The sequence below is a fragment of the Lynx canadensis genome, chromosome A1, assembly GCF_007474595.2.
Source record: "Lynx canadensis isolate LIC74 chromosome A1, mLynCan4.pri.v2, whole genome shotgun sequence".
Lineage (NCBI taxonomy): Eukaryota > Metazoa > Chordata > Mammalia > Carnivora > Felidae > Lynx > Lynx canadensis.
This window is the reverse complement of record NC_044303.2, coordinates 124,477,384-124,621,562: the sequence shown is the minus strand read 5'-3', so window position 1 is coordinate 124,621,562 and position 144,179 is coordinate 124,477,384. Positions and strand designations below refer to the sequence as shown.

General features: G+C 40.3%; 1 protein-coding gene and 1 pseudogene across 2 annotated transcripts; one reads left to right on the top strand and one right to left on the bottom strand.

The window, feature by feature from the left end:
* Positions 1-26,982: 26,982 nt before the first annotated feature.
* ANKRD55 (ankyrin repeat domain 55) lies at positions 26,983-122,938 on the top strand. Of its 2 annotated transcripts, XM_032593157.1 has the most exons (11): positions 26,983-27,067; positions 54,951-55,073; positions 65,474-65,604; positions 69,978-70,087; positions 79,868-79,928; positions 91,445-91,573; positions 103,411-103,595; positions 107,732-107,899; positions 110,986-111,647; positions 119,874-119,966; positions 121,911-122,938. In XM_032593157.1, the coding sequence occupies exons 1-11, from the start codon at positions 27,010-27,012 to the stop codon at positions 122,030-122,032; spliced, it is 1,842 nt and encodes a 613-aa protein (XP_032449048.1). In that variant the 5' UTR covers positions 26,983-27,009; the 3' UTR covers positions 122,033-122,938. The 2 variants fall into 2 exon arrangements, with proteins under 2 accessions (XP_032449048.1, XP_032449047.1); XM_032593156.1 differs by lacking the exon at positions 26,983-27,067 and having other exon boundaries at positions 54,950-55,073.
* An 8,735-nt stretch (positions 122,939-131,673) lies between these two features.
* On the bottom strand, positions 131,674-135,100 carry LOC115518066 (annotated as a pseudogene).
* Positions 135,101-144,179: the final 9,079 nt, after the last annotated feature.

Genomic DNA, 144,179 nt, shown 5'->3' with positions numbered 1-144,179 from the left:
TATACTGGTTTCATAAATCTTCTACCATTTAATCATACCTGCAATGCTGTTCTTATCATTCCCATTTTATAGGTCCAGAGAAATCAAATCATTTGTTAAATTTGCAAGTGTCAGAAAAGCTAGAATTTGAACTCTTGTATTCTTAGTGGGAGCCTATTGTCCTTTCTACCACATCAGGCCACTGAGGGAAGTGAGCAGGCAATTGACTGAAATTGATTCTGCCTGCCTCGGGGCCTTTCGGAGATGGTCTGCCCTAGATATAATGGAAGTTGCAGTGAACATCAGACAGCATTTGCCTCTTACCCCCTGGCCTGGCGTCAGGCTGCCCCAGAGTGGATTGTTTGTGTTTGGGGGCATCTGCTTTGTTTTAGGCAGCTGTGGAAGAGGCACTTCCCCTGGAGTGATGTACACAACAGCCCCCTGCTGCCCCAAGAGATCCCCCTGGGGTGGGGATGGGGTGGGAGGGGTAGCCATGGCAGGAATTGTTTACTTCCTTCCTTTAGCAGGTTCTGACCATCTCAGGTGGTTATGTTAGCTCAGTGTTCTCTGCCAATTAGGTTTTTTGTATTTTTCTTCTTTTTACATCTTCAGGCACCTCTTTGAATGTTCCTTAAGACTTAGGAGCTAATGGGTCATTCACTCCTGAAGATTCCATTTGTATTCATGCCTAACAGTTAATGCACAAGGTGACCAAAGTTCAAAGAAGGAAGTTCCTCAGGGTCGCACAGCCAATGAATGACAGAACCAGGGCCAGAACCAAGAAAACTGACTATGATTTAGTGACTCATTCAACAGAAATTCCTTCACTGCTGATTATCCACTAGTATTAGGCACTGAGCTGGGTGCTGGGTACTCAGGGTTTTAGCACATGCTGTGCTACTGTCACTGGTGCTTCCCTGCTCCTCCCTTTGAGATGTTTTCAATTCCCAGCCCCAGTCTAACCCCAAGACTCCCAGGGCCACTCACCACGGCATTCCTAAAGACTTAGAAGAGGTGCCTTTGTGTGCAGACTTTTCCTCCAAGTCCCTGGAATGCGCGTTACAGGACTTGCTGATTTATAGCCATGTTGCCTTTCAAAGAATTCCCTGGCCTGCGTTAAGTCAACAGATATGAGAAAAGGCTTGTTAAAAGTTCTGTCACGGGAGCCAGTTGCTCCTTGTATTAGCAGGATGCTTTCTTTAACCCTGGGCCCCTCAGGCCTGCAACAGCACACCCTGGTCCTACAATAAACTGCTCACAATCTAAGTGGAAGACTTGGAATCTCCTTGAAATAAATGTACTCAATGCCATATCCAACCTTGCCACTGTTTCCAAAAGCCCCATGCCTCTCTTCTCTCATTTGCTGCTTTTTGATATTCGACTATCTTAAAGTTTGTCTGTTCACATTGACCTATTTTCTATTTTTACACTCTTGTCAATTTGCTTGTCAACTGAGACTCGTGGCCACATCCTGTCTGTGTGCATGCTGACCTTTTGGAAAAGGAATTCATTCATTCATTTGCTCGTTCATTCATGTGCCCACCCATCCAGTCAATAATTCTGACCCCCTTCTGGAAGCTGGGCACACACCAATAGACAAAGATCCTGCTCTAGTGGCTGCTGCTGGGGTGCACCACCCAGATCCCCCATTCAGGATCACTCTGCCCATTCCCAGCTTCGCAGGTGTTGCGGGCTCTGACCCATGACTGACTCCTCCTGGGATCTGCCCTTGGCCACAAGGAGCTGTGTTACCCAAGGTAATGCCTCTTCCCTGGTGCACCCTCTGTCCAATGACTGGCTGCTGTGGGGATACAGAGGCCCAGCCCCTTTTGTCACAATTCAGGACAGGCGAGGCACTACCCCATCTTCAGAGCTCCCCTTGGGATTAGCTGAGACCTGTGTTCAGCTGCACTACACACTCTGCCCAGTCCTGTTTCCTCAGTCCCTTATGGCTGCTGTTCCTGGGAGCATTACCCACCCCCATAAGCATCCTGTGCACAAATCTCCACCTCAGAGTTTTTCCCAGGGAACTTTTCCCACAACACCTGCCATTGTGAAGTTTATACACTGGATAAGGGAGATAGAAAATAAACATGATAGTAACACAGTATGTGAAAAGTGACATTGCTATGGGAGAAAATAGTGGGGTCAGGGGATCAGGAATATGGAATAGAGAGATAATTAATTTTCATCTTTTAATGTTTATTTATTTACCTGGAGAGAGAGAGAGAGAGAGAACACAAGCAGGGAAGGGGTCAAGAGGGAGAGAGAGAATCCAAAGCAGGCTCCACACTGAGCACAGAGCCCAATGTGGGGCTTGAACCCACAAACTATGAGATCACGACCTGAGCCAAAACCAACAGTCGGACACTTAACCAACTGAGCAACCCACATGCCTCTAATTTTCATTTTTAATATGGTGATCAGAATAGGCCTCTCTGAGAATGTGATATCTGAGCAAAGACTTAAAATTAGCAACCTGAATTATCAAAAGCTTCTGAATCCAAAATTGTTACTGTTATCAGACAGGATTTTCCAGAGAAACAGAACCAATAGAATGTGTGTGTGTGTGTGTGTGTGTGTGTGTGTGTGTGCTCATGCGCCTGCATGCACAAATACCCTTTGAGGAGATTTGTTTCAAGGAAATGGCTCAATTTGGATTTGTTTTCTGCTTCCTCATGATTAAATTAAAGTGAGATTATGCATTTGGGGCAGGAATATCACAGATGTGATGATGTATTTTCATGGCATCCCATAATATGACACATGATCTTGGTTTATCCTATTAGTGGTGAAGTAAACTTTGAGCTCTTGAGTAGCATGGTGTCTACAAAGGTTCTCTACTATAAGATTACTCTTTTTTTCCTTTGCAATTAATAAGGGTTTTGTGGGAAATATTTTAAGGCTATGTAAATGCTCCATTCTTCACCCAACTTTTACCCACTAGTTTTAGGATCTTTTTGATAATTTTTGCCTAAAATAATGATCACTATGGGTCTCAAACTGTGCTTTTCTAATTCCATAGTTTCTTGAACATCATTAGTTGGTATTGTACTACAGGGAAGATTATTCTTTTCCCCTTACATGTTCATTTACATATTAATATTAGGAAAAACTAATGGATGCCTATTTTAGTTAATGGGACTTAATCTGATGCTATGATTTCATTTATATCAAATCATCCCAAATTGGACCATTTGGCACCCCTTCTGTCTTCTGTGTCCCTTGGACATGTCTCCATTACTCTTTGATTATTTTCTGGAATTATGAGATGTTCTAAACATGTCATATTTTTCCTGTTCCAGCCCTGGCATCAAAGCTGTTCCCTTTTAGTGGAGGCTGGCGTTTAGAAACCAGGATCTGGGCTCTAGGTAGACTCTTCATTATTGGGGTTTTCCTACCCCCAAGCTCTCAGGGATAGAGCTAGGAAATACATGTATTTATGTATGTGGTATACATGTGTATGCATATGCATACATATGGAGATATAGAGGTGTTTGCATACATACATAGAATGTACATCACTATTTCTTTCTGCATCTAATTCTACATATTGAGAACTCTAAGTCTGCACTGAACTTCCAATTCTAACTCTATGCGATGTGACTCATTCCAGCTTTCTCCCTCTCTATATTTATTACTCCCTTCTCTAGTGAGAAACTTCGTTTTCATCACTTTATTACATTCACTTATTTTCTAAAATCCTCTTTATCCCCTACTTTTAATCTATCTCCCAAACCCAGTGAGCTGCCACCCCTGTTAGGCCAATTTCATTAAGTTGCCAGGACCCTATCAGGCCAATACTCTCATTTAGACATTTGATTACAATGATAAAAATACAGACTATGAACTAATAGCCTGGACATAAGTCTTTTGTAGAAAATGCTACAAAATTATGGCACAACAGACGTTTTGAATGTGTTTCTTCAGGCAATTTTGATGATTGGCGAAGGTGAAAGTTAGTCCATGCCTGTGAAAGAGTGTTTTCTCTAAGAAAAGCTGACTACTTTGTGGGTTTAAATCTATAAGTTGTACAATACCTGTATAACATGAGCCATTGTCCTATGGCTCCTCGTGTGCCACAAAAGAGAAAGGTGACCCTGTTGTCTTCCAGATTGAAACCATAAAATGTATGTTATAGACTTTCTAAGGAGGCTTACATTTTCCCCAAGGCCCAAAGTTAGAAAGGGAAAAAGCATACATGGGGTCATGGGTCTTAGTATTGCAATTCAACAGTTAAAAATTATTTAGAAATATGTTATTTAATTTCTTGCTAGTCCTCGAAAGGAATTCTTTATGGAATTGTTGACTGTAGTTTCAGGAATGGTTCATACTGGAAGATCTTCTAGGCTAATCAGATATCGTTCCTTTTTCTCTTTACTAGATGCTTTCTGGTCTGTGCGTGATAGATGATAGTGCTAAATGATTTACTCTTAAACCTCCCCTGGAATCATTGGTGTGCTTACATGTTTAACAAAGTCAGCTTTCTAGGAGAAAGAGCCCTGATTTGCAGCATTTGCTCATTTCTGTAAATACTCTCACCATGACCAATGTTAAGCTACCAACACACACCACTCAACTAGGTGGTAGAGGGATGTACACAATTGGCTCTCCTGAGGTTGCATAAGCACCTCCGTCATGGATGCCTGTGCAACCTACAAACCAGTTAGACCTACCCATCCACTTAAGCATTGTCTTCAAACTGCCACTGACTTACAAGGAAAAGTTATTAGAAGGGAAGTCCTGTGCTCTGAAGAGATAGGGTGAGGGATGTAGAATAGAGTCCTTGCTTCAGTGTGTTTACATGCTTGACTCTGAGAACAATGACCACCCTGCATCTACTAAGCAGCAGGAGGGTTATTGCTGCAAGAAAATGTAAAATAAGCAAATTGCTTTGAAGTCAGAATTAATCTTTATGGTAAAGCATCTGAGATCAGCTGCCTCCTATGTTTTCATGGTCCTGCTCTTCCTGAAGAGAAGTGTGGACTCACAGGGACTTCCTGCTGAGTTCCTATTAGCAGGATTTGTCCATCTTGAGGTTAAAGGTGCCAAGCAGTAGACGCAGCCTGGGGCTCTCTCTTTCTCAGACATAGAGTACCTCTGACCCCCACTGGCTGCTGGCATGTGTTGCATCTTGGGGATGGCCAAGGCTCTTCCAAACACTGCCCTGTCCCTAACTGCACATGACTCTTCAGGGGTGGCCTGACCGATTTATTTTCTGCCGTGTTGTCAGTATTTCCTACATGGTGACATCTATCTCTCATTGGTTTTCTTTAAATTGTTCAAACTCTTCATCTATTTCTCCTCTGGAGTGGTAGAAATGTCTACTATCATTATTCTGTATATGGATTTTATTTCATTTGATCAGAAAATGAGCCAAGAGAAGGTTTGAGGTTGTCACATTTGCGGTTGGTTTTGGTTTCTCTTGCTCTGGCCCTTTGGGTGACAAACACCAGGTGTTGCTTCTTTGTTTATGAGAAGCCCTTCAGCTGGGTTGGCACCTGGGCCCATGTTTTCCTATGGTGGTGCCTGTGGTAGAGCAAAAGCACTGGCCACAGCAACAAAACAGGCATAGGCCAGGCTGTAAATCTCTGTAGGGAGCCAGGGCAAGGGCTGTTAATGAAAGCTTGGGCCAGTGGGCCACAAAGCCCATTCTGTAATCAGAAAGCCCTGCCTATTGAACGTATTTGAGTGTCTGATTCCGTCCATTCGTTTTGGTATTTCTATGACATCTGTCACCATGATACCTTGGTAATCTGGTGCATGAGTTAAAATAAGCCCAGGGAAAAGCAGCATGTTACTGGGTAAGGAACATGCTTTCCAGTGGGTTTGCTCAAGCCAATTTAGCAATCTCTACTAATTACTGAGCCTGCACTGAAAACAAAACATTTGTACATTACAGGTATTCCCTGTAGGAGATATTTTTTAGCACTGTGTATTAAATTAATTTCAACTTTTGAACTGAGACCCAAATCCAGTTGTTAATCCTCTTTTTAGAAGGAGATTTGTATTGCTATTTCTAGCTTACTCTTCTCCCACCATTTTATTTTCATAACCCAAGTTGTGATGGCCCTGATGAACAGGAAAATTCTTGGCTCTCTCTGTATTACTTTCAATACAAAATTCAGGGTTCCTTGTCCTAAAGAATTGCTGTTTGCTCGTTTCTCATGGCCAGCAGAGGGCCCCAGGGTAAGGCTCACACCCAATGTGAGATTAGGCTTCTCTAAGTGGTGAAAGATCCCCTAACTCTCCAGAGAAGTGACATTTCACCCGAGGGTTTCCCAGCACACATACAAAAGGCTTGAGAAATAGAGCTAAATCTCCTGGGACCACAGGTAAAATAATCTTTATTTGGGACTGAGAAGAGCTTTGCAACTGCATCCACCCCTGGCAAGGAGAGAGAAAGCAGGTTAGCCCTTCTTTTGAGAATCATAAAAACGAAAGGAGAAAGCAGCAGAATCCTGGACCTGGGCCATTACTCATCATCATCATCATCATCAAACAACACAGAGTTGGGGTGTGGAGCAGAGATATTTGGGAGATCAGAGACTGGCTCAAGTTCATTATAGTTGATAAACTTTATAAATGTCCTATTCTTTATGGGTATTATTTGTCACCTGTCACATTTCTCTGTTCCGTTCTTCCTATCCTGTAGATAATCCCCAAACGTATAAAAAGTAATCTTGGGGCGCCTGGATGGCTTAGTTGGTTAAGCATCCCACTCTTGATTTTGGTTCAGGTCATGATCTCACGGTCATGGGATCAAGCCCACGTCAAGCTCCATGCTGCATATGGAGTCTGCCTAAGATTCTCTTGGGGCACCTGGACGGCTCAGTCAGTTAAGCATCTGACTTGGCTCAGGTCATGATCTTGTGGTTTGTGGTTCAAGCCCCGCATTGGGCTCTGTGCTGATAAGCCCGGAGCCTGCTTCAGATTCTGTGTCTTCCTCTCTCTCTGCCTCTCCCCTGCTCACCCTCTGTTTCTCTCTGTCTTTCAAAAATAAATGTTAAAAAAAAATTATGAAAAAAAAAGATTCTTCTCTCTCCCTTGCCTCTGCTCATTCCCTGCATGCATGTGCACACATTGACTGTCTTTCTCTTTCTCTCTCAAAAAAGTAATCTCTTTGACTTAATAAAATGTATGTTATAGTCATACATACTACTCTCTGAATTTTGAATGGCCAATGTCTAATGATAAGAAACTTTGTAAAGATTCCTGCATGTTTCAATGGAATCTTCAACCAGTGTCTATGTGGCTTTGCTAAAAATTAACTTGAGGGTAAGTTTTATTGCTTAATACTATGGAAAACCTGACCAATAAAAAGCTGTGGCATATTTATCATGTTCAGGGAGTTCACAAGGCAATGCAAGGGTTACAAATAAACACAAATATGGTCCTTGAATAGAGGAGGCTGACTGACCTACTATGAAGAGGTGACATGATCCAAAAATGCAATAAGGAATATCAAGTAATCTATTTAATGGTAATAGTGGTAATAATAATAAAATACTATGTGTTGAATACTTACACTTTCCAAACCTGCGCTAAATGCTTTGTATACATTTTCTCATTAAATCCCCAAAACATCTTTATGAGGATAGATTATTATTATTTCATTTTGAGAATAAAGAAACTGAGGCCACACAAAGTTTAAATAACTTGCCCGGATTGATTGCAGGCTGTGTGACAACCAAGACTATGTCCTCCAGTATCCAGTGATCTGTACTGTCTCATGAGAACATTCAGGGTTCTAAGGTAGGAGATCAGTGTGGGCTAGAGGAAACCTTCTTGGAAGAAGGGTCGAGGGATGAGTGTGGTTCAGGGGATAATGTGGAGAAGAAGAGGGAGTGAGAGCATTCACACAGGCAGAGAACTGAAGATGCTCAAGGCAGGGTGGGCTTCCAGGAATGAACTTGCTGCCTGCTGTGGATGCTTTGTGCATGTACATGAATGAGTGGAAAATGGTCGCTTGGGAAAAGCAGATGAAGGCAGGTCACGGAAGGACCTCCTTGAATAACACCTTTAGAAACTAGTGTTGGAAAGGGTAGAATTGGAATCAAGACAGACAATAAGTAAAGCACTTCAGTGATTCTCCATGTGAGGTGACAAAGGTAATACTGGAGCTGTGGGCAGGAAATGACAACTGGAGATAAGATGTCCCAGTGGGATCTGTCTAAATTCTGGCCCCGGGCATTTTATATTCTAACCCCTATCAGGGAGTGACAACCACTAGTATATTGTGCAACTTTGGCACATTCACCTAAAAGCCAAAAACTATCTCTGTCAGGTACTTTATTAAGTCCCTTTCATAAATCTGTCACTGTCATACCAAGTGGGCTAGGAATTATCATCATCACCACCAATATCATTGTCATTAACATCATCACCGTCTGTTACCAATGGGAAAACTGAGGCTCAGAGAGCACATGACTTACTAAGGACATCCCAGATAACTCAACCCAGATCACCCCACTCCAAGACATTCACAAACACTCTGCGAATGTTCACTGAGTAGGTCACTATACACCTGTGTATCTGATGTTGGGTGTCCAAAGACAAGGAACTCTACCCACCACTTTAGGGAGCTCACAGCATTTAAGTGATAAAACAATACAGTCGATAACGATAGGTGAAAAATCTGTTCTAAGCTTTTTCTAAGATTTTTTCTAAGAAAACATCTGTTGGAAGTGGGATGAATGTGCATATAAAATGAGAGCACTTTTTCAAGTAAAAAGGTTGATTCACATGCAGTTATTTCATCTCTTGCTTCATGCCCAAGAGTAGCTGACAAGAGCCAGCTGTCCTTCCTAGAGAGTGGAACTAAAAAGTGATGAGTCTGATTTTTACAGTTTGCCAAAAAAGTAATTCTCACTTCAGTTGCTTGTGTAGAAGTAGAGGAGCAAGTGTTGACTGATACCAACCTGCCACCTGCTGGAACCAAACAGAATTACCTGAAGCTCCAGGGGGGGGCTGGTGTGGGATCTAACAAGACTGTGTTCTCTTTGTACCTTAGAGTGTGAGTTGACAACCTGCAGTTAGTTGCTCCCAGCCACCCTTTTTTTAATGGGTAAACTTGGAGAAATGGGACCCTGAGGAGGCTTTCAGGAAAGGAAGTCATAAAGGATCTGCAAGCTGTGGAGTGAGACCTAAGCACGTATCTAACTTTGGCCACTCACTTGCTAGGCACTTTAAAGATATTAGTCAGTCCCTCTAAACCTGTTCATTGTCTGTAAAGTGAGATTACTGGCAATCAAATATATGTTGAATGAATGAAAAGAATGCAAGAATACATTTTTGGTGGTTGGCATACACATACACACACACACACACATACATATGGCACCTATTGTAGCATATGACATCAAGATCAAAATAGGGGTGCCTGGGTGGCTCAGTTAAGCCTCCAACTCTTGGTTTCAGCCCCCATCATGATCTCATGGTTCATGGGATTGAGCCCCACATTGGGCTCTGTGCTGACAGTGAGAAGCCTGCTTGGGATTTTCTCTCCCTCTATCTTTGCCCTTCCCCTGCTCTCTCTGTCTCTGTCTCTCTCTCTCTCTCTCTCTCTCTCTCTCTCTCTCAAAAATAAATAAATAAAAACAGGGACACTTGGGTGGCTCAGTCGTTAAGCATCCAACTTCAGCTCAGGTCGTGATCTCATAGCACATGGGTTTGGGCCCATGTCAGACTCTGTGCTAACAGCTATATATATATTTTTATTTTATTTATAAATGAATTTATAATAAGTTTATTTTATTTATTTCTTATTTATAAATAAATAAAAATGTTTTTTTTTTGATTTTTTTCAACGTTTATTTATTTTTGGGACAGAGAGAGAGACAGAGCATGAACGGGGGAGGGGCAGAGAGAGAGGGAGACACAGAATCGGAAACAGGCTCCAGGCTCCGAGCCATCAGCCCAGAGCCTGATGCGGGGCTCGAACTCACAGACCGCGAGATCGTGACCTGGCTGAAGTCGGACGCTTAACCGACTGCGCCACCCCAGCGCCCCCTAAATAAAAATGTTTTTTGATAAAGACAAAAATAAATGGTAGCTGTGAGGAGTTATCAATAGAACAGAAGCGTAACCAAACCCAAGTTAGTATGCCTGACATGCAGCTAAGCCAATCACTGAGGCATGTATGCAGCAAGGAAAGGGTTTATCTGAGAGGCAGCTGAATGAGGAGATGGAAGGGCAGGCCTCAAATCCACCTCCCCTAAGATTAGAACAAGTTTTATAGTCATAGGGTTTGGGATTATATACAAAGGGTGTGGAAATTTAAGACTATTCATGAGGAAAGATAGAGCATCTGCACTGAGCAAACATATGTAACATACATCCCATGTTCACTTTGGGTTGGAGACTTAACATTAAAATGGGGCAAAATTTGCCCTGACATCAGGAGGTGATCTGTTAGGAGAAGACTATGTACATGTTAAAAAAAAAGAAAAGTTGTTATAAACTGGATGGAGTCTGGGACTCCTTATCTTTGGGAAGGAATGCAGAGCCTAGCTTATTCATAGGCTAGAATCATATCAGTGACCTTCATGTGTGTCAGTCCAGGTCTCTTTGGAGACAGCTAGTGGATTTGTTAGTGGGCTCCAAAAAGAAACAATAACTGATTAAGGAGAAACAAGTCTCTGAAAAACCATCTTTAAATTTTCTGTTAGTCTCATCTTTAACCCTATGGCGCATGGTTTCAGAAGTTATATGGGAATACAAGCCTAACGGAAATTTTGGAGGAATAACCCATGGGTTTTGCATTTAATCCTTTATAACAATCTTATAAGCCAAATACTATTATTTCTTCATGTTGCAGATAAAGAAAATAAGGCTCAGCAAATTCAAGTGTAGTAGATACCAGTGGTTATCTACTAATAACCTTCTTCCTTGTGAGCAGAATTCACTTTTATTCAAATGCTCATCTCTCCCCAGGTGGCTCTGGCTTATATACAGATTGAGGAGTTGGTCACAGGAATTCCACTTTCCTTACTGGAGATTGGCTTAGGCAGGAACAAGAGACCTAGTTATGTTCAATAAATCATGAGATGAGGTTTCTTCCTTCAGGTATTGTGTCTGGATATGACTCAGGGAACCAAAAGGCTAAAGACAATACCAGTACATAAGATGGCAGAGTGGCAATATGGAAATAACCTAGATTCTTGGTGATGTTATCAAGCTATTGAATCTACCAATCCTAAAGAAGTTCTACCTCAGACTCTAAGATAGATTGAGATAATGAATTCTTCTTAAGCTTTGAGGCTTAGTTTCTATTACTTGGAATCAAAAGCTCTTAACAGATGGATTAAGTAACTTGGTAAAATTCATACATCCAGCAAATAGCAGATCTACCTCTTAATTTCCTCACCCCCAGTTGAGGTCCTCTGGACACACATAGGAGTTCAGGGGCAGCCTCAGGACTCTGGTGCCTCTGACTAGAAGGGGAGGTGACAGAGAAAGCTGGACTGGATCATCCCTGGGATGACTCTTGTAGCCATTCCTGTTCCTTATACCAGTGCTCTTCCAGATCTGAGAAACCCACCTCCTTAGGACTATCCTATCTAGTCTTTCTCCTCTGCTTCACCCTTCCTACATTGCTTTAAAACTTTCTTGCCTTGAGGCACTTGGGTGGCTCAGTAGGTTAAGCGTCTGACTTCGGCTTAGGTCATGATCTCACCATTCCCCAGTTTGAGCCCTGTGTCAGCCTCTGTGCTAACAGCTCAGAGCCTGGAGCCTGCTTCAGTTTCTGTGCTCCCCTCTCTCTGCCTCTCACCCATTCACACTCTGTCTCTCTATCTCTCTTAAAAATAAATAAACATTGGGGTGCCTGGGTGGCTCAGTCGGTTAAGCGTCCGACTTCAGCTCAGGTCACGATCTCGCGGTCCGTGAGTTTGAGCCCTGTGTCGGGCTCTGTGCTGACCGCTCAAAGCCTGGAGCCTGTTCCGGATTCTGTGTCTCCCTCTCTCTCTGCCCCTCCCCCGTTCATGCTCTGTCTCTCTCTGTCTCAAAAATAAATAAACGTTAAAAAAAATAATAGAAATAAATAATAAATAAATAAACATTAAAAAACTTTGTTGCCATAAATTCTTAAGAGTTGGCTACTCTAAATTACTTTCATCACAAAGTTCTAGGACAATTATGGTTACAAATGCTTTTACTTTTGACCAGTGTTAACACTGCGGATATGCCCAACTAAAAACATGACAAACTTATTTTTAAAAACAATTTCAGAGGAAAGTTACAGAACCATATGTGGTTTCATCTTTTTCCTTTGAAATGAGTATGAAGCAGTATGAGTTTTGATTCATTATCAGGGTTAATCTTTTAAATATAATTTCACCATGTTTTCAAAGGTTAGGTAGTCATTTATGCATTGTCTAAGCCTCATTTTCCAGCACGGTTCATCCTTCATGAATAATGATTGATCTTTTCTTATTTCTCCTTACATCCCACCCTGACCTCCAATCTTAGATGACTTGATGCTATCTGAGAAACGTAGTACAAGTTTTGTTTCGTTTTCCCACAAAAATAGTTCTGCCTGACCCAGACACCATGGAATATTGACATCATACTAACACTGTCTTTGAAAACAACCTAAACATTGCACAAAATACTTAAAGCAATTGTTTGAAGGCACAAAAACAGACCATACTTGAAGAAAAGCCCATGACATGAGTTCCACATTCTTCCCAGATATTTTTCTAAAGACATTTACAAGTTGCAGAACAAGGATATACAACAGTAGTCTTATTGGGCTAAAGAGGCAGAAGTCAGAGTTTGGAGTAGCTTGAAGCTTGCTACTTGGGGAGCAAAGTCCTAGAGGAGGAAGGCCAGCAGAGAAGGAGACTGAAATTCTGCATACACATTTCCCTAAAGCTGGGTAGCTGAAGTGCTGATCAGAGAATTCAATACTGTTGGGGAGGCAGAAGTCATAATTAAAGCCTTACTAAGATGGAGAAAGCTTGGTACAAATCCCAGGCTTCGAATTGAAACCTTAGCATCATGCCTTAAGAATAAGAGCCATACCATAGGAATAAGGACCAATCCATAAGAATAGGAAAAAAACAAACTAGACTAGCCCCCCAAAAAGCATAAAATCAAGTTTTCTCAAGATCTTGACTACAAACCTGCAGAAGAAAACTTAACCTTGGAAGAAGATAACATCATTTCAAGTCTTTATAATTTTTCATTGATGACATCTGGCATTTAACCAAAAATTTTGGTGTTGGTGAAAATATAATAAAAATTAAAAGGATCAAAGTACTGAAATCCAAGTGAAAAATATGGGTAATAGGAAAAGATTTATAGGTGATTCAGATACTGACATTAACCCACAGGTAGTTTAAAATAATCATGATAAATATATTCAAGAAAATGTAGGAAGTGGTAGCCAGCATAGAAGATAAGTTGGAGAATTTCAACAAAGAAATAAATCTATTTTTAAAAAGAAGCAAACGATTAGAGAGTAAAATTTTAAAAGCACCAAAAACTTCAATTTTGCAGAAGAGATCTAATGAAAGATACACAGTACTTCTACACTTAAAACCACAGATATGGGGACGTCTGGGTGGCTCAGTTGGTTGACCATCCAACTTCAGCTCAGGTCATGATCTCATTGTGTGTAGGTTTGAGCCCCGTGTCAGGCTCTGTGCTGACAGCTCAGAGCCTGGAGCCTGCTTCGGATTCTGTGTCTCCATGTCTCTCTGCCCCTCCCCTGCTGGTGCTCTGTCTCTCTCTTTCTCAAAGATAAATGTTAAAAAGAAATTAAAAATATATATACTGAGAAAAGTAAAAGAAGACCTAAATAAATGAAAGACTATACTATGAACATGGGATTCAAGGATGTAACATTAAAATATGAGTTCTCTCCATGTTCATCTCTAGACTCAGTGCAATCCCAATGAAAATCTTAGCATCATTTTTAATTGGTGGAAATTGACAAGCTATTTGTAATATGTACACAGAAATACAAAGGATCTAGAATAATCAAGGCAATCTTTAAGGAGAAAAATAAAACCAGATATCAAAGCTAGCGTAATTAAAAGTGTGGTATTAATATAAGAATAGACAGTAGATGATGGAATAGACTAGTAGAATAGAGTTTAACAGATCCACACCCAAATGATGAATCAATTCATTCATGACAATGACACCACAGCAATTCAGTGGAAGGATGGACAGTCTTTTCAATAAATAGTGCTGGCTCAAATGGGAAAAAAATACCTCAAACAATACACAAAAATTAATGCAAGATGGATCATATACCCAAAGGTGCAAAGTAAAACAACAAAACATGTAGAAGAAAACACAGGAAATATCTTCAGGACCTCAGGGGAGGTCACACGTTTTTAAACAGGACAAAGGCAATACTGATAATTTGGATTTAGATAAATTCAGATATTTAAATTCAGAAATTTAATTTTAATTTAATTCAGATAGTAAATTCAGAAATTCCATTTAATAAATGACACTATTACGACAATGGAAAAGCAAACCTTAGACTGGCATGCACAGACATACAGACACACACACACACACACACACACACACACACATCTAGAAAGGATTTATAACAAGAATATCTTTTTAAAAATTCTCTAAGTCTATAAGAAAACAATAGCGCAATTTTTAAAATTGGACAAGAATCCTGTGCAGACACTTCGCAAAAGAGGTTATCAAAATGGTCAAATAGCAAATGAAAAGTGCTTGGCATCATTACTCATGGGAAAAATGCAAATTAAAACCACATCTTGATAACATATGTTGCTCATAGTCCAGAAACATCACTGTTTCTCCTTGAAAAGACAATTGCAAAACCACAGTTCTGAATACCATAAAGTGAATTAAAATAGGTGTCAATAATTATAAACAGCCTAGTTTAATTCAGAGTGAGGTTTCTGCTAAAAGTAAGTTGCAGTGAAATGAATTTTAATTCCCCATTGTAATTACATAAGAAACTCTTGTCACCCTAGTACAAAAAGCACAAAAGCTGTAACAGAAACTTCACTCTTGGAATTAAATGTGACTGTTTGCAATTATTGAAATCTATCCAAATTCATTTCTTGATATTTAAAACTGTGGTTTTAAAATTGCTTTCTGAGGAAGAAACGTCAGAGAAATGTGGCTGCACTATCTTTTAAAATCCCTCTCTCAGTGGGGACCTGAGTGGCTCAGTTGGTTTAGCGTCCAACTTTGGCTCAGGTCATGATCTCATGGTTCATGGGTTCAAACCCTGCATTGGACTGAATGCTGACAGCTGGGGGCCTGGAGCCTGCTTCAGATTCTGTGTCACCACTCTCTGCCCCTCCCCCACTCATGCTATGTCTCTCTCTGTGTCTTAAAAATAAATAAATTAAAAAAAAATTTTTTTAAATCCCTCTCTAAGATGTGGGAGTTTAGTGTCAATAGATGTGATAGCAGTGCAGGAATGTATCTATTCAGAGAGCTGTGAGCAAACCAATTTATTATGGAGCAATGAGAAAAACCAGTACATGGAAATGCACAGCACGATGAAAATACATATACAGTTTACACTCTCTGGGAATGAAGCATGGGCTTGGGTGAGCTGGGAAGATATGAGAAGCAGTTTGAGCTGCACATCCACTTGGTTTCCCATCCCTCTGGCCCCTCAGTACCCACTGCTTTTCCTCTCCATGTCAACTGGTTCTCAAAATGGTGATGTTTATGAGTGTTAATATAAAAGCTTATATACCACTATATTACAACATTTAGAAACTTTTTTTACTATGTTGCTATGTAATTGGCTTCCTTTGCAATTCCATGCTTTTTATTTTATGCACTTATCCTGATAAGGAGTCCATAGGTTTTATCAGACTGCCAAAGAAGTCCCTGACACACACAAAAAGATTAAGGTCCCACCCTAGCCCATTATTAACTTATTATTTACCATGTGTTATTCCATAATGTGTTTCTAAACATGCCTTTGGATGTCCAGACACCTCATCTAGGCTAGAAGCCTTGCTGAATGGCTTGCATATGGTCAGTGCTCAGTGTTTTTGTTGTTTATTGATAATATGAGTCAGTGCTTAGGACTGAAGTTAGACTACCTCTGTTAGAAAACCTAGCTCAGGGACCTTGGGCAAGTGACTTAACCTCTTAATTTTCTTATCTGTAAGTAGAGCTATTAATACTGCCTATCTCACAGGGCTCCTGTGAGAATTTAAATGAAAAAAATATATACATAAAGAGCCTGGCAGAGCATCGGCCCCATAATAAACTCTTAATGCACATCATCTCTTAATTATGAGCATATTATTATCCATGAAAGTTTTGAGTGAAATACTGTTGCCAGATAGCAACTAGGGATCCTGGGAGTTAAAGGGAATTGAAAAGATGGGGCAAGAGATAAGAATTCAGGTTAGCTCCTTCAGAGTGAATTCAGACTTAGCCACCCAATGGGGCAATCAAGGCTAATAGAGCTGACTCACAGCTAGTAGTAGACATATCTCTGTGTTGAAAAGTGTGATAAATTATTCCTACCCTCACTTTGCCCATTTCTCAAAGTTGCAGGTCCTGGGCTAGGAGATCATCCCCAGAAGGCAATAGTAAAGATACTAAACCAATGTTAATTTCCGCTCACAGAGCAAGAGTCAGCATGGAACAGTGGAGAAAGTGCTGGCCTAGGTCAACACACATCTGTGGCCTTGGTTTTCTCCTTTGTAAAATCAGGGTGCTGGACTGGATGTCCTCCTGATGTCAGGATGTCTGAAGGAAGCTGCTTATTTGAGAGGGTGATTATGTTGTAACCAAAGAGTTGGTCTTAGAATAGCTCACCATTGGCACCTGACTCACAGACACTAGCCTTGAAGAGTAAGTGTAACTGACCAATGGTCAGGAAAGGTTCTCAACACAAAGGACTTGCTCTGGAAAGTGGTCTAGAGGGGTCATAATGTAAGACTCATGAGCCAGCAGAAGGGACAAGATGTATACTTACTTTATACCTATCTGTGCAGAGAAAACTGGACTAAAACACACTTCTCCTTTCTGATTACTGGGGGCACAGTAGGTCTGAGAATAGGCAGCTGATTTATGAAGCATGTTGTGATAGTGAATAAGGGCACCAAATATTAGTCCAGGCATTCAATGAGTATGTTATACATACTTCTTCATCAGTAGTCAATAGTGATCTCCTCTAATACATCATTCTAACTCAACTATTTGGTTTTTCTCTCAGAAAAATTTAAGAATTCTGATTTGGATCTCTATTTGTGCATGGTAAGCATAGAATTTAATACACAGGAGTATGTTCCATGCAAACAGAATTACATGAATAGTATTTCAACAGGCTGATTTCGTCTTGTGGAGTCTATCATTGCCAGAAGGGGATTCAGAGATCATCATCTTTTTCCATCAATTATTAATTGCCTGATAATGAAAATCACTTCTCTCATATTTCAGTCTATCAAGCAAATAGCTAAAGCCTCTCCCTGTATGTTCTTTGTATCTTAAATTATAACAAAGAGAATATTAAAATAAAATGACAACTATATTCCTCTGCCCATAGAATTTCAGTTTGTTTGTTTAGCTGGATGAAGGAAAGCTTAAGCTTGTTATTGGAGATACAGAGATTAATTTAGGTTTTTGTTTCTTTAAACCTTATCATGCCTAAAGTCTCACGCTGCAAATTAATATCTCTTTTCCTCCTCTATTTCACAATTTGGATTGCAATAGAATTTCTTTCCCTGAGTGAAAGAAAGGGAAATGTCAGAATATATGCTTTGGAAGCTTAAATCCTGCAAATAGATGAAATGTTCCATCAAGCAAAAGTTGCCTAAAGGCTGGTATTTTGCTGCATGTATAACTTCTTCAGTACATCTCTCATTAACACACAGGATAAATTGGTCCAAAGAAGGACTCAGGCATTGTTTTACCCAGAAACATGCACCCTAGGTCTATATGATACCAAAAAGATGGTTACTTTAGGGACTCAAAGCCTACCATACCAGTTTAGTGTAATTTAGAGCTAACAAGATACATGACAGTTTGGTTAAAATTTTAATTTTCCGCTTTGTAAGCTTAATATAAATCTGTTTGCTCCAACACCACTTCAGTGGAGAAGAAATAGAGATGTTTAAATTGTGTCTTACAAAAAGATTGGGAAATCAAACAAGGGATTGCTGGATGTCACTCAGCATTTCAAAACCCTCATCTGGCACAAGCTCATATGAAAACATCCTTTTGGATGATGTGTAAAGGAAACCCTCAAACCCTTGATGTCATTAAATTGTTGATGCTGTATTCATGCAATGGGAGTGTCGCCTCAACCGGCTGAGCAATAATCCAAACTTCCTTATTTTTCTTCCTACAAATGAAAGAAAATTATTTTCTCTGATGATTAGTGGTTTAGTTATCAACTCTCTGGGTCTGGTTGTAAGATGAAGGTAGGTAAGATAATTTTTTGTTCTAATATGTTTTGTGATTCTCTTAACATTGGGAATTTTTTTCAACACATATGACAGGAGGACTTGAGGGGTTAAGATTCTCTTGAGAGGAAAAAGAGATTAGAGGCAGAACTAGAAAGAGACACTATATATTATAGATGATACCAGAGAAAAACCAGACTGACTTCAAGCAGGAGAGGATTTCATCTCAGCCCCATTTAAAGGGTCAGGTCTGAGTCCTGTGACCAATTTCATCTTCCTGCCTTCATCTTCCTTCAGAGAGAAAAATCCTTTCAAAGCCCTTGGGTTATTCACTCTTGTGCCTAAGGGCCTGAGTTACAGGCTCAAACAAGTAACCTCCACTCAGACTCTGCCGTAGTCAGACTCAACCGGGATTACTGATACATTAGCATAAAAATAAGAAGGCAAGGGTCCTGAGTGATTTGCTGGGAAATAATTCACTGCAGTTAAACAAGTATTGGTGAAGCATCTACAATGATCTACAATGTGTAGAACAGAATGAGAACTTGAGCCCAGGTCTTGTGGTAACAAAGTTCACCATTTTTTTCCACCATACCACATTGCCTAGGCTCAACTGCCAAGGGTCTGCCTCTACCCCCCCAAATAATACTGGATGCTCAAGTGGTAGAAGCCCTGCGATGTGTGGAAAATACTATTTGAGCCTGTATGTTTTTCAAAGCAGGCATTACCAATCAGTTCCACCAGCCAAACGTGCAGTGAATCCTAACATTTCCATCAGAACAGGTGTCCATCAGAGTATCTGCACAATAGTGCCCATACTGAGCTGAACTGAAATTGTAATGGACCAGGGAAAGATTGGGTGGTCAGGAAAGAAAGAGAAAATGTGGACTTTTTTCTCCCCCAAAAGCATGCTGGGAAAGAAAAGCAAACCTGTCTGAAGAAACATCACAGTTTTGTCTTATATTATTTGGCTTGTTTTTTAAGGATTGAAAGATGTGAGCATGCATGTAGGCTAAGGAAAAGGATCTTGAAGGAATAGGATGAAGTTGCAAAAGAGATAAAATAATTGATGGCATTAATAGTAAACGTATATAAGAATTACTCTGTATAAGGCATTGCTTTTAAGAGCTTGACATATTTAAATCAATTTGATGCACTGAAAAACCTTATGGGAAGTCATTAATATGATTCTGACTTTACAGATGAGGAAAATAAGGCATAGCTTAAACAGCATCAAGTTGCAAGACTGGGGTTTGAACCTAGCTAGTCAGGCTTAGTCATTGCTCTTAATGGTTGTGCAAATCTGCCTCTCTGGGCAGATTTTGTGTAGAATGAGATGCACTAATGGTGGCCTAGCATTCTCAAGGAGAAAAGACACTTCTTTCTTTGCAGCAGAAGAGATTGGGGCTAGGGGGAGGAACAGAAAAATTTAGAAGAAAAGGAGAAGAGAGTTGAGGGCGTTCACATTCGATGACTATACTCATTCTTAGATCTAGTTGTCAGCATAAGTACACAGAGGGACATTACCTCCCTACCTGCTGTGTCAGGTGCCATTTCCAAATTAATCTACCAACTACAGTTATTTTGAGAAATGTGTGAAAGCTTATGACTGGGACACAGACCTATCTTATAGCACTTGTACATATTCTCTTTCTCCCTGTTCCAATGTTCCATTGATCATTGAAAAAAATTTGGAGAGGCATTATTATCTTGGAATCTGTCCTGAGATTATTCAGGTTGGACTCTGATTCTCCTGTGAAAAGGAATCAAGGGCTTTTGGAGTAATGGACTCCAAAAGATTTTGAAATTATGCTCAGTAGTCTCCGTAGAGATCAAAAAATAAGGGCATGATCATCATGTATATGGCAGAATATGTAATACCTCTGCAACCTCCAGTTTCAGAGACCCACTCTTGAGAAGAACCCTATTATAGAATTTATTGAAAAGGAAGCTGCTATACAATGTCTATGCTAACTGATGTGTTTCAAACCACAAGTGCTGGAATAATTCAGATAAGGTAGCTAAGGTAGTATTCACAAGGTCTTTAGTCACTAAGTACTTTATTTTTTTTTTTTTTTAACATTTATTTTTGAGACAGAGAGAGAGCATTAACAAGGGAGGGTCAGAGAAAGAGGGAGACACAGAATCTGAAACAGGCTCCAGACTCTGAGCTGTCCAGCACAGAGCCCGACGTGGGGCTCAAACCCACGACCGCGAGATCATGACCTGAGCCAAAGTCGGACGCTTAACCGACTGAGCCACCCAGGCGCCCTGTGCACTAAGTACTTAATAAAAACTGGTATGCTGGTAAAACATCTCTCAGAAAAACAAGAAAGAGCCCTTACCAGTAGCATTGCTGTTTCCATAGGTAAATATTCCCACCATTGCTAATTTCAAGCTACCAAGCACCTCACAAAATTCCTCAATATTTAACAGTCAGCTTCAGAGGGCCAGTAGGTGCTGGCTTCAGCACACCGCTGTTTTGTATCCTTTTCATCCTTACAGCTGCCTTTTAAGGTGAAGACCACCATTATCTCCAGTGTGCTAATTAGGAGAAAAAGAATTTGCCCAAATGCACAGAAGTAGAATGGGGGCAGAGCTTGAGGGAAGCTCAGGGTATATGACCCTAATAACATCCAACTATAGGCCTGTACTCCTTCTTTAACCTAAAAACAGCCACAGATATTCAAGGTGGTAATGTTGTCAATAACCATTCCCCACCTCTGGCTCACTTCTGTTACAAATACATTTTCTGTGACCCCTTGGGGACTTAGTTAATATTTCTAGATCTTTACTATTCCATAGAGAACCTTGGGTGTAAAAGCCCAGTAAGTGTATATTTTACTTAGTATTTGAAAAATATTCTGGCTCCTTGCTACATAAAGAATGGACCAACTGGGGCGCCTGGGTGGCGCAGTCGGTTAAGCGTCCGACTTCAGCCAGGTCACGATCTCGCGGTCCGGGAGTTCGAGCCCCGCGTCAGGCTCTGGGCTGATGGCTCAGAGCCTGGAGCCTGTTTCCGATTCTGTGTCTCCCTCTCTCTCTGCCCCTCCCCCGTTCATGCTCTTTCTCTCTCTGTCCCAAAAATAAATAAACGTTGAAAAAAAAAATTAAAAAAAAAAAAATGGACCAACTATCAGCATCATCTGAGAATGTGGTAGAAATCTAGAATCTTCTTACCCCAGAACTACTAAATCAGAATCTTCCCCATAGATGATCCCAAGGTGATATATATGTCCATTAAAATTTAAGAAGCATTGCTTTAGGGCGCCTGGGTGGCTCAGTCGGTTAGTGTCCGACTTCAGCTCAGGGCATGATCTCACGGTTTGTGAGTTCGAGCCCCACATCGGGCTCTGTGCTAACAGCTGAGAGCCTGGAGCCTGCTTCAGATTCTGTGTCCCCTCTCTGTCTCTGCCCCTCCCCTGCTCATGCTCTGTTTCTCTCTGTCTCTCAATATAATAAACGTTAAAAAAAAAAAATTTTTTTTAAAGAAGAAGCATTGCTTTAGCCTACAACAATCATATTGGGGCTTTCATGTGTCACGTTGTATGTTGTTTTTGCAGTTGGCAGTGACTGGCACTGATACAATATAGTCTATCATATCCCATCCTCTTTGTAGCTGATAGTGGTACACTCTGTGGTCACAAAACACAGCAGCTTTACAGAGTGAGACTTGGCCTCGTTAGCAACTATTCTGAGCAAAGAACCACAGACTTCTCTTCCATTAACCTGCTTCATAACCTCAAATTTTGTTTTTCTAATTCTACAAGAAACTTTGGAGAGCCAAGTCCAACTAGATTCCTCACAAGGATTTCCTCTCAGAAAAATTAATGCAAGAAAGTAAGTTCTAAACACTTGAGAGTCTGTCAGGAAGTGGTGGGGAGGAGTGAGCTTGCCGGAGCCAGACCTCTCTGACATGCTAACTTAATTCAAACCACAGGACTTCATTTGAACTTGGCCAATCATTCCTGAGTTGAAAATAGAAGGAAAGGATCTGTGGCCAAAGTTAGAACTTTTAAAAACAGTTTTGAGGTGTTCAGTAAATTTACCATCCACACAGACATTTAAAAAGCATCGTGGATTGAGTTTCTATTATGTTTTGTTTTCTGTGTTTTCCCAAACCATCAGGTTACTGAGGAAATGGCCACAACCCAGATGGATTTAAAGGTAAATCCCCACAGTTTCCAGTTGATATGGAAGTCTAGAAATGAAACAAATACAATTCAGAGAAAGAAAATTTCAAAAAATATCTATTTGGGATTTTAAAATAAAGGCAAAAATTATTCTAATCTGTGGACATCTATTGTAATATTAGTGCTCATGGTGAGAGGCAGGGTGAAAAACCCTTAGCATTTTTCATCTGGCCAAAGTAGGGTAGCAAACCTGCCTATTAGAGAGCCGAAGAGCAGCATTATTCATCAGCATAGGATAGAAGGAAGAACATTCTGTCTGCCCAGATATGGGGAGGGTTACTGTGTTCTTACAGAAGGTGGTCATTCAGAGATATTTCTTCAGGCTTCTAGTGATCCAAGGACTCCGAGGTTCCGGAAGGCCACAAAAGGTAGTCTCCTAAATCATCCCTAAACTGAAAGCGTCTTATGAATGGGGACCACATACCTAGTTTGGCCAGCACCATGCCCCCAGCACCAACACTATTGCCTGGAACATAATTAGTATTCATTAAATACGTATCATGTGATGGATGGATGGATGAATGAATAAAGCCATTGCTCCAGATTAAAGTCAGCATGTTAGAAATGCCTGATAAATACTCACCAAGTTGCTATCATGATATGCATGAAGGTAAAAGTTTACAGTAGCCTGGAAAACTAAGATAAAAGGAAAACATAGGGCAAAGTCAGAAATGGGGATGTCTGCACTAAGTAGGAATGGGACTGTGCAGACTGGGAAGGGGACAGGAGGAGCACCCACTGTTGGAAGTCTCCATTGTCTAATTCACCATTTTACCAAAGGTTGGATTTGTCCATTTGGGCATTTAACATTTAACATTTAACAAAAATCAGTATCTGTTACTGGCAGCTCTGAGTGTAGCACTCTTTTGGCACTGCGGGAGACAAAAGACCTATCCTTCAGCTCAAACCTTCTGGGAACTTAGAATTGAGTTGTGAATGTAAGTCTAACATGATCATATAACAAATTTTTTTTTAATTTTTTTTTTAATGTTCATTTATTTATTTTTTTTAATTTTTTTTTCAACGTTTATTTATTTATTTTTGGGACAGAGAGAGACAGAGCATGAACGGGGGAGCGGAAGAGAGAGAGGGAGACACAGAATCGGAAACAGGCTCCAGGCTCCGAGCCATCAGCCCAGAGCCTGACGCGGGGCTCGAACTCACGGACCGCGAGATCGTGACCTGGCTGAAGTCGGACGCTTAACCGACTGCGCCACCCAGGCGCCCCCATATAACAAATTTTTAAAAACACATTGCAAAATATCAGTAATTTATGATTAAGTTCCAGATAAGGTAATGAATGTTAAATGGTCAGACATCTTTGTGAAAGGAGATCTATTTCAAGCTCTAAGAGTCCCTGGTACACACTAATCACTAAATGTTTATGTAAGTGAATGAGTGTTAAAACGTACAAGTTATAAGATCAAAGCAACATGAAAACTGTTTTAAGAATAATGTGTATAGGGGTGTCTGGGTGGCTCAGTCGGTTAGGTGTCCAACTTTGGCTCAGGTCATGATCTTACAGTCTGTGGGTTCGAGCCCCACATTGGGCTCTGTGCTGACAGCTCTAAACCTGGAGCCTGCTTTGGATTCTGTGTCCCCCTCTCTTTCTGCCCTCCCCGCTCATTCTCTGTCTCAAAAATAAATAACATTAAAAAAATTGTTTTTAAGAATAATGTGTATATATATACAAAGTATATACCATATTTTATACGGAGAAAGTTCATATTGCTGCTTCATGAAATGAGTGGATACAATATAATGCACCCAAGAGTGTTAAGTTGTTTGAGTGTGGAGACCTTGCTCATGCCTGCATCATCAGAACCTACAGAGATGACCGGAGTGCGCTAATCCTTCCATAGGAATTGATGAATCAATGAGCAAATGAATGAAAAGGAAGTTAATCTAAATTCGAGGTAGGTCATTTAGGCAAGCTTGAGCCAGCTTTCCTTAGCTAGTATGAGTCACTTTCTTCACCAGTCCACTGAGCCTTCTCACTTTGGCTTTCATGGCTAATGCAAAAAAAAAAAAAAAAAAAAACAAAAAAACAAAAAAACAAAAAAAAAAAACAAAAAAAAAAAAAAAAAAAAAAACACCCCACAGCATTGGGAAATTTGAGAGACTTATCTATAGAGCACATTTTGCATAATGATTTATAAGAAGTAGTTCCTGCCTGTGTTTTAAATAAAAAGAACACAGGGCATCTTGGGGAGAGGGACTGACATAGGAAAGGTAAATGAGTAGCAATATTGTCACAGGGAATTGAGACCAGACAATGTGTTTAATGGAAAATGAATGATGAGGCAGTGAGAAAATATAAGAAGGAAGAGATAAGAAAGAACCTTTTCTATTGGGGCGCTTGGGTGACTCAGTCAGTTAAGCATCCAACTCTTGATTTTAGCTCAGGTCATGATCTCACAGTTCGTGGGATCGAGCCTTGTGTAACGGCCCCTTGCCTGCTTGGGATTCTCACTCCCTTTCTCTGCCTCTCCCCCATCCCCTTGCTGTCTCTCAAAAACAAACAAACAAACAAACAAACAAACAAAATTTTTAAAAACAAAGTAGTTTTTCTATGAAAGAACACATATCATAAATTATATGTCCTTATCAAAACAAGTTGTGGTCATATATGAAGAAAAATGGCTTCTATTTTCATTTCCACATTCACACAAAGTTAAAAAGAAAACAGTTATTACCATTTTCAACAGCCTTGATGACAGCATTTGCTATATGGCTGGTTAACTTGAGTGTAGAGCTTTGTTAGTTTGCTTTGAATTATATCAAATTTATAATGACAAATATAAAATAATAGACATTAATTATAATATGACTAAAAATACAAAGGTAGATGGAGTTAGAAACCTGCTACTTTACACTCTCAACAATAGCCAAATTATGGAAAGAGCCTAAATGTCCATCAACTGATGAATGGATAAAGAAATTGTGGTTTATATACATAATGGAATACTACGTGGCAATGAGAAAAAATGAAATATGGCCTTTTGTAGCAACGTGGATGGAACTGGAGAGTGTAATGCTAAGTGAAATAAGCCATACAGAGAAAGACAGATACCATATGGTTTCACTCTTATGTGGATCCTGAGAAACTTAACAGGAACCCATGGGGGAGGGGAAGGAAAAAAAAAAAAAAAGAGGTTAGAGTGGGAGAGAGCCAAAGCATAAGAGACTGTTAAAAACTGAGAACAAACTGAGGGTTGATGGGGGGTGGGAAGGAGGGGAGGGTGGGTGATGGGTATTGAGGAGGGCACCTTTTGGGATGAGCACTGTGTGTTGTATGGAAACCAATTTGTCAATAAATTTCATATATATATATATATAAAAATAAAAGAAACCTGCTACTTTAATTGCAATCCCCTGAGGTAACCAGTATTAATGGTTTGTTGTGTATCTTTCTACATCTTCCTTGATGTTCCCTAGAATATATATATATATATTTACATACACAGTGGGTAGTTATTGTATTTATAAAAATGTGAACAAATGAAATATATAAGCTTTTTCTTCATTTAACAATAGATTAGAGACCTCCTACCAGATGAATATATAGAGAGATTTTCTCACGTTTTTAAATGTAGAGTATGAATTTACTACCATTTGTTCAACTATTCCTCAATGGTGTACATTCTGGTATTTTCAGGGTTTTTTCAAACACATATAGTACTGCACTGAACGCCCTTGTGATTGCAGACTGTTTTAATTTCATTGTCATGGGTGTCTGAGACTTGAAATCTCACCTTTCAAACGCCACTTGCTTCCCCTCATCCTCCTGTCATTTGGAGCATGAAGCCGAAGAGAGACTGCAGATGAGCTATGAAAGCCGATAACCACTCCATACAGCACATGGCCAGCAGCTTCCTGCTACACTATTTACGTCCTATTCCATTGAGATGGCACTCTCCGCTCACATGACCCAAATGCAGCTCTCACTCCACCAAGAACACAGCTGAATCCAACTGCATTGGCAGCTCTGCACATGCTCCGTCTGGCCCTGTGAATCCTCACTCACCCATTGAGATTTCTTTTGGTTTAAAGCAACATTCCAGCTGCTGAAGCTCCGTTGACCGCCAGTGTTTTCCTGGCTCAGATCCAAGGCAGGTGGCCCCCTGCAAATTGTATTTTTTTTAGAGTTTGAGCTTTTTCGTTTTTTTTGTTGGGGGTTGGAAGGTGTGTAATAATTACCCACAAGCATAGCTGATGAATGAAGCCACAAGAAGTAACTCTTTTCCTGGCAGGTATCACAGGAATAACATTTGCCTATTGCCATCATTTGCCTCGACAACAACCTGCAGCTCTAATGCACATTTAATTCTCAAACAGGAGTTTTGGCAAGTGATGTTGTATTTGACTGATGTGTTGACTGTAACGTGTGAGATGGTGGGTTTTTTTTTTTCTCTCTCTAGAAACCTGGATGCTTTTTGCCATTCTGATGGTAAATGATGAGACAGGCAACCATGGATTTCAGCACTCCATCTGTGTTTGACCAGCAAAAAGGTAAAAATGCTGCTTTAATACCTCCTTTGGTTCTTCATATCTTTAGTTCAGTGGTAGAGATTCTGCAATTCTGAGGGGGAAAAGAGTAGTGTGTGTGTGTGTGTGTGTGTGTGTGTGTGTGTGTAATATGAAAGAGGATTTCACATAGAAAACAAATCTGTTTTACATGTTCACTTCTTGTTTGGTAAGCATTTGGAAACGAAAAATAAGCTTATGGTCTGTTTGTCTTGTTAAAGTATTCCTATGTACAAATTTTAAAAATTGGGTTTCAAACACAACCAGCTATTTCAGATACGATCATCTTTATTCTCATTAGTTTATTTTCAAGTCTTTAAAAACTATATTATAGTAACTAATATAAAAAGAACAAATCACATGTCTCTTTTCATTCTATTAACTCAATATCTCATTGCCACAGTTCCATAGATACTTCTTGATTTCCTTTTAGGAATAGATGTTACCTAGATTTATACTATAGTTGATAGAATATCTCATCCGTGGTTGTGGTGTGATTTAACACTATGTTATTTGTAATGACAGGATATATCTTTCCTACTCATAATTTGCCGAGTGGAGGTCATTTTCCACATGAAAAGATTGCTATGGAATCAGCCCCATCCTCATAAAAAGCATGTATTCAGCAGTACAGTTTATGTGTATACATTTTGCATATGAACTGTGTACATATACATAATACCTTTGTGTAATTATGCATCTTTTCTATATATGCACAGGAAATTTCCACTCTGTAAATGTTATAAATATTTTTTAGAATATTTAAAAAAAACTGACATCTAAACCATTTTTTGTAGCCTGTGAATATTCTTCAGGACCCTAAAGTTCTTTGGTCATTTGCTCCTAGTTTTGGCTCCAACATGAAAAAGATGATTTGTAAAAGCTCATTAAGAAAATCCATTGCTTCTTTCTTTTTCCCTTGTCCTGCTCTAGGCCGTAGTGTGTTTATTACCCTTCAAGCTGTATCTGTTTCATGGGTGAATTATTTTAGCTCAGTGCTTTCTCAAATATTAGATTTACTTTTAGATCTCTGAGTGACTATATGTACAGATGTATATATAAAGAGAGATAGTTCTCCACTTCTTAACTCATTTTGAATTGCATGTGTGTGTCCCTTCAGAATATGCTGGTTCACATGGTGTTCGATGATGAACACCATAGGGAAAATGATTGTTAAAGCTGTGCCTACCACCATCCCCTCCCCTTGGTACATTTTGTATCACTGAAGGCAATCAGCAAAAATGAAAGTCTGCCTAAATCCAAAGACCTCATACTAGCTAAAAAATGACTTTGTTGAGCTATGCAATCCAAAGAGGAACACAACGAGTTTATTTTTTTTGAGACTAATCTGAGGAAGCTGGAATTGACTGTGAAGAGGTGGCCCTTCATAATGAATTCATCTGTTCCAGTGTTGTGTTCCCTTACAGGCTTGAGCCCAAAACGTAGTTAACTAGTTAACATATTAATTTGTCATATTTATTTTCTTACAGCACCTTTCATGTGAGCAATTCACAGCATTTCGTCCACCCCACGCCTGACTCCCTCATGAAAGTTCACCTTCTCCCTGCCATCTCTATCTCTATTTCTCAATCCTTTCTAGAGGTGCTGAAATATGGTTGAAATAGCGTAGGTTGGAATGGCAGATCTACTTCTTAGCTGTGTGACCTTAGAAAGCTACCTAACCTCTCTGGGCCTTACTTTCCTCAGCAATGAAATGGAGGAAATAATGTTTGCCTCGCAAGGCTGTTGTGAGAATATAAAATAATACATAAAAAGCACCAATCACACTGCCTAATGTGCCATAAGTACTTTAAAATTGTGGCTGCCTTTGTTATTCCTGTTTTAATTGCTACCTTGGACTATGAGTTCCTCAAATGTGAAAGGCTCTTCCCTTCTCTTACCTCCAGCTTGAATTTAGCAGTCCTCAGAACAAACAAGATCTTAGTTAATACTAGTTGACTAGAAAACATTATTTTTTTTTTCAGTATTCCAGGGTACTATTTAGAGCAATCCCCTAAAATAAAAATTAATTAGATGATACCTGAGTAGTTCTATTATCACATTAACCCTTCCATCCTCTTAAAAGCATGAAAGGCCATAATGGTTTAGACCATTACATAGCTTTTAAATACCATTATGGTATATTGTTGGGCAAACCACAGCAGAGTGATTTTCTCCCCAAATGTGGACTTTATTCAAGGGCTTTCCATGAATTCTGAATATTTGGGGAATCAAAATTCTAGTAGCCCTGGATTTCTGTGGAAATGTTGAGAAAATAAATGATCTGGAAGGATCTCAGAAGTCATGTAATCTATTGGTTCTCACACTCAGCCACACATAAGAATCACATGGACAGGTTTGGAAAATGCTGATGCCTAGTTCTTCAGTATAATTAGTGTTGGGGGGAGGCCTGGAAGCTCCCCAGGAAGATCTCACGTACAACAAGGATTGAGAATCATTCATCCAACCCATTGGCCTAACATCTCAGATGGGAAGAGGGAAGCACAGAGAGGTGAAAAGGTGGGGCATGTTTGTACTAATAACACCCAGCTAGTGAGTCATAGAAGGGCCTGAGACCCAGGTATTCTCTATCCAGACATCAGAACATTGAGAAACTTCTTTTTGTGGGTGGTCTGTGGCCCCAATAGCTGCTATGGAATGGTTGCAGGGCTCAGACAGCTCTGGTTTATGGTTTCACAGGGAATGGTTAGCATTGTGCACTTGAAAAAAATATGACACAGAATGACCTTCAGGGGTCAAATGATGTGGATGTGTTAAGTCTGAATCCCTTCAGTGGCATTTTTCTAGATTTCTCTTTAGTAGAGGTAACAAGGCATCCTTATGCTAGGGGCTCAGGGACATATATATGGCCCTTACTCATGTTATGTCTCAGTTTTCTTCCCATTTGCATGAACCTGGATAAATCAATCTCCTAGTCTGTGAAATATGCAGGGTTGCTGGGAGGCTTAAACACCCAGTTATCTGGCTACGGGAACGAGAGTCGTTTCTGGTTTGCTTTCTGAAATTGTGACGCAGGAAGCCTAGGTCTTCAGAGCTCTCCACTCCTGCTTTGTGCTTTTTGCTTTCACCATAGCAACACTGTTTCTGGTCCCACGTGTTCCTCTTGGCTGTCTTCCCTGTCAGAGCCCACATGCAGGAAAGGACCTGTAGTAAAATCATTTACTACGGAACACAAAGCTTCCTACTGCAGTGGAGATGTTATATAACAGAAGATATTTGCATTTTAAGCTTTGTCTCTAATTGTGGAAAGAAAAGGTTTGCTATGCCCAAAGGAGGAACCTAAGGCCTCAGAGAGGATGGGAGCTGGATGAGTGGTCCCAAGGGTCTCTCCACACCCTGCCCTGCCCAGGGTCTAGACGAAATTGTGTTTCATGAGCATTGTGTTTGTGGGCACCTGAGGGGGCATGGCCCACCCTGCAGGCTCTTTACTGATAGAGTTGCTGAGAGAATAAGAGGAGGGCCAAACTCTCCAGTGCAGATTGAATCACTGCAGTAGTGTCCTAGGGCTGCATGACAAAGCACCACAAGCTGGGTGGCTTAAAACAACAGAAATGTATTGTCTCACAGTTCTGGAGGCCAGTGTATGAGATCAAAATGTCAGCACCTGCTCCTTCTGGACTCTCCAGGAAAGAATCCTCCCTTGCCTCTTCCAGCTTCTCGCTGCCTGTGGCCTCCACTCCAGTCTACACCCCTGTCTTCACATCACCTTGTTCTCTGTGTGTGTCTGTCTCAGAAATGCCTCTGCCTCTCTCTCATAGTTACAATGCATGGATTACCCACATAATCTAGGATAAATCTCTACTCTCAACGTCTTTTAACTTGATTACATCTTTTGACATACGAGGTGATATCCACCCTTTGGTCATACACGGTAAAATTCACAGGTTTCAGGGATTTACGATATGGATGTATCTTCAGGGACACCATTCAGCCTGTTACGTGGCATGAACAGATATCAAATCTCAAGTCCCTTATCAGAAAGTATTATGACTGGGGTTTTGGGAAAACCCATTCTTATTGAAACTAGAGAGAAATTTGGCATTTGGAAGGGAATATAGAAAGGGCATCTACTTGGAGCAGACTCTGTGCAGGCATTTTACATGGATTACATTTGATGAGAACAAATGTCAATTGAGCACTTAGCAAAGCCAGGCTCTGTGCCATGGACTGTACATAGACTAGCTCGTTTAATCCTCACATCTATCCCACTCTCGTGTTCCCGCCTTTTACCAATGAGGGAATTTTAAAAGGTTATGACTGACCCAAGGTTACCACATATAAAATGGCAATGCTGAGATTCAAGCTGCTTGACTTCAAAACCCATGTTCTATCTACAACTGTAATCTTCCTTCATCAACCACAAATTTTAATGAAGAAGTAAGAGATTAATGAAAATTCAAATTAATGAGGCACCTAGGTGGCTCAGTCACTTAAGCATCTGGCTCTTAACTTCGGCTCAAGCCATGATCTTGCAGTTTGTGGGCTCCACAAACTGCAGACCCCACATCGGGGTCTGCGTTGACAGTGTAGATCCTACTTAGGATTCTTTCTCTCTCCCACTCTCTCTGCCCCTCCCTGGCTCACGTGCTCTATCTCCCTCTCTCAAAATAAATAAATAAACTTTAAAAAATTAAAATTAATGAAGCGTATATTTTCACAATCAAGCTGTTCTTCCATTGTGTTGTGGATTTTTAAAGCTCCCACACACAGATGTGAGGGTTTTAATTTCCAACACTTCATCCAAAATGGAAGCAGTAAACAAAAAGAATTTAGAGTGTAACAAATTTGCACTTTGCTGAAAAAGCAAAAGTGAAAATTCTGCATGACAACCAGATGCCTCCAAAGGAAGAATAAGCACATTTTTAAAGAGGTTTGGGAAGAGAGCAGAGAGAGGCAGGCAAAGGAGACAAGACAGAGAGGGAATGATTTCAGCCCAATTGATGATTTTAGGGTAAAAAACCTAAATGCGTACCTAGAATGAAACCCAGGAACACTGAGGGGGAATTCTGTGATTAATTTTCAGATTAATTGTCCAGATAAAGTAAGATTAGCTGGAACTCACCAGTCCACAGGCTTAGAAGCAGACTGCTGTTGCCTCTGGGAAATGTTTAGCCTTCTCCCTCATTTGGTGAAGAAAGAGGAGCAGAGGGAAACAGAGATGAAAGACTTTTTTCTGGTCTTGTGGCCCACTCAAGACCAAGTTTTCTGGAAGTCTGTCCCTCACCCTTCTCTGCTTCACTGCTGTCAATTTGGCACAGGAACCTCCCTCCCATCAACCAACTCCTGGGAAAGGTTGTGACAAACCCATCCACTCCTGGCTCCTCTTGTGAACCTAGCTAGAGGAAAGCCTTGACTAATCTTACCCAAATAATTACCATTCACAGCCTTTGAGAGCCATGAAAATGCAAGTGATTCGGTGGGTTGGGGATTAGGAGAGTGGTGTCCTCAGTATTCTCTGTCACAGGACAGCCCTACTGTCCTAGGGAATGGGGCCTTTTTCCCTAGTATGCATCCCAAGAGGGAGCATCCAGGAGTGGTAGCCACAGGGAATGAAGGTACACTGGTCCCTTAGGTCTCCTGCATCAACCCTTATGTTATGTCCACAGCTTAGCCAGATCAACTTCAGGAGGCAAACCCTCTTTTCAGCCCCTTGTCCAAAAGTCAGCTGGGTCACTACAGTGAGCTTTTCCTACCATCTCTATCCATTAACTCCACATTTCCTTAGCAACTATTAAGCAATTGTGTTGGGTAATGATATTCATGTATTTTCTCTTTGATGCAATTATTTGGATGCAAGGATATTTTAATGGAATCTGAAAGAAAATTTACTAAGCATGTAACTATTTTTATTACCAAACAAGTATGAAACAAACATCTCACCCATCCCCAAATATGAGAAAGGTGAGAAGAAGAGGGTCTAGAGGCACTTACATACAAGATTGGTGTAAAAGATGTGTAGAGATATATACCATCTTGCAGAAAAACCCCATCCTACCAGAAGTCATGTTTAGCACTTGTAACTATGAGGAAGGAAGCCTGTCAGTTAGTGCAAAATGTTTGCTGATTCTGAGAATCCACTTATATCAAGAATGATCTACATCTCAGCTTTTCTGATTTATCTCTGAAAATCATGGTGGTTTTAACTAACACTAACTTTGAACTAATATATAGATTTGTGTGCTTAATAAGGGTCTTTAGTTTGTTTTCTCTTTGTAAAATTTAAAAAATGTAATTTGTGCATTGATAATCTTGTTTTATTGGCTCTATTGGGGAGGAAGAAAAGGGAAGATTCCTTTCACACAGGAAGTATTTCTATCTCTAAATGTTCCTCAGAATTCTAAAATACACATGTAAAATATTTAATAGCATGCTAATCCTTTTTAAACTTTTTGTTTGAAAATAATTTCAAATTTAAATCTTGTAAAAATGACATAAAAGAACACTTGACTATCTTTTACTCAGATTCATCTGACATTAATATTTTGCCCCTTTTGCCTTTTTGTTGGCTTTCTTCTGTCTGTGTCTCTATGTCCCACATCGCTCTCTCTGCCTCTATGTATATGTTTATATATGCATGTGTGTGTGTGTATGTACTTTTATCTAATCTGTCTGCATTCCAATTTTGTCTAGTGAGCTAGTAACATCTTTCATAGCATTTCTTCCAGTACTTGATCCAGTCTAGGATGACGTATTATATTTAGTTGTCATGTGTCTTTATTCACGTTTCTTCTGGAACATTTCTGCACAGTTTTTTGTCTTTTATGGCATCGACATTTTGAAATTATAGCCTCTCTCTGTCTCTTTTAATACTGAGTCCCTCATTTTGGGTTTGTCTGTTGCTCCCTCATGACTAGATTTAGATATATACATTCCCTGACAGAGTACCACATGGGTGATGTCTTCATCTCAGGTTATCACAATATCATTTAAATCTTTTCAAATTCATTTCAAATCTTTCAAATCATTTCAAATCTTTTCAAATTTGAGATGAATGGTGTTGCCTTATTAGTTATCAACCAGTCCTTACAATGTTTTTTTTAACATACTGTTTTCTTTCTTATTGTGAAATCAATACCACCTTTTTCAAAATAGTCAAACAATACAAAAAGGATTTGAGCATAAAAAATGTATTCTAGCAATACGCATGTTGTATAACTAGCAAATGGCTCTGTTCTTCAGTCTATGAGCCCAGCCTGTCTCCAGCTTCTCAGCCACCAAGATGGACTCATCGTAACTCACCCCCCATGCCAGGGCTGGGGAGTAGATTACAAAGGGAAATAGAGGAGATCAGGGCAAGAATATTAACCAGTATCATTAACTGGTCACAAGAAGAGCAGTAACTGGTTTATTAAGCAGCTCCCACATGCCAGGCACTGTGCTAAACTCTTCACTCCTATTATGTCACTTGATCCTCAACACAGCCTATGAGATATATTCCATCTCTAGACTGTCTGAGGTTACATGACTTGCCCAAGGCCACATAGGGCAAGGGCAAAACTGTCATTTTAACTCCAGCTTCTGACACCCAAGCCCCCTCACACTCCTTTTTACCAGAAGTTATACTTTGCAGGTTCTGATAGCCCACCCACCTACCCCTTCATGACTCCTAGCACGAGAAGGAAAAGAAAGGCAATGGCACCTCAAGCAGGACTGGTGGGAGCTGTCAGCCACTGAGGTGGTTCCCCAGGCTGAACTTCCAGTTGCAGTGAACTGTGCCCAGTGGGCTCTGCTCACTGTGACAGCCTGACCTCTTCTAAGGTAGCGATGGATTCAGTCTCCATGGCAGACTTCCTTTGGAGGAGAGAAGAGCACCAGCATCCTAGAAGGAGGGGTCAGTGGCGAAAAGGTTGGGGTTACACTGGAATGTGACCTGTGAAGCTGATGTGATAGAAGCTGAGCATTTGCAAAGTCAGGGCTTGGGTTCCATCACAGAAGCTTCAGAAGCCAGATTCTTTATCATATTCCTATTCAGCACATTTGTTCTGTGCAGCAACCTAATGTTTCTCCAAAAGACAGTCCAGGGAGGCCAGCCCTATAAACAAGGTCACACATAAACAGCATTTGATAAAAAGAAAAAAAGAATTATTTTAACATTGACATCCTATGCTGTGATAATAACCTTGACACCATTTCTTTGTTCTCTAACTCACCACAGTAAATCAAAACACAGTCTGCGGTTTTATTTTTTTAAGTTTATTATTTATTTTGAGAGAGAGTGCAAGCAGGGGAGGGGGAGCAAGAGAGGTAGAGATAGAGAGACTCCCAAGCAGGCTCAATACCGTCAGCGCAGAGCTCAGATCTCAGGAACCATGAGATCATGTCCTGAGCCGAAATCAAGAATCGGATGCTTAACTGACTGAGCTACCCAGGTACCCCAAGTCTGCTGTTAAAAAAAAAAAAAATATTATTTTTAAGAACTGTGAAAGGGACACCTGAAATTCATCTGAATTGACGCTTTTATCCTTCTGATTACTTAGTGCCATCCAAAAATGGTGTTCTAGAGTTTTGGCCATAACTTGGCTGACTCAGCATGACCACTGAATATAGGGAGGAGCAGAGATAGGCTCACAGGCATCTGGTTTCAGGCAGTCAGAGCAGAAACCAATTTCAGGATGGATCCTGGAAGTGTTATGACTGAGAATAGTAGTACTTTTTGGAATTGGAAGGAACGTCAGTGAGTGTTGAATCCAACTCCCTTACTTTTTATATGTGAAAACTGAGACATCGAGGTATTGATGGGGATACAGGATAATGTTGTAATGGCCACTGGAGCCAAACTGAATGGTTCAAGGCCAGTGCCACCACTTAGTGTGTGACCCAGCTAACATCTCTACAGCTCGCTTTCCTTGTAAAGCCTTGTAAACTAAGATGAGGCTACTACAAAGGATTGCTTATATAGATTGACTTAATACATACAAAGCACCTGCAACCATCCCTGGCTCATAGTAATCATTCAGTGAGTGCTAGTGTTGGTTATAGGACTGTTTTAAAGATGATTGCAACAAAGATTGTTATAAAGATTTAACGAAGTAATACATACAAAGCAGTTGGAACTACTAATGGCCCAGAGTAATCACTCAGTGAGTGCTAATGGTTCTTACAAATGACTCACATAAGGTTACACGGACAACTGGTCTTCCCAGGTCAAGAGAACCTCTTACCCTTCAAGTTGACTCCTGCTTGGTAATAAATATGTGGCAGAGCACCACTGTTTTTTGTGGAAATTGAAAGGGACAAGATTTTCTTGGGCAGGAAAACCAAGAAGGAAATGAATTCTCCAGGAAAGCTCACATAGCTTGGAATACTTCTACTTTCCCTGTCCTCTGTTTCTGGTGTTCTGTCCTCTAAGACTTGCCTTCCAGATAAAACTCTTCTCTTTGCTCAAAAGCCACTCTGTCAGATTCACTCTCTATGCTGGTGCCAGGCAGGTTTCTGGGCTCTCTACCCGGTTCTAGAAAATCTATCTGGGTTTGAGACAGAGCCTCATTTGTTTAATAGTTTCATAATGTTTTACTCTTTGATAGAGCAAAACTCCCTCAGTACTCTTCTTTTTTTTCAGTTTTATTGGATAATCTTACTCATTTTTGTTGACTTTTTAAAAAAAATGTTTATTTGTTGAGAGAGTGAGAGAGAGTGGGGGAGCAGAGACAGAGAAAGAGGGATAGAGAGAATCCCAAGCAGGCTCCGTGTTGTCAGCACACAGCCAGACGCAGGGCTGGATTCATGAACCGTGAGATCATGACATGAGCCAAAATCAAGAGTCAGACACTTAACCGACTGAGCCACACTTTTTTTTGTTTGTTTTTGCTTTTGGAAGATATTACATTCATACATGTTCAAGGTATAAAACAATACCCAATGAAAAATCTCCCACCCCTGCCAGACTCTCTAGCCATCCAATTCCCCTCGCTGGAAGCAAATCAATTTAAGCAGTTTCTTAAGTATTTTTCCAGAGAGATTCTATGTATAGGTAAGCAAATAGTTAAATATATTCTCTTTTTCTTCTTTAAAGCATAAACTTATCCATTTGTTTTCACAAATGAAAAGTAGTAGTATTTCCCTGAACCCCATCCCCTAAAAACCTATTTAAACTTTAAAAAAAAATTTTTAAGGGGTGCCTGGGCGGCTCAGTTGGTTGAGTGTCCGACTTGGGCTCAGGTCATGTTCTCATGGTTCATGGGTTCAAGCCCTGCGATGGGCTCTGTGCTGACAGCTCAGAGCCTGGAGCCTGCTTCAGATTCTGTGTCTCCCTCTCTCTCTGCCCCTCCCCTGCTTGTGTCTCTCTCTGTCTCTCAAAAACAAATAAATATAAAAAAAATTTTTTTTTAATTTTTTTAAGTTTATTTATTTATTTTGAGAGAGATAAAGACAGTACAAATGGAGGAGGGGCTGATAGAGAGAGGGAGAGAGACATAATCCCAAGCAGGTTGCCATACTGCCAGCACAGAGCCTGATGCGGTGCTCGAACCCACAAAGCCCTAATATCATGACCTGAACCAAAACTAAGAGTCAGACGCTTAACTGACTGAGACACCCAGTGCCCCAAAAAACTATTGAAACTTTTACTGAAATGACTTTAAATTTACAAATGAATCTGTAATAATTAAAATTTATTATACTATTTAGTTGTCCCATCTGGGAATATGGCATGTATCTCTATCAATTCAATTCTTCTGTTACATCATTCAGCAAAATTCTATAAGTTCTCCTCAATTGGATTCTGAATATTTACTCCTGGGAATTTTTTTGTTTTCAGTGTAAGGAGGAGTCATTTCCTGCTTATATTATTTTATTATAAATTTTTATTTGTAAATTATTTGTAAATTATTAGAAATTATTTTACTATAAATTTATTACAAATTTATATTTATTTTTAAACCTCACTAACTTAATCAAATCTTATTACTTCTGTTGTTTTGTCACTAATTTTCTTGTGCCATCCTTGTGCAGAGGTTGAAACTAGATGGACTGTTTTCAAATCCTGCTCTGCCACTTAACAGCTTTGCAACTGTGGGGAAATTATTAAACTCTTCTCTGTGCTTCTATTTCTTCATCTATAAATTGGGATAAATATACTGTCTACTTCATAGAATTGTTGAAGCAAATAAATAGCTGAATTCAAATGAAACTCTTAGGACAGTAAGGGTGGCTGTGTGGTTCAGTCGGTTAAGCTCTGACTTCAGCTCAGGTCATGATGTCACAGTTCATGGGTTCAAGCACCGCGTGGCACTCTGTGCTGACAGCTCAGAGCCTGGAGCCTGCTTCGGATTCCGTGTCTCTCTCTCTCTCCCTGGCCTTTCTCCACTCGTGCTCTCTCTCTCTCTCAAAATTAAATAAACATTAAAAATTTAAAAAAAAAAGAAAGTCTTAGAACAGTATATGGAACATTAGTCATCTGTAAAAGTTAGCTGTTATTAAAATTATGATAATTTTGCTCTCCCTTTGTGATTATTGTATCTTTTTTTTGTTTCATACTTATTGCATTAGGTAAAATTTGTCTTCTTTCTTTCTCTATTGTTTTGCTATTATATATGATGTTTGGAGTTGATTAGAAATAAATGTACTTAATTTAGAATGTAAACTTTTACTCTTAGATATTAAGCATTTTTTAAGTAACAGATATATCAAATTTTATTAAATGCCTGTCTATTCTTTACTTGCATTATCATGTATTTCCCCTTTGTTCTAGTGGTATGATATATTTTACTAATCGATAACAAAAATCAAAACATCTTTATAAATGATAAACTGTTTGATTATGGTGTATTATTCTTTAAATATTCAATTGAATTTGATTTGGTAGAATTTAAAACCTAGAATTTTGTACTCACAAATTAAATTATTCTGTAGGTGCTTCTGTGTGTGTGTCTGTGTGTGTGTGTGTGTGTCTGTGTGTGTCTGTGTGTTTTACCAGTTTATGCTGGCCTTAAAAAATAAATCAGGGGGGTGCCTGACTGGTCCAGTTGATAGAGCATCCAACTCTTGATCTTGGGTTTGTAAATTCGAGCCCCACATTGAGTGTAGAGACTACTTAAAAAATAAATGTTGCTAAAAAAGAAAAGCGATTAGAAAACTTTCAATCACTTTTCTGTGCATCAGTATGAGAATTATTTGTTCCTTTGTCATATTTATCTTAATATATTAAAAGAATTCAGTCAACCTCACTTTAGAATCTTTATACTATTACCGCTAACTTTAATTGTCTCCCTGGTGTACAAACAGCTCTTCATAGATAACATTTCCAATTTTCAGCAAATGTGTAAATTGTACTTTTGCTACAAATGAGTATAAACTGCAGAATGGTGGCATCTGTCAGGCACAATGCTGAGGCACACAGCTTGTGCAGCAGAGTGGAGAGCCAGGCGCAGGCTCTGTTAGAAAGAATGGAATGTGGAATGACCATCCAGCACCAGAGAAAGGTCACAAGTTCACTGGAATATGTGAGAGCTCTGCCTCCTGAGTGAAAGGGCAGTTATATATAATAGTCCACATGGGTCACAGGGTGGAATCTGAGGCCTGATAGCCTGCAGCCTTTTCTGAGTTTCACCAGCTACCTAGGTGCCTTTGGGTAAGTCACTTTCCTGCCCTAAGCCTCGGTTTCCCCATCTGTAAATGGGAATAATTTGTAGTACCTAGTTCATAAGGTGAAAATTAAATGAGTTGATTTACAGAAAGGGTTTAGTGCAGTGCCTGGTGCATAATAAGCATAATGTTACTGTTAACCATCATTATGATTGTTCTTCACAGGGTGACAGAGACATGAAGAGCACAATAACAGTGGATAGTATCATAGTGACTGGAGACATTGTTGTGCTGTAGAAGTGGTCGTATAATAGTTTTCACTAACTCTAGGTTGTTCTGAGCTTTTCAGTTCCTCTGAATAAGCTACCAAAAATTCTAGAATTCAAAACTCTGCTAGAAACATAAAAAAGCTAAGAACCTTGACTGCAGACTGACCACAGGACTCTTTGGAATGTGCCTGAGGTGCACTTTGGCTATCTCCCCAAGTTCATGTGTGCACCACTGCAGAGAGGGCAGTTCTAGGGTTCTGCTTTCCAAGCCACAGTTTCAGTGAACGGAAGGTAGGAAGAGCCTCCTGTAAGGAGTTAATAATGATTTAGTATATGATAAGGTTGCCATTACAAATTACGAAGGAAACAGAAAATTATCCAATAATTGACTCTTTGGGAAAACATTGTAGTATACAAAAATAAAGTTTAGAAATTCTATATTAAGTATAGTTAAGTGTTAACTGTTAACATACTTATAAGTCTAAGGTCCCACAACTTCTGACCTCTCTAATCATAAAATCAATGAAATAAATTTTTAAAATGCAATATCCATGAATTTTGAAGATGTATTTTTCAAGAACCAACAAAGCACCTGGGAACTTAAGTGGCAAACAGGGAAAATAACTGAAGCATAGGTAACAGGTGAAAAGCTAGTGTACTTACTGTATATAAAAGTATTGCAAATTAATTAGATAAAGATAAATGCCTTGAAATAATAAGATATAAGGACACCATTAAATGATAAGATGGCCATAAACATATGAAAAAACTTCCTCTCAGGAAGAATAAATAAATGGCCATTGAAAATTATATATTATTTTCCATCTTTCACATCAACATTCATTTTTTTAAAATAATAATGTACACTATCATTAAGAAAGATGAAGTGGGGCGCCTGGGTGGCTCAGTTGGTTAAGCGTCTGACTTCAGTACATATAATAACTGAAGTCTCGGGCGCCTGGGTGGCTCAGTCGGTTGAGCGTCTGACTTCAGCTCAGGTCACGATCTCGCGGTCCGTGAGTTCGAGCCCCGCGTCAGGCTCTGGGCTGATGGCTCAGAGCCTGGAGCCTGCTTCCGATTCTGTGTTTCCCTCTCTCTCTGCCCCTCCCTCTTTCATGCTCTGTCTCTCTCTGTCTCAAAAAATAAATAAACGTTAAAAGAAAAATTTTTAAAAAGAAAGATGAAGTGGTGTGCTGTCAAAGCCTGCTTGGGGAGGCCAATTTAACAAAGAGTCAATGAATTGACTCCCATGTTCACTTCTAGGAATATGTCCACAGCAAATAATCAAAGACGTGGAAAAAGATATATATGCAAGAATATTATGGCATTGTTTGGAATAGCTACAGAACCTTCGATTCTCCAAAAAGAAAAAATTTAAATGTCCTATGATAATAAAAGGATCAAATCAATTATGGCTAAGTTCAGTCAATGGGATTTATGCCACATTTTATAAATAACATTTTAAAATCTTACCTTAGGACATGGGAAAACATTTATGATCAAATATTAAATGAAAAGGGGCAAAAATAAAAATTACGTGTATAGCGTAATCTCATTTAATAATGAATAAATAGATATGTGTAAGTGCAGGACTATGCTCAGAACTGTTAGTCATTGATTTTGTTACAATATTAAAATACCTCTGTGCCCTCTGATCAATAGGGACCATCCATCCTTCTGTACCAATCATTCCCTAGGAACACAAACACATTACCCACAATTTAGCAGCTAAAAAGTTATAGATCCCACTCCAGCTGTTAGGCCTGCTTCCATTCTGATGGAGGCTCTGATAAACCAGTTGTTAGATACTCTTAATACAGACCTCTTAAAATAGACCCTTGACCTGGTGCCTTATTGCAGAAGGGGAATTGGAGTGGGGAAGGGGAGACAGAGATTCACTTAGTAAATAAGTAACAAAATGCCCTTATTGTTAGCCAAACTCACACTGTCTTAGAAGATCTTGTAGTCATTTTTTTTCAGGTTCTATCATTGTATTCCAACCATGGAAAGATCACAGTGTGAGAGATTAAAGAGTTGTATGGCTAGCTTGGCCAGCTAGTCCTGTCCCACCAGCAGCCACAGGCATGAAGTCACTGTCCTTATCCCTGAGGCTTAGTACCTCAGGGTGCTATAGCACCTTCTAGGACTTTGTCCCTCCTGGTTTTTTTTTTTTTTTTTTTTTTTGCCTCCTGGCCTCACAACTTTTTGGATGTTTTATTCCCTTTGCTCCTCCGGAGTCTGCCCTCTCATTTATATAGCCTGTGAGTTGGGTTACCACTCATTTTCAGTCATACCCATTTTGAGTGCAGAATGGGGAGCAAGAGACAGTTGAGATTTTGAAGGAGAAGATGGAAAGGGCAGAGGCTCTCACAATTTCTCATTCTGAAGCAACCAGATCCTTCAGGCTCACAGGCTTCTGCTCTTGCTAGCATTTCTCCATACCCCCTCATTACATCATACAGGCAGGTAGAGGAACAGAGGTTCCAGGAAGGAAGAGGTGGGAAGGAAGCCCATTGCGTCACATAAGTTAACTACATACAACACATCAACATCTTAATGGTGATTATCTTTGAGGATGTATTTTCTTCTTTTCATCTGTATTTTGTAGTTTTTATAAAGCAAGAGAATATTATAAATAAAATAACATAAAATGATAGATCAATTGAATCAAAATATCTGGGGATAGCATTTGAACATCAATTTTTTTTTTTAAGCTCCCAAGGTGACTCTAATGTTTAGCCAGTGTTGAGATCCAAGGATATAGTCAACCTCTAATTTCACAAAATAGGCAGCTGAACCCAAATAGGTTCACAGTAACACACTTGGATAATATGCTCATTGTTCAAAAAGAGGATTCTTTATGAGATTCAGATTTAAGTGAGAATTCACATCTCTTAGTTACTGAGAAGTCATTTCTGTTGCCACTGTTTTAGATCTCATAATATTAAATGTATAAAGTTCTGATAATACAGTATAAACCAGCCTTACTTTAACCATACATCTATATTTGATAGTTGACAGAAGCTGTTCATTTAACTCCACTTATAATCCTAGTGATAAGCCTTACAAAATTATTTAAAGGAGAAGACTCCTTCTTTCACTACTTTTCATAACTCTTTTCCCAAGGATTATGAAAAATGAGACTTAAGTTCTTTTCTTTTTTTTTATAATTTTTTTTTAACGTTTATTTATTTTTGAGACAGAGAGAGACAGAGCATGAACGGGGGAGGGGCAGAGAGAGAGCGAGACACAGAATCGGAAGCAGGCTCCAGGCTCTGAGCCATCAGCCCAGAGCCCGACGCGGGGCTCGAACTCACAGACCGCGAGATCGTGACCTGAGCCGAAGTCGGACGCTCAACCGACTGAGCCACCCAGGCGCCCGAGACTTCAGTTATTATATGCACTCTGTTCAACTTGCCAAATGGAAAAGAATATGCTGATGCAATCATATAAACACATAATTATCAAGTATCTACAATACATCCAACACTACTCTAGCTTCTACTATCTAATGTTAGAGATTTTTTTCTCCTGTAATAAAGGCAAAACTATACTACCAAAATTCTAGTACAGACATATAAAGAGTGATTATTCACTAGGTTTGGCTTCATGCTCTGCCTTTTATTACACAACAACGAAACCATGGCAAGAACAGACATCTTTAAAAACACATGGAGACAGCCATTTAGGAACTTATTGTCAATTTGTGACTGTGGACAGAAAGCAAGTGTAGAAATTTTCAGGGTCAGTTCAAATTTAAAGAAAATTTAAATAAGTAAGAGATCATGTCCAATCTGAATTAACTATTGATAAAGAGGGAGAAAGAGAAGTCAAGACAACAAGGACATCCATGGAAGACCAGCTGACAGAATGTGTCTGCAACAAGGCTTCAGGAACAATGCAAAGCAAAGGGACTACAGAGTGACAGACTTGTTCAATCTCTAACGCTGGAACAGACAAACTAAATTTGTTTTCTTAAACTGTTTTCAGGAAATCAAGGCACTAGGAGCATTTTTTAAGTGGCTACAGTAGAGGGCCACTTGAAAAATGTCTTTTAGAGGACCCAAGGAAGACCTCCTTCTCCAAACCCCTTCCAGCCCAATAGTCATTATTCATCAACAGTAGGTGATTTGTTATTTGGTTCTCCACAGAAATGAGAAAGACATGTAGAACCTCAATCATGAAAGGAAACTTAGCGGCCAACATTCTGTTCAGCACAGGTATCTAATTAACAGCATCCCAAGCTTTGTTGGTCAGAACCCACTTAAACTTGGGTAGTGATGAGAAGCACACTAGCTTGCAAGATAAGCTCTTCTAGTTTTGAATAGCTCTAGTTATTTGAAGTCTCAATTAGGTCAATTTCTACTCACCAGAAACTACCCACCACTAGTTCTCCCTGTGCATCTACAGAAAACAAATCTAAATCCTCTTCCAGTTTTCCAGTATTTGAAAATGGTGCTCATGTCTTCCCTCAGCTAACAAACTCTGACTTTTCACCAATTCCTCACTTCCCAGAGTCCCCAGGTAAAATGACAAATACTTGATGTATACACCTCCCATTTTTGGAAAGTGAAAAAGATAGGTTGAGGGATGTATTTGATCTACAAAAGAGTTGGGGGTATTGAAGGAAGGGTGGTTGAATAACAACACTTGGCTTCCTTTGAAATTTCCAAAGGCCAACTAAGCTAGCACAGTCCTTCATAAAATTCATTTAAAATTTATACCTGCCTAATTGCCAGAGAACTTACTGACACAGTATTTTAACATCAAGATGTCCACAAGACTCCAATGGCTGAGAAACCCCATTGAAAATGTGTGCTAAATCACTCAGTCGATCCATTCATTGAACGGATACTCAAAGCCCTATGCTTTGAAAATTCAGTTCTTCTTAAGAATTAGTATTATTAAAATGAAAGTTCATTCTATGAAAATACATTCTAGAGAGGCATCACTATTGAAGTTCAACACAGACATGCTTCTTAAAATAGTAAATTCCATTTTCCAGTGCCCCCAGACCCCACCTCACCACCACCCCAGGTTCAATAGAGATGCCAACTGTGGAATGACATTCACAGGTCAGAAGAAGCACCCCGAGGAACACAGTGCAGCTGAGATTCAAAGAAACACAACATGTGCTACATCACAAATCTAGTTATTAAGAAAGGTCTGATGGTGGCCAGATATTTACCCTAGAGATAATATTGTTGCAAGACTTCCTCCCCACAGAATGAAATCTCCTTTTCTACTCCCAGGGCATGAAAGTTGCTTTGAGTACTTGTTCTCTCAGCTGGCATATGCAGAAAATTTGGAGCTATTTTTCTCTTTAAAATGTTAGAAAGAAACTTTTTCCTCCTTTCATATGACTGGTACTTTATAAAACACTCTTAAAGCTTCAGCCAATACACCCTGAGGGACTGGAGGAAAAAACAGGAGAAATACCAAAATGTTTCAGCTCACAAGATCTCTGTAGCCTGCCCAGCAATGCAAAGGGTGTCATTAAGGACATAGAAGACAGAGAGTACTATCTACACTAAAGAAGTAATATTAATAATAATTGACATGGTTTCAGTGCTTACTCTGTGCAGGCATTGCTATAAGCACCTTACATGGATTAACTTATTTAGCTCTCCAGACAGCCTTACCAGGTAATTACTATTCTCACGCATTTGACAAATGAAGAATATGAATAGAGAGGTTTAGCACTGCACCCAAGGTCACACAGCCAACAGGTAAGTGGCAGTGCTAGGGTTCAAACTCTGGAAGTTGGGTCTATGACCTTATGGTTTTTCTATGTTGCCTCCAAGTAAGTATGCAGTGTGTCACATGACATATATAATGAGTCGGATGAAACTACTTTTGTTTCAATTCCACGTATCAATGATTTTAAACTTGTTTCTGTACTTCCAAAGACTTCCAGACTGACTTTTAATTCTGTCCAGCAGGACTGACACCATTCTAGTTCAGGGACCAGGTCAAGGCCCACAGAGACTCTTCATCACCAGTGGGTGGCAACATTGTCACATGGAGCCATCAGGGTACAGTGTAGGCCTGGCATCCTTCCTAAAATTACAAAGGCCTCACCACCTTATGGATAAGTCATTCCAAGCAGCTCCCAAAATGCAATTTCTCTACTATCCCTAAAACACCCAGGATAATCCTGCAGGAGGAGAGAGGGATCTGAATTAGGAGAATGCCCAAGAAACTATTCATTTAAGTGATTCTTCATCTTGCCATAGCACTGGTATATTTCTGTTGTCAATTGCACATTTGTATTCCCTCTAGGGTGTGTCTTTCTTAAACACAGAGACTCTACAACCTTTGTCCCAGCAATTTCACTAGCCTAAGGGTAGATGTTGAGTAAATGGATGAGTGATTAAAATTCAATTCCTCACAGGCAATCAATTCCACTGCAAGCAACAGTTTAAGAAAGATCTACAAAGTCCTCTGTTGGATCTAGACTTCATGGTGATTCTAGAGTGGGTGATCCACCCAAGCATCCTCAGGATAGAATGAACTGAAGAAAGCCTCTCAAGACCATTCTTTAGACTCTTGACACTGCAATGCCTAATCTATTTTCACATTGACCCGACTCTTCCACAAAACGGTCACAGCTTAAGCAGAACAAGTGTCAAGCTGACCTCTACGTAAATTTCAATAAAATAAGCCAGTAACTGATGCAGGCAATGGCTTTCCCAAGAAACTCCTCCATAATAACTCAAGGACAGAACTAGAAAAGGGCCTACATTTGTGTAAATCTGAGAAATTCTGAGGAAGGTCCTCTAATCCCAAACATTTCTACTGGCCTGTCATATGTCTGAGATTCAAAGAAACACAAGTGCCACTATTAAAGAGGTAGGCACTTAAGGTTAGGTAGACAATTTGTGATACCTCCAGAAAACTTTCAGGGTTTTTAACCATGAAAAATGAGGGAAATAGATGATTATAAGAATGCCTATCCTTCCAGTTTTTAGGTGAAAATTGATACAATTTTAAAATATGTATCTGGTTTTATTTATTTATTTATTCATTTATTTATTTATTTATTTTGAGAGAGAGAGATTGAGCACAGGCAGGGAAGGGACCGAGAGAGAGGAGAGAGCAAGAATCCCAAGCATTCTCCGCACTGCCAGTGTGGAGTCCCATGTGGGGTTCAAACTCACAAACTATGAGATCATGACCTGAGCCGAATTCAGACGCTTAACCAACTGCACCCGGGTGCCCCTGTACCTGTTTTTTTAATCTAGGGTATTTGTAAAGGGCAGAATTAGAAAAAGACATATATATTTTTTCTTTTTCAGTACTTTGTCAAATATCCAGGACTTGTTTTCTCAGTTATAGACATAGCTAGGCTCTGTTTACCCATTTAGTAATATCATGTTATTAAAGTGTTTTTTTAGGGGCGCCTGCAGTCGGTTGAGCGTCCGACTTCAGCCAGGTCACGATCTCGCGGTCCGTGAGTTCGAGCCCCGCATCGGGCTCTGGGCTGATGGCTCAGAGCCTGGAGCCTGTTTCCGATTCTGTGTCTCCCTCTCTCTCTGCCCCTGCCCCGTTCATGCTCTGTCTCTCTCTGTCCCAAAAATAAATAAACGTTGAAAAAAAAAAAAATTTAAAGTGTTTTTTTAATGTTTGTTTATATTTGAGAGAGAGAGAACACATAAGCAAGTGAGTGGGGAGAGGCAGAGATACAGAATCCAAAGCAGGCTCAGAGCTGCAAGCTGTAAGCACAGAGCCCAACACGGAGCTCGAACTCATGAGCAGTGAGATACTGACCTAAGCCAAAGTCAGATGCTTAATTGACTGAGCCACCCAGGTGCCCCAGTAGTAGCCTGTATAAAGCTTATAAGACATACCCCTCAGCAGTTAAGGAAAAGACTTGACTTACTTCAATAATTTTTAAAAACATAAACTCATCTAGAGAATTTGGAAAATATAGAAATTTCTAAAGAACATCCAAGAGATGATCTCTGTTGTCTTTTTGATGCATATTCTTCCAATCTTCCATATTTCATGTTTATACATATACAACAATATCATTTTTATAAAACATAATCTACATCTATTCACACGCTTCTTTCTTCCTATTTATCTCTTTTCCATTTTATCTACTTTCAATCTCTCCCCCTCTGTGTGAATTCTGGAATTTCTCTTTATGCGCCCATACATAAGTCTGTCTGTTTTACTTTCACACAATTAGAGATGCAAGACCCATTCAAACCATGTGCTGGATGTAGTTAGATGATACTAGGTAGACAAATAGGTAGATGATAGATACATCGATAGACAGGTAAGCCAAGAAGGAAGGAAAGAAGAAAGATTTCATGTGTTGCTGGTTTATTTAGATCTTCTCCATATAAATGGTTTTGTGACCTTCAGTAGAAAAAAAATTCCTTCTCTTTTAGATTCATTAAGGGCCATCATTCATCCTTCTCCTTATACTTACTATTTTATTTCTACATCACCCTTTCTCATTTTCACAGGAATTCTTTGTATAGTCTTACGTTTACAGCTAATTATTTTCATTGACCACAACTTAAATTGACTATTTCTACACATCCTCTGCAGAAACCCCTCCATTTCCTGTTTCTTAATGGCTCAGTGGTTGAGTATGACAACTCAAGGCTAGAAGGAACTCTGAAATAGGTTTTCTTCTGCCTCATACATCTTCCTGTTCCCTTGTGCTATGCCTCATGCTGCTGAATTCCTTCTACAGTACACTTCTTTGGTGGCTATCTAGCCAGCATTGGCCATGTTCAGTGTCAGGAAACTCACTACCTCTTGAGGTGGCCCATAATATTTTTACAGTGCTTTAACATTTAAAATACCCTTTTCTCTGTCATTGTCACTCACTGCTATTTCTAACTGCTGGGGTTCCATGAAACAATTTAACCATAAAATTCTTTGCTTAAAAACTTGTTTGATGGGAATGCAAGCTGGTGCAGCCACTCTGGAAAACAGTATGGAGGTTCCTCAAAAAATTAAAAATAGAACTACCCTACGACCTAGCAATTGCACTATGAGGTATTTATCCAAGGGATACAGGTGTGCTGTTTCAAAGGGGCAAATGCACCCCAATGTTTACAGCAGCACTATCAACCATAGCCAAAGTATGGAAAGAGCCCAAATGTCCATCGATGGGTGAATGGATAAAGAAGATGTGATATATATATATATATATATATATATATACACACACAATGGAGTGTTGGCAATTAAAAAGAATGAAATCTTGCCATTTGCAACTACGTGGATGGAACTGGAGGGTATTATGCTAAGTGAAATTAGTCAGAGAAAGATAAATATCATATGACTTCACTCAAATGAGGACTTTAAGAGACAAAACAGATGAACATAAGGGAAGGGAAACAAAAATAATATAAGAACAGGGAGGGGGACAAATCATAAGAGACTCATAAATATGGAGAACAAACAGAGGGTTACTGGAGGGGTTGTGGGAGGGGGGAAGGGCTAAATGGATAAGGGGCATTAAGGAATCTACTCCTGAAATCATTGCTGCACTATATGCTAACTAATTTGGATGTAAATTAAAAAAAAAAAAAAACAACTTGTTTGAAAAACAACTCTATTTACAACAGCATCAAAAAATAAAATAAAATATTTAGGAATACACTTAACCAAGGATGCTAAAGACTTACACACTGAAAACTACAAAACATTGCTGAAAGGAATTAAAGAAGACACTAATAAATGGGAAGACATCCTGCATTTCATGGATTAGAAGATAATATTGTTGAAATGTCAGTGCTACCCAAAGAAATCCACAGATTCAATGTAATCTTGATCAAAATTCCAATTATACTAGATAGAAAAATAAATATTAGATAAGGAAAGAAGAGAAAGAAGAATTTATTGTTTACATAGATCTGCATATAAATGGTTTTGTGACCTTCAGTCAAAAATTTTTTTCTATTTTTGTAGAAACAGAAAAATCAATCCTAAAAAGCCATGTGGAATCTCAAGGAGTCCCAAACAGCCAAAATAATCTTACAAAAGGAAAATAAAGTTGGAGGTTTCAACACTTCCAGATTTCAAAATATACTACAAAGCTACAGTAATCAAAACTCTGTAGCACTAACATAAAGTCAGGCATATAGATCCATGTAACAGAACTGTGAGCCTAAAAATAATCCCAGACATATAAATCAACTGATTTTCAACAAGGGTGCCATGACCATTCAATGGGGAAGACTAGTGCTGGAACAATTGGATAGTCATATGTAAAAGAAGAAAAATCAGACCCTTACCTTAACACCATATACAAAAATTAACTCAAAATCGATGAAAGATACAAACATAAGACCTAAAACTATAAAAATCTTAGAAGAAGTTATAGGGGAAAAGCTCTGTGACATTAAATTTGACAGTGATTTCTTGGATATGATGACAAATGTATAGACAACAGAAGAAAAAGTAGACAAGTTGAACTACATCAGAGTTAAAAGGTTTTGCGCATCAAGGGATATGATCGGCAGAATGAAAAGGCAATCCACAGAATGAGAGAAAATATATGTAAATCATAAATTGATAAGGGGTTAATATCAAGAATGTATAAAGAATTTTTATAACTTAACGCCAAAACACAAACAACCTGATTAAAAAATGGACAAAGGACTTAAGGAGATATTTCTCCAAGGAAGATATACAGATAACCAATAAGTACATGAAAAGATATTCAAAATGACTAATAATTGGGATATGCAAATCAAAATCATGAGATATCACCTCACAACCATTAGACTATGTACTATTAAAACAAACACATCAAACGATAACAGGAAATAACAAGTGTCAGTAAGATCATAGGAATATTAGAAACCTTCTGTGGTGTTGGCAGGAATATAAAATGGTGCAGCCACTGTGGGAAACATTATGATGGTTCTTAAAAATTGTTTAATAAAATTATCATATGATCCAGCAACTCCACTTTTAAGTTTATACCCAAAAGAATTGAAATCAGGGTTTCAAAGAGATATTTGAATAAGCATATTCATGATAACATTATTTGCAATAGCCAAAAGGTACAAACAGCCCAAATATCCATCAGTGGATAAATTAATAAACTACATGTGGTCTAAACATAGAATATTATTCAACCTTGAAAAAGAAGGAAATTATGACACATGCTACAACATGGATCAACCTTGGGACATTATGCTAAGTAAAATAAGTGAGTCACAAAAGTACAAACACTGTCAATTCCACTTGTATGAGATTCCTAGAGTAGTCACATTCACAGAAAGTGAATGGTAAAAGTGGAATGGTAGTTTACAGGGGCTGGTATGAGAGATGAGTCAGGAGTTACTATTTTAATGGGTACAGAGTTTGAATTCTGGAAGATGAAAAGAGTTCTGGAAATGATTGATGGTGATGGTTGCACAACACTGTGAATGTACATAATGCCCCTGAACTGCACACTTAAAAAGGGTTGAAATGGAGGGTACCTGGGTGGCTCCGTCAGTTGAGCATCTGATATTGACTCAGTCATGATTTCACTGTTCTGAATTCGAGTCCCACATCAGGTGAGCTCCGCTTCTCTCCTTCTCTCTCTCCCTCTCTCTCTCTCTCTCCTCTCTCTCTCTCAAAAGAAACAAACAAAAAACATTGAAATGGTAAATTTTTTGTTACATATTTTTCACCACAATTTTTTACTTAAAAAAAATCTTCAAATATCTGAAGGCTGCTATCATGACCCAATGGAATAATCTCTGGTGTAAAGACATCTATTTCTTTTTTTTTTTTTTTTTTTTTTTTTTTTTTTAATTTTTTTTTTTTTTTCAACGTTTATTTATTTTTGGGACAGAGAGAGACAGAGCATGAACGGGGGAGGGGCAGAGAGAGAGGGAGACACAGAATCGGAAACAGGCTCCAGGCTCTGGGCCATCAGCCCAGAGCCCGACGCGGGGCTCGAACTCACGGACCGCGAGATCGTGACCTGGCTGAAGTCGGACGCTTAACCGACTGTGCCACCCAGGCGCCCCAAGACATCTATTTCTTCAATTGTTCCTCAAGTGACATGAATGAAATCCATACATACCCCATTCTGGTCGCTCTGAATGTTCTCCAACCACCAATAGCCCATTTAATCCACACACAGGCCATAGACCTCAACATAACACTGACCAGTTAAGAACAGAAAAGCCTATCACCTCCTTCAATCTGTTTGCTAAACGATTAATAATACAGCCAAAGCTCCTACTAGTTCATCACACTGTTCATTCCTACAAAGCAAACTATGAAGCTAAACCTCTAAGTTCTTAACTGATATGCCACTGCTAAAACCTTTTTAGCTCTTAGAACTCTTTCAGTGATTAAAAGGAAAAAGCAAATACACAAACTATGCAAACTGACAAACAAAAAAAAGAATTTATTGGCACATTTAAATTTAATGGTGGGGACTTGAAGTGTGGCTTGATTCAGGAGTTCAAATGATGTCACCAGGTCTCAATTATTTCCTTATTTTTCTAGAACTCTGCTTTGCTCCTTGTGTTTTCTTTATTCTTAGATAGTCTCTATACCCATAAGATGCCTCCCAGTCTCTCCCAAGTTCATGGGTGGTGGAATAAAGCAACAGTATTGCTCCCAGCAATTCTGATCAAAGCATATTGCCATTCATGGCCTCTGATTGGGTCACGTTCCTGAACCAATCTCTGTGGCCAGATAATGCTGGTGCTGAGTGACTTATTTCCAGGTCATGTGTTCTGCCCCTGACCAGGGATGTTGTCAACTCCACTGAATCAGCCCATGGTCCAAAAGTGGAGAAGAGCTGATCCCTAGAGAATGCTCAGGTTAAGGTCACCTGTATGCTGAGGGGGTTTTGAGCAACAATAACTATAAAGTCAGCTACCCTTCAATAAGTCCAACTGAGTGTTTTAAAACTAGGATACATTGCCCTGTATTTATTCCTATTAAATACAATCTTATTAGAATCCTCTTGGAAAGTTATTTTGGGGATTCTAATTCTATCAAGCAGTGAATTCCTTGTTTGTCTCAACTGTATATGCTCAACAGTGTGATGAATGTGCCTTACAGATTTGATTGCACTCAATATTGAACAGATTATAATCATGTGTATATATGTATTATAAACATGTTATATAAGATGTAAACATGCTGTTAACACAGAGCTTCACAGCCCAACACCAAGATCTTCTTTCTGAGGTGACATTACCAGCATCTTTGGATGTGGTCATATAACCAGATACCAGGCCCATCACTGTCCTTAAGTGTGAGCCCTATTTTGGGGCCCAAAGACATCATTATCAACCTTTAAAAAATTCCTAGACTCCTAGGAGGGCTTCCAGCAGAGTAAATGTTCTGTGCAAAGTATGAATTCTTGATCTAGCCATCATCAAAAAGAGGCCTTCTTCTCTATTTGCTCCAGATTTCTCATATTTCCTAAACACAAACACACACATGCACAAAACAAAAGTAGTAGTAGCAAAGTATATATAGTGTCTAGTACATGCTATTCTCTGTTCTAAAAGCACATAGGATTAAGTATTAATTCACTTATTCCTGACAACAACTTTGTGACATATGTGGTTGTCGTCGTCATCATCATCATCATCTCCATTTTAGAAACAAGGAAACAGGCCCAGAGCAGGTAATTTCCCAAATTCACAGAGCTAGTTAGTAAAAACCAGGACTTGAACCCAAGGTGTGTGGCTGCAGAGTTCTTATGGCAGAGGGGACATTTGACCCTGACATCTCTCATCTCCTATTTCCAGCCCCCAGGCAAATGCGCAGGTGAGCCTGCTTTAAAAACACCACCACCTACAACAAATTTACTGTGGATGAATTAGGGAACCACTCACTTTACAAAGCAGCTTGTTGTCGTAAGTGAACCATTTGCAATAACAAGCTCCATCTGGGACAGGTCAACTGGTTAAAAAATCACTAATCACTTCCCAGAAGTACTGGGGCAGAGAAACCCAGCCAATAGGTTAGGATCACTGCCAACTAAAGATATATTAGAACTGTAAAGTATTTCTGGTGCAATGTCCACATTCATAGAAAAAACACAATTTAAAAATCTTTTCTTACATATATTTTCCCTGAATAATGGCTATGTATGGGGGGAAATTGTAAAAGTAGAAGGACTCTGCATAGCACCTCACTAAAGCTCCCAGCCCTTACGGTGCTCCCCTAGGGTCACTTGACCCACAGTTCTGTTGTCACTTTTGGCAGTACTATTAGTTGGTTCAATTGGTTTAGTCTTGCACAAAGGTATAGTACAGGTGGCTACCAAATTCAAAGCAATTGCATACAGGTCTCTTCTTTCTGGAAACAGCATGTCATGTAACCCCAGCTGGTTCAAATGAAGAAGTTTGCAGCAGAGATGCGGCAGGGTGGCAAGAATGGTGTTTGTTACCAAAGGGAGCCCAGTAAGAGCTGGTTCTGGGGAGGAGGAACATCCTGGTGGGAAAGCAGCAGCTACTATTAGACACTACACCAGGGAAAGGCAGAAAGAAATTCCCTACCTCTTTCCCTTCTCCCTACCAGTCTCTTGCCAGTGTCTCCTATGGGCAAGCCAAAGAGGGAGGGTACCTTGGTGAAGTAGTCAGCAAGCATCAGCCCTCAGGGAACACAGCTGAGGGGAATAGAGTGGAGAGGATGTCAGAAGAACAGAAAATAATGCAATATCTCTATCAGAGGTAGGTAAACTGATTCACTGAGTTTAACAAATTTATCATGTTTCAGATCAGAGGGGAGCCTAGAACCAACATGAGGGTCCCATTTTCCTTTCTAGTCTCACTGATTTTGAGAAGCCTGAAGGCCTAGAAAGAGTCACAAAATCTCAGAGGACATCTAATCCCTCAGACTCCTTCCCAATATATGGTAATGTTACAACATGACCCACAGGGGTCCACCTTTCTTCAGAAGCATTGAGGTTGCTTATAAGAGGATGACTCAGCCTCCTGCTCAGATTCATTAAAGAAGTTTTCATGAATCACTTGTATGTGCGATGTTGTGGGTGTTGTTATTCTTTCAGTGAATTTGCTGCACACACTAAGTGTATCTCTTTTTGATTCATGAAGGTGACTCATCTGAGGAAGTTGACCTGACCATGGTTTATCAGGCAGCTTCTAATGGAGATGTCAATGCTCTGACCTCAGTAATTCGTGAAGACCCTTCCATCCTAGAATGCTGTGACAGTGAAGGTGAGCTATTTATTCATTTTTGAAGCCTGCAGAATGTTCTTCTCTATTCTTTTAGAGATGGTCTTCAGAGGTGAGCACTGTTAAAATTACATCTAACAGGCCATTTGGTACTGGAGGGACAAGGAGTGGCTTGTCTTTAAATGATAGTCTTGGACACAAATCTTTCAATTTTTTTTACACCACTTCATGTAATTAATCTAGTTGATTTAGATTTATTTGCAACTTATTTGTATGAATGACTAAAGTAGATACACCAAGTAGTTAAAAAAGGAATATAGAAAGAGGGCTATTTTTGGTAGCAGTGGATGTTGGGGAAGTATGACTATTAAAGCCAGAAGCAAAGACCTGCTTCTCAGAAGATGGAGTAGATGTACTTGTTTCTCTATTCCTCCTGCTAAATATAACTAAAAATCCTGGATGTTGTATATAATATAAACATAAGAACACTCCCGAAGGTGGAGAGAAAATGACAGACCGGCTGGGACCATGTGACCCAAGGAATAACACTGTGGTAAGTTTCTTGGGTTTTCTTTTTTGCCTCTTATATCCCAACTTGGAGTTGAAGAATCCAACAGCTCAGAAGGGCCAACAGTCACAGACCAAAAATAAAAAAAAAAAGCCCCAAAAAAAGCCTGCCCTCTAGCCAAAGAACCAGGAAAGGGACCACATAGCAACACAGAAAACTTGTAGACAGTAATGAGTCTACTCCAACCAAACATCACACAAAAAACAGACAAATGAGAACCTGTGGCTTTAGGCTCATTATTCCAGCAAAGACCTAGTAGAGATCTTGGACCTCCACCCCAACTAGTGAGCCTCCCTCCCCCTAGTTGCCAGTACTCCCACCCAGTAATGAAGAATCTTCTCCCTCAAATATCAATGGAAGCTAAATAGGGAACTTGGACCTGGCAATAATAAGGTCACAAGTACATAACTTCTCCCCCTTTGGAGCATTGTCAGGGAAAGCCAGCTAAAATAGAGGGTTTAAGTAAGATTAAGCAACTCAACACAATATCCCAAATGTCCAGATTTCAATAAAAAACAATTTGTTATATCAAGAAACAGGAAGATCTCAAACTGAATGAAAAAAGATAACCAATAGATACAAAACTGAGATAATAGATGTTAGAATTACCTGACAGATTTTGAAGAGGTCATGAAAAAAAAAAAAAAAAACTTCAATGAACAATTACAAACATGCTTGAAACAAATGAAGAAATAGGAAGCTTAAACAAAGAAATAGATGATATAAAGAAGAACTAAATGGAAATTTTTTAAACTGAAAAATACAATAATCACAATTAAAAACTCCGTAAATAAACTCAGCAGCAGAGTGAGGAAGCAGAGGGAAAGGATCAACAAACTTAAAAATAGAATGATAGAAATGAGCCAATCTGAACAACTGAAAGAAAATAGGCCAAAAAAAAAAAAAGAGCATCAGGGACTTGTGGGATTATAACAAAAGTGTTTGGGTTTTTTTTTTTTTTAATGTTTATTTATTTTTGAGAGAGAGTGCAAGTGGGGAAGGAGCAGAGAGAGAGGGAGACAGAGGATCCAAAGTGGGCTCTGTGCTGACAGCAGAGAGCCCAGTGCAGGGCTCCAACTCATAAACCGTGAGATCATGACCTGAGCCAAAGACAGATGCTCAACCGACTGCCACCCAGGCACCCCATAATAAAAAGTTCTATCATTGTTTTTTCTGTCTTAGTACTTGTGTCATTAATGATTTTTAACCAGTGTACCTGTCCCATGAAGAGCTTGAGAATCCCTTATCATGACAGCAAAATGTTTTGTAAAGTGAGTAGTTGTCCCTAACTTATCAATAGTAGTTTTTTTGTTTATTTGTTTGCTTGTTTCTTTTTAAAGGAGATTTACTTGTACATCTGCTTCATGGCTAATAATGGGAAATGAGGAGAGACAAATGTTTGATACTACTTGTGTGATAAGTGCAAGAGCCAGACTGGGTTCAATCCTAGCTTGTCCTGCCTATGAGTGGAAGTGAAAATATATCTTAGAATTTGTGTGACACAGGCAAAGCAATGCTGAAGGAAATGTATGACACTAAATACATTCATTAGAAAAGAGGAAAAATATTAGTCAATAATGTAAGTTCTTACCCCAAGAACTTAAAAAAAGAACAAAATAAACCCAAAGGAAAGAACTAATAAAGAAAGAATAGAAATAAGGATAATTGAAAATAGACAACAGTAAAGAAAATCACTGAAGCAAGGAACTGATTCTTTGAAAAGATCAATAAAATTGACAAAATTCTAGCAATAAAAAACAGACAAAAAATGAAAGAAGTCACAAATGACCACTGTCAGGAGTGAAACCAAAGATATCACTATAGACCCTGCAGACATCTAACCAATAAAAAGGAATTACAAAAAACAAACAAACAAACAAAACCTCTACACCCATATATTTAACTATTTAGATTAAATGGGTCGATTCCTCCATAAAGATAAACTGCCACAACTTATCCAATAGGAAATAGACTATTTGAATGCCTCTACAAATATTAAGGAAAGTACATTCATTATTTTTAAATTCCCAGAAAAAGAAATGTTTGGGCCTAGATAGTTTCCCTAGAAACTCCTACAAAGTTTTAAATAATAGTTAACACCAATTGTAAATAATCTCTCCCAGAAAATATGGGAAGGAAACTCTTTTCAGTTATATTTATAAAGCTAGTATTACCCTGATATTAAAACCAGATGATATAAAAGATGATGTAAAAAATTAACCTAAAGACCAATCCTCCTCATGAATGTCGATAAAGAAAGCCTTAGTAAAATATTAGCAAATATAATTCAGTAATATATAACAAGATTTATATACCATGACCAAGTGGGATTTGTTGTAGGGATGTGTGGTTCAATATTTCAAAATCAATCAATGTAATCCACCATATTAACCAGCTAAAGAAGAAAAATCACACAATTATACCCATGAATGCAGAAAAGTATTTGACAAAATTTTACATACATTCATGATTAAAAACTCTCAGAAAAATAGGAACAGAGGGGAAATTCCTCAATTTGATAGAGTATCTATAAAACAAAAACAAAAAAACCAAAAACCTAGAGCTAACATTTTACCTAATGATTAAAAAGTCTGAATGCTTTACACCTAAGATCAGGAACAAAGCAAAAATGTCCACTCTTACTTATATTCAGCATAGTGGTGAAAGTTCTAGCTAGTACAAAAAGGCAAGAAAAGATAATAAAGGCATATCTATTTAAAATGAAAAACTAATAATGTCTCTTTTTGCACAGCTTGATTTTACACATAGAAAATACTAAGGAGGCTACCAAGAAAAACTTCTACAACTGAGTTCAGGATACAGGTCACAGGATATAAAATCAATCTAGAAAAACAAATTATATTCCTGTATACCAGAAATGAACACATGGAATCCACAATTAAAATTAAAATGCTATTTAAAATCACTCAACAAAGAATAGTTAGGTGTGAATATAACAAAATACATGTAAGACTTGTATACTGGAAATTATAAAATGCCAATGAAAGAAATCAAAGGAGATCTAAATAAATGGAGAGATATGCCATGCTCATGGATTAAAAGACTGAAGATAGCAAATATGCAGTGCTTTTCAAATTCATGTGCAGATTTAATGCAATTTCTATCAAACCCCAGCAAGATTTTTTGTAGATATATACAAAATTATCTAAAATTTATATAAAAAGGCAAAGGAAGTAGTATAGTTAAGTCAATTTTGAAAAAGAATAAAGCAAGCAGGAGAGCTTGGGAAGATGGAGGAGTATGAGGAAACTGAGCTCACCCCATCCCACATTTACAACTAGATTTCATCCATATCCAAGTCAATAAACTGGAGAATGATCCAAAGACTGGCAGAACAAATTTAAAAACTAAATATAGAGAAGAAACTGCACCTGAAAGTTTAGGAAGATCAGAAAGGGGGAAGGAAGCTACCTGCAGGAGGGAGGGAGTTGTGCACTGCAGGGAGAGGGCAGAGAAACAGGCCCTTGCACCAAGGTGATCACATGAGGAAGACTGATACCCACAATGTTTTTTCTTCAAAAACTAGAAGGGCTGAATTCTGTGAGTTTTTAAAAACAGTGGGACTTGGAGCCTGGAGCTTTAAAAGTCAGCTGACTCAGCTCTGGGTGAGCTGGGAGAGTGAATGATAGCTGGGTCTCTGCCCTTAAAGAGATAGTGGACTACATGGAGAGACAACAAAAAAACTGGAATTTACATAACACCAGGACACATGGGAGACAGATGTGTTCATACTGATTTCTGAGCACACTGGGGGACTTCTCTGAAAATGAGGGACTTGCAGGCACCATTTTCCTCCCCTGCCCCCCAGCATAAACACAGAGCCACCTGGGGTAGGTGGGGCTGCACAGACATTTATAGCTTTGGCCCAGGCTCAAGGCAAATTTTGTTAAAAGTACACACATGTCCCACCCAGCCACCAGGTGAACAACTGCTATCTAGAGCCCCGCCCAGCAACAGCACAGCACCCAGCCACACGCCCCCTGCCATGTAGTGCAGAGCTTGCAGCCACCACAGCAGTTGAGGTGATCCAGCATAGGCCTAGTGGCCCAACACAAATTTTGCTAATACTGCCACCCTGCTCCCAAGTTCCCCAGGGATCATGCACCCTCAGAGCTGCTCTGCCTGGGTCCACTAACATCACAGAGAGCTAGCACAGTCCACAGCAGGCAGAGTCAGTGCAGACAACTGTACTGAAAAGAAAAGTGACTCAGATGCAATAGCAAGGCATAAGCAGCACACATAGGATACTCTCCTGAAGTGCCAGGTCTTGATGAACGGGGGGCACTACACTGCAGGGCACTCCAGGGCCTCCTTTTCATAAAGTTACTACTTTCAATAACAAAAGACATAGCTGACATTCTTAAGACACAGAAACAGACACAGAGAGCTAGACAAAATGAGGAGACAGAGAAATTCATCCCAACTGAAAGAACAGAACAGGGCCAGAGCCAGAGATCTAAATGAAACATTTTTAAGTAACAATGCCTGATAGAGAATTTAAAGCAATAATCATAAGAATACTCAGTGACTCCATTAAAGATAGTAACATTTGGGGGCGCCTGGGTGGCGCAGTCGGTTAAGCGTCCGACTTCAGCCAGGTCACGATCTCGCGGTCCGTGAGTTCGAGCCCCGCGTCGGGCTCTGGGCTGATGGCTCAGAGCCTGGAGCCTGTTTCCGATTCTGTGTCTCCCTCTCTCTCTGCCCCTCCCCCGTTCATGCTCTGTCTCTCTCTGTCCCAAAAATAAATAAACGTTGAAAAAAAAATTAAAAAAAAAAAGATAGTAACATTTGTATTACAGGAGCCCCAGAAGAAGAAGAGAGAAAAGGGGGCAGAAATTTTCTTTGAAGAAATAATAGCTGAAAACTTTCCTTATCAGTGAAGAAAGGAGATATTTGTATCTAGGAAGCATAGAGAATTCCCATCAAAATCAACAAACTAAGATGTATGATAACATTTACAAAATATAGTGATAAAGAAAAAATCTTAAAAGCAGCAAGACAGAAGAAGTCAGTAACCTACATGGAAAAGCCCAAAAGGCTCATGGGAGATTTCTCAACAGAAACTTTGCAAGACAGAAGGGAATGGCATAATATGTTCAAAGTGCTGAATGGGAAAAATCTGCAGCCAACAATACTCTATCCAGCAAAGCTATCATTGAGAACAGAAGAAGAGATAAAGCATTTCTGAGACAAACAAAACCTTTCATGATCACTAAACCAGCCCTGCAAGAAATATTAAAGGTGACTCTAAATGAAAAAGAGACCAAAAGTGACAGTATAAAGGCAGGAAACACAAAAGCAGTAAGTGAATATTTCTGTAAAAAAAAAAAAAGTCAAAAAACTCACAAAAACAAAGGATGTAAAATATAGTAACATATATCTAAAAGGGGGAGGAGAGGGGAAAAGAATGGATTTAAACTTAAATGACCATCAAATTAATATAGACTCCTATATGATATGCATAAGAGGTTATAAACAAACCTATATATCAAACCATATATCAAAAGCCACTAATAAACATACAAAGTATAAAGAGAAACAAATCCAAATATATCACTAAAGAAAATCAGCAAAACATGAGAGAAAGACAAGAAAAGATCAGAGAAAATCTTCAGAAACAACTACAAAACAAGAAATAAAAAGGCAATAAATACATATCTATCAGTAATTACTTTGAATGTAAATGGACTAAACACTGCAATCAAAAGACTTAGGGCAATAGAATGGATAAAAAACCACACAAGACCCATCTATATGTTGCCTACAAGAGACTCTTTTCAGACCTAAAGACACCTGCAGAGTGAAAAATGACGGGATGGAGAAACATCTATCATGCAAATAGATGTGAAAAGAAAGCCAAAGTAGCAGTACATATATCAGACAAACTAGACCTTAAAACAACGATTGGGGGCACCTGAGTGTCTCAGTCAGTTAAGCGTCCAACTTCAGCTCATGACATGATCTCACAATTCATGGGTTCGAACCCCAGATTGTGCTCTGTGCTGACAGCTCAGGGCCTAGAGCCTGCTTCGGATTCTGTGTCTCCTTCTCTCTCTGCTGCTCCCCCACTCACACACTGTCTCTCTCTGTCTCTCAAAAATAAATATTAAATAAATAAATAAATAACTGTAACAACAGATAAAGGACACTATATAATAATAAAAGGGACAAGCCAACAAGAAGATGAAACAATTATAAGTATTTACACACCCAACATAGGAGCAACCAAATACATAAGACAGTTACTAACAAACAGAAAGGAACTGATTGATAATAATACAATAATACTAGGGTATGTTAACCCCACTTACATCAATGGACAGATCATCTAAACAGAAAATAGGAAATAACGGCTTTGAATGACACACTGGACCAGATGGATTTAACAGATATATTTAGAACATTACATTCTAAAACAGCAGAATACCCATTCTTCTCAAGTGCACATGTAACATTCTCCAGAAAAGATCACATATTAGGCCAAAAAACAAGTCTTAACAAATTCAAGAAAATCAAAGTCATACCATATGTCTTTTCTGACCCCAATGCTATGAAACTAGAAATCAACCACTAGAAAAAATCTGGAAGGACCAGAAATACATGGCAGTTAAATAACATGCTATTTTTTTAAATAACATGCTATTAAACAATGAATGGGTCAACCAGGAAATATAAGAAGAAATTAAACAGTACATGGAAACAAATGAAAATTAAAACACAGTGATCCAAAGCCTTTGGGATGCAGCAAAAATGGTTGCTATAAGTAGCAACACAGTTCTACCTCAAGAAGCAAGAAAAATCTCAAATAAACAACCTAGCCCTACATCAAAGGGAGCTAGAAAAAGAATAATAAACAAAACCTAAAGCCACTAGAAGGAAGGAGAGGATAATAATAAAGATTAGAGAAGAAATAAATGATATAGAAACTAAAAAAAAAAAAAAAGACAATAGAACAAATCAATCAATCAATCAATAAATAAATAAATAAATAAATAAATAAATAAATAAATTGATAAACCTCTAACCAGACTTACCAAGAAAGAATGTGAAAATAGTCAAGTAAAATAATAAATGAGAGAGGAGAAATAACAACAAACACCTCAGAAATACAAACAATTGTAAGAGAATATTATGAAAAACTATATGCCAACAATTTGAACACAGAAGAAATAAATTCCTAGAAACATATAAACTACCAAAACTATAACATAAAGAAACAGAAAATTTGAAAAAACCAATAACAAGCAAAGAAATGGAATCAGTAATCAAAAAACTCCCAACAAACAAATATCTAGGACCAGAGGGCTTCACAGGCAAATTCTACCAAACATTTAAAGAAGAGTTAATACCTATTCTTCCCAAACTGTTCCCAAAAATAGTAAAGGAAAGAAAACTTCCAAATTAATTCTATGAAGCCAGCATTATACTGATACCAAAACTGGATAAAGACACCATTAAAAAAAAGAGAACTATAGGCCAGTATCCCTTATGAACACAGATGCAAAAATCTTTAATAAAATACTAGCAAACCTAATTCAATAATACGTTAAAAAAAATCATCCACAATCAAGTAGATTTATTCCTGGGTTGCAAGGATGATTCAATATTCACAAATTAATCAACATGACACATCACATCCAATAAGAGAGAATAAGAACCATATGATCATTTCAGTAAGATTCAGGAAAAGCATTTGACAAAGTACAATACCCATTCATGATAAAAACCCTCAACAAAGTAGGTTTAGAGGGAACATACCTCAACATAATGAAGGCCATCTGTGAAAAACCCACAGCTAACATTGTCCTCAATGGGGGAAAACTGAGACCTTTTCCCCTAAGGTTAGGAATAAGACAAGAATGTCCATTCTCACCACTTCTATTCAACATACTACTGGAAGTCCCAGCTACAATGATCAGAAGAGTAAAAGAAGTAAGGTATCCAAATCAGTAAGGAAGAAGTAAAACTTTTATTATTTGCAGATGACGCAATACTATATATAGAGAGAGAAAACCCAATAGACTCCACCAAAAAACTTCTAGAACTGATACATGATTCAGTAAAGTCACAGGATACAAAATCAATGTGCAGAAGTCTATTGAATTTCTCTACGACAATAATGAACAGCAGAAAGAGAAATTAAGATAGCAATCCCACTTACAATTGCATCAAAAACCATAAAATACCTAGGAATAAACCTAACCAAAGAGGTGAAAGACCTATACTCTGAAAATTATAAAACACTGATGAAAGAAATTAAAGATGACACAAAGAAATGGAAAGACATTCCATGCTCATGGACTAGAAGAACAAACATTGTTAAATGTCCATACTATCCAATGTAATTGACACATTTAATGCAATCCCTATCAAAACACCAACAGCATTTTTCAGAGAATTAGAACAAACAACTGTAAAATTTGTATGGAACCGCAAAAGACCCTAAATAACCAAAGCAATCTTGAAAAAGAAAAGCATAGTTGGGGGCATCACAATTCTGGAGATGGAGATTAGAGTGCACTCCTCATGATGAGCACCAGGTCATATACAGAAGTGTTGAATCACTATATCGTACACCTGAAACTAATATACTGTATGTTAACTAACTGGAATTAAAAATGTTAAAAAAAAAAAAAAAAGAATAAACTGGGAGGAATCAGTCTTCCAAAATTCAAGACCTATTATGTGGCTACAGAAATCAAGACTATGTGGTAACGGCTGAGGGACAGACATAGATTAATGGAAAAGAACAAAGAATTCAGAAATAGACTCACACAAATATACTCAACTGATCTCTGACAAAGGTGCAAATGTAATTCAGTGGAAGAAAGCCTCTTCAACAAACAGGGCTAGAGCAATTCAACACCCTCCAAAACAAAGAAAGAAAGAGGGAGGGAGGGAGAGAAGGAAGGAGGGAAGGAAGGAGAGAAGAGAGAGAGGAAGAAATAAAGAAGGAACTGTTGCCACTATTCAAGACATAGTGCTTCATTGCTGCTTTTACCCAACGAGTATTAGAAAGGAGAGATTTGTAGAGAAACTGGGTTGCCAGCTGTAATCTTGCAATGAGAACAGCAGCCCCACAATTTGTCCATTTCGAGTACCTTGCAGCGCACTCTAAGAATATGTTATCAATGAAAAGCATGTAAACAAGTCTCAGCTTGGCAAAGAATTGTGTCCGAGGTTTGATTTCTTCACCTGAAGAGTGTGAAGCACCTGGATTCTGCCTCACCAGGCTGGCTTGTTCCAACAGGTCTACGAGTTAATCAGAATGTGTAATTTCATCTGTTTTTCTTCAGAAAGAAAACCCACAAAGAACCAGATGCCTTGGCCTATATTACTAACCAAAACAGAGAAGTGTTCCAATAAAGGTTGACCCTTTTCTTAAGAATGTGTGTAACCCAAGGCTAGGCAACCATCACTGCCCTTTATCATCTACCATCTCTAATAAAAATATGCTGCACCTGTCTGCCTGGCTGGAGTTGCCTTCCAAACACTTCCAGATTCTACATTGTTCAAACCAGGTTAGGAAAAACCTGTCATGTCCTAAATGGTGCTGATTCTCATGGTAATAATGAGGATTTTTTAATCATTGGCACAAATTGTTTTAATCAATGAATTACTGCAAAATTACAGAAGATTTAATACAGCCATTAAGAAAATACATAGTTTACATAAATGTAGCAACAATCATCTTCATTTCTCTTCAGTCTCATATAGTTCAACAGCTGAATTTGTGTTGTGGCCAGTTCCTTTATTTGCAAAGAGCATAATAAGTGAACAGGCAAATAAAGCCTGCTAATAAATTTCAGAAGTCAAATATTTTTATAAAGACTGTTGAAATGTCTCATTCCAGGATGTACACCCTTGATGCATGCAGTTTCTGGACGTCAAGTGGACACAGTGAAGCTGTTGTTGAAGATGGGGGCCAATATTAACATGCAGGATGCTTATGGCCGCACAAGTCTATGCCTGGCAACCTATCTGGTACTGATTATGTCTGTGGTGTCTGTCAAGGAGTGGGGAGGGCTTAGTGTGGTGTTATGGTGTCCCCTTGCAGAAAAGTATTCTTGGACTTATGCTAATGGAAATAAAACTTGAAGCTTTGCTCCAATCATCTCTGACACTTGTAGCACTACTAAGAGCTATTTTTGTGGATCTAAGACATTTTGGATCTTCCTAACAATCTTCTAAGATAGAGGTGATTTTGCCATTAGAAAAATATTATTGAGGTACCTGGATGGCCCAGTCATTTAGGCATCTGACTCTTGATTTCATCTCAGGTCAAGATCTCACAGTTCGTGGGATCAAGCCCCACATCTGGCTTCACGCTGACAGTGCAGAGTCTGCTTGGGATTCTCTCTCCCCTCTCTCTCTGCCCCTTCCCCCATTCTTTCTCCCCCCATCTCTGTCAAAATAAGTAAATAAACATTTTTTTAAAAGAAAAATATTATTTTCCATTTTAACAGCAGAATTTGCCTTGCAGCATTTCTGGACTTACTTGGTACTCTTTTTAAGAACCCACTCCTGGGGTGCCTGGGTGGCGCAGTCGGTTAAACGTCCGACTTCAGCCAGGTCATGATCTCGCAGTCCGTGAGTTCGAGCCCCGCGTCAGGCTCTGGGCTGATGGCTCAGAGCCTGGAGCCTGCTTCCGATTCTGTGTCTCCCTCTCTCTCTGCCCCTCCCCCGTTCATGCTCTGTCTCTCTCTGTCCCAAAAATAAATAAACGTTGAAAAAAAAAAAAAAAAAAAGAACCCACTCCATTAATACCCTGAGTGGGTGGTAGCATTTGAAGCTGCAGGTAACATTGTGGGGTAGGATCAGCTAAGTGGAAGCTAGAGGATGAGAAATATGGGGAATGCTGGGAAATGTCGGGGGTAGGAGTAGGGGAGAAATACCAGACTATTCAGGGGCAATACCAAGCATAGGACTCAACCCACAATCAGTACTCAATTTAAAAATTGTTGGGGCACCTGGGTGGCTCAGTCGGTTAAGCGTCTGACTCTTGATTTCAGCTCAGGTCATGTTCTCATGGTTTGTGAGTTAAAGCCCTGTGTCAGACTCTGTGCTGACAGCATTGAGCCTGCTTGGGATCCTCTCTCTCCCTCTCTCTGTGCCCCTCCCCCTACCTCCTCTCTGTCTCTCTAAATAAACAAACAAACAAACAAATAAATAAATAAATAAATAAATAAATAAATAAAAATTGTATAGAGCCAGTCCTCATCAAGAGATTTCAGTTTAGCATTTCCCAACATTGGGTAAGCTTGGTAAGCCTTACTGAAAACGTTCAAGCCCCTCTCTTTTCAAATCCTCCCTGCATTCCTTCTAGGAAACCCCAGAGCTACTTTGAGTCTATGTCAAGCAAGTTCTTCTTAGTGCCACATGTGGGTCATCATTCTCCTTCACCTCTAATGAGGCTCCCAGAAATCTTCACCATAACTACTGTTGCAGCCAAAGTAGATTCTTGGATTTGCTCTTGCTGCCCACTGACAGTGGTGGATTCATCCTGGGCAAGCCCCACGGTGTCCTGAAACTGCCTTGCTGAAATAGGACTCTTCCCTTTCCCAAATACCACACCTTCCTGCCACAATCTAACATAGATTGCATGAGGCATTGCCCAATTATCACAGAGATTTTTTTTTTAGCAACTACTTTTCCTTTTTCTATTTGCATGCCCTCTTTCTCTAGGACTTAGATTTAAACTGGAAAGAATTTTTTTGAAGTGTTGGAATACTTGTTTCAAACGTACTTTCCAGGAATACACACTAGCCCTCCTGAGTCACACACTGGGAGCAGACAGGGTAGTGGATGGGAAGGAGATGTCTATGCAGACAAACCTCCTGGGCAATTTTTATACCCACCCAAGTTTGAAAACCATTGGTCTATGACTAGTAGGTGAAGTGTCATATCTCTGAGAGACACAGGAATGCCCTCCCAGGCCCCTTCCCTTTTGCACATGTCTTAATAATTGCTCCTGCTATGGCTTTTTACAGCAAGTATCCTGTAGATCACAGTGAATAGTGAGCCTAGAGAGGTGCCACCTTTGCAGACAAGTCTTTCTAGGAATGCATTCAAAGGAGCTACATGAAGGAAGTATGCTTGCATGACAGCATGTGGCATCACCCTCTTATTGATGCCCCCACTTCTTTGTGGCAACCCAAGCAAGGACCCCTCCCTATTCCTTCTGAGGTTCCCTGAGAAGGGGGTGGGTGGTCCTGGGGATTGCACTGTGGAGCCCACCAACCCCTTCTGGCAATGTTTGAATTCAAGTATTGAAGAGAAACTTGGCAAAGGGCGTACTTAGCAACTTAGTGTCCATCACAGCTCCAAACTCAGTATACACATACACTTACCATGGATGTGTAACCTTAGACACATCACCTCACCATTTTGTGTCTCCTTCCTCATTTGTAAAATGTAGTGGAAATACTATCCTACACTTATCACAATTGAAGGAGAAACACATGCGGAATCATCCAGCACACAGTAAATAAAAAAATGTACTTGTTGATTCTGAATAGTGACCACTGGTTTCAAGTGTATTCAGTGATTTTTCTGATTTCTTTTCTGAAGAAAAAAAGAAAACCACATACACATAATTCCAGGAAATGTTGCAAGATGATAAAAATGTTTCAAACCCTCCCCCATCAGGAGATTTGTTTTTCAATAAGTGTAAAACTTAGGCAACTCTAAAATTTGTTCAGTATGCCTTTCTTTTGGGTTTCTTTGTCATATTTTTTCCTTTTAATCAGAGATCTTGATGACTTGGACATTAGAAACTAAAACCAGATTTAATACATTAGTAAATTATAACTTAAGACTGAAAAACATTTGCTTCTACTTAAGACTTATATATTATTGGTCAATTCAAAACCATATTCAATATTATAACCTACGAATGTGCTTTTATTAAAAGATTTTTTCCAGACTTTCCAGAACCAAAAAGTTCTTTTCTTATTATCTTTCTTCTCCATTCATTTAGTAACATTTTGATTTTCATTGCTTTCAGTATTTTTTTATTTTTTATTTTTTAATGTGTATTCATTTTTGAGAGAAAGAGACAGAGTGTGATTAAGGGAGGGGCAAACAGAGAAGGGAGACACAGAATCCAAAGCAGGCTTCAGGCTCAGAGCTGTCAGCACAGAGCCCAACACGGGGCTTGAATTCACAAACGGTGAGATCATGACCTGAGCTGAAGCTGGACACTTAACTAACTGAGCCACCCAGGAGCCCCCCATTGCTTCCAGTATTGTGAGAGGAAATCTTCAGTCATTTTTCTCTTCTGATGGGGTAGTCTTGAAGTTTAGCTATAAAGGAATGAAGGCAGAACAGAGAGTTATCATATATATTATTCTTTGTAATAATGGCTTCATCTACTTATATATCTAATTATAACTGAAGGAGTAACCCCAATGGTTCTGGATGAATGTAGGAAGCATTCTGCTTGGCCAAACTTGGTTATCAGTAGGGCTGGGTCAGAACAGAAAGGGAGGGAGGACTAGCCTGTGATTATATCTGCCCTTTGAAATGAGAGATAGTGGGGAAATGACCCAGCTGTAAGTGCTAACCAAGAAGGGGACAAGCATGAGATGTAGCAATGCCACTCTCAATCTGGAGAATTAGTGGACAGCAGGGAGTTCACATAAAGCTTCTTAGGGAATTCATAGTGGGTGAAGCCCAGCAACAGGGAACCCTTAGAGGGTCCTGGTGATACCCCCATATTCAGCATCAGACATATCAGTCAACAAGATGGCAGGGTCCCAGCCATTGGATTATGGCTTAGACTAGGATTCTAGACATTGGGAGGGAGACTGACTAGAATAAGAAAAATATTATCCTTGTGGTTACTAGAAAGAGAACTTGGAAAAGAGGACCAAAGCCTGTTTATCAGATATAGATAAACTGAGGCACAGAGTGGAGGCTGGGACTCAAGAATGATATAGGAGTACAGTTTTTGGAATTGGACCATGGCACCCACGTCAGACCACTGACAAGCATGATTTGAAGCTAAGCCTACAGAATGCGAGGTTAGAACTACCACATGCCATATTGATCCCTAGGAACTGCGTATAAAAGTGGAATATCAGCAAGTAAGAAATGGGGAATGGGAGACAGAAGAGAGAGTCTAGGAATCCATCTATACCCGACAGGGTAAAGGTCCTCCAGAGTACTCAGGAACCCATATGTCAAGGTCTGCAGCTTTCCGCTGAAGTTGAGGTTGTGATCCTTAACCACTTCAAATCAAACAAAACATATTTATAGCCACACCAAAGAAAAAAGAGAAAGAAAACTGGAGAGAGTTTGTTGGTCTGTTATACCAGGCTGTGTTATATAATGACACAGTTGCTCTTATATTTCAGGGTTGGCTAGAAGGTTGTGTGAGTCTGCTCAGGAATGGTGCCAAGCACAATATCCCGGATAAAAATGGCCGTCTGCCACTGCATGCTGCCACTGCTGAGCCTGATGTGAGGTAAGTAGCCAGGTTCACACAATCCTCACATTTGGAGAGACTTAACTTGGATTAGAAGGTCACCTAATTAACCCTCTGAGGTGAATAAAGAAAAAGCCCATCCATTTTTTTTTACATTGCAGCAGATAGGACCTCATCTCAGTGAATCAAAATATCCTGGAAGAATCTTAAACTCTAATCTCATTCCTCTCCTGTTTAATAAATTAAAAAGAAAAACCCTTTCTCCTACACTCTGATTTAAGAAATGCTATTTTTCATCATCTGAATTCACATATTCATCCATTCAATTAGTCATTTATTGATTCAGTCACTGTCGAGTGCTTATCATGGACCAAGTGCTCCTCTAGGCCCCAGTGGTTGCCAGTAAGCACAACAGCGTCTCTGACCTCACAGAGGTTACATTCTAGTGAAGGAGCTAAGCAGCACTCTAGTAAACAAATAAATAGGGTAATTTTAAAATAAATAGGATAATTTCAAATAGTGGGGAGGGGAGTGGAAGAGCACTGACTGGGCAGAAAGATTAATGTCTCAAGTCAGAGTCACGCCAACATTTATGGGTTGGAAGGAGGCAAGGGACTCAGTAAAGGAGAGAGACAGGGGAACCAGTGGGTTAGAAGGAAAACCAGGCCTGTGAGCTTCTGGGAGCTGTGTGAAGAAATATACACAAATAAGTTGGATGATCAAGAAGGTCACATTTTTGTAAGACAATTGAGCAACAAAGGAAAAAGTTTTGTCCAGACCAAGTGTAGCTTCCCCAATCCTCTGTGTCTAAAAGTCCTTGGTGTCCAATCTTTTGAAAGCCCCTTGGAGCAGCCAATAATAGCATTTCCCAGTGTGGTATCAGCAACATTCTGGGCACTTCCTTAACCTCCCTAGCACAGAACATGCCTCTGACAGGAATTTAGCATTCCCCAGAGCTAGGCACAGGCCAGCACCACAGGGTGTGCCTCATCATCTGGGAGCCTCATCCTCTAGACCCTGAATTCAGAACTAACATGAGGGGCTCTGAGGGGGTTCATGAGACCAAGGCCTCTTCCAGGTTGAGAGGTAACAGGATTTCTTCATTTCATTCTGTTTTACACCAAAAGGGTTTGGGAAATTCCAGAACTATTCCCAACCAAGCATTGCCTCTTATTATCATTGGATTATATCCAGGAATAATAGAAAACTAGGATTTACTCAAAGCCCAACAAAACAAGGAAGTTTAGAGAAGAAACAGCAAGCTCAGAGCTAACAATCAATAGACATCATAAAGAGATGACTCCCTTTTGATGAATTGGGATAAAGAAAGAATGACTTTTCTAGACAACCCACAAAAATATTTAGTCACAAAATCATACTGTTATCCCAAGAATAATGTTCCAAATATATGTTTAAAATGTACCTTTAAGACTATTCTACCTTGATTTACTCTACTTGGTATACCAGCCTCACTGAGTGGTCATTTCAAAATCTGCCTGATTCCGGAAGGTAAATACCGGCTTTTGTTATGGTGATTATAACTTTTGTAACAAATAAAACCCAAAGCTTCAGTTTTTTAACACAATAAAAGCTTTGTCCCAGTTAGGTGTTCCTGGATTGGAGGGTGGCTCCCCTCCATATGGTAACTCAGAGACCTAAGTTTCTTCCATCTTGTGGCTTCTCTTTGTTCAGTCTGGGGATGGGGAAAGAGTAGTATGAAGAAGTCTCCCCACCTTATTTCTTTAAAATCTCAGCTTTTGATTCAATTCACTTCTGCTCACATTCTTTTTTTTTTTTTTTTTTCAACGTTTATTTATTTTTGGGACAGAGAGAGACAGAGCATGAACGGGGGAGGGGCAGAGAGAGAGGGAGACACAGAATCGGAAGCAGGCTCCAGGCTCTGAGCCATCAGCCCAGAGCCCGACGCGGGGCTCGAACTCACGGACCGCGAGATCGTGACCTGGCTGAAGTCGGACGCTTAACCGACTGCGCCACCCAGGCGCCCCTCTGCTCACATTCTTTTAATAAGGACTAGTCATTTACCACACTGGTCATGTACCACCCTGTGTTTAAGGAGTACTTGGGAATATAGAATCCACCTCCCAACCATGACTCCAACCTAAGAAAAGGGTTCATGAATTTTGCTGAAAAGCTGTCTCTGTCATCAGGCCATTGCACCTGAGGGGTGAACTAAGACTTCTCAGTCAAAAGCATGCTTGATGTTAATTTGGCCAATTGATTAGGCTCATCATTTCAAATCACTACAGTGATAAATTAAAAACCAATCCAACTGTATTTCCTCTTCTGTGGACATATTAGTCTATTTCATATTATGCCCAGCAGTGTCCCTAGACTCTCTAGGATCTACATTACATCACTATAACTGAGATAACACAGAGTTGTGGTTTCCCCTTTTCTTGAAATTATACCTAGTGACCCAGCCACCACCTTCAGAAAAGCTAAAGCCAGAAAAATAAACATCCTTCTGTGTGCTGATGATATGGTTTTATTGTCCTAAATGGACATTTAGCTGATTCTGGAAGATAAAATCCTCCTTTATTTATGATAATACTAGCTGTGGCAACTAGGAAAACCCAAAGATTAAGATTAACTATTCCAAAACCAAAATCATCATTTCTGGTAAATGTTCTCCAAAAATGAATCGTGTGAAACCTTAACAACCCATATAGCAAAGCAACTGGCTTTGTTACCTAGAGAACATTTAGAAACTAGCTTGCCTTAAAAAATTCCCTATGGCATTACATTGCTTAAAATTAGATATTTTATCATTCGTTTATGAGAAATTTTATGACCATGGCAGTGTTTGATAGCATCTGCATTCAGTGTTTCAAGCAGAAAGTAGCCAAGCAATGTCCTATGGCACAAAAGTTGGCCTTCTATCATCCATTTGTTTATGTATCAGCATGAACTCATAATTGTTTTCTGAAAAAAAAAAAAAATATATATATATATATATAGTCTGGCTTGTGAGTACTTCCTAATCCTACAACCATAATGCAGGAGCGACCTTCCATTAGGCCATGCAAACCTGTTTGCTTAATTTTCCTAAGTGGACACAACTGTAAGCCGATTTGGCTAACCACTGAAGCCTATAGGTCTGCATTTACAATGATGAGGAAAAGAAAGACAAATAGCACTGATTATTTACCATGTTCTGAGCAAAGTTCTGAGTGCTTTCCATGTACTATCTCATCTAATCTTGACCACACCTTTATGTGATAGGTAATATTTCTCTCCCCATTTTATGGATAAGAAAGCTGAGGCACTAAGAAGATAATTAATTGCCTAGTGCATGTGTGAGGCTAAGTAACCTGCCCGTGTGCCTACTCTGTTCCTAGGATCCACTACTGTGGACCCTGTAGGATGTACTTTAATGGCCACAGTCTGTCATTAAGCCCTACCCTAAGAAGCTTTACAAAACTCCTTATTGTTTCATTGTCAGGAAATACTTTGTTACAGCATCTAAAAAATGAGAAACCACACACAAAAAAATTCTACTAAAGGAAGAATTGCTGTGTTTCTCCTGATAAATTATTTATTTTTACTCTGTGGACCCTGTGACCTATGATTTCTCTCTGTATGTTTAAAAAACCCAAACCCCAGTTTGTGTCCCACCTCTGGCACACGTGTAGGACCATAACTGCATCTTATTTACCCTGCCCTTATTTTCTCTTGGACTAGTTTCTTCACTTGTAATCTTGTTTTACTATATGTATCTAAAAACCACCTAATATCCCTTTTGGATTGAGGTAAAGGATGGTCAGGACTGCCAGCTCTGGAGTCAGACTGACCAGATTTGAATCTGGTCCATCTCTTAGTAACCATATTATCTTGGACAAAGTTAACTTGTCAAGGCTCAGCTAGCTTTCTTTCCTAGAAAGTAGGAATAATACAGTATTTATTTCATGGTAAATCGGCAGAAATAAATGAGAAAATATGTAAAAAAACACTGACCACTGTCCATTGTCAGTGTTCGGTAAGTATTGATGATGGTGATGACAGGGTGATAATCACAATAGGAGATAGACTGAAATAAAGAAATACCATAGATCAGTGCTAAAGAATGAATCCCTGCTCCTGCCACCCCACCAGCTCTCACTCCAGCCTTCTTCACCTTAGCACACACAGGTCCACAAAACATATGTTCACATACAGGTGTGTGGGGGAGGAAGAATTTCTTCCATCCTTCAAGATCCTTCTAACTGGACTAAGAATCAAACTGACATGAGACAGATTAACAGAAAAAAAAAAAATCAAATTTAGTAGCCTATGTACAGGGAATCCACACAGACATGGAAATTCCAAAGACAGGCAACTGACTAAGGGAATATAGAAGAGCTAAGGAGAGGTGTTGGGGTCTGAGGATACAAAGGGGAGAATTCCATTAGGAGGAAGTTAAGAGGAAATGTTTGGAAAACAAAGATTGCCCTATTAGGCAGGTAAGTTTGTTAAGTGAAAGGGAATCTCTATTAATAGCTCTCTTTCTGGTACAGGCAAGCAATTGAGGGGGAGCTAAAGAGAGTTCTCTGAATCTACTGGCTTTTTTTTTTATTTATTTATTTTTTAATGTTTATGTTTGAGAGATACAGAGCATGAACAGGGGAGGGGCAGAGAGAGAGAGAGACAGGATCTGAAGCAGGCTCAGATGTGGGGCTCAAACCCACAAATATTGAGATAATGACCTGAGATGAAGTCAGATGCTTAACCAAATGAGCCACCCAGGCACCCCTGAATCAACTGGGTTTTGATTGCTTTTAACTCAAAGTAATGTCCGTGCCAAAGTGGCCCATCTTAGGGTGGCCTGCCCTTGGCCCCTATAAGAGCATTACTAGGCTTTAGAATCCAATGAGCATCAAATTCAACCATTCAGCTTCCCTGAAACTCCCTTCCTTACCTTTGTTAGTGTACATTCATCTCTATTTGTCCCCTAATCCTAAACATATATATGGGCCACATTATGTCCTTGTACTCAGGTATTCATACTCACTTTAAAATCTACTAATACTTAGATTTCCAAATCTAAGCATGCTCCTTCCACTCAGTGCTCAACTAGAGGTTATTTAGAATGAAGCCTCAAATTGTAGCTGCTTGTAAACAAGCCAAGGGGACACCTCAATCAGCCCTCCAGCAAGGTTCTGTGATGCAAACAACTCATGAACAAACCAGCCAGTTCCAGTGTACAGCCTTAGCTAAGCTGCAGCTCAGTGGGGATTTAAGCTGATGCAAGAATAAGGGATTTATAATCATGAACACGATAGCAAGTTGGATGGACAAAAGCAAAGAAACGCAGGTTTCATCTCACGAGTCCCTTTCCTGCTTTGAACCCTGAGCTTCTCAGCAGGTCCAAGTTTTCTCCCTTTCAGCTCCCTAGGGCTTTTCTTGCTTCTAGGACATTCAGAGGGCGCCAGTGTGAAAGAGGGGGCATGATCATTAAGAGGAAGCTCCAAAGAGAAAGGAGTTGTGTTTGTACAACGCTACACATGCAAGCATTGGAAGGCAAACAGCGATTTCCTCTGAAAGCAGCCACAGGGCTCTCTGGAGGTCTTTTTCATGGTCTCCATGGTTACTGGCAGATTCTTTTTTTTTTTCCCTGCCAGAGTGCCAGCAGCTCTGCCTCTTTTCATGACTCTTGATGACAGATAGAGGGAGGAAGGAAATTATTTCTTTGGGGTCCTGTTCTCGCATTACCAGGTGATGCATTCTAACCTGTGGGGGGATGATATACTTCAGGATACTCTCACATCAGCAGCTTCAGGAACAGGAGGGCAGACAGGTGGCTTAGGGACCCTTTTCCCCAACCATCACTGTGCTGGACAGATTCAGAGCTGTGAGTCCAAGGGGTCAGCAAAATAAAGCCCACAGAAACAAGGTACCCCCCACTATACATCTAGCTGATCTCTCCCTGATCTTTGAGATCAGGGGATCCCAAAATATAAAGAGCAAGAGCTTTTAAAAACTTTATTAAATTATACAGAATATTCATTGGCATGTAAATGTCATTCTAAGTGTTTCATTTCATATGCACTGAGTCATTTAAAATCACAACAGATCTTTAAGAAGGAGGTGTTAATATCATTTCTATTTCACAGATAAGAAAATATGGGTACTGAGAGTTTTATAGCCTGTGTAGGGTTACTGGCTGGTTGGTAATGGAGCAGGGATTCTAATGGAGGCAGTCTGGCCCCAGCACCTGTTTTCTTACCACTCATCATGCTGCCTATCTGAGAATGTTCCTGCTGGGCCTCTGTGCCTGGTATCCTGCCACCTGGGATAAGGTGGGCTTTGTGTGGCTTCTTAGAGAGCTGAGAACAGGACAGAGCTGGTGCTAATAAGAGACTGGGCTGGGGATCTTGGGAGGAATACTTCTAAGCTACCTTAGCACAGAACGAGGGCTCTGAGAAAACAAAACTAAGGGGTCTTCAAATCCTCTGGTAATTAAGACAGATGTGAGACAAGCACCTGGCAGATTCCCCTGTACCATGGAACAGCATGGAAGCCCTAGGCTTGAAACCAAACACCTGCTCTCTAGTCCAGTCTGAATTACCACCAAGGCAATGTATGATGGCCCTGAGAGCAAGATCATTTGCTCTCACAAAGGGAGAGAGAGAGAGAGAGAGAGAGAGAATACTTATCTATAAATTTGTTTCCATCTTTGGAGATTATTGAATCTGAGACACTTAGGAATCAAATGGAATCAAGCAATATAGGTTGGCATGTATCAATCAGGGTCACAATAAGGACGTCACAGAATATTAAAAGGTAACTGAACAAAGTTTAATGGAAGACTATTTAAAATTAACTAGCAAGAGATGGTGACATAATTCCCCACCTCCACTTTCCCCAAAAAAGCAGGAAAGTATTCCACCACTAGGCCAAAAGGATCAAGGAATGGAGCTGTTACTGGAACCTCTTCAGGGTTCTGGCTGTAGAAGAGGACCCACTAGGCAGGAGCTGTGGCCTTTGGTAAGGGGGAAAAGTCATTGACAGAAAGGGAAGTGGCTTCTCTCCTTTCTCCTGCCAGTTCTCCTGGCCAAACCCAGAAAGCAGTCAGAGGGCAAAGGAAGTTGGATGATAAAGTTATTGCAGGTCAACCTCAGAGCAGGACATTGCAGGGCAGCAAATGGATTTGAGGGGCAAATAGAAAAATATCCAGAGACAGGATTCATCCCATGAACTTTGGAATACCCCCACCACCAGGATGTGACAGGAGGTCATGCTCTCCCCTCCCTCATTCCCATCAAGTCAAAGCCTGACTTCCTTCAGTGTGATCACTGCTCTGGAGCAGTCCCAGAAGATCCTGTCTGGCTATGTATGATCTCAGTCTCCTTAGGGTTGGCCGAGGATAACCAGATTGGACCACAGCTGACCTCTTGCCTTTCTTTCCCACTCTCTCCCCACAACTCAGACCAAATGAACCCTAGAGACTAAGCAATGGCCAGTAAAGAGAAAAGAAAGTCACCAGTTGCCCTCCAGCCTTCTAAAGCAATTAGAAGGGGAAAATCCAGTAGTGAAATATAGTTACAAAGATAAAAAGTGTTATCCAAAAATGCAATTATTATAGCCTCTTCCCACTAGGTGGAGAAATTTTAGAATCCAGAAAGCTTGCATTCAGTGCCACTGTTCTTTTAAAGTCTGTGTACTAGGAGCTTTATACCTACTATGTTATTCAGTCTTTACACCACCACTGTTATTATCCCAATGATAAACGTGAGGATACAGAAGCTCAGAGAGGTCATGCAGCAGGGAGGGCAGAATTAAATCACAGCATTATCCTGGCTCCCCAAAAGAGGTAAGACTAGATTTAAACCTTAGGCTTCCTGGCTATTTCATCTCCACAGCAAATAACCAGAAATGCATCCCTATTTAAGCTCTCTCTGTGTTACATTTACCACTAATGCAACATGATCAGTCCCACTTTCTTTTATTCGATTGTAGGTAGCAATTTAAGACTCAAGACTAAATGTCATCTAAAATAAAAGACAATGAAAATCTGACTGGGGAAAAGGCTAAACCATTTGATTTTTTTCAAGTAATTCTTCCAAAAATAGTTTCTGAATTTCCTTCAGAAATTGTCTGAATTATCTGAATGGTCTCCCCATAGACAATCCTTTATCATCTTCATGACTGTATTAGTTTGCTAGGGCTGCTGTAACAAAATACCCACATAATGGATGGCTTAAGCAACAGAAATTTATTTTTTCGAATTTCTGAAGGGTAGAAGTTCACAAGCAAGGTGGCAGCAGGTGGTTTCCTCTGAAGCTTCTGTCCTTGGTTGGCAGATGGCCAGCCACTTGCTGCCTTTTTACGTGGTCTCTCCTCTGCAATCCATGCTGCTGGTGGGCCCTAATCTCTTCTTCTGAGAACAGCAGTCAGATTGGATTAGGGCCTGGCCTAATGGCTTCATTTTAACTTAATTACCTCTTTAAAGGCTCAATCTCCAAATATAGTCACGTTCTGAGGAACTGGAGGTTAGAACCGAATGAATTTGCGGGCAGGAGGAACACAGTTCACAGCAATGAGTATCAATTGGTTAATTTATTCAGTACCTGTCTCAGTGGTTTTCAGACCTGTTTGCCAGAATTTCCCGAGCAACCCTTTTAAACTGTGAAAGCTGAGTTTCTCTCCAGACCTACGAAGTCAGAAATACTGAATACAGAATCCAGGTATTTGTGGTTTTAAAAAATTTCCCCTGGGGATTCTGAGATTTGAGCCAGGGTTTAAAACTTCTAGCGTTAAGTGTTCTAGAAATAACACTTGCTGTGTTCCAGTCATGCTATAAGTGCTGTATGCATTAACTCATTTAACCTCACACTGAGCTGTAAGGTAGGCACTTTTTTTACCCCCATTTTATAGATGAGGAAGCTTAGGCACAGAGAGGTTACTTGCCTTCAGTCATAAAGCCGGCGAGTAGCTGGGCTGGGATGTGAACCCAGGTGGTCTGGCTCCAGATTCTGGGTCCCTACCAACTACAATCAACTGCTTCTCTCCCACAATGTAGACCTCAGTCAACCAAGTGTGGGACCCAAGTGAGATAAAAACTTGAGCTTGAGAATCACTGATAGTTTTTTCACACTGATTACTGTCATTTCATGCCTAGACATTTGCATGTTTTCGAAAAAATAAGCAAAGTCGTAAATGCTGTCTCCTAGCATAATCTATATACACTTACAAGGTGTGACACATGTACCAAGTGGTGAAGCAATTTGAAACCACTGCATATGTTCATGTAAAAGAATGAAGAATAAGTGCTAGAGGAATTTAGTTCTTTTTTTTTTTTTTTAACGTTTACTCATTTTTGAGAGATAGAGACTGAGTGTGAGTGGGGGAGTGGCAGAGAGAGAGGGAAACACAGAATCTGAAGCAGGCTCCAGGCTCCGAGCTGTCAGCACAGGGCCCGATGCGGGGCTCAAACCCACAAACTGTGAGATCATGACCTGAGCCGAAGGCAGACTGAGCCACCCAGGCACCCCTAGAGGAATTTAGTTCTTAAAGTGCACACATAAGAACACAGGTCTGGTGAAGAAGATGAGCCTACAGATTCACTTTCTCCATTCCCTTTGTCCCTGTCCCCATCTCCAGAGCACCAAGATGGAGAGGAGGTGGGACGAGAAGAGACAGAGGAATCCCCTCAGGTGCCTTATTACCAATCACACTGTCTTCTTTTCTATGGATCTTTCCCCCTCGATAAACAGAAAGGGCTCATCTTCATTTGGAGGCCTTCGGTGGACTGTACTTATAATGTTATGTTCTCATACACATTCTGTTCTTTTGAGCCTCTTCTTCCATTTTTCTTCACAGGCTCCTAACAGTGTTGGTGCAACAGTCAAATCTCAGCGAGATTAATCACCAGGACAATGAGGTGAGCCTTCTTTAAACATCTCAAGGAACAGTTGGCCATTGTGCATTTTAGGACAGCAGGAAGGGCTTTTCTGAACCAGTGCTTCCTATCATAAAGGTCAAGGAGGGGATGGAGCACATTTTGGGGATCCTACCCTGAGGGGGTAGCCTGTGTCTTTACTATTAACCCTCAGGCAGAAATTTTTCCCCACCATGGGTATGGGTATCTTCTACTAGGGAAGAATTTCTTGCATTAAGTACTTAAGCTTTTATCATACCACTGAAATTTTGTAATTTCCCTCTGGACATTGAGAAATAAATATTGCTCTTTCCTGTCTTTTTGAGTCCCAGAAACTTCAATGGCAAGCTGTGGCTGCCAGTTTTCTCTCTTTGAGTGAAAGATGACAGATAGATGATAATTCCAGGCTCTGGAGGCCTCATTATTAATGCCGGTGATCACAATTGCTGTTTCCTTTATGTTGCAGAGACAGTATAAGGCTTCCAAGAAGACAGTGTAGCACTCTCAAGCAAAATTCCTGCTGGAGTGTTATTGGATACCAGGCAGAGCTGCCCCAGAGTAGCTTAGGATCTTATTCTAACTGCTTAAATCTTTGAAAAAGCAGGACTGATTTTTCATTACCCAGCCTGTTTTCTTTAACAAGCTTCTTTAAACTGATTTAAATACCTGGTTTCCATTTTATTTTTCTTTAATATAATATGTGCTTGGTTTGGCTGTGCTTTACTAAGAATGTCTGATAACTTTAAGAAAGTCTGATAGCATTGAAAGTGCATATGCCTCCAAATACCAAATTACACTGTTTTCAAGGAAGCCAGGTGGCCAGCAACAACAGTGTGGGAGGAAGTGCCCTAACAGAGGCTGGGCCCCTTGTCTTTCTTGAACTTTCTGATTACAGGCTTCTTCCCTGCTGGGTTGGCATTAATGACCACACCAGAAAGCCCCTGCTTCACAGCCTAGTTCTGAGTTTGGACACCACCCTGACTCAGTGGTCACACGCCACTTTTACCCGCCATGTCTTTAGGGGTTTAAAGCAAAATCCTAAGAGAGGATTTCACTGTTTTAAACTTCTGCTTTAAAAATGAGAACCAGAGATGAGAAAGCACACTTTGATCACTCTGCCTATGGTATGAAAGCAGGGAACTTGAGTGGTGCAGTTTATGTCGGCTGATCTAGAGCTTGGGAAAGTTGATGACCACTTCCCCCACCTCCAGCTCTTACCCTCACTCACCAAAACTGGGGCGTCTTAAAAAGGAGGGAAATTCAGTCATTCATACCCTAAAGTTTAACTCCTCTTATAGACCTCCCCCTCTGTCCAGCCTTCAGCTGAAAGAACATCCTGAAAGAACAGCTGAAAGCAAAGTGTTATTTCTGTACTCTTCCCCACCCTGGGAGGCCCCTGCCTGGTGGAGACAGTTAAAGTAGACCCAGCTCCTTCTAACAGTGGTAATTGTTATACTTTCTGAATAATGTGTACTAAATATTAAAATGCCTCCAGTTCCTTCTCACACAAAATGACCTCTCAGAGGAGATTTTTCCCACTGTTACACCAGCGATGTGACTCAGTGGCTTTTGTGTGCAGGGAGAAGGGACCTCATAAAGGACACTTACATCCAGTGTTGCAGCTTTCTCTTTGGACCATGTCACAGCATGTCTGAAACCTATGTAAGCCAACTGCTAATGCTTGCCTGTGTTTTGTTGCCAGTATGGTCAATCCATATAAATTTATAAGGGCTAGAAGCTCTTTAGCACTGGGAAGTAAGGACAGCTGTGAAATGGAAGGAACATTACCTTGGTAGATTTCCTGAATTTGGTTTCTCAGTGTTCTGAACAAGTAGTGTTCCCTCCTTTTTAAGAGTAGTGGCCTACTCTTCCTCTCCCTAAATCACTTTGCCAGTGAGCTCCAAGCATAATCAGTCTCCATTAGGTTTGAGGGGATAACAAAGTGTAAGTGCACACATACCATATATCTGCTAAATAACAGGAAGGAAAAAAGATGGAAGGCAAAAAAAAAAAAAAAAAAATGAGGGAAAAGGTAAGTTAATGCTGCTACTGAAGTATTATGGTTTTCTAATACAAGAGGAAAGAGCAAGGCATACCTCTACAGAATCCAAATGAAATTATATTCCAAGAATAACTGTAGGATTAACAAGCTTATCACAATAAATTATTAAAGATTGAAGAATCAATTAGTAGAAATTTAACTTCATTAAGAGATGATTTAGATTATAAACTGAAACTAAAGAACTGAGAGAGGAAGAAAGAAAACCTCTCTCCTATAACTGTTCAAGTAAAACAAAATATGATAGCACTTTATATCAGGGAAGTGATTATCGCCTTAGCGGCTGTCCTGATCTGACCTCAATGACTTAAAACAGTTTTTTATATTCTTAGTTTTTACTTGCATAAGTAATATATGAACACATTTGCTTTTGAAAAATTTAAATATTACAAGTAACGATAGGAAGTCCTTGATTACTTCCACCCTACCATCTTAGCCTCCAGGTAATCTTTCCCAATGTCTTCTGTATATTCACAAATGTGGACTGTAACATAAAAAGTATCACACTCTGTATATTGTTCTACAACTTTATTTTCTTTCTTTCTTTTTTTTAAATGTTTATTTATTTTTGAGAGAGAGACAGAGTGTGAGTGGGGTAGGAGCAGAGGGAGAGGGAGACACAGAATCAGAAACAGGCTCCAGGCTCTGAGCTGTCAGCACAGAGCCTGATGCAGGGCTTCAACTGAAGAACCATGAGATCATGACCTGAACTGAAGTCCTACCAACAAGGCCACCCAGGTGCCCCTACAACTTTATTTTCTTCATGTAACAATATCTTAGAGCTCTATCCATGTTGATACATATAGATCTGTCTCTTTCCTTTTAATGGCTTCATGATGTTCCACACTAGGAAAATACTTCTTTTATTTTACTATTTCCCTATGAATGTATATTTAGGCTGTCTCCAATTTTTCGCCATAAGAAACACTCTTCCAGAGTATTCTTGTACAAGCCTCCTTGAGTATTTTACACAATCATTTCTCTGGGAGAATAATTGTTGGTCACTAGGGTGTACATTTTTATTTTTAATACACATGACTGGTGATTCTCCAAGATGGCTGTGTCAACGTATCGTTCCACCTGCAGTTTAATAGCGTGCTTGTCACGTTTTCTTGTTGCCTTAATTTTCATTTCCCTGATAACTAATGAGATTGAGTACTATTTCATAGGTATAATCGTCATTTTTATAACTTCTTTTGTGACTTGCCTGTTTAGATCTTTTGTCCATTCATCTGTTGGGTTACTTTGTCATTTTTTATATGGATTCATAGTTTATTTTCTATTCTGAACAGTAATCCTTTGCTGTTGGACTGCAAATAGTTTTTCATAGTCTGTTGCTCATTTTAGAACTGTTTGTTCTAAACAGTTTTCTTTTCTAGTACAGAAATTTTAAAATATGACATAATCAAAGTGATCATTCTTGTTCATTACTGCTTTTGCTTTTGATGTCTTTTTAAAGAAGGCCCTCCCTAACCCCACAAGACATAACTACATTATGGTAACTTTGCATTTAATTGTTCTGTGCTAATGATCTATTTGTTTTTCATGTTTCATTAACCACAGAGCTTAATTGTAAAGTGACTTATTTAGAAGCTATCCACACTGCAGAGTTTCACACTGTAGGAAAGGTGAAATGGGCCAGATTGTCCTTTGTGCCTTTGTCTTTTTGTACCTCAGAGGAATCTTTGCATAGAGGGAGGCTGTCTAATGTAGTTACCGGGAGCTAACAAGTTGCTAAACTCCTGGAATCTAACCTCTCTTGCTCTCATTTTAGCTTTGACAAGAGCACCCCATTAAAAGGGGCTGTGAACTAATGGCATCTGGGTTAGAACTGAAATGCATTTATCCAGAGAAGGACTGTTTTGCATTGTATTTAGGATACAATGTTGTTGATCCTACATTGCATGAAAATTCGGGTCTAAGTAGATTTTTGTGAGGGGTCTGACAATCCAAACTTCCATTATAACCATACTCTGAAAAAATAAATCCAAGTTGCAAAAACAGATGTGAACCTTTGGGTATAATTCTTAGTCCTAAATTCACTTACAGCTTTCCTAAGGCATAATCATAAGCAGAAACTGTGCATTATAATGGCAAAATAAAACAAAAACAAAAACAAAAACGAAACAGTGCCTGACTCTAGAAATCACTTTACTTTACAGTTAGCAAAAGGTAAAATAATAAAGTAAATTTTTTAAATGCTCTAGAATTTTTATTCTGAAAATGACCTGCTTATAAAAATAAGAGTAGAGTCACTGCTACTTACAAACCCTCACTTGCCCCTTCCCCATAAGAGTTTAAAGGCAGGCCATGTCTTTTTTATTTTTGGATCCCTAGATCTAGCTCAGTAACTTGTACATAGTAGAGCCCCAACCCCAAATATATATTTATGTATAGATGTATGTATATATTATAGATAGAGAATTATTCACTTTAAGGGAAAGTCATATTTTATTTTATTGGCCCTTTCTCTTTGTTTTGTTGACCCAACTTGGTTACCAATTTTATTTACCACACTTAACTCTCCAGGTGACTTTTAATTATTTCCAAAATCTACTCTCAGAAAAATAAGATTTTATTTCATTTAGGATCTTCAAAAAATGTACTCTAGACTCTAGGCCAGGAGTCCTTGTTCATGTGTGCCGGTGTGCTGGTGAAGCCTATGGATCCCTCCTCAGAAAAATGTTTGAAATTATATAAAATAAAATATAGAGGATAAAAAAAGAAACCAATTATATTGAAAAAGTTGCCAAAATATTATAAAGATCAAATTTGTAACGGTAATATGTAAGCTTGCTTGTTAATGCATTTATTAAGATTTAGTGATAGGACCAATAACTACTGTACTAGGGATACATACAAAACATATTTTGAGATATCTGCACTAACTAATGCAATACAAAAGTGTCTGTGATTTGTATTTTTGGCCAAGTCACGGGTATTGTGTTAACAGTACTGTGGCTTGTTGCCTATATTCATATTTAAATAAGATGGTGAATTTCAATTTGAAGTCAATGCCAGTAAAGATGTAATTTATTTCTCTGATCTAAGCCTGATTCCTATCCATGGATAGAACCCCTGTTATGGTGGTAATTCCAAAAAAAAAAAAAAAAAAATCTCCCCAAAACATTTTGATCAACAAGTGGAATAATTATAGGCCTCCCAAGGTGATCTGCTTAGAATGGGAAAATGGTCATTTTATTCGCTCAAAAATATTTAAGTACCTACCTTGTCTCATATAGGCTTGATTCCTGCTCTAATAGGTCACAATTTAGTGCAGAATGTAGATGCTCTGTTTATTTGAAAAAATAAATATAACAACTTAGGTCTCTGTTCTCAAGGCTTTGTTTTGTTTTGCTTTTGAAAAATGTTTTTAATGTTTAATTTTGGAGACAGAGAGACAGAGTGCAAACAGGAGAGGGGCAGAGAGGAAGACACAGAATCTGAAGCAGGCTCCAGGCTCTGTCAGCACAGAGCCCGATATGGGGCTCGAACCCACAAAGCACAAGATCATGACCTTGGCTGAAGTCGGAAGCCCAACCGACTGAGCCACCCAGGCACCCCTAAAGGCTTTGTTTTATAAGTTTGCTCTTGTTGGAATTTGCTCTTTATTTCCATGACTTAAATTAATCTACGTTGCTTCTCTTGTGTTAATGCCTCATTTAAATTATAAAAACTTCCATCCTGAAGGTTTTTGTATTTTTGTTGGAAACATTTTGTCATTATTAAAGGGAAAAAGTGACTGTTTTTGAAGAATATCACTAGTAGCCATTCCTACTGTCCTGAAACCCAACATCTAATTATTTTTAGTTATCAGTTATAATCTGTGGCTATTATGATGTGCACTACTTATCCAGATTAGAAAATTCTAGAGGCACCTTGGTGGCTCAGTGGGTTAATTGTCTGACTTTGGCTCAGGTAACCATCTCACAGTTTTGAGTTTGAGCCCAGCATTGGGCTCTGTGCTGACAGCTTGGAGCCTGAATCCTGCCTCAGATTCTGTGTCTCCTTCTCTCTCTGCACCTCCCCCCACCCCCCCCCCCGCCGACTCATGCTCTCTCTCTCAAAAATAAATAAACCTTTAAAAAATTTTTAAAAAAAAGAAAACTCTAAAACAAAGACAATGAAATAATTTACTAATCTTTGTGAACTATAATTATAAAATGTTTTCAAAATAAAAATTGAAGAAAATGACTTTCATTCCTGTACTTACAACCATCTATTTTTTTTAATCTTTTTTTTAAATTTTTTTTTTCAACGTTTTTATTTATTTTTGGGACAGAGAGAGACAGAGCATGAACGGGGGAGGGGCAGAGAGAGAGGGAGACACAGAATCGGAAACAGGCTCCAGGCTCCGAGCCATCCACCCAGAGCCTGACGCGGGGCTCGAACTCACGGACCGCGAGATCGTGACCTGGCTGAAGTCGGACGCTTAACCGACTGCGCCACCCAGGCGCCCCTTTTTTAATCTTTTAAAGTACACGAAAGTTATTGTTGTCTCCTATAGACAAAAAGTAGGAATGATTGATGCATTTATTCCTATTTTTTTGTCTACAGGAAAGAACTTTTGTGAGGAGTAGTCATATGTGATTGGGAAATTAATAGAACGTGAATTTTAAAATGTCACCCCGAACCAAGCTGGACTTCTGTGAAATTCTAGATCCTTTGGAAGATCTAGATCCCCTGAAGGATCTAGAATTGTTTGGCTGACTCCTCAGCACTTGCTATAATTTTACCCCCCCCCCCCCCCCAGGGCACCAAGATGAGGGATATGGCAAGCACCAGGTCACATCACACATTTCTCTCTCTGTGCCTTTCAATGTCTGCTAGAGTCAGTCTAAAGGTGCAATCCTGAGCACTTAATCAGATTTCTGGTTCAGAAAACACAGAAGTTATGGTGGTTTTGGAAAAAAAAAAAAAAAGTTCTGAGACACTGTTAGGACTTGTAAGCCCTTAAATAAAATTTCAGTGATACAGGCTCAAGGCACAGAATTACTCATCTTCATAACAGCACTGCTCCAAAGCAACCCTGCTACCATCCAACAGTTAGGACATTCATTCAATCCTATCAGCAGTCTCAGAATGGATTCTAAGCCAACTAAAACTTAACATTTCCCTTCAAAGCATTCTGGAGAGCTGTGCTCATGACTGAATATGAGTTACTTTTCAGCCATTGAGCCAAGGCTTTCTGTTTTCCAAGAAAATGGGGTTCCCCTGTCGCCAGGGCCATGTCTACAAGTGACTCCTAGCTTTTCAGCTCCTAGATGCTTCCAAGGCCCCATTGAGTCCTCAGTGAAATTCCAGAAAGCAGCTGGTAGAAAAGGTCTCCATAGTTTGGACACAGATGGCTGGCTTGCATTCAACAGACCCTGGTGTTTTATGCTTTCCATGAGTCCAAGGGAGCCTTGATAACCAGTAATCCACTAATTCTTCCTGTGGATATTTCTTGAACACTTACTGTGTGCTTGGTGCTATGGGCATACCACATCAAATAAGCCACGGCCTCTGCCTTTAAGTGCATTACAGCTGAACCATGACCTGTCACCACTCAGTGCAGACACCAACCTCTGAGACTGAAGTCAACCCCTTAAATGGCCACCAGTCTTAACATAACACAACTCTGATGCCTGCTGGCTCAACAGAAGCTGGAGGAAAGAGAAGGAGGCAGTTGTAAGAAAAAAGTATACTTTCCTAAACGAAGTATGTTGTGCAATACCAGTGGCTGCACTGAAGCTGATTTTGAAAGTTTTGGTTTTCTTATTACTATGAGAGGATTTACTTTTATTTCTCATTAGCCCAGTTGAAAAAAAATAGCAACAGAAAAGTTCCCTTGACTTAACCGAATGTTATATACTGTGATATAAACAGTGTGTGTGTGTGTGTGTGTGTGTGTGTGTGTGTGTAATTGTTATTTCAAGAAGGAATGGAATGATTAAAGTCTTGATTTAGAGTCATTCAGATGATCACCAAATTCTAGGGTGGGGGAAGGGGGTGGGAGAAAATACATAGTTCAATACCTTACAAAAATAAATACTTGCCAGCTGTGTATTTAGTAAGAGCCTAGGGGCAATGCCAAATGAAACAAATAATATAGGATGGCAACATGTACTCTAATGAAAACCACCATTCCAGAAAATTAGAAGACCCTGAATGGTGTTAAAATCACAAAGAAAAGAATTTCCAACATTTGACCTCATTTCCAAAATGAAAGCCTACCTGCATGATGTGTGTAAAGAATGTTATTCTGCAGTGTTGGAGAGAACTGGATTTGAATCCCAACTATGGCATGTGCCCATGGCCTTAGGCAAATTACTTAACCGGTGTTTTGGGTTCCTCAAATGTAAAATGGGCCTAAAAATACCTACCTCTTAGGATTATATATGTATATAAATATTCAATGAGGTAATATATATATACATTTCTTGACAGGAAGTAGGTATATAAAAAATGGTAATGCTCCTCCCCACCCCATTCACTCTACCAAAACATGCAGAAGTTGGGCTTTTAAGGGTTTTTTGGCAGGGGGGTGGTGTTGTTTTAAGGAAATAACTCTTGAAGCTTAGCAGTTCTGTTTAGGAGATAATGATTAGCAGTGCATGATCACAATTTAATTCATAACCACATTTCACACAGAGTTCTCATATACACACAGTGATTGCCATCTACCTTTTGGAGAACTCATCAAAAATTCTACCAGGTTTCAATCGAAGAGTTAGTAACAATGACCATATCAGAAAAGTTCATTTTCTGTAAAGGAGAAATGTTTTGCCTTTTTAAAAATGTATATAATTTTTAAAAGCAAAGCTAAATATTACAAAAGCAAAAAATTCAATCAAGGACCGTTAAGTATCCATTTTAAGTAACTACTGACTACTTACGATCTACACTGTTCCTGACACTGTTCTAAGCTCCAGGTATTGAGACATTGGATAAGGACCTACCCTAATAAAGTTTACACTCGAGTGACTTAAAATTTCCTTTGATGTCTTTTAACACTGGATACTGATAGCCCTTCATGATGAAGCCAATGACTCTGAAGCAAAAAGGAATCAGCACTGGGAAGGGGAAATCCATGCATAATAAGAATAATCTGATTCCCTTGAGTCCAGATTTCTAGTTCCAGTGGGTCAATTTTATAATGAAGAGGGCTTTTTGAAATGCATTGAGTTATTCTAAATCCCAAGCAAATATTCAGCTGTCAGAATAATAACAAGAAGTTCCACTGCTTTAGTATCAGCATTCTTTTCCATATGGAACCAATTTCTTAAAATATCCTCAAGAATATACCGGGAGACTCACTTGTATGTCACCTATAGCTTGAAAGCAAACTGTAATATAATGATTTAGAATTTTCAACCTGGTCAAGGAGATTAACATTCTTTTTCTTTAAATTTTTTTTAACTTTTATTCATTTTTGAGAGACAGAGCATGAGCAGAGAAGGGGCAGAGAGAGGGAGGCACAGAATCTGAAGCAGGCTCCAGCCTCTGAGCGGTCAGAACAGAGCCCGACACGGGGCTCGAACTCATGAACTGTGAGATCATGACCTGAGCCAAAGTCAGACGCTCAACCAACTGAGCCACCCAGGTGCCCCAAGGGGATTAACATTCTAATCCCAGCTCCCCACAAACCTCAAACCCTAGATTCAGTTCTGTGTTCATTCACAGACTTGGGAACTTCTCTAGAGCTGGGCTTCCTCTTCTATAAAATGAGAAGGACAGTGGTACCTGTTAACGTTGGTCAACTGCTATAGCAATTAACTCAAAAATTCAGTGGCCTAATACAGTAAAATCTTACTTCTTTTTTTTTTTAAGTTTACTTATTTATTTTGAGAGGGAGAGAGAGAGAGAATGAGTGGACGGGCAGAGAGAGAGGGGAACAGAGGATACGAAGCATGCTCTGTGCTGACAGCAGAGAGGCCCTACCTGGGGCTCACGTGAGATCATGACCTGAGCCGAAGATGGGCGCTTAACCAACTGAGCCACTCAGTTGCCACAAAAGCTTATTTATTTAGAATCATAGTCCAATACTGGTCAACAAGGTAGGCTTATTCCCCCTCAACAGTCAGGGTCCTGGGCTTCATAATTAAATGTGGTTCTAGCATCTTCTTTAGCCTTGTCCTCTGCATTTGTTGAATGAGGAAAGAGAGAAGGTATGGAAGACCACGTGGGTTTTGTTTTCTATGCAGGCCACCCCTTTTGTCCACATTGCAATGATCAGGACTCAGTCTTATGGCCATGTCCATCTGCTGGAAGGCTGGGGAATGTACCCAGTTTGGTGGCTTGGAGGGAGAGGGAATAGAGTTTGGTGAACACATAGCAGATTTCCCCATAGTACTTAGTTCAGAATGTTGTTTGGAGAATTAAGTGAAATAATATACATAAGAATTCATAAAGGTCTTTGGATCAATAAATATTAGACTCATATCTTTATTTATCTGCAGAGATGACTATAAAAAGAACTTTAAAGATGCCCATACCCTTTATCTCCTTTACCAGTCATCTTAATCTAGAGTCATTTTAGATATATTTTGTGTAATTGAGAGGTGTGGGGAAGGAGAAGAGGCCATCTTTTCACAGTACACTCCCAAATAATACTGGTTCCTCTTGGTTACCATTTCCAAGCATAAGCTCATTTTATTATTAAATGATGACTAAAGTGTGTGACCTTAAACTCTAAAAGAAGTTGGGATTCACCATATAGGTTCATCCAAGCTACCACAGAGTGGTTTCTTCTAAACAATGTAGGTCAGATCATGTCAACATTGGTTTAAAACCCTTCAGTGTCTTTGCAGTGACTTTAGAATAAACTGTGAATGCTTTATTCAGAGTTGGTATCCCCAACCCATATTCCCAGGATCAGCCTTGCCTCCCTCTCCAGACTCATCTCACATGGATATCTCTCCCACTCCATTCCTTCTTTTATTCAACAGCTATTTATCTAGTCTCTGTTGTAGCCACTGGAGATATTGCAGTAAAATTCCTTGTGGTGGGATATGGCAGGTTAGCGTGACCCCAGTTACAAGTGGTTGCCTCTGTGGCTTGGTGCTTGCTGTTCTGTTTTCCCCAGCCTAGCTCATAGAGGCCCATGTAGAATAGTCACTAACTCCACAATTACCCTCTCACAGTACCCCATTTGCAGTCTTGATAGCATTGCACAATCTGGAAAATCCTTTTGCTCATTTGCATTTGTTGTCTGTCTTCCTCTACCACACTGCAATTCCCATGAGGGCAAGGATCTTCTTTATCTAATTCACTACAGTATCTTCAACACTTATTTTCCTGGCAAAAAGCAGAAACTCAGTAAATATCTGTTGATTGAATGGCTTAAGGAATGAATGAACTGACAGGCAGCAACCAACTTATGTGGTGATGGCCCTTGGCCTGAGGAGACAATGTGAGTTCCATTTTCCTTCCTGATAGCCTCTGCTCACCTCTCCCCTTTCTGACTGTGGTTTTATAGGGAATGACACCACTTCACTGGGCAGCTTTCCACAACCGGCCTCAACACACCCAAATGCTGCTGAAGAAAGGAGCAGACCCTACTCTTGTGGATAAAGACTTTAAAACAGCTTTGCACTGGGCAGTCCAGGTGAGAAATTGGCCAGCAAACTTGTCTAAAGTTTAGATGGTGTGAAGCAATGTTAACAGTTCTCTGAGTATGTCAGAACTGAAAGATGGAATTATCAAAGGTGCAGCCACTGCAGTGATATGGAGGTTATTAGTGTGCTAGAGCAAGTAAGATTCTCTGCACTCCTCCCATCCCTCATATCCAGAGGGGCAACAGCAAACCTGTCCATTTGGAAGATGTGAGTGCATCACTTGTGGAGAAGAAACCATGCCAAGATACAGAGGAGGAAGACAGCCTGCTTTGGATGTTATATACAGACACACACACACACACACACACACACACACATGCACATGCACACACACATGCACACATACATGTAAACAGACACATAACACTTCTCTCCCTTGCTCTCTTGCTCTCTCCATCCACATGCTTGCTTAGTAGCTCACAGCACACCAGGAAAAACCTTCAAAGATATACTAGGAAAATCTCTTCAAAGTCTTTGAACCATAACTCTCTTCTTCCTTCCAAATCCTCCAAAGCAGAGTTATTCCAGATGACCCTGAATTCTGTCCTGAGCAATGAAAATCATGCCTTATAATCTACCTCATGATCACAAAAGGCCGTCTATATCAGTACACATGACTGAAGAAATCAGAATAGGCCCAAGAAATCTATAGCCCAATGAGGGGGAAAGTGAGACTGAGGTGAAAGAATGATCATGGCTAACATTTAGTGACGTGCTTTCTATTTGCAAGAGGAATGATCAACTAAGAGTCATTTCCTCCATCCTTCAGAGGAGAGCAGTAGTATGCATCATTTCAACAAACTTGCTAGCCTTTTCTGTCTTATGACACCCAAGCATAGACACCTCCACTGTTTATCTTCATCAGCTCAATAAGGCACTCTTGTCATACTGCTGCCAGGATCCTTGTAAGAGGAGTTTCTGCCTGCCTTGATGGTGGTTACATTCAGTTGTTTCACATGCTAAGCATACCAGAGATGGGCACCTGGCACTTTCAGGCCTGAGGGAAGGGGCAAACAGAAGTGATTTGGAAACTGCTCTGGTTTTGTCCCTCCAACTCTGGCTTCAGTTACTCTGTACCAGCACCAGCCCTGGGCAAAACTGTGAAGTGAGCAAAACTTATTTTGTCATCCCCACCTGCCTGTAGCATCCACCTACATACTTTCAGTATCTAATCTCCCACCCTGACCCCCGGGGTGCTGTCCTCTGGTTGGGCAACCATGTGTGCTGATGCTCAGCTGATGTGAAAGTGGTATCCAAATCAAGCATTTCCTGTATTCATCCTCATCACACTTGAGTTTTAATCCCACAGATTTCTGATGGGGTTCACATCTCTGCTCCCACTTCCTCCACCCCACCCCCAATTTAGAGTTGCTGCTCTAGTCCTGCACGTGCAATGGAATCATCAGCAATGCTTGTAAAATTATAGGTCCCCAGACCCCCTCTCCACATCTTCTAATTTGGACTCTTCAGGGGTGGGAACCCTTGCTCTCACCCTCTAAGAGGCAGTTTGGCAAAATGAAAAGTCAGAAAATCTGTTTGTATTGACAGACATGGTTTTGATCTGAGGAAAATCACCAATACCTTCTTGGTTTAACTATCAGTGTATCTTCGGGGTATGAATGAGATTGTGCATATGACAGCACTATGTAATGTGCTAGGTGATTGGAATAGATAACCATTTTTATTATGGTTCCTGATTTCTTCCACAACAGCTTAGTTATCATACCCACATCATCATATTCTTTCTCCTTACTAGATGATATAGCTTTTAACCTGCTACATTGATTGCAGTCCTGTCTGCACTTTAAAATCATCTGAAGAGCTTTTAAGCAATATTGGATACCCAAGCCCCACATCCTTAGATTTTCAGTCAGTTTTTCTGGAGTAGAGCCCAGGCATCCATATTTTTTAAAGCTTTGCTTCATCCCAGCAGACTGCAATATGCACGTAGGGTTGAAAACTGATGAGGGAGCATAAGGCAAGCTGACACCTCACAAACCCCCTCTCCTCCCCCCACCCCCACAGGTGGAATATGTGTGATATTCCTCAGGCACTGCTGGCTGGCCAAGAACAAAGGAAAGGACTGAGAACAAATGGTTGAACTGATAGAGATCAAAGGACCTGAGTCTCCATCAGTTTGCAAATATCTTAGTAAATTAAAAGAAGAAAGGCAATCTTATCAGTAGCCTAATCTCCAGGAACTCCCTATTATTATTGATAATGATTTGCTAGAGGGAAAAACAACCTTAGCCTGACAATAGCTAAGGCTTCAGTAATCTGTGAGTCTTCTTTAGCACATGGAAATCCCTTTAAGAAACTTCCTCTTGACTTTATCTCCCCCAACTCCAGAGCATATAACCAGTCACTCTTCACAACCCCAGTGCAGCTCTTTGTGCCCACAGGTCCTGTCCCTGTGCTTTAATAACTTTTTTGCACCAAAGACATCTCAGGAATTCTGGTCGGCTCCAGACCTCCATCACTCCAAAACCCCATCAAAAACACTACAATAAATGAATTCATATTAATGGGTACTAAAACCTTATCTACTCCTACATAAGATATTTGCCTTTTTGACCATGATTTTGTATAAGCATAACGTGTCACTCATTTATTGACTCCACTGCTTAATATATATTTCTTGAGCATATACCGTGTATCTGGCATTGGGTGTAAAAAGATTAACAAGGCAGGTTCCTTCTAAAAGCCTTACAATTGTATGAAATATGCTATGTGTGAGTGTGAGTGTATGTTAGCATACTTTTTTCTGAGGAAGGCATCCATGACTTTCTTCACTTCCTCAGTGAGGATCAGTGACTACCCCCCAAAAGGTTAAGAATCACAGTTGTGGGAAAACCGTGCACCCTCTGTCTCCTTGTGGTTAGCAGTGGAATTCAGAAGTGGTGCGTCCTGGCCTTTACTCTGCAAAGAAGGCTAAGGGTAATTCCAAATGTCAGCTGAAACCACGATGACACTTGCCTGCTTTAGACTTCTTGTTAATTTATAGTACAGGAACAGCATTGTGCTCCATTTACAGTTTTTCCACATGAATGAGTCTATTTCCCTTTGTCATTTATTCCTTTCCCTGAACTTCCTGCTCTTCTCTTGGACCACATGAGACCACATTTAAAGCTATAGCACTCTGAAATAATAAAGCCTCTGTATTCGACCCAGATTAACCAAGGCAGGAAAGATTGGAAACATTAGGTCCATGAAGTGATCTGGAATTGGGCTTCTGCCCCATCTCTAAGGTCTCTTGGTAACTGGTGGTGCCCTCCTGTGGGCCCACTGCCCTCATTTGCTCCTCCTGTCTTCCCAGGAGACCCTGCTGCTTGCCTCTGTCTTGGTTAGCACTGAGCAGAGCCCTGACCCCATCCAGTCTCTCTTGATGGCATCTCAGTCCCTTCAGGGCATGTGAGGACACCAATTTATCAGGAGTCCACACGGGTGTCTCTCCTCTACAAGGCAGAAATTCAGTTCCCACTGTCGCTTCAGCTAACATTCCCATCAGAAGATTCTCACCAGTTTCAGTATTTGTATTTCTACTTTCAGCCCTCTTTTTCTCCATTCTGTTCTCACATTGCCACCAAGTGCTCTTTCTACAAATCCCAAAGGAATGTATGAATACAACTGTTATCCCACCAAAACAGTTATGGTCCCTGTTGGTCCTTGGTTTAAAAACCTTCAGTGAGTTCCATCTGACATCTCTCTTGAACTCTAGACTCATATTTCTAGCTCTCCTGGGCCTCTCTACATCATTTCCCAGACACTTCAAACTGGTCATGTCCAAACTTAACCCGTGATCTCTCCTTCCTGCCACACTCCCATCTTCCTGGTAGCCCAAGCCAAAAGGCCTCTGCATGGTCCATGAACCCTCCTTTCTTATCTTCCTTCACTGTCCCTTCATTATCAAGACTCCTCGATTCTACCTCCTCTGTTCCCACATCTCTGTTACCTACTTTCTATCCCCACTGTATAGGTCATGGTTATACCAGGAAACAGCCCATTTGCATGGGATAAATTGGGTAGAGAGTCATGAAGAGGCTATTTCCATACCACAGTACATTGCTATTAGGGCATCTGGGCCTAAGAGGGCATGGAAGGGAGCGGTTACTAAGACAGAAAAAGCTAGAGCTGTAGGAGAGGTCCCAGGACAGTACAGGTAGCCTTTGATGGAATGAACAAACTGTGGCCTGGCAGGGAGAGAACTGAATGATAAACACCTCAGTCTCTGTCCTCCTACACCCATCTCCTGTCAGTGCCACTCATTGGCCAAACCCAACAGGAAAACAAAGGAGTCCATTTGATGCAATTCATACAGGCTAAAAAGTAAAGAGCAGGATGGAAAAAGTTTGGAGGGTAAGCCTGGAAGAGCAAGTAGAGACAATTTTGTACACCTGCCATCACTTCCTTAGCTCAGGTTTCTACCATCTTTCACCTGAACAGTTTCAGTATTTGTATTCCTACTTTCAGCCCTTTTCTTCTCCATTTTGTTCTCACATTGCCACCAAGTGCTCTTTCAACAAATCCCAAAGGAATGTATGAATACAACTGTTATCCCACCAAAACAGTTATGGTCACTGTTGGTCTTTGGCTTAAAAACCTTCAAAGAGTTCCATTTTTTGGTGCAGAACAAACTCCCTGGGCTAACACATACTGTTGTGAACAACCACTCCCCACCCCCTACCCACTCCCAGAGATTCATTCTGTCTCCACCTTAATCACGTTCTTCTCTTTTGGTGAAATCCTTCTTGCACTCCCCACATCATCCCTTCCACTTGAAGAATTTCTACATATTCTTTCTTATTCCTGAAGGCCTAACTAAATGCCACCTTCTTTATTAAGCTCCCTTCCAGAATTGTTCCCTCCAAGTTGCACGTCTAGTGCTTTCTTAAACATCTAGGACTGGTGGCGTAGGCAATGGGATGCCTGATTCTTTCCTTCTAGACTGTGTGCTTAAAGGTATTGTGCCTTATTCAGGTAGATGTGTCTCAAGACCCAGAACAGATCTTTGTGAATCTTAGGTCCTCCAAGAGGTTTCACGGAATTCTGTCCAATAAACTTACCCATCTCAAATCAATGAGATTAATGGCTTATTGGGTTCTTTCTTTAGAACACCATTTGTTACCTTAACTGAGTCTTGCAGGAGTGTAAAAGTCTTAATACCAGGGAGGTTTTTCTAATCGTAGGATTTCTAGCATAGATATGATGGCTGGTCAGTGAAGGTGGCAAGTATCTACTGTCCCTCAAATCTTGCCACTAGCTCCCTCCTCTGCTTACTAGAAAATGTGTTTATTTGGAATCTTCCTCAGAATTACTTTTCTTTCAGTGCATTTTTCAAGGGAGGGTAGAAAGAAAAGAATTATGATAATAAAAAACAACTATTTCATGTTTCTTCATTCAGTATGTAGTTATGTGGTTAAGGAAGTTAAATACACACACACACACACACACACACACACAAACACACACAAACACACCCTAATAGCTCTTTAATATAACCTTTAAGCCTCTAGTGCTTGAGACTGGTTTGGTTCAGTTGGTCCAATATGGAATCCTCCTCCTTCCTGTAGTGAAGACCTGTGGTCAGCCTTCTGGATTTATTCAAAGTCTTATAAATATACTTTTACCCTAAATATATTCAGAATAACAATGGATAAGTGTCATATACCAGTGGGGTCTAATTCCTAAGGTGAGAGAATCTCAGCGCTGCAAGGGACCAAACTAAATCATGTAATCCCACTATTCAATTCACGAGTAAAGAAACTAGTGCACAAGGAGGTTGTCATTTGACCAGATACACCCAGTGCCCACGTAGGCACCCAGGCCATATGACTCCCGGGAAGACTACAAAGCCACTAAGCCCAAAGTAAGCAAAGAAAATATTTGCAAAATCCATCATTCTGGGAGCAAAGGCCAACCTGCTTAGGAAAGTGAAGTCTTGAAGGGCAACCTAAGTTTAAGTGGCCACATGTGTCAGCTCCCCAGTGCTTGGTTATAGTGAGGAAGGGATGCAGTAAAAGGAGAAAATAACAGGGACTCACCTAGGAGTGAACACAAGTGAAATAGTAAAAGAAAGAAGACAATGAGGAGAAGACAGAGAAGCTAAAAAGGATGGGTATTCTGTTTGGCTTTGCTTGTAGCTTGTAAGGCTTGTTTTACTCATTTATTTATTTGTTGCTCAGTAAATATTTATTGAGTATTACTCTCTGCTAGGCTTCATTTCAGCAGAAAGATCCCTAGTCATAACATTTAGCAAGGACAGGGTAGAGATATCCTGGAGACCTTCATTTATCAGACAAAAGTGGGATTTAACCCCTTTCTACACACTAACGGAGCAAGAAAGGAGTTTTGTTTTTTGTTTGTTTCTTTGCTTCCTATACTATAGTAGTTTGTTTTCCTATAGTTTTTTGGTGTGTGTGTTTTGTGTTTTGTGTTTGTTTGTTTGTTTGTTTGTTTTCCAAAGTATCAGAAAACCTATGAAATGAAGTAGTTCAGCAGCGAGGGTCACCATGCCTCATGCCCCATCCCTCCAATTTCTGTCTTGTACTAGCTCTCCAGGAGAGTCAGCCCCAGGCTTTGGGGTATAGTGGCCTCTGGAGTCAGGCCAAGCAGTAAAGCCTGGGTCCAAAGGGGCTAATCATGAAGATAGTTCCAGACTTTGAGCTAGGCTGTTAGGCACCTTTTTTTTTTTTTTTTTAAATCTGGTTAGCCCTAGACTCTCAACTCTCAAATGTTCACCTCATGTAGATGAGTAGATCTTTCCTTGGAGTTTCATTCTCAGCCTGACATATCTGGCTCTAGCTTAACTGATGGGCTAGTTCTTTCACCTTTAAGAGGGCTGTATGATCTACAACCCTAGCGATGATTTATCTAATCACCATCATGGGATAAGTGATGCAAATATGCCACTGCTTCCAAAAGAAGGAAGGTGGTTGGAGTGCCCTCCAAGAAGAAGCCACCATAGAGCTTATTCCCCAGACATGTGGTAATAAAAACTAGTCCAAAATCTTCCACAAAGACTCTTTGGAAGGTCACCTAGAATAAAAAGGGTCTACAGTAAGAATATTGTAATGTTTTTTAGCAATCTGCCTATAGCAAAATTCTTTTTTTAATGTTTATTTATTTTTGAGAGAGAGAGAGAGAGACAGACAGACAGACAGACAGATATCTCTGGATATAGCATCAGACTCCAAAGGTTAAGTGTTCGGTCCCAGAAGGCTGCCCCTCAGATGCCAATATCAAGCCCCAGGCTGTTACCTGTGCCTCTGATCTACCAGTGAAAGACTGGAAGCTCCACTGACCTCCTCAGATTTGATTAATTTTCTAGAGCAGCTCACAGAACTCAGGGAAACACTAACATTTACCATTTTATTAAAGGATGTGATAAAGCATAGGAGTCAGTAGCCAGTTGAAGGGATACATAGGGTAAGGTCCAAAAGAAAGGAACTTGTAGCCTCATGGACCTTGAGGCCTGGCTTGGTAGCCCATGGAAGCCTTCTGGTTCCCCAAGCATGGAAGCTCTGAAAAAGAACTAAAAAAGTTTTTGAGGCATTATTACATTGTCATGATTTAACTAAGTCATGGGCCGTCAGCTGATTCTACTTCTAGCCCCTCTCCCCTTCTGGAGGTTTTAGGGTGGGGATAATGGCAGTTCCAACCCTCTAATCACATAGTTGGTCCTCTTGGCTATCAGCCCCACCCTTGGGTGGGGTCGAAAAGTCACCTTCATTAATAACAAGACACTCATTTCACCTTTATGGTTCTGAAGCATTTTCAGGAATCTGAGAAATATATTTTGGTTATCTGAATGACTATATATACATTTCTTATAAATAATTATATCACACAAAGCTTCTTATGAACCCTCCCTCACAAGGTGTAAAGTGAAAATGACTAGCACTTGGTAGTTCCCAGCAGTTTTCAGAGCACATGAAGGCAACTGTATGGATTATCCATGGACAGAAACAAAACAAATACAACAGAAAACAAATAAATCCACAATCCACATCTGGCCACTCAATGCAGAATTCCAGAGCTCCGTAAGAAAAGGATCTGTACAGTTTGTTACTTCCCCTGTTTAATGAAAGGAATCCCACTCTCCATTCTTCCTGAGGGCTCTTCTAAGCACCACCCCATTCCTTCTATCCTGGTGCTCCTTGGTCATTGTAACCCTCTCTGGCCTCCCAGGCCTGGAGCCTACCATTGGCTGACATGGCCAGCTTGCCAAGAAGGAAATGCTGTCACCAGGAAACGACTGAGCCTGAGGCCCCAGCTCATAGACTAGTGCTCTCTTGAGCCCCTCAAATTCCTGTGGGGGTGCATCATGGCAACCCTCTGAGCAAAGGCTTTTAAAGCACCTCATGTTTCACTTTGTAAAAGGTCTCATTTGGCCAGGCACACATCATTGCTTCTGACATTGCAGTCTAAGCAGGCATTTTTACTTCTGTTTCCCCAGTATGAACATGCAGGATCAAATAAACAGACTGTTCCTTTTCTCAGGGACAGAATGGTGTAGTGGTGAAGTGCAAGGGCTCTGCAGACTTGCTGTCCATCCTGGCCATGTCCCTTCTTGACTGTCACCCTGGCCAAGTTACTTGATTCCCACATGCTTCCATATTCTGCTCTACAATATGGGGATCATAGGAGTACCTACTTCACAGGGTTCTTACCAGGATTAAATGAGCTGGCATGTGACAATGCTTAGAACAATGCCAGGCACACAAAGTCTACACAAAGTAAAGGTAGCTATCGCCCTTATTCCTGGGAGCACCTTCTTCTTAAAGAAAAGGAAATACAGTGACAATGTTGTAGAAGTGAGATCTAGGTATAGAGGCAAAGGCCTTGCCTGGAAAATTCAGGATAGAAGATATTTTGGAGGAAAAGGATAAGGTTGGAGTTCTCATCTAGAGAAGCTGTGTGACACTTTAGTCCTCAGGGGCACTGCTGACTGGGCCTGCCTGGTCAGGGCCCAGAATAGGCTGGTGCAGAGTCCTGGGAAGCAACACAATTTCAGTGTGACTTCCAAAAATGACTGCTCTGAGGGTCAGGCGAGGAGGGAGGAAGACACAGGGTGAGGAGATGGGTATTGTTTTTTCTATCTGTGCTTGACACTCCCCCTTTCACACAAAGAGAGAATTGTGACAGGGCACTTTGCCCTTTGAATCACCTTGGCAACCTGAATTCTTTTGCTGTTCCAGGAAATTATAAACAAAATAAATATATTGAACTGACGCTCTTTGCTTCTGTTTTCTCCCTCAAATGGTACTTTTTTAAAAGGTGTGCGTGTTGGGGGTGGGGTGCTCTTGATTGTTTTAAATGTATTTTAGACTCCTTCAAAATATGTTTAAGTAACATCAGGTGAAGGAATCTTAGAAAAGTTGATAAAGCAGGCACAGAAGCTTGGATGTGTTCAGTGTAAACAACTTCTGGTAACAGGCATGCCATAGAACTTCATCAATTGATCCAAATAATGTAAAAGTTGTTGTAGACAAAGGAAGGATGGAAGGAGCAAGAGGATATAAGAGGGAAGATGAGAGGAAGAGAAGGAAGAAGCTTGAGGGTAAGAACCACTTTATGGGCCTGTGACCAGTACAGCCAAAGTGGGTCCCATGCTCAAAAGGCATCCCTGTGCTTGGGGTATAATGCTCTGTGGCCACCATCTGAAAATTTTCATTAATTTTATCTTTGAATTTTTGTTTTGTAAGTGAAGTCAGAAAGGACAATGGTACCATGGCTCACACAGTACTGCTTCCCCACCTCTCTAGTACAAACTGTCAGCCTCCTGGCAAGGGACCTGGACACAGACCTGAGGAGGGTCAGGATCAAGCATGTGCCAGGTTACAAGAGGAAGGCCCAGGCACCTGTAAGGGTTTGCTCTAGTAGTAAGACTCTCCAGCCCAAAGGAGCACAATAATAAATAGCAAATAAAAATCACTGTGCCATGTCAAGAAAGACACCAAGAAGAAAGGACTGAGATTCTTTCCTGCCATATCAACAGGGGACTCCACATTTTCATTTTGCCCTGAGCCTCACACATTATGTATCTGGCCCTGGTTGCAGCATTTAACACCCACTCAGCTCTCTTCCTGCACCTCAGAGTTGAGAGTTGTGAGGGCCCCTGGCCCTCGTCCTGCAAGAGGTTGTAGAACTCATGTCAGCTGCCCTCTCTCATACAGTGGAAGCACATTTCCAGGGCTCACAGTGTAATTGCCCATTGTGAGCCAGCAACAAGCTGAGTAATGGGAAATCCGGAGAGCCGAGAATGCAGAGACAAGGGAGGGAAAGGAAGAGGAAAGGTGAAATGAATGAGTGCTGTTCCATGGAGTTGTGAAAACTGACTCCAGCCATGGGGTCAAATAAACAGGATAACACAGCGCGAAAAAGACCAACAGGAAATTTTACACGGAAAAATGTATCAGGAGGTAGCTGTTGAACACCATTTGAAGTATATCAAAATTGCAGCTTTTTAAAAATCCAACTCTATTTCTTGCCCAGGTCTCTGACCCTAGCTTGTGGTCCAGCTCTGGGCTTCCAGAACTATACCTTGCTCCTCTATTTCCTTAACCTGCTCTTAATCCTCCTAGGGACCTCCATTCTACCCATAAGTCCTAGTGCATGGAGTTACAGGGTCTTTCTGTGGACTCAATCAGAAAATTAAAATGCTAATGAATTATTTGGATTGTTTTATAATCTTTCCAGAGATATCAGAAGAATCTGAAGGATTAGAGTTTCTATTGTATGATATAAAATGAGAATCTCTTTCATTGGCCAATGAAAATTTATTGTCATTTGAAATTGTAAATGCTCCTACAGTTTTTTTTTTTTCAGGTCAATGAAAGGTATTCAACACCAGTAATATGCACAGATTTTACTTACCTATTTGTGCAAGCTGAGGAGATATAGGACACTATCAAGGAAGAATTGGTAACTTTTAAGACTTGGACGGGCTACTTAAAAAAGTGTAGAATAGCCTCCTTTCAAAGATAGGATGAAAAGTTTATTATAGATCTACACAGAGATGGACCCAATTTAGATGGTTGCCTGAAGTTCTTTCTTTCTCATATTTGTTGATTTCTTATTGACTACTTAATTATGATCCATTTACTTTCACCAAGGATTTTTGGAGATTAAATTTCATGCAGTTTGTAGCAATCTGATCATTACTGGATCATCTTGGTCATCATTTTGCCACCAGTGAGTACTCATCCTGGTCATTTTATTTACATTAAAATTCACTCTGGGGTACCTGGGTGGTTCAGTCAGTTAAGGTCCAGTCTTGGCCGAGGTCATGATCTCAGGGTTGGTGGGTTTGAGCCCCTTGTTGGGCTCTGTGCTGACAACGTGGAGCCTGCTTCGGATTCTCTGCCTCCCTCTCTGCCTCTCTTTTTCTCTCTCTCTCAAAAATAAATAAACATTTAAAAAAATCATTGTTTAAAAATTTTTTTCACTCTTCTGGTTTCTCAGGGGCCAACCTCTGCCCTAGTTGGGGAAAAAAAAACAACAAATAGATTTGATGAACCAGTTGTTGTCTAGGTAGCTCCCCCCACCCCCCAGCATGTCAGTCAACCTGTATTTAATTTAAGTCCTTGTTAGTTGGCTAATGATGGAAGACAATTTAGCTCTTATGGGAAACAAAAATCCTTCCAGTGACAAGAGGCAAGTGGGAGTTTGTTGGAGGGTTTGTTAAAATGTGTTTACTCCCCTTTTTAGTTTTCCTTTCCTTTCTTTTTCTTTTTGCATTTTTTTCTTTGTATTTTATCTTAACATTCATAGACCGGGAAGAGCACTGGATGATACATAATGAGCTTCCTTTGACCCTCTCCTCCAGAGTGGAAATAGAATTCTGTGTTCCATCATCCTGAGCCACCACCAGGGTCCATCCATAATCAACTACGATGACGAGAGTGGGAAGACATGTGTGCACATTGCCGCAGCAGCAGGCTTCAGCGACATTATTAATGAACTGGCGAGAGTGCCTGAGTGCAACCTGCAGGCTCTGGATGTGGACGACAGGTATTGGTAGCAACTCAAAGTGCTGGGAACTAACAGCCATCTTCTCTTTATCTTAAAATAAAGAACATGGTTAAGGGGTTATCCTATATGACTATATCCTTGACTGCCGGTAATATTCACACATGTGCTTGTGACAATAAAAACTGCTCTATTTTAGTCAGGGCAGGAAAAATCATTGTTATGGAAAGAAATGCTGTGACTGTACAGTATTGTCAGACTTTCCACTTTTTGCTAAATGTTCTCAGAAGGCTTTCTGTATGTCAGCTTCCTGCTATATATGCACTTTTTATTTCTTAACAGTAAGTCTTATTTTTTTCATCATTCCTGGATTATGTCATAAAGTCTATAAGTTCTTGTTATCCAGACAAGAGCATAAGAGAAGTTTTGTATTCAGAACTAGATGTGACATTTTTCAGGTTTTTCTTTTTTTTTCCCAACCATTAAAAATACATTGGCAAGGAAAAAGAAGCTGGATCCAGAAAGGGGAAGAGACTTATCCCAGAGGTAGGTAGCAATGAAAGAAGACTTGTACCCTCCTCTTCTAAACGGAAGAACTTTTCATCCATAATCAACTATTAGAGCTTTTCAATTACACTGCTTATCTAATCTTTGTTTTGGTTAGGCATTGATTCAATGGAAATACAAGAATAATATAACAACAAACAAGACTATTGAAAATAAGTAAAAGGCTTACATGCTATGTATGGGTTTTTTGCCCTCTTCTGTTGAAGTGCAAAATTAGCCACCTACTTATCTTAACTTCAGGTAAATACCAAGAAGCACCTCCTACTCTGCTATACCTGAAATTCTTATAACACCTGGGAAAAATTCTTGAGTTGCACATGAGTCTCAGGACTTGGAGATGGTTAACATGATGACTTTAATTAAAATTGAAGTGTAGATCATTGAAAGTAGACCTTTTCCCAAGGTCAGATATTGATCTTGAGCAGGTAAGACAGTAACAGGACTGAAGTTACATGAAGAGAAAAGGTTAATGAGCCAAAAAAAAAAAAAAAAAAGAAGAAGAAAGCAACACATTTAAGAAAGGCGGGCTGGAGAAAAGTTTACCGACTTTAAAATACTTTCACAACCAGTTCCAAACAGGATATTTCCCAGTTTGCATTATCATACACTTAGCAAAGGAAATCCAGTTCCCCAAGCCTCAGGGAAGAAAGTAAAACCAAGGTAGGAAAAAAAAGTACAAAAGATAAGATCATACAAGAGTTCAAAGTGAAGTAAAATCTCCAGGAGAATCTAGTTCCTGCTCCAAAGCTCAACTCACTTGTTGCCAATTGAGGCAAATTGAGGCCAAATTGTTGCCAATTGAGGCCAATAGAGGCCAAATCCTGCCCTCCGTTTTGTTTTGTTTTCTGCAACCTGCAGCTGTACCTTCACACTGAAACTGTGAGCTTGTCTTAGTAGAATTTTTCAGAAGTTTCATAGGTATAAATGCTTTAACCATTTGTAGGAATTGTGACTTCCTTATGCTTCTTCTCCTAGTGGAGAGAAAGTGTTTGAAGCAAAGGGAAGAAAAATAAGGCAGTAGTTTAAAAAAAAGAGAGAGAGGGAAAATATGCAGGCACTAGTCCTCCTAGATATTAAAGTACTTTCTAGATCTGTGATATTTATTTATTTTTTTAAAGTTTACTTATTTATTTTAAGAGAGAGAGAGAAAGAGAAAGAGAGAGCAGGGGAAGAGGAGAGAGAGAGAGGTGAGAGATAGAGAATCCCAAGCAGGCTCTGTGCTATCAGCATGGAGCCTGTTTTGGGGCTTGATCTCAGGAACTGTGAGATTATGACTGAAGCCAAAATCAAGAGTGGGAAGCTTAACCATCTGAGCCCCCAGGTGCCCCAGATGTATGAGATTTAAAACATGGTGTAATTAGCCTAAGATCCATGGCACAGAACACATAACTCAGAAGTAGCTCATGTAGCATAAATGTCTCAAGTTTCATCAACCTGTGAGGTCATACTTTACTTTAATACCCAACCCATTTATCTTCAGGAAAGACAGTCTTTTATCAAGTTCTCCCTACATGCTTCTGGGAATTCTCTCGGGAATGTTTACATGTCCTATAAATCATTCCTTACTGACATCTCAACCAATGCTGCATGCTTATATCAATCATTTCCTGCTCTTCAGACACTACCTCATCAACCACCTCTAATGAATTTTTTCTGAGTCATGGGCCCTGGCCCTCCACCTTCACATTTTGATAGTTTCAGCTATCCCAGTGTAAATGTGTGTTTGTGTGCTGTGTTTGTCAGAAATTTAGAGATAAGAAAGGAATTACAGGTTAGATAACCTGAAATTGGATACTACAGATTGCCCACAAAGGCTCTGTGTCTATTAGTTAGGAGTTTTCTATATACTCCGTTTCTCTGCAAAATAATTTATGTTTTCCCCTTGTTCTTCCGGATCTCTTTTTCCATGTTGGCAGTCAGAAGAATTAAAACACTTGGTCTTCACAATTGTTGTAAAGAAGTATTTCACACTGCTCCAAAGTGAGTTGTCATGTGTCCATGAACCTGATGAGATTGATGCCCAACCCTTCATCTATTGAATTTATTGGCAATATATCCTCTAAACAGGATGGCATAATCTGGCTGGAGCCTCATCCTGTTTCATAATAGATATTGTGTGGAGACCTCTCTCAAGTAGAATAGAATCAGTCACATCTGCCACTTATTCAAATAAGCAGGGTGATTGATCACTGTATTGAAAAGAAACACAGTCCTATGAAGTGTTCTCAAATTGCGGGAAGTAGTATAACATGAGGAGGAGGATGCTTGATTGACAGAAGACACAATCCACGCATGGGGATCCTGACCACACTGAAGACAAGACTACTCTCCCAAGTACTAAGGCCCATGCACCTTTAACAGATAGCTCCAACTGAGCCCTTCTCTGTCTAGCCCCTTGGCTGCCTCCATGTCTGAGAGACTGCTTGGCCACCCTTCTGCCCAGGGTTCAGGCCCCACCAGAAAGCCAAGAAGTTTTCCATGCCTTCCTTCCCTGCCTCAGGATTGAGCCTTTCCCAGGGCAGCTTAAAAATGACAATATTTTCTCCTAGCCTCCTGCTTTTTTTTTTTTTTTTACCTAAGAGAATACTGCTTTTACAATTAAATAAAGGCTTAACTATTGAGGAATATGTATCTATCTTCTGGCTGATGAAGGACTTTCTAAGTATAAAATGCTGAAAGAAACAAAAGCAAAGAGATAATTAAATGTGGTTATTTTTAATTTTTTATGGAAAATCACTATAAAAATTAAAAGTCAAGTAACAAATTAGAGAAAATGTTTGCAAAAGTATTGATATCTTTAATATATAAGGAGCCTACATAAATTAGTAAGAAAAACTAACAATATAACAGAAAAAAAAATGGCCAAAAGGCATTAAGAGTCATTTCAGTCAGAAGACTCAAATGACAAATAAAAATGTATTTCAAAACTTCCACCTCACTATTAAAGAAATGCAAAAGAAAATAACACTGTGGTATCATTTTGCCTACCAAATTGGCCAAGATTTTTAAAGGTGATGATAACACTCAGTTTAGAGAAGGAATAGGGACACAGCTGGTAGGGGGAGAAATTGAGTCCATGTTCTTAGAAGACAGTTTGCATTATGTATAAAGAGCCTTAAAATTGCCCATAGCTTGGGGTTGCCTGCGTGGCTCAGTAGGTTAAGCAGCTGGCTTTGGCTCAGGTCATGATCTCACAATTTGTGAGTTCAAGGCCTGCATCGGACTCTGTGCTGACAGCTTGGAGCCTGTTTTGGATTTTGTGTCTCCCTCTCTCTCTGCTCTTCCCCTGCTTGTGCTCTGTCTCTCTCTCTCTCTCTCTCAAAAATAAATAAACTTAAAAAAAAACTGCCCATAGCTTTTGACGCACTACTTCCTCTTCTAGGACATCGTCAAGAAGGCCAGAGAAGGGTACAAGGCTCCAGAATGCTTATAGCTGGAGGACAGTTTGCATCATCCTGAAGCCCCATCTGATACTTAACTTACCATTTCCACACTGCAAATAGCCACACATTTCTCGTGCCACACCCAGACTTTAAACAACTGTTGCCAGCTGAGCACCCTGTGCCATTTCTGTGCTCTGACCCTTGTGCCATTCCCATGTGGTCCCCCAGGACACCGCTGCACTGGGCTGCAGCTGCAGGGAAGGCAGACTGTGTGCAGTCACTGCTGGAGCTGGGCATGGACAGCAACCTGCGAGACACCAAGGAGAGCACACCCCTGGCCTACGCCCTGTACTGTGGCCACACAGCCTGTGTCCAACTCCTCTCCCAAGAGAGTAGGTGAGTGCACTGGAGAGGAGAGGCACTCATTGTTTTCTTCCTCTCAAACATTTATAAAATTGGATGAAACTTTTCCCTTGCCGATGCCCAAATCCAGCTCTAACTTAATATTGTGCTTGCCACTGTCTAATATATCGTGACATGTTCTCTACTCTATGGAGCAAAATTATAGTAGTGAGCCCAAATCCATCACCCTAACATCCACTGGACTTTCATTTCTTCTTTCCTGTTTCTCCCTTTCTTCTTCCCTGTATGCCATGTTCTCTTAATCTTCTTTTTTTCCGTAATCAACTATTCTCAAACTTTTTGTTCTCAGCACCCTTTTCCACTTTCAAAAATTGGGAACCCCGAGGGGTTTTCTTTATGGGAGTTACACCTTTCTGTATTTATAGCACTAAAAACTAAAACTAATTTTTAATAAAATATGTAGTTATTCATTTAAAGCAATAACCTCATTACATTTACATGTTGACATAAATACCATATTTGTAGCTAAAAATAACCTTGTTGTCCAAAACCAAAAAAAAGTTGTAATGAGAAGAACAGCAGAGCTTTGCAATGTTTTGCAAATCTCTTCGATATCTTAATAGAAACATAGTAGAATACAGCTATATTCCCACATCTGTTCCTGTATTCAGTCTCTTGCAATATGTTATTTTGATTGAAGTGTCTGAAAAAAATCTGGCTTTGCATAAATATGCAGTTGGAGAAGGGAATATTTCAGTAGCATTTTCAGATATTGTAGATACTTTTCCTTTGCTATTACATCCAAACTTGACAAATGTTATTTACAACGTGAACTATTGGCATATCGATGAACTTTTTATACTCTGTTGTGTTAAAATCCATTAGTCTGTCTTGCACTTTAAATGGGTCTTATACCCATACAGGATTTTATAGTATCTTGCTTTGGTCATTTGGAAAATATTGGTTCACTTAATTAGGAATATCATCCAGATGACACATTGCATTATACAATATTAAAAAATCACATTTGTTAATATCACCACTGATCTTATTGGAAGAGCCTTTATGTATCAGGAAGCTGTCAAGCTTACAGTATGCACGCAAGTTTTTCAAAATTCTAATTTTTGCTTGAAAACTGGACTTTTGTCATTGGCAGCAATTGCTGTCAGTTGTTTACCTTGAAATTACAGGCTTATTTTATTCATTTTTGAGAAGCTTTCTGAAAATACCCAATTGCAAATAACCATAGTTTGTCTGTAGGTCATAAAAATGGTGTTCTGTGAAAAAACAGTATCTAGGTTAGCTGGCAACTCAAACAATTATACAAGTGCTTTACCTCAAGACAACCGTCATATTTTGTTATATAGTTGAATTGCTTATGGGTACTTCCTGTTTTGTCAAAAAGTGTATACTGAAAGGTCATTTTTAAAAATTTTTTTAATGTTTATTTTATTTTTGAGAGAGAGAGAGAGAGAGAGAGAGAGAGAGAGTGAGTGGGGGAGGGACAGAGAGAGAGGGAGACACAGAATCCGAAGCAGGCTCCAGGCTGTGAGCTTGTCAGCACAGAGTCCAACCTGGGGCTTGAACTCACGAACCGTGAGATCATGACCTGAGCTGAAGCCAGGACTTAACCTACTGATCCATCCAGACACCCCGCAAAGGTCAATATTTAATAAAATTAATAACTTTTACCAGACATTAATAAGTTAAATGACAATTTTTTAACATAAGTCCATTGATGATACTGTCTTGATTTGTATCAAGGAGCCCATACTTTGACCCACTATCTCTATTGTACAAAAGCACATGAATATTGTACAAAAGCAACTGAAGACTGTTAGGGACCCCACCCACAGGGTTTAGGGGACCACACTTTAAGACCCCACTGGCCTAAATCACAGTCTATAACCGAAGGAGGAAAGATTATAGAAGATACTAAAGTAGCATTAATGTGCACAGGGCTATATTCTATTGAGGTCAACTTGGAAGAATGTTAGAGATCCCCTGAGGTAATATTAGGGGTCTTGAAGGGGTATTCAATAGTTCACAAAGCCTATTGGAAGGTGAAAGAATGAAGATAAAAATACATCGTGGAAATAAAGATTCAATTACACACTGTGTGACCTGTAAAGAAAAGCACTAATTATATACAGTCAAGTGGTGATGTTTTTCAAATTACAAATTACAGTATCTCACTCTGAAGAGTAATGTTGCAATCTGGCTTTTAGGGCACACACATGGGTCAGATTTCATCATTAACTTGTACCACAGAAAGCACTAAGTCAATTGTGGCCTCAAAAGAGAGTAACAGAATTTTCCAAGCAAGAAAAACAGAATCGTGCCTCAGGGAAACTGTCCACATAAGAGGAGCCCGTCGGACAACTGCTGACCTTTTTTTCTTTAGAATTTGCCTGCCCATTGGGCATTGCTCACTTTTCTTCTGCTGCCACACCCGATCTCTGGGACAAACACTTCCTCCTGGGCAGCTAAAGCCCAGACTAAAGCTTCTTCCCTCGGTTTCCTTTTTTAAAAAGTATTTTCCAATAGGAAATTTAGTAAAAACTGAAAGGGAAACAAAGAACATTCAAATAGCATAAAACGGGCAGGCTTCCTGAGGTAGATAATGTCTGAGCTATGCCTAGATCTTATGAGATCTCTTTCAGAGAAAACCTGAAACCACATTTCCCCTGCCTCTACAAGGTCCCCTTTGCCTCTACCACTTGAAGCCTGAACTCACCCTTAGCCTTCATCTCTGTGACTTAAAACTTATACCCCTACTGACTGTGCTTGATAAGTGAGAACAGTAATGCTTTAAGCTATTTTCAACTTAGTTTATCCCTTGGTGAAAATAGATGATCTAGAGGTAGATTTTGAAAGGACAGTTCCTGAGGGACTAAGAGGAATCTAAGAAATAGTCTAACTATGGCAAGGAGTGGAGTAACAAAGGGTTTTGCGAGTTCTTCCACCTGACCTTTGACTTGAAAATGCTTTGGGGTGTCTTTGGATTACCTAAGACAACCTTCTCAAGCAGATGAAATAGAGGGAGGCAGTGTTTGGTTGGGGGATTGTGACCACTTCCTAGCTTCTTACAGAGTCCTTGTTATTTTACATTCCCATAGAACAGAGCCTACTCGACCCTTTCCTTCCCAGAGCAGTAGACCCCAGAAGAAGGAGGGACGATTCAGCATGCTCAACCAAATCTTCTGCAAAAACAAAAAAGAAGAGCAGAAAGCCTATCAGAAGGATCACAGCAGGGATCGACACAGGGGGGAGCACACCTCGGAAGTCGATGACATCATCACCACCTTTGACGGCATCGTGGATACCAACTGCCAAGAAGGGCCAGGCGATCAGGTGGCTATGATTGACCTTAAGAAGCGGACCTCAGAGAATTCAAAATATCTCTTGCCAGAAAAGAAGCCTCTGGGCCCCAAGGGGCTTCCACCAATCAGAACGCAGAGTCTCCCACCCATCACCGTGGGCAGTCACTTCCTGACAGCTTCCCAGGGGGCCACTTCCCATACTGGTCTGAGCTCTGGTAGTCATCATATGGCCCAGCGATCTCAGAAAAGCCGCAGTGAGCAGGACTTACTGCATAACAGAACTGGTTGCCAAGCGTTGCTAGATAACCCCTGGAGAGGCGATTCTAACCAGGTGTTCTGTAAGGCTGGGACTGTGTCTTCTTCTGATAAACTGCTGGACAGATTGCTCACCAGTGGCTCTGGTCACCAGGAGGTCTTTGGGCTGCCACATCTTCCTCATCTACATAATCCTTCATCAGGTATTACCCTTGCTTCCCTCTTCCTCATTCCTGGCAGGCTCTCTCCAAGAAATGTTTCCTATAGTTCTGGGCTAGGAACTGGGGTGACAGTAGCCTAGAAGGCAGGGCCAGAACAAAATGGATGATTAGGGCCAACATTTTTCCTTGAGTCTACTGGACTCAAGATCTCTAGGCTATTGAAACATTCTGCTTTTCCACCCTCAGGGCAATCATCAAGTTAAAGTATGTGCCTTCTTATATTCCCAGCAGATATGTGTAGTGATTGGAAGATTAAAGCAGAAATATTGCTATTTCCAGTAGCTAAGATTCTTAACTAGGGATAGTGGCAATATCAATTATGAGGGGTTGATTTGTTTGTGTGATGGCTTGCTTTTAAATCAGGTGTTCAATCCCTACTTCAGACCTACAGAAGCAAAATTTTGGTGAGGGAGGAGAGGAAATGGCAATACCTTCTAGGTAACATTCACACATTAATGGTTCAAGTTTCCACACATACCAAAGGCTTACATTGTAATTCTCCCTGCTGTCTCTTCCCCATGCCAACCAATGCCACTCATCCAAAGCTACTAATATTATTTGTTGTTTATTCTTCCAGAGATATTTTATACACGTGTATACACACATACACACACACACACACACACACAAAATAGGTATAAGTAAGTATATATCCCCCTTTAAATAAGTGTATCACACTAAAGAATTTGTTTTTATACACATATAAGCAATATATATATATATATATATATATATATTTAATGGTCCACAGGTGATTCTGATGCACACTAGAGAAAGGGAAACATTGTTTTAAAGCAGAGGCTGCAAAACAGCTTCCAAAATTAGTTCATTGCCACAGAATCTTGTTTTGTTTTCAAGTGAATTAATTGCCAATATTTAAAAATCATCAAGTATTACATAAAAAAATAGAAAATTCTAGCCTTTCTGAAAAATTTAAAAGCCTGGCAACACTGAACCCAAATTCCACTTGGTAATAATAGGCCAGATATGAATACCCACTGTCCCCTTGAACACCAGCTAGACATCACTGTCGCCAGTTCAACCCAGTCCACAACAGTCTCTAGTATCTCTCCAAGAAGTGTCAGTTTTTCTTCATTAATGTGTTTCTGTTGTTTTTCTCATAGTAGGGTTAAGAGAAAAAAATGATGTATCTTGAACCCGCATTTCTGTCAAACATACAAGAATGAAATACTGAGAGGGCTATGTGTATTGTAAGAAGTGGAGGAGGGATGAGGCACCAGGGTGGCTCAGTCAGTTGAACATCCGACTCTTGGTTTCGGCTCAGGTCATGATCTCACAGTTTGTGGGTTTGAACTCTGTGTTGGGCTCTAAGCTGACAGCTTGGGATTCTCTCTCTCCCTCTCTCTCTCTGCCTCTCCCCCACTCACACTCACTCTTCACTTTCCTTCTCTCTCTGAAAATAAAGAAATAAAATCTTTTAAAAAAAGAAATGGAGGAATATATATATTTGGAAATAAGAAATATTCCTTCCTAAAAAAAAAAAAAAGACAGAAATATTCCTTCCTGTTTAATATGCAGCATGAGCCTGGCTCTCTTCCCTCATTTATGCGTGCCTGGTCTGGTGTCTGAAACAGGTAGAGGTAGAGTATGACTCCCCTCATACATATTTACATGTATGTGTGAGAAACAGACATCCTGGTGTCTGAGAAAAACTCCACGCAACATTTTACTTCCTCCACAAAGCACTAAAGTATGTGGTTAGTGCCATAGGTAATGTTTTTGCTTTTGTTCTACAGAAGCATCAGGAAGGAAAGATATTAGTCTTCTTTTGATACTTTAGTGGTCTCCAGGGCCTCAACCCGTCCTCCTTTCTGGAGTTGGTCCTGTCCTGGCTAATATCTCCTCTTTTGAAAATCTTTTGAAATTTGTGAAAATCTCGTTCTTTTTCTGTTCCCAAGAGAGCCTGTCTTTTTCTATCAGTTAGGAATGGGCTCAGCCGCCTGTAAAAGAAACCAAAGTAACAATGGCTTAAACAACATAGAAATGTATTGCTCTCATAGGAAAGAAGTCTGAAGTAGGTAGTTCCCAGGTGTTTGGTAGCTCCATGATCACCAAAAACCTAGGCTCCTTCCTCCTGGGTGCTCCACAGCTTACCATATGACTTCCATTCTTCAGGTTATTTCACGGTCCATTAAGGCTAACAGAGAAGGAGGAAAGAAACAGAGAGAAGGGAAACATGGATTTTCCCAGCTGAATCAGCTCCCGTTAAGACATCATTGCCCTTAAGTCCACACATCTGTTTACATCTCATTGGCCAGAACTTTAATCACATGGTCATGCCTATTGGCACGGGAGAGTGGGAATTGCAGTCTTTTATCTCAGCATTCGGCTGTCCCTCAAAAGTTGGATTTTTGTTTCTAAGAGAGAAGAGAGATTTGATAGTGGATAAAGAACTAGTAGATTATGGCATTTGTACTATCTAAAACTTTCTGTATTATTGGAAATAAAATGAAATTTAATAAACTCGGTTTGAAAATTAGCTTCATTTGCCAGTGAAGTGACTTGAAAAGTCCTGGAGTGGCAGAATAGTAGAAAAGAAGCAAAATTCTCCAGGAGAATCTTAAATAATTAGCTGTGGCTACATCAAAGCATTTATTTTTTAACCAATGTTTTTAAGTTTATTTATTTTTGAGAGAGAGGGAGACAGAGTGAAATCAGGGGAGGGGCAGAGAGAGAGAGGGAGACACAGAATCTGAAGCAGGCACCAGGCTCTGAGCTGTCAGCATAGAGCCCAACGCAGGGGTCAAACTCACAAACCAGGAGATCATGACCTGAGCCGAAGTCAGATGCTTCACTGACTGAGCCACCCAGGTGCCCCTGCAACCAATGTTTTTAAGCACTGATAATAGCTAGGAGCCATTCTAGGCAACTGAGTTGTGGTAAGATAAATCTCCCAAGAATCTTCAGCCTATAAATGAGTTTTAAAAGATATGGATTTGCTAAAATGATTATGCAACTGACTTCAAGGTACTTTTCTTATCATGTTTAGTTACAAGATCATAGGGTTTTGAAATGGAAAGGACCTTATTCATTAAATGGTTAGAGGGTCTGCCATTCTAATTTGTCAAGAGGCGGACTACTACAAGGGCTAAGACATCTGGGTTCAAATTCTGGTTCTGTCACTTAGGTGCTGTTACTTAATCTCTCTGGGCTTTTGTTTCTTCACCTGAAAAGAATGGGAGGAAATACCTAACCATACCTAACTATAGCATTGTGAGTTGCTGTTAAATTAAAAGAGGTGATACAGGTAAAATACTTAGAACAGTGATTTGAACAAAGTGTTATACCCACACGAACGTATTTGGTTATTTAAAACTATGTGCCAGGCCCTATACTAAGCACTATGGTTTAGTTACAAGCTAAGAATCACCTTGTTTTAAAGATGATGAAACTTAAGTAAATGTGCTAGTCAACTGCCTGATTGCCCTCACGTCTAGTTTTTCCCTCCAGCCCTATTCTGTCTCTCAGGGAATGACACTTCCCAAGCTCCCTTGCAGCTGCTCCCAGGTACTTTTGGCCAAGTATCAGGAGGCACTGGCAGATGAGGAAGAGCAGGAGAAGGAGGGAAAACAGTGTAGTTGTCCACAATGGCCCTGTGCTTTTTCTGGAAGCTCCCACAGTGGTTCCATCTCCTTCATGCTCCCTCTACACAGCTGCTCACTCTGTAGCTCTGGCCCCCACTAGCTTTAACACCATCCTTTCCCCTTATCTCTCCAGCCTAGAGATGGTTGCTTTTTTTTTTTTTTTTTTTTTCAGCGGCTGATCTCTGGATTGTCCTCTACCCTCTCTTCTGTTTGGCTTCTTAGTTTTTCTAACACCAATAGAAACAAGTTTCTGTATGAAATTCCCTCTGTTCCAAAAACCAAGAGAGGTCTCTTTTTTCCTGGGTGAGCCCCAACTGATAAAACAAGACATATCTCTCTGAGCCACAGTTTCTTACTCACCCAGAGGCTGGGACCATTATACCTCATCAGGCTCTTTTCAGTTATAATTCACATGGCCTAGAAGAGTTAAAACAGTTTGCTCCAAGTTTTACAACTAATTGATGACATATTCTGTACTTGAACCCAGATCTCCAAAATAGGAAGGTATCACCATGGCAATGTATTTCTCTGAAAGTCCAGTTTGGTAGTAAGCTTACCAATTACCCACAGTGTACTTGTCTGAGAAATGATGTTGTCCTCCCCAAAACAAAAAAGATTTTCCTGCCTTACGGATTTTATTTTTGCTGACATTTTTAACTCAGTTTGAAATGTTTTGACAACTACCGAGGCTCTGGACTACGATTAGGAGGCTCACTTGGGTGGTTTTAGTGTTAGTCTAGGCAGGTTGAAACAGTAGATTTCTACACTGAGCTGCCATATTTGATATGAAAGCCTATCGCTTCTCAGCCTTTTGGCTAAGATCATGTGTGATATGAAAGCCTAATACAGTAAAGTAGTTGGATAATCTAAGTCATACCATTGCACCACTGATTTGAACTTGGATAGTAGCTTTAGCATAGGATTTTCTCTTTTCCTGACCTGGATTTAGTAGAAATAATAAGGGCTAGCTAGCACTGCCACTGTTTGAATTCCTGGCAGCCATTAACCTGTGCTTGCATCAGCAACCCTGAACATTGAGCTGTAATGATTATTGCTTAACATTCATTGAGACCTGTCAGTGGGCTAGATGGAGAGAGATGGGGGGTGAGGCACTTAGCCTAATGAGGAAATTTGGAGCACATCAGCTTAATTCATTGCAAACAGCTTTCAGAGAAAATGGAACAGAAAGCTCTGAGGTGTTTGCTATCAGCCTGGTTATTTACAAGCCATCACACAGAAAGCAAGAAAGCTCTCACTTCCCTTCTCCCTTAAGAGAGAACTTCCTTCTCCCTAATTTTCTGACATATCCTAGCAACAATGCAGCCTCCTCCCTGTGTATGGCTGATCTAGTGATCCCTCGGTTGAAACCCATCACAGGTGCTACATCTTTTCCAGGACAAAAGCCAGATTCTTGAGCTGGTAAACAAAATCCTCCCAGCATGGCAGGGCCTCACTTTCTGTTGTCAGCTTCTGTGACTCACATCTCTAATCCTTTCCCCCATCCCCCTGAACAGTTCCTTGAATATCTCTCAGTTCCCTGACAACCCATACCTTTCACTCTATGACGTCAGCACCCATGTTATTTTTAGCTTCTGTCCACTGTCAGCTTAACAGACTTGTACAGACTTTTAAGAACCACCTCAAAACTTCTCTGAAAGTCACCCTGACCTCTATAGGAAGTGCGGCTCTTTCTTACTGTGAATCATAGAAGACTAGCTCTACCTTGTTGAGCCTCCTGGGGGGCAGATGGCAAACTGAACTGCGTACTTCCCCTTCAATAATACTGCAGAAGAGGAGTCTTTAATCCCTATTCTGGAAATGAGGAAATTGAGGCATAGAGAGGTTAGCCCACCGCTCAGTAGGTCACAGAGCTAGGTAGGAAGTGACAGAGCAGACATTCAAGTGAGCTCTGTGGGAGTTAAGACACCTCCACCTGTCTGGACCCCTCTTTTCTGTGTGATGCCCTCACGGCACTGCTCATGGGCTCCAAAAGTATCCGTTAACCTGTTTTTCTTCCAACGTACACTGTAATCACCTCCTGAGCATCTTGCCTTCTCCTCTTTGTACTCTAGGCTCAGGAATATGGTGAGCACACAACAGAGGAGTGCTGAACTTATTTACTTGTTGAACAAAGGGATTTAGTTGAAAACCTTTTCTGCCTTTGAAGTCTAGGACAGTAGTCCTCAACCCTGTCCCCACAGGCTGGAGGTCCCTTTCAGTGCCTGCAGCACAGATGGACTGAACACAGCTCTACCTCCTCCTTCAAAACTGAGCCAAATGCCAGTGCAGAATGAAGTTGAGCTCTGCTTTCACTTCCCAAATCACTGCCATAACCTGTTTCTGCCCACTTCTCTCATCCTGCCAAAATTGCTTTGGCTGCTAGGGAGGCAGGATAGGTTCTAGGTCAGACAGACCTAAATTGGAGCCCAGCCTCTGTCACTTTCCATTATATGACCTTGAGCACTTTTGAGAACTCCTCCAAGCCACAGTATCCTCAGGGATGATAATAGTATCTATCTCACAAGGGAAAGTGATTGTTAGGATTAAATGAGATTATGCATATAGGATTGAGCCCAGTCCCCGACAATAGCCCAATAAACATTATCCATAATTACCATTATCTCATTTCTTGGTTTTGCAAATTTCTGCTCAATTCATGGATAAATAAGGTATGAGTTGATAAGAGTGCTTACTTACTTACTGTAATTACTCACTATTATTCTACTGAGGAATGTTTTCTTTTTAAATAATAGTTTGTGAAGTTATTTGACCTTTAGGATACAAAGGAATGAAAATATAATATCCACCAGAGAGACTGGAAGTTTTGCTCAGTCTTCATCAAATGGCAGTGCTCAGATTACTGCTCCTATAATATGCCTTTGGACTCACCTAAGCAGACGGACAGTGATCTTGGCTAATGCTTTTTCTGTTTCCCCTTATCTAAGGAAGACTTGGTCCAAACAGAAGAATTAAACCTATGAGCTGTACTGTAGTTGTTCTGATTCTTTCAAGACTACGAGGCAACAAATTAAATGAATACATTCCCTACTCTCCCAGAGATCGTGTTAAACACGCTACAGAATAAAAATGTAATAATTGCTAATGCTTATTGAGTGTTAACCTTGTAAGCTACATGTTTTAATTTGTTCTCCTACTTAATTTTTAGGACAAGTGAAAAAAACAGACACAATTATTTTCACCATTTTGTACATAAGGAAATTTTAGAGAGGGAGAATCTCTTGTCCAAGTTGGCAAAAAGTCTAATCCTGTCCCATTTGGTCAACTATGTATAAGGACCTGAATAACTTGGGTATTTTTCCTATTTTCAGATATTTAGATCTATCTCCTGTAATCAGTAGTCTGTTGATAAATGTTTAACAGCTGGCTCTCTGGGAGAAAAATCAGTGCTTGCTGATTTTCATGGTATAAATACTTCCACTATGGCCAATGTTGAGCCACCACTGTGATGTCAACCAGCTCACTAAATTCCTAAAATTTTAACCATTGGTTCCCAAGAGCCAGTATACATGGTTCCAGCACAGCACTACTTATGGCCTAAATTAGAGAATAGCAATCTCCCAGGTGACTTCACCCAGATCCATCTTCTAGGTCAGTGACGCTCAATCCTACCACACAATAGAATCCTTTGGGAACCAGTAAAAATCTGATGCCCTATCCCAGTCCCAGAGATTCTTTTTTAATTGATCTGGGATTTGGCTAGGGCAGCAAAACTCCTCAGAGAATTCTTATGTGCAGCCAGCATTGAGAAACCCTGGTCTGGAAGAATATCCCCTACTTATCTGTATCATTTAGCACGGATTTGACTGATGGGTTGTACTTTATGCCCTATTTTTTTTTCAAGCTTTTAAGTTTTATAGAGTGGATGGCCAACTGTGCTTGTTTATGAAGTTATATTTAAACTGATTTATTCAAGAAATGATTTCTGACGTTCTTTTCTTTCATTTTTAAATTTTTTTAATGTTTTTATTTATTTTTGAGACAGAGAGAGACAGAGCATGAGTGGGGAAGGGGCAGAGAGAGAGGGAAACACAGAATCTGAAGCAGGCTCCAGGCTCTGAGCTGTCAGCACAGAGCCCGACGCAGGGCTCGAACTCACAGACTGTAAGATCGTGACCTGAGCTGAAGTCGGATGCTTGACCAACTGAGCCACCCAGGCGCCCCTCTTTTCTTTCATTTAACTAGTGATTGGCATATAATAAAAACCAGTAAGGTGTAGCTACTATTATTTTTGTTGTTATTAGCATCTGTTTTTTAATTTTTTAAAATGTTTATTTATTTTTGAGAGATAGACAAAGTGCAAGCAAGGGAGGGGCAGAGAGACAGGGCACAGAATCTGAAGCAGGTTCCAGGCTCTGAGCTGTCAGCGCAGAGCCCAATGTGGGGCTCGAACTCACGAACCTTGAGATCATGACCTGATCCGAAGTCAGACACTTAACCGACTAAGCTACCCAGGTGCCCCTGTTGTTATTAGTATCTTAAGTTTAGTGATCACTAACAATTTTATGATTATCTTATCCATTGGATTTTACAATTTGCACTTGGTTGCATCTCAAATTATTGATACAATTATGTTTGTCCCCAGGACAAAATTTTCAGCATCTGTCCCCAAACAGACCCCAAATCAGGGATCATCCTTTCACCCGGAACAACCTAGCTCCCTTACCAGACCAAAAATGTAAGTATTATGAATCTTCTTCAGCTACCTTTGCAAGTGTTAACATGTCTAAACACAAGTAACTTATTTCAGTTTACTTTCATTTTTCAAGGGAACATCAGGTGCCAAAACTTGTAAATTACAGGAAAATAGAATAGAGACAGTTCTTTAAAGCTTCATCCAACTTGGTAATGCTTATTTAAAAAAAAACAAAAAGAATACTTCCCTCCCTTGAGGAATTTTTATGTTTGGATTATAAAAACAACAACAGAAGTTTATTTTGCTATGTACTATTTAATGTGTTTAAGAAGGTGCTTTAAAAATTCTTAAGATTGGTCTCTTGACATTGGTTTCCCTATTACAATGAACAGATGGAAATATGTATCATCTTTGTACTCAGAGGCTACACATCCCTAAACAGAAAGGAATAATCAAGTAGATGTTGTTCACCTATATTACTCCTGACATTGTTGATCTATTTTATAATATTTTGTACAAAAATTTCTCACAATATAAAATACTAAAAATATTCTATTCAGCCAGTGATCTTCAAGTTTGAGTGTACTTAAGTATTACCTGGGGTACTTGTTATAGAGTAGATTTCTGATCCCCACACCCAGAAATTCTGAATTTGTATATTTTCATATCTATACTATGAGGCAGGTTCTATTATTATTCCCATTGTACAGATGAGAAAACTTGAGTTCAGAAAGGTTGCATGATTTTCCCAACATTATTTAGGTAGTAAGTAGCAGAGCCAGGAGCAAAACTATAGGACTATGAGTCAGCTGCCTCATGAAAACAAGCAATACTCACTGGATTCTAATTTCCTTCCTTCCTTTTCTTTCTATCCCAGCCCACTCATTTATAACATGTATGCAGACACGCAATGTATTATCTTCCCCATCCCTCGCCATAACCTCTTAATTGCAGAGGTTGAAAGATTTAGGAACTGCCCTGTTCAAACAAGTTTCTTAACCTTCAATTTCCTTCCTTGGCCTGTAAGAGTAGTGCCAGCCTGATAAGGTTGTTGGGAGGGTTACACAAGATAACATATGGAAAATACTGGCAACTATTTGAAAAATTAATATCCAATACGTCTTTTCCTGCCCCAGGCTGTAGTTTGGATGGTACCAAGCGAGAGCTCTAGGATTCCTTAGGTAAAATCAGTAATCCACGGGGTCTTAGTATTACCCTGTCTTTATGCAGATAAGGAAAGGGAGAGGTGGAGATACATGTCCAAATTCACACAGAGTTAGTAGCAGAAACCAAAATGCATTCCTCAGCTTTTTCTGATTTATGTAAAGTGAGAGTTTTGGATGGTGCGAATTCAATCACTGGATGAAATTCAAGCCTGACCTTGTCTTTAAACAGAAATGTACTCACAAAGACATCTAATTAAGTAGCCGGTCAGCCTCGAATCCTGGTGAGGCTTGGAGAAGCCAGAGAGGGGATTTTCTTTGGCAGAGCCCAGGAGCTTTGGTCTTCACAATTAAATTTAAGGAGGGAAGAGAAGATAAAGACTTTGATCAAGTTTAGCTCTGCGAAAAAGAAATGGAAAGCTACACAGTGCTTTTCCTAAAAGAAACCGAGAACCTTTTGAGGCTTGCATAGAAGTGCAGTACAAATGTCTTGGGGCTCATTTAGAGCATTGTGCTGACTTGGCCATCAACAGCTGCTCCACCCCAGGAAAAGATAGCTCTGCCAGGAACGTACAGCCCAATCATGTTTTGATCAAACTTGGCTCTGTCCTGTATTTGTACATATTTGACATCCCTGATGGCACGTGGTGAGCCTGAATAGATACAGATATACAGCTTTCTCCTGCAGCCAGGCTCTCACCAGACAAGCTTCTTAGAAATGCCTCCACTCCTTAAGACATAACATTGTTTCCCCCCACCATTTCTCCTGAGACTCTCACAGAAGTAAACCCTGAAAGTCTCTCCTTCTATTCTTTCTCCTCAGTTCTATCTGGAGAATCTCTGAGGACAAACCGAGTGCTACCTGCTATTCCAAGCCAACGGGGACACAGCACAGCAGGCAAAGAAAGTGAAAACTTTGTCAATCCCACCAATGATGAGAATTAGCTGTGGCTCACTGACTGTAAAAATAGGGATTATATATATTTTCAACTGTCAAGGGATGAGATTACTCTAGTTTGTGAGAACAAAGACTGATTCAGTAAATTGCATTCTAGAAGCCATTCACAGTTTTACAACTCCTTCCTAATGACATTTCCCAAACAAGCACTTGGAATCTTTGATTATATATATATTTTAAGTCTGTGAGTTGCTCTGACCTCTACATGCCAAAACTAAAAGTCAGAATATGTTATCAGCAGGGAAACAGCTATGTTTGGCTTGCACTGTGGTATCAGCAGAGATTTTTTTTTTTCCTGAACAATTTTATGTTCTAAAAATGTATGCTTTGCTGAATAAAAAAAAAAAAAAACAACAAAAAGCATATTCCATAGTTTTCTTCACATTCATTGTAATTCTACCCTTGGTTGATGAAACTTAATTAAAATTAAAGTAGCAAATTCCTTTAATCACAGTTTAGTCACAGTTTTTGGCTTTTAAATGTACAAGCTTCTGTAAAATATTTTCTAACATCTGATCCTGGTAACAGCCCAAATCATTTGCCAATGTTTATGTATCTTCTTTGTTATTTGATTATTTCCACCTATTGTCACTTTCAGATGTGATTAATAGTGAGAAGATCATGTGAGTTGGAAGGGTCTACATCCTGGCCTAACAGAATGAAATCGGCACTTCTCATACATTCCTCAAATACTCTATGTATTTAATCATTCTTTTTTATGTTTCAAAATAATGGTCTCTGCCCACTCAAAATGTTTCCAAAGTTATGACTTAGTAAAGTTTGAAAGGCTACTACTAACTGTAGATCTTACTTAAGATGTTTATGTGTTGTTGAGACTGATTTAAATGTCAAGGCCCAGCCATATAAGATTATAGTCATTCCATGTTATTTCTAAGCCCACATGTTATCTGTAAATATCTCAAGTACAATGCTTACCATTTGATATTAGCATTATTTGTTTAGAGAGGTCAGACTATGCCATTAACTAAATAGAAGCTCCTCTGAAGCCAAAACATAGTTCTTTGGCTTTGTGCTTATAGAAGTGTGTACAGTGCCTGGCACATAGTTGGCACTCAGTTTTGTTTTTTTTTTTTCCATAAAAGAAGGAAGGGAAGGAAGTCAGAATGTAGAGGGGGAGGTGGCAAGATCGAGAGATGTAGAAAGTGATAAAAAAGAGGTCATTATTTCCACAATCTTGTTTTGACAATGATAGTAGTCTGAATTAGGGATTATATAAGAAAAAGCCTGTGACCAATCACCCAAGCTAGACAGTAGTTGATAGGGAAGGCAAATCCTGGTACAAATGGAAGAGCTCCCAGGACATCGATACTGAAGGGTTTTCTATTCTGTTTTGTTTTGTTTGTGGGCTGCATCTTTGAAGAATCATTCTTTGTTAAGTATCAGTTAGGTAGTTCTATTGTGTCACCTGGTTACTTCAGAATCTGTGTTCATCCACAGTAGACATAGTAGACACCTGGCCCTGTCCTGCTTAGCTTAGTCAGCATAGGCTCACCTCTTCTTCAATAATAACACCAAAATCTCATTGGCTGACAATTTTGTTTTCTCATTCACAACACATGCTCCATACCAGCTGGCAGAGTTTGCTCACGTAGATTCCACTTCAACATGCACCTCCTTGGTGACAAAAACAGCAGAAATGCGATGTGAGTCTTATCACCACCTATCCTATTTCATTTACCAGATCAAGCATATGGACATGTCTAACTCCAAATGGGGTAAGGAAATAAAGTCCTCCCATGGGTCAGAAAAGGGGAGAATTGGAATATTTATGAACTATCCAAAAGATTACCACACTAACCAAAGCTCAGTCCCTAAGTGATCATTTAAGTTCTCTTTACCACATGGATAGCTAAGAGGCCAAAACAATTTAAAAAACAAAAACAAAAACAAAACAATACCTGTGTACAGCTATGGAATAAGCCACCACCTCCCAACACATATATACACACATAGCATTCTCTAATGCTAGGCCTTTTTATCGAAGTTGATTTAAGGATCTTTTGCTAGCTATGAAGAAGTAATATGCTTCCCAATACCACCTTTTTAAATAGAGCAGATATCCTTGGGGTTCCTGGGTGTTTCAGTCAGTTAAGCATTGGACTTAGGCTCAGGTCATGATCTTGCAGATCATGAATTAGAGGTCCACATCAGGCTTTCTGCTGTCAGCGCAGAACCTGCTTCAGATTCTCTCTCTCTCTCTCTCTCTCTCTCTCAAAAATAAATAAAAAATATAAATAAATCAGTAGAGGAGCTATCGTTTTGCCACCAAGTAAAGTTGCTTGTTTGAGGTAGATTTATCCTCAGCCAATATTTTACTGACCAAATCAGATATTAGGTAGGTATTCACCAACTTGTGCCCAACTTTAAAAATGTCCAGAAAATTTTTTTTCTAAAATGACTATTTTCTTGTTTTGCCACTTATATTTCCCTTCATTGCTAAGGACTCATTTATTTACACACATAAACATCATAACTTTGCATACATTATTTCATTGGAATCATTATATCAAATCAACCTATATTGTCCAAGTACAGACAAGGAATCCAAGGCAAAGAAAGAACTAATTTTCCCAAAGTCACACAACTAATGGCAGAACAGGCCTTAGCAGTGAAGTCTTTCTAGTCCCATAGTCCACATACATAATTCCCAAATCATCATTTTCCTGTTCCAGAAATTTCATTGGTGTGATACATCTTTGGCAAAGCTTCCCTTTCTGAATTTACTTATTTAGCTTATACGCTGTACAGGCATAGTGTAGCTAAGGTTAATATTTGTGGAAAGAGCAGACCAATTCAGTAATTTGTGCTAACCAATTACAGTTGTTGGAAGCCAGGGTTTCCCCCAATTTTTCCTTTTCTCCTTCAGTAATCACTTGGTTTAACACAGGTGTCCTTTCTCCCAGTAAACACTAAATTCTAATGCTCTTATCTTCATAGAATTCTGCCAATATAAATAGCTTTCTGTGACTCCAGATTATTATCCTTTCTAAGTCTGTTAAATCACAGCTTGATACACAATTTTAGAAAATCTCACTAAGTGACTGATTAGAAATATTGTGCCTCCTTCCCACAAAGGCAAACATAACCATTGATTTTGCTTTGGCCCTTACTCTTTGAAATTTTCCAATGCATGTCTCTAAGCATCCTGGCATTTTAAAAGTGGTTTTTGAAAAGAACCATTTGGAATCCACCCTAGGGATTAAATGGGGTAATTAGGAAGGAGCATATTTGACCTTAGCATGATATATAACACTCAAGTTAAAAACTAAATAAGGGGTGCCTGGGTGGTTCAGTCTGTTGAGCGTTTGACTTTAGCTCAGGTCATGATCTCACAGTTTGTGAGTCCAAGCCCCACATCAGGCTCGCTGCTGTCAGCACAGAGCCCACCTTGGATCCTCTGTCCCCAACCTCTCTCTGTCCCTCCCCTGCTCATGCTCTGTCTCTCAAACACACACACAAAATAACAAAACAAACAAAAAACCAAATTAATTAATTAAAAAAAAAAACATGGTAGCAGCTCTCACATGTAGTAGCTAGCCTTTCTTATTGCCTTCAGGGAAAATGATGTATTTTTTAAAATGCTTACTATTTGAAAATGATCTTTGAAATCAGGAAATTCCATCAGATTCAATTCCCTAGACATTGGCATAGAAACATTAATACTGGTAGATGAAGACTATCAATAAATGGTATGTTTCTATCAAACTATTATGTTTTCAAAGAAAATGCCTTCTGATTCTGACCTCTATTTTGTCCAATCTTGGTCTTTTAAGCAGATAAGTTCCAAGAAATCCCCAAAGGCCAAATATGAAAAGTCAATGAACGAATTGTATCAAAATCTCAATAGGCATCTGGTGGCTCGGTTGGCTAAGCATCTGACTCTTGATTTCAGCTCAGGTCATGATCTCACAGTGTGTGAGTTTGAGCCCCATATTGGGCTCTGTTATGACAGTGTGGAGCTTGCTTGGGATTCTCTCTCTCCCTCTCTCTCTCAAAGTAAATAAATAAACTTAAAAAAAAAGCTCAAAAGTTTTCAGTCAGCATGCACAACTGTCATCAGAAGGACAAAGGTAGTTTTCACACTAATGTGTGAAAAATAGGAAATAGCTTGTTAATTATTAAGTCCCTAGTAAAAATTTTATTTACATTGAATGTAAATTACCTTGCAATTGCTAGTGGTCCACAACTAGGAAAAAGGAGAGCAAAAGAAAGACTGCCAGTTCCCTTAGGGGGACAAGGTAGAATCTAACATGTTGACTTCAATGATGGGAAGCTGGAGTTTGGAGATGTGGAGATGTGGGGCCAGCTATAAGGTGAGAAGGTGGAGTGGATGGTATAGGAGACTGTAGTTGGCTGTGCATTGGCAATGAAAGCAAGTGCTGAGCCCAGATACAGATGAGCATGAACAATATCTTTGGTGCACTGAAAGCAAATAACAGTGAGTGACATAAAGGAATGAAGGAAGGAAATTATCTCCATCATTTCCATTAATGTGATATATAAAAGTACTCCAAGAAAGCTTTTAAAAAGAAACCAATTATATTCACTATTACTGATAATAAAAAGACAGTTTATGAGGAAGCAAAGCCACATCTTAGAGCCCAAAGAATTGTTCCCTGCAATAGACAAATCAAGGACTGGTCTCACTCTCAGAAGATGACACCCACTTGCCTTACTAACACTTAAGACATTGTTCCATGATGTCCCAGGACATAATGGTATCTCCTCTACTTCATCAGGGCTCAAACACTAGAATTGATTGAATCATACCTATCTATGAGATACAGAGCTACAAGCATTATGCTCCAACAGGCTAAAAAGGAAGCTTAAGGGCCTAAAAAAGGACTTCAGGGAGATCACCACTGAGCCAAACACTAACCATATTTGAAAGTATAAGCTATTCATTCAAGCTGCAGAGTTAGATGAGAAGTTTCTGGAAGTATGTTAGAGAATAACAATAAACAGAAGGCTAGGCCAGTCAGCATCGTGGTTTACAGGTAGGAGGAGGCTATCAGACTTTTCTCAAATCTCTATGACAAAGCCAAGAAAGCCTTTGAATTCAAGAAAAGGTAAAAACCAAGGCAATGTTCAGGCACCTGGGTGTCTCAGTCAGTTAAGCATCTGACTTCGGCTCAGGTCATGGTCTCACAGTTTCTGAGTTCGAGGCCCGTGTCAGCCTCTGTGCTGACAGCCTGGAGCCTACTTTGGATTCTGTGTGTGTGCGTCTGTCTCTCAAAATAAACATTAAAAAAAATTAAAAAATTTAAAAAGCACAAGGCAATGTTCTCATGTGTCAACGTAGCTCACTCTAAGATATCTACCCCAGTGGTCTCTGAACAAGTGACTTTGGGGAAGGAAAAAATATAAATGCAAATAAAAAAAAGGAAAAGATTTAAAGAATTTCCCCTCCTTTGACTCTCTAGTTCCTGAGAGCTAGCCCATTCAGTTTCCATAGCAGTGAGATTGGGGAGCATCACCTCCCCGTTGCCACATTCTACCCGGGCAGGATGAAGAGTCAAAGTTCCATAAAGCCTTTTGTACTATTCTAACAAAGGCTTATACAGTGAGTAAGATTTTGCTTCCTTGGATGTGCTAGAGCCAGTTCTTGTCAGCCACCATTGGTGGCTTGAAATTGGCCCTGGTGGAAACATTTACACCATGGAAACTGGAAAACACTACAAATCAGGGTTTTCTTTTATTTGAGATCTGGTTTACCACCATACCACTGGGTATAACATTTGGGGAGGGGGGGTAATCTTTCAGATTTAAGAGCTCTTTGAATTAATTTTATCTGCTGCAAAAGCTTTATTGTTTCCATTTGGTCTATGGCTTGGGAGAGGGCTCCAGGGTGGTTGAAGGGCTGCCTGGTGGCCTCAGGAAGAGAGAGGCTCAGGCAGAAGCTCTGACACCAGGGAAGAGCCAGGGGGCCCCTCGGAGAATGGCGGTGCCTGAGGGGGGAGTCAGGTGAGGAGGTGCCCCCTGCCCCGCCGGCGGGCCGGCCCACGGGGTCAGGCAGGTGGTGTCCATCTTCGCGATGGGCGGCACCTGCGCAGCTGGCCGAGGTCCCGCAGGTGGCCCGCAGACGCGGGTGGGTGGGTGCGGGCAGAGGCCACGTCCGCGGACGCACAGGACGGGATTCGGGATCCTCCCGGCCGGGGCCGCTGCCTTGGCGTCCCGAGGTCGATCCCGCTCACGTGCGTGGCTCCTGCACGTCCTGGAAGGAGCGCTGCGGCCCCGCCTGGCTGGCCTGTTCCAGCGACGCGGGGACCCTGGAGCTTCTCAGCTCGCAACGTGGCCTGCGTCCACAGAGCCACGTCCTCCCCGTGGAAACAGCGGCCCAGACAGAGGTGAGTGCGGGAGACGCGCAGAGGCAGGTGGGCCAGGCGGTGGACGCGGCTGCCACCCGGGTGGCATAATTCTGACGCATGTGGGAGCTCGTGCTGGTGCGCAGGAAAGGGGCCAAGTGCGGAAATCGGTGTTGGCTCTTCGGGGAGGCACAGGATGGCTGAGAAGGTGGTTCCGAAGGTTGCGACTGCAAAAGAGGTTGCGGGGTGGTGGGAGACTGGAGGAAGCGGCCTCCTGGGGTCTGTCTGTTCCTTCCAAGCAGGGTAGAAGCAAGAGACAGATACCCGAAACTGTGCAGCAGATTGCAATATTGTTAAGACATATCCTTTTGCAAGCACTGATGCTGGGGCACAGGAATCATGCCTAGGTTTTACTGTATTAAATTGTGATGTTTCATGGGATAGAATATAATCCAAGGGTTAAGGAAACCCATATAATACGTGTATGCATGACTCAGCACTGTACTCAGAATGGGATTTCCCCTTAGAGCACATCATGAGCCACATCACACCTTAATGAGTATTCATGGATGAACACTGTTTCTTCGTGTTACCTTGTGAGCCTATTAACAGCTCACAGCTCAGTTTAATCAGTTTTTCTGTTCAAGGTAGGTATCCTGGTGGTAATGTAGGCAGTACACTCTAATTTCACGCCTGATCTTGCAGTTACCCCAACATCCTCTCATACTCAAGAAATGTATGTTTTCCCCCTTAACTGCCCTCCTAGTCAAAAGATAAATACTAATCATGGTAGGTAGGAAATGGATGTAACAGTGCCTTTCCTTAGGTCAACTCTCCTGGAATCAAGGAGGTATTCTCCTTATATTTATAAGCCAGGCAAATCATACATCTTTTGTACAGAAATGGATGTGTATGGGTCTGAATTCCTTGGCTGGTTATATAACCAATCACTGTTTGTTGGTAAAGAAAAAGGTTAGTTTAAATCATGTGACCCAAGAGCTCTGACATCACTCGGGCAGGAAGACTTCTTAAGTATTCTAATGTCCAGATCTGGAAATTATTTCCATTTCTAGCACCTATTCTCTGTTCTTAGTGCATTCTGGCTCTGAAGCATTTGATTGTAATGCTTTCATGCTGTCGTTCATTGTGTCAGCAAACATGTTTTAACTGCCCTGTGGTAGATGCTGTAGGAAAAATAATGTTTAAAATATTAAGGGTACAACAAATTTATATGAGGTTAAGTTGTGAGGATTTTCCTGTATTTATTAGAAGAAAAAAAGTCATTTAAACTGTATGCTCTCTGTTTTGGTCATTTGAAACCAATAGATTATCCCTTAATATGTGAAACTTAAAAATAAACTAGCCAGTTAACCAGCAAAAGGAGTTTATTTGGGGAATAGAAGAATTGCAATTCCTGACATGCAAACCACAGCAACCATAGGCAAGTCCAGAGAACTAAGGAGAGGAGTGGCCTTTTGTAGGGGAAAGAAAGGTGTTGGCAAGGGCTGCTGGGAACTGAAGTCTTTTGGAAGAAAACAAGAGTTTGGGGTTGTGACAACTTCTCATTGGCTGAGTTGCTGCAGTTGTCATTGGCTGGATTGTTCCTGGGCAAGGAGAAAACTTGCTACCCGCTGCGGGTAGTAAAGTAAACCTCTTCCTCCTGGGACATTTGAGCTGTGCTTCTTCTTGGTGGGCTCTGCAAACAAGGGCAAGTGGTAGAGTATGACAGCTCCCCCTTCAGGGTTTCCTGACTACACTTGAAATCAGGTTTCCTTTAAGGATTTTCACAAGTAAAACCAAATGTTAACTCTTAAATTATTTCTCTACTTTTATTCTTTTTTATTGTATAGTATTTTATTGTTTTAAAAAACTTGATTTTCATAAACTATGTTTTCACACTAGAGATTCCCACAGTGGGAAAAATAATGCTTTATTACTTACAGTGTTATATTTGTGGACAGAGATTTTAGGACAGGTAAAATAAATACATAAGGATACATTTAGGGTAAGTACAATAAATATATTAGGAGCATTAAGTCCCCAGTAGAATCTGTAATTTTTTTGAGACATCTCTAAGGGGGCCTCTTCCCTACACGGGATTTCTCTACACTTCAGAAGCTCTTCAGGCTCTTCTTCCCAGGAGTTAGAAATGAGTAATGTGTGGGCCCCCGGGTGGCTCAGTCAGTTAAGCATCTGACTTCAGCTCAGGTAATGATCTCACAGTTCATGAGTTTGAGTACCATATTGGGTGAACATGAGCCCCACCTCAGGTGAGTCCCCTTTCTCTCCTTGTCTCTCCCTCCCACTCTCTCTCTCTTTGCCTTTCCTCACTTGTACCCTCTGCCTCTCAAAAATAAAAAAAGAAAGAAATTAGTAATGTGAAATAACAGTATGTCCTATTTTTTAATTTTTATTTAAAGAAATTTTTTTAGGTTTCTTTATTTTTCAGAAACAGAGACAGAGCTCGAGCAAGGAGAGGGAAGGTCAGAGAGAGGGAGACACAGAATCTGAAGCAGGCTCCAGGCTCTGAGCTGTTATCACAGAACCCAATGTGGGGCTGGAACCCAGGAATTGTGAGAAAGTGACCTGAGCCTAAGTCAGATGCTTAACTGACTGAGCCACCCAGGTGCCCCAGTATATCCTGATTTTTTAAAGTTTCCATAGAACATGTAACCATCAGTTACTGGTATTGAATGAACAGAGAGGCAAGTTTTCAAAAATTGAACACTGACTAATTTTGGGGAAGTCTTTACTTAAGAAGTAACAGTCTTTGGGGTGCCTGGGTGGCTCAGTTGGTAAACATCTGACTCTTGATTTTGGTTCAGGTCATGATCTCACGGTTTGTGAGATCAGGCCCTGCATTGGGCTCTGCAATGACAGCATGGAGCCTGCTTAGGATTGTCTCTCTCCTCCCTGTCCCTCCCAACCCCTCAAAATAAATAAAAAAAACATTTAAAGAAAGTAACAATCTTTCCCTTTCTCCATCATTCCCAGGACAAATACAGAAGTTCGATCAGGTATTGATAGAACAAAGCGGAATTCCCTTTAGGATAAACTGAAAGGGAAAAGCTCATATATAATGCTTAGTTATACAATGGAACTCAGTCTCCAGATTTCTTGGATACAATTCCTCTCACACTTTTTCCTCGAAGACTAAATTCTAAAAATAACCAGGTGTTGAGAAGAGATTTGTCTCACCAGTGGGCTTAACTGTTATTTCCTCCTTATTGTGAGTTAAATGGCTTAACAGAGCAGAGTAAAAGAGGTGTACAGTCCATTCTCAAGGTAGTAGGTCAAAGAGGTCAGAGCTTCCACATCATGGCAACAGATTTGCAGATGCCCATAGGATAAAAGCTGAAATAACAAAGCCCAGCAAAGGTTAAAGCCAAGAATGCCAAAACACCTGCCTTGGCAGCCTCCTGCCAAGCATCCCCTCGAACGTAGTCAGCAACCACTTGTCCAAGGCCCCAGTGACTATGAAAAGTGAGGGCTGCAGCCAGGGAGTAGTCCGTCACAGAGCCATGGTCCAAATCAGCAGCTGGAACTAAGCCCAGGAGCAAAACACTGCCAACCCTCTCAACAGTCAAGCTGAGAGATGAAGCCTAGGAACCACAATGGTGGTTGGGTGACAGGTGAATGTGCTGTGTTTTCCACCATCCTGAGGCAGCTCGGACCTGGAGAAATGCTAACACGTGAGCACGAGCACGTCTGACCACTGGCATCTGTAGAAACAGAGCTCTGCCTCTTTGGACACTACACAAGACAGCCTCTGGAGACTCGTCCCTCTCTCTACTGAAGCTACTTTTATTCTTCCATGCTAAATTACAGAGTCCCCAGAGTCACAGTCTCAGAACTTAAAAAAAATCAAAAACAAAACTCTAGACATGAACAAACTTGAATTCAAATTGAAATGATAATCCAGAGTGTTGACATTGGACCTCTTAAAGATCCTGAAGATGAAAGCCAGGGTCTTTTTGTAGCTGGTACAGGGTCAGAGTATGAGGAAATCTGGATTAGTTCTTATAAAGTGGTAACCTCACTGGTTCAGCAGAAGAAAAAAACCAATTTACGTATTTGACAAAGTTGCCCCATTCTCAAAAGCGTTGGTATTGCTGAGTATTTCTTTCTCAAAATGATACTTCTTGCTAATTTGACCGTATTTCCTTATCAGTAGATCTATTCAGGAAAAGAGAGCCAACTTCTGTGACTCTGTAGGAAGTGTGAAGATGATGGGGTGTGTGTGTGGGGGGGGGGGGACACTGAAACTAATGCTTTCACCAGTCCCAGCCCCTGCCATTCTCAGCCCAACCCAGGGGCCAAGATGAGAGTTTCTCAGGGTGGAGGGACAGGAGGATCAGAGGTACTTAATGCAGCAAAAAGTAGAGAGGTGTTTCTGGTATTCCTGAGGCACAGCTCTTTTAATGGATTATCCATTACCTCCTCTCTCTTCACACAAACCTTTTCAACACAGCTGCACAGAAGAAGCAAAACAAACCGATTTCCCTGATTCCATTTTTCTTAACCTCTTAGCCCATCTGTGGGTATGCTTATGAACTCTGGAAGAGTGAGAAGGAGGGAAAGAGGCCTGCAGGATCTGTCAACTTTCAAAGCAGTCCCCTGATGATAGAGAATTGGCTTTGAGTAGCATAGACCTAAATATGTGCACGTGCAGACATTAAAGCATAAAGTTAAAAATCATCTGTCTCTTCTGTGTTTTCAATGTAATACTGGTTCTTACGAGAAAAGAAGCTTAGAACAAAATGTCAGGAAGCTTCTATGTGTGTTTTATCTTCAACAATTGAAAGGTATCTGTGCAAACCATTTTAAAATAAGGCTTAACAGGACATAATGCTTTGCTCTGAGTTTTTTAATTACCTTAAAATTTCACTGTCAAGAACATAGGGGTAAATGCCTTCTTTCACTTAAACTGAATCTGGAAAGGGTGTCTTATTAACAGTTTTTTAAAAAAATTTTTTTATTGTTTATTTATTTTTGAGAGAGAGAGAGAGGGAGAGAGAGAATCTGAAGCAGGCTCCAAGCTATCAGCACAGAGCCCCACTGCGGGGCTAAAACTCATGAACAGTAAGATCAGACCTGAGCCGAAGTCAGACGCTTAATGGACTGAGCCACCCAGGGGCTCCATCTTATTAACAGTTTCTAAGAGAAAATAATGTGATGAAGAATGGCCACTTAGATCCTAAGATCAACATTTTTATGAAATGTGCTAGCCCTTCTAACACTGTAAATATACTTTTTGATTCTAAGAAGAATACTTCTTCATAATGACTTTAATCTTATAATTAAAAATTCCTTAAAAAGTTGTGGTAGAGAATATCAGAAGAAACTAAGTAGTTTTTAATAAATATTACCTTGTTTTCATGTACCACTTTCTGCTGTTAACTCTCCCTTCTCCAATTGAAGATTATTTAGCAAAAAAGTTGTGAATACCCATTATGTACATTGTTCGAGGGTGAGGAAGCTACAATTGGAATAAAACAAAACGCCTCCTTTTGTAAAGCTCATTGTCGATGAGGATGCCAACCAAAATTCTCCAGGTTGGATTACATGGGTAAAGCAGTGACATAGATGGGTTCTATTTTCTGACTTTGTTCCATCAGTATCCAAGAAACTCCATAAAATCTGATTGCCAATTACTGGTATTGCTGCTGCTAATAGCTCTGTTTCTCCTGGGTTTTATTTCCTGTGAGAATTGATAAAATATACAGGGAGAAAAGTAGAAAACCAGAAGGGAGCACTCCACTTAATTTAGAAACAATCTTTAAATGGGCAATAAAGAGAAGGTTTCATTAAGAGGAAGTTTTCAGGAGGTATTCGATGGTGGGGAAGGAACTGGAGGCCACAGGACAGAGCATAAGCAAAGGAGACGTTTACAGCCAAAGGGTGCGTGATGGAGGAAATAAAAATCTGGAACGGAAACAGCCATCCAAAGCTGCAGCAAAGAAGAAAGCTGGAAAGAAAAGGAGAAGCAGGTGGAAGGCATTGAAGGACCTCAAACATTAGAAATAACATTTTAGTTGAAGCCATAAATAAGAAAAAGGAGAAACAATAGCCTCTAATGTTCTTTTGTCAGACCTGATGAGGTGCTTTCCATTCAAAAATAGCTATTATTCCTCAGTTGTTTACTAAGAGCAGCCATTGTTCTAAATTTAGAACTCTGAAGAGTCCTCTTGTGTAACCTCACAACAGTCCTACGAAATAAGTACCATCACTGTGCCTTACAGCTCCATGTGGCAGGGCCAGGCTCCTTGCCTAGTCATTTGGGGTATAGTCCCTGCACACACTGATCCCCCACAGAGATATCAGGCACAGAGATAACAGGCTGCTGCTGAGACCACTGATGGCCACCAACACCATCATGTCCTTTTTTCCTGGGCACATGTCAAAACTACATTTCCCAGGCTCTTGCAGCAGGTGAGGCATGGGCTGATTCTGAATGTGAGTGGCTGTGATGTGTCTGACTTCCCTAACAGGTCTAGAGCCATTCATGCTCTCTCTGTTCCTTCACCACGAATAAGATGCAGAGACCCCAATGGAGAACTCTGAGGTCCTAGAAGATGGCGGGACCACTCCCTGGAGGTTCACATGGTAGGCTCATGAGTGGTACAAGAACTTAGAAGGAATGAGATTAATGGACTGTGATCATTGCCTACTCTTCTGTTTTCCTGCCTGAAAATCTTTGAAACTTCCTTCTACCTTTGCCTCTGCCATCGGGGTAGGGGGAAAGCTCAGGGGCGCAGAACCAAGGTTTTTTGGAAAGACTGACATCTTGTAAGCCTATATGCATAAATCTCTGGACAGGTAGGACTGAAAGGTTCTCTGAAGGTGAATAGAAATGATTTCATCTAAAACAAGGGCAAATTTGGACTCTGTTTTTGGACTTGGAGGCTTGGCTCTTAGTCAAATATTGCAGTTATTTAGGTTGACAGATCCCCCATCTATTAAAAAAAAAAAGGCAAGCTTCCTGCAGAAGCAATGAACCAACTGGTATTCAGAGTGCCTTTCTGACATCACAGGTTACTTGGCTCTGTTTTAAAAGTCGAGTGCAGGGGCGCCTGGGTGGCTCAGTAGGTTGGACGTCCGACTTCGGCTCAGGTCATGATCTCGCGGTCTGTGAGTTCGAGCCCCGCGTCGGGCTCTGTGCTGACAGCTCAGAGCCTGGAGCCTGTTTCGGATTCTGTGTCTACCTCTGTCTCTGACCTTCCCCCGTTCATGCTCTGTCTCTCTCTGTCTCAAAAATGAATAAATGTTAAAAAAAAATTTTTTTAAAAAAAAGTCGAGTGCATATCTGTTAGAGAAAAGTGTGGTTTATTTCAATATCTTCTATGAGCAGCTGTCAATATTGCAAAATCACAGAACTTTGGGACTGAAAGAGATTTTAAAGAAACTGAATTTTCCTCATTTGTGAAATGAGCATGTTGGACTAGAACATCTTTAAGTATCCTTCCAACTGTAAAAGTCCATGATTCTGTATATATGTTATATGTGTATGTACATACCCATATACACAAAAAAGAAGTCAGGACGCTTGGGTGGCTCAGTTGGTTGAGCGTCTGACTTTGGCTCAGGTCATGATCTCACCGTTTGTGAGTTCAGACCCCACATAGGGTTCTGTGCTGACAGCTTGGAGCCTGGAGCCTGCTTCGGATTATGTTTCCCTCTCTCTCTGCACCTCCCTGCTCACGCTCTCTATCTCTTGAAAATAAATAAACTTAAAAAATTTTTTTAAAAATTAAAAAAAAAAGAAGCCATAGTATTTTTTTAGCAAACATTCCAAAATGTATATGTGACTCATTTCTTTTCAGAAGTCAGTCTCAATAAACTGTGCACATGAAAGCAGTTTTAGTGTTGCCCACCACTCCGTAGTAAGCAGAGACCATTTTTCCAGGTCCTAGATAAAATCTCAGGCAGGTCCCATAGAACCTGGGGCCTTTTCAGGCCCAAGAACAGTCTTTCATTTTAAAAGTGCAGAACAGTTTAACATCTCAACTCCAATCTAATTCTCCTCTAAACTTGTAGCTTACATTGGCTTCAGGCTTGGAGCCTGCCATGATGTGTTGTTAGCTTCCTCTTTCCTTCTTTATCTACCTCTTCTCCAATTTCCTGGCACATGTGTTAGACCCCTCAGGGCCACCCTGTGGAGAGAGGGGATGAGGGAGCAAAGATGCATCCTCAAGGCTGTGCTCTGGCCTCTGCCCCCCTCCTCCCTCCCTGGGGTGCTAGCTGTGACATAGCTGCCTCTCTCCAGTGGGACTGCTTCTAGCTTATCTAACTTGGTCTCTCTTGGTGAGAACAGCTCTCCTCTGGCCAGCAGCTTATGTCTTCCTACCAGCCCCATGATACTAAACTGCCCACCATTCTTTTGGGGTCCCCTCTCTAGGAAGTTCTTTTGGGCAAGATCCATTTGTCTTAGTCTATTCAGACTGAGAAAGTGTAAGAAATAGAAGCCATCCAGTCTATGATACTTGGTATAGCAGCCCAAGTGGACTAAGACAGCACCTTTCCTGCCCAGTCACATGAAAATGCTACAGTTTCTTCTCTGTGAAGATGAAATGGAATAATTTAATCCAGGAATGTCTGGCTCTTCCTGTTAGGTCTTTGCAAACTGATAACAAATGTGGGCAGAGTCTCTGGAGATGGCAATGCCAAATGTCAGATACATAAGTTGCAATATTATTTATAGCCTCTGCCAGATATGCTCAAAATGTCAGACATATAAACATTTGTTTGCTCTAGGAAATCATCAAAAATTCCACTAACTCAGAAATAGTGACTTTGTTGTGTCCTGCAGTGACCTCCTTTTCCTCATATTAGCAATTAATTGCTAATATTAGCCATTAATACCAACATATATTAACAATTGCATTTCTATAAGCAAACCAAAAGATGGCTTTAGTTTGTCAATTATTTAATTATGGGAATTAATTAAAGATGATAAACATGTGGTCCAGTTCAACCAGTTGGAAAACAATCCCTGAACAAGTAAGTATGTTTTTAAGTGGTGATGATTTGACCTTAAACATTTTTAGGCTTCTAATGAATGGTTAGATGCATATGGTCAAAATATATCATGGATAACTAAGAAATCTACCCCCTGAAGTCAGTGTTGCTTAAGGCCAATGATTAGTTCTTCAGGCTTTTATACAGCAGCCCCTACAAGAATGATCTCAGTTTTAATCACCACTGAAATAAAAGAAAAATGAAAGTGACTTTATTTAAATACCATTTCAATGGAATAAATAAGGAAATGGTCTGGCTTTTTTCCCCTGCTCTTGGAAAATAGCATGACACACAGTGAGCACTCAATGAATATTATTCTTGATGACGAAAGGAATGTGAGGACAATAATGTTAGTGTGCTCAGAACAGGCCATGTCACTGAACCACTCTTGCCCACAAACATTGGTTGGAATTACTGTCATTTATTCAACAAGTATTTATGCCAGCACTGTGTAGGGCACTGGAAATTGTGTAGTTGACCAGAGATGGTCTTGCCCTCAAGGTGCTTATAACTACCAGGGAAACAGGCAAGGAGAAGGCACTGACTATAGTGTATTAAGACTTTTGAGGGAGGTATTCTATTGGCTCTAGAGGCACCTAAAAATCAGAAAAGGCTTTAATGCAGGATTCATATCTCTAACCTGGGATCTAATTATGAGCTAGAGTTGGCCAGGAACAGGAGAAGGAAAGAGAGTTCATGGAACTGCACAGACAGAACACTGCAATAGTTTAGTATGATGGGGTCGTAGTAAGGATGATCAGAGACAAGAGAAGCAAGCAGGGAACTCAAGATCAAAGTCCTTGAAGGCCATGTGGAAAAATTTGGACCTTGTCTTAAGGGCAGTGAGGCACAAGCAAAGGAGTGTTAAGTGGGGAAAAGTAGTTGTTTGCTCTGATGTGAATGCTTAGAAAGAGCAGTGGCTGCAATGAGAAGAATGGAAAGAAAGGGACAAAGATGGAGGCAGGGAGTAGTTAGGAAACTGTTGGATTAACCAGGTGAGAGGTAAAATAACTTGAACTAAATGTTGGAACAATTGAAATAGAAAGAAATAGATTTGAAATAAAAGTAATAAGTAAAAGTAAAAGTTATAGGCCTTACTGACTGGATGTGGGGAATGTGGCAGAGAGGGGCTGGGGATGCCATCAGGGTTTTGACTAGGGCAACTACAGGGATGGCAATGCCATTCATTGAGAAAGAAAATACAGTAGGAGAGTGGGCTTGGGATGGAGATGTGATCTTGATTTAGGATGTCCCCATTCTAGCCTGGGTGGCTCAGTTGGTTAAGCACCTGACTTCCATTCAGGTCATGATCTCACAGTTTGTGAGTTTGAGCCCCACATTGGGCTCTGTGCTGACAGCTCAGAGCCTGGAGCCTGCTTCAGATGCTGTCTCTCTCTCTCTCTCTCTCTCTCTCTCTCTCTCTCTGCGCCCCTCCCCCACTCACATTCTGTCTGTCTCTCTCAAAAATAAATATTAAAAAAAATTTTAGGATGTCCCCATTCTAAAATGCTGGTGGATGTCCATGTGGAAATGACAAGTATACTGTTGAGTTTTCTATGGATTCTGCAGTGAACAAATAAACCAAAATGGAACCCACAAAAGATTATCAGACATTGTGGTGAAAAAGATAGATATCATTAAAGCCCAAGGAAGTCATTTTCACGAGCACAGGGGTTACCAAGTATGCGATGCTGCTTAGAGCTTAAATCAAGTAATGCCGAAAAGCCACCTAAATTTCAGCACAAGATCATTTGTGATCTTGACAGAAGCAGTGGTTAGGGGAATATTGGAGAAAAGTCAAATTTTAGGAGAATTTCAGAATGGAGGGTGGTAGGGAAGTGGTGATGGAGAGTGTAAATACCTATTTCAATATGCTTGACTGAAACAAAGGAACCAGATAAGGACGTGAGCAGATGGTCTAAAATTAGGTTTCATTATTATTCCAACTAATAGGAAGCTCACAGATCAGGAGACCCCTGCCACTGAAAACATAGTTTATTACAATTCAATAGAAGAGGGGTACACCAGGCCACACAGGGCCACATGGGGGAAAGTACCAGGGTCAGTCAGGAAACAGAGGGAGATGGGGAGAAACATGGGCAGAAGGCTTTATTTTGGTTTTTATAGGAAGGCAGGGCAGCGGTGGACAGGTTTAGGACCAGCTAGCAGGAATAACCAGCAGGCTCTGGAAGCAGTGGGCCTGTCCTCTAGGCTGTCTGCTACTCGAGCCCTGTGGTAGTTAGAGTAGGAGGATAGTGGGCAAGTGTAACAGCCCTGTGAGAACCACAGAAAAAGAGGTGGTTAGGGTACAGATTCTGAATTTGTTAGTTTGCATGGGACAGATTCACTGCCAGGTGAGTTGTTTCATGTTTCTAGGAATTAGCTAACCTGGAGAGAGGCAACAGGAAGGAGAAGGAATGTAGAATGGAGCTAAGTCTATCAGACTGCAAGGGAAAGCCTTAGAATTGACTGTGGCAGTGAGCATCTCTTCAACTATGGTGGAGGAGCAGAAGAAAGGTAGTGGCAGGAATTTGAGAGAGTTTCTCTCTACTTGGCTTTTAATTTTCTCTTAAAAAATAGAAGAAAAATTCCCCAACAGAAGACTGACTAAAAATATAGATAGATAGATAGATAGATGCCAACTTTATGGTCACAAATTTTCTCTGAATGTGGTTTCACTTATAAATAGAAAACATGACAAAACAAACCTTGTCATTCAGTCATTCTTTTCTTTCCTTAAAAAGTAGGTCTTCTGTCCCAAAATAAATAAAAACGTTGAAAAAAAAAAAAAAAAAAACCCTCCTCTCTCTGCCCCTCCCCCGTTCATGCCTCTGTCTCTCTCTGTCCCAAAAATAAATAAAAACGTTGAAAAAAAAAAATTAAAAAAAAAAAAAAAGTAGGTCTTGGAGCACCTGGATGGCTCAGTTGGTTAAGCATCTGATTTCAGTACAGGTCATGATGTCATGGCTCATGAATTCGAGCCCCGCTTCTGGTGCACACAAGCCCCTGCAACCGGGTGAGCTTGAGCCCCACTTGGAGTGAATCCCACTTCTCTCTCTCTCGCTCCTCTCTCTCTCTCCCTCTCTCCCTCTTTGTTTCTCTGCCCTTGTGAGATTCTTGTATTCTCTCTCCCTCTCCTCTGCCCCTTGCTCATTTGTGCCCTCTCTCTCAGAACTGAATCGAATCGAATCGAATCGAATCGAATGTAGGTCTTACTCTCAGGCACTAATGTAGGGTCAGGGCAGACCTCAGCCAAGTTCACTGAGCATTGTGGGGACCATCACAGCTATCAACAAATCCTGGGCACCCCCTCGGATCATCAGTGTGATTGCTGTGTACCTAGTGAGCCTCCAATCACTGGAACGTTGGAGAAGGGCAGAGAAGGGAGGGGTTTTGTGAAGCCAAGAGGATCTGGTGGCCCAAGGAAAGGATTACTGAAGAAGTGGGGCTGACCTCAGAAAAGCAGAGGGCAAGGAAAAGGAAAATTGAGTAGAGGTAGAAGTCCGGAAGGGGCACGTGCAGTCCCTCGTAGACTACCACAGTCAAACAGTGTACTGTATCCAGACTTGAAGATGCACACTTGTCTTTTCCTTCTCTCCCTCCTCTCTCAGGTTGATGTTAGTTTCGTGATTCTTAAGACCATTTTCTGTATTCATGGCTTCAATAAGCACCAATCTGCTTTACAGCCCAAGTGATGATTTCCTGTTTCTTAGTTGCTTTCATGACATGTTCTCAGAAAGCCAAACTGCCTCAGAACCAGTGTTGGCTTTGCACAGGAAGGGGACTGTCCACCCCACATAGCGGACACCACAAAGGCTGGCAAGTACCCCTCCATTCACAGGTGACATAGACCCATCCCAGAGTGTGCATCAGGAGGGCCCTTGCTTAAAAGCAGTTTTCAAGGTTCTGCCTTTCCTTGCAGTTCTGAGCAATCTGCTTTCCAAATCAACCACATAATAAAGTGGTGGCCAAGTTATGTGCCAAATGGCCAGGCTTCCACTGGATCCTGAGGAGGAAACAGAGAAGCTTTTCCTACTTCTGTGCTCTGCCCCTACTCTAGGGATCAGACTTTTCCGTACCACAAGGAGGTACACCAGCACCAGCCCCTCTCCCAGCATGCACGTGCATACACACACGTGAGCATGCATACTCTCCCTAAGCTATTTCAAAAAAGAGAAGCTAATGCCTGTCTAGTAAAAACCTCTGGATAAAAGATTTCATAAACTTCCACAGTGACTATTTCAAAGCCAAATAATGTTCTGGTTTGTCAGCCACTGAAGTGAAGCTAGAGAAAGAGAGTGGAAGTGGGTGGGAAATGGGGGCAGGGGAGATGCAAAAAGGAGAGCCCCAAGGACAAAAGGGAAAACAGGAAACAATTATTAGAGGAAGAAAACAAAAAATAAAAAAACATTTAACTGACCCCTAATTTAAGAATTTTGTATGAAAGTATTAAGTCCTCTCTTTTCTCCCCTTTATTACCCATCAGACATTTTACCATGTTTGGGAAGAATGAAATGGGACCAACTGCAGCACTAGAAATGTAGGTATTGGATTTTTCCTTGTTTAAAACACACACACACACACACACACACACACGGAAATCCATTGTACCAAGTCAACATTCATATCGGAATGAAGGAAACTATCCCTCAGGATTTCTAGCTCACACCCCCTGCTTTCATCACTACTCCTCCAGTTCTCTCTTTGCCTAAAGAGGGGTTGACCCTTTTAGGAATCCTCTCTGTGCCTGGAATTTTCATGTTCTCTGACTGCCCTTGGCCCAGGGCCTCTGATTTAAACACACAGCTGTTCCACAATGTGCCACCAACTGCATTCTCTCCCTGCCCCAAGCTGCCCACCTCTTCCCCTCCCTCTGAAATGAGAAGTAGCTCCCGCTCTTCCTCACTGATTGGCTGGAGTGTCTCAGCCAAGACAATTCCCTATAGACATTATGGCAGAGACTGTGGCCAAATCCCACCTATTCTCAGTTGAATCAATGGAAATGACTTCTTTCTTTTCTTCTACTTTGTTTGTTTGCTGGCAGGAGCAGCCGGGGTGAACGATTTACTGCCTGGAGACAGACTGTCTGTCTGGGGCAAGAGGGTTGGGGGCTGGTGCTGCTGGACCTTCCATCACTTGGAACACAGGTTGTTTTTCTGGGATAAATCTGACAGGCTGTTGAGTTCATGGAAGTTAGGAGAGTGTTTTAATTGCATTAAAAACGGTGGCTTCTGGTTGCTTACTACCCATAATGAAGAGTCAGAACCCCAACATTCATATTGGACTGGAGGAAACTATACCTCAGGATTTCTAGCTCACACGCCCTGCTTTCATCACTATGTTTCCTCAGTATGTTTTATGGGCTCCGGGCTTCATGTGGCTGTGCTGGCAGCAATAGGGGGAACCATGCAGGTTCCCTGCTTTACTGGAAGATTCACAGCACCCAGCGGCATGCCCACATGGAGGCCAGAGTGCCGGGAGAGCAGTGGAAGGCAATATCACCACACCATTCAATTGCCCTTTTCCTCTTTCATTTTTCCTAGTGCACATATATTTGATTTTTCAGAAGTTAAATATGCTGATGACATAATTCCAGACAGAAGTTTAAAGAGTTCGATTTTCATTAGTCCAGTCTCTTGTTCCACTTTGTAAAGTCTCACTAGGATTTCTGCAAATGCTCACATGGAGCTAAAAAATTTTTTTTACAGTAAGCCAATTGTTTATTGCACACTTCATGTTTGCCAAGCAGTTACAAAGCATTAGGACCAAGCATTAAAAATAGAGTCTTTGCTTTCTGAGAGTGACAGCAAAGTTGGAAGAATCTAGAATGCTGAATTGCCAGGATGAATTGCAAGCAGATAGATGCCACCTTGGTTGGTGAGAAGTGTGAAGGCTGTCCCCAGAGGAGTGAAATCCCTGCAAGCTGGGGGGGTCTGGGAGGGCTTTGCAGAGTGGGTGTGTCCCAGCTGGGAGGCAGGGGCCTCAGATGAGATTGTCCTGGCTGAGTGTTGCCTCTGTTGTATGACTTTTGAAGTCTCGGTTTCACTTCTGTTAATGAGGATAATAATAGCAACATACCTTGTAGAACTTCTGTCAGGATTAAGTAAGACCACGTGTGCAAGTGCCTGGCACACAGCAAGCACTCAATGAATGCTAATAGTAGTATCCTGAGCAAGGCCCTGGAGAATGGGTAGGGTTTAGACAAACAAATGGGGGAGAGAATAGAGTCCAGGCATGGAGGCCATCTGGAGTGAGGATAATGGGAAGGAAGTACAGCAGTGATAAAACGGATGTGAGTTCTGATCCCGGTTCTCTTATTATCTTGTGATTTAGGGCAAGGACACTCTGTGCTGCAGTTTCCTCAGCTGTTAACAAAAATAATAATAGTAGTCACCATGTAGGGTTGTAGTGAGGAGTAAATGAGGTGATGTGTGTGTTTTTTAAAAATTTTCTTAATGTTTACTTTTGAGAGAGAGCGGGGGAGGGACAGCTAGAGAGGTAGACACAGAATCTGAAAGAGAGGGGGAGGGGAGGGGCAGCTAGAGAGGGAGACACAGAATCTGAATGAAGCAGGCTCTAGGTTCTGAGCTGTCAGCACAGAGCCCGATGCGGGGCTCAAACTCATGAACTACTAGATCATAACCTGAGCTGAAGTCAGATGCTTGACTCACTGAGCCACCCAGCCATCCCATGAGGTGAGCATTTTTTAATGCTCAGCACACTGTCTTGGAAGGCAAGCATATGAAACTAGTGAACTGTGGTGACTCTGGCCTGAATGTTTAGGGAACCA

Excerpts from the sequence above, each read along its gene's own strand:
- ANKRD55 (XM_032593157.1), top strand. The coding sequence starts at position 27,010 with ATGATGAGACAGGCAACCATGGATTTCAGCACTCCATCTGTGTTTGAC. Across the intron at positions 103,596-107,731 it reads GCTCTGGATGTGGACGACAG|GACACCGCTGCACTGGGCTG; the intron begins GTATTGGTAGCA and ends GTGGTCCCCCAG. Across the intron at positions 111,648-119,873 it reads TCTACATAATCCTTCATCAG|GACAAAATTTTCAGCATCTG; the intron begins GTATTACCCTTG and ends GTTTGTCCCCAG.